Source organism: Pipistrellus hanaki, assembly GCF_964339955.1.
Source record: "Pipistrellus hanaki genome assembly, chromosome: 15".
In the NCBI taxonomy this organism is placed as follows: Eukaryota; Metazoa; Chordata; class Mammalia; order Chiroptera; family Vespertilionidae; genus Pipistrellus; species Pipistrellus hanaki.
The window spans coordinates 15,761,961-15,885,259 of NC_140517.1; the positions used below are offsets into that span (position 1 = coordinate 15,761,961).

Sequence of the window (123,299 nt, forward strand, 5' to 3'; positions counted from 1 at the left end):
AGGGATGCATATATCCTTTCTGATGTTTCGGGTTTCTTAGGATATATTCCTAGAAGTGGGACCACTGGGTCAAATAGCAGCTCCATATTTAATTTTTTAAGGAAACTCCATACTGTTTTCCACAGTAGCTGCACCAGCCTCTCTACAATCTTCACTTCCATGGGTTACTGTTGCTTCTGCAACTCCCTTAAACCATAAAAACCACCAGTTTCACTAGCTTTTCTAGTTGTTCTCACTGGGAGAATCTTTCAGCTACAAAATGCTCCATTCCTCCCGGAAATGGAAGGCCCACACTTTCACTTTTGGGGGCTGCATAGTATTGCATGATACGGCGTCTCACTTTAAAATTTAACCTCTGCTCTATTTATAGTTGTTAAGTTTCTCGTTACTATAAAGATGATTGCAATACCCTCCTAGGCATGCCAATATCCGTGAGCTCAATTATTTTTATGGGCTAACTTTGTGAAAATAGGAGGGTGGGATGGATCACAACTTTCACAGGCATTGACAAGTGGTTCTCCTGGAAGCCCTTACGCTCGTCGGGGCTGAGAGTAAATGATTCATAAATGACCGTAATTCCGAGTGGTCAATATTCTCTCTGCCCCTTCAGGTGCCTCCAGCCTCAGCCTTCCGTGACGAGGGGACGAGGTAAATCTTTGCTACCATGCAAATTCGTTAAGCTACTCCTTTTAAAGCACTCAGAGGCAAATCAGCTTTGCTGAATGAAGAGGTCAAAGAACAGGCCCAGCAAGGAGGACACAGAGGTCACTCACCCCAGAACTGGGAGGGCACCGGAAACAAGTGCGGCCCAGCTCCGGACCTCACCGGGAAGGCGGCCCCTAGACCAGGCGGCATCCGTGTGCCGTGTCTGTAAGGAGAGGGTCCCGGCAGGTGCCCTGCCCAGGAAGGAGCCTCAGGCTATGGCTTAAACACGTCAGGATGAATAATTCTGAACACATCAGCCTGAGAGTCAGAAAAACCCAGATCTGACCGCCGTCTCTCCTCTAAACATCCCATGGTCTCACTCTGCTTGACTCAACCACGAATACCAAAGGCCAACAGTAAGGTCTGTGGGCATCAGTGACAAGTTCCCAGTTGGTGCTCATGGCTCCACAGGCTTCTACGCGCGGAGCTGCCGGTTGGAGCATCTGCCCAGTCACCACAGAGAAGATTTAACAAGTAAAAACCTGCAAACTCTTTATTAAATTCTCCCATTTCATCTGTACAGGAAAAAAAAAAAAAAAAGCACATTATGTTCAGAATCTCAGTAACATCTCAAAATTACACAGCAAGAACATGTAAAAACAAGGAACTGCGGGGATTTTATACATAGAAAGGAAAACCATTTACAAAAGAGGCTTGTTCATTTTCCTTTCCTTTCTTTCTTTCTTAAAAAAAAAAAAGTTAAAAGCCTACGATCTCATCCAGCATGTGCTGCAGTCTGTTTTCCTGCTCGGGCTGACCTGGGAGCGCTGTTGGGAGGAGCCGCTCCGTCCAGGGCACCGCAGTCTGGCCTCAGCCCCCAGCCTGTCTGCCATGGGGCCCGCGGGGCCCTGGGTCCAGGTGTCAATTCTACGCTGGGGGAAGGCAGAAACAGAATACACAGGCGCTATCTGAATGTTCTCCTTGCCCAGGCAGAGTTCTCTACTGCACGCACCCCAACATCCCTACCTGTGCGACGCGATGGATTTTGGGAAGGGAGGGGAGGAAACCACCGTCAGGATCCTGCCACCACCAGCCCGCGCAGACCTCCCACCTTTGTGCTCCAGGTACAAACAGTCCCTCACCAGATGGCTTGGGGCAGTGGTCAACACAGCCAAATATCAACAGTATAACGATTGAAATTTCTTTGGAGAGCCAAATTTTTTAAAGTTAAACTTCTTCTAACACCACTTCTTCAAAATAGACTCGCCCAGGCCGTGGTATTTTGTGGAAGAGCCACACCCAAGGGGCCAAAGAGCCGCATGTGGCTCTTGAGCCGGTTTGCCGACCACTGGCTTGGGGGAACCGGTCACCGAAGAGTCATGACTTATCTGCTGACTTGGTTGCCCTGATATGTCACTCCTGGCTGCTTAGTGGAGAGGACAAGAGCAGTGCCGTTAGCGGAGCAGCCAACCAGACAGACAAACGTCCGCTCTGGCCCGAGCCCCAGACCGGGCGGAAGGAGGGGTGTCTCGGAAGGCCAGGGCACCGAGCGTGCATTTTACAAAACTGCTCTGGGGCTGCACACAGGGTGAGAGATATAAAAGGGATCCTTGAGGTTTTTCCAATTTACAAGAACCTGAAATACAAATAAACATCCCTCTAAAGCCATGTTCTTCTTTTGGTTCTATGGCCAGAATTCAGGTTGGATGTGTCAAGACTGGCTGGCTGGTTTCCAGGGGGACCTGTTCTAGCTTCCTTCTCCACATCTGCTCACTGAGCGTACGTTCTATGTGAGGCAGAGGAAGAACTGGGATGAGAAGGCCTTTTCTCAGAGCAGCGAGTAGGTCGGCTAAGACAGGAGGCCCAGGAAGCCCCCTCCCCGCCCTGGTGAATCACTGTCGGGGGAGCTGGGGCGGGGAGGATGGGAGGCAGTTCCGGAAGTCACACTCATGAGTGACTCTTCCCTCGGGAGAAGGTGGGCGAAGCCAGCACACAGCGGACACAGCTGTAAATGGACGCTACGGCCTGACCATGAGGCCAGAACATCCACCCTATTATGTGACCTCAGGACATGGGAAGAAACGGGGTCTCAGGCATGTTCTGTCACATCCTCCAGATGCAAACAGTCCCTCACCAGATGGCTTGGGGCAGTGGTCGGCAAACTCATTAGGCAACAGAGCCAAATACCAACAGTACGACGATTGAAATTTATTTGGAGAGCCAAATTTTTAAAACTTAAAAACTTCTTCTAACGCCACTTCTTCAACATAGACTCGCCCAGGCCATGGTATTTTGTGGAAGAGCCACACTCAAGGGGCCAAAGGGCTGCATGTGGCTCATGAGCCGGCTTCTCTCTCCCCGCCTGCCAGCAGCACTGCTCTGTCCCCCAGAGAAGTTCAGGAGCCTCTGGGAGGACTCACATCTCGGAGCACCTCGCTAGCAGGCTTCTCGGGACAGCAGGAATAGTACAGGGCCAGGGGCACCAGGTACAGTCTCCTCCTGGAGCCACCCTCAGCGGGAGACGCTCCAGCACAGGGAGCATGCGTCTCGTTCTTGACATATTGCCCAGATTTCTGATTTCCGCCTGTACGCAGTGTCTCCAGCCCAGTAGGCTCTCCCCCCCGCCCCCACCCTGTGCCTCTGGAATATCGTGGAGCACATTAGGTATGAGCCCCTGAGACACTGGGGTGAGCTAGTGAGGCCAGGAGAGTTATCTGGCTACTGTAATTTCCAACAGCTGCCAGGAGCCTTGGCCTCAGCCAACCCCCCACCTGCTGCTTATGTTATAGTTCATGGCTGGACATCAGAAGAGATAAATGCCAAGGTGTTCATCAGCTCCTCCCCTAGGGCCATGGTTCCTTCTTCTTGACTAATTCTAGACTAGCTGACTTACTCACTAACTACTGACAGGAGGCTGACACCAGAGGTGCCTGTGTATCTGTTTTGTGACACCAAGTGCAGTGCAGAATAGATGCAGCGGGTTGCAGGCTCAGGTGGTGCTGGGCGTGGAAACCCGCCCGGAGTCTCAGGCTGCTCCAGGAGGCCGGGGGAATGCTTTCTTACAAGCCATTGTGGACAGAGGCAGAGTATCCCTCCTATCCCGACCATCTCTAAAGGCGACAAAAGTTTCAAGAATCAAACTCCTCAAACTCCCACCTCTGCTGCAGACAACGAAGGAGATCGTCTCAGCTCAGAAAGAACAGAAATATCGAGGCGTTAAATTATGGAGATGTTTTACACGTATAGGGAGGGAGACTGCAGAGATGAGATGGTACCAGCCCCTCCAAATGGTGAACGTTAATCTCATCCTGTAAACAACACCGGACACGTCAGGGGGGCCTGTGTGTAGAGGACACCCCCACTTCTCGATCCCAAGCCTCAGCAACCTCCACCACCCACGTGGGAACCCCTGGGGAAATGGTGTGGGCCAGCTCAGTTTGGTCCAACCGTGGAGATGGTAGGGGTGTTGCTCAGATTCAAGAGTTTCAAGTTTTACGAGACGGAAGAGTCTCAGTTGCTAAGCATCAGGAAGACCTTAGAGCAGGACTGAAGGAACCAAGCAGCGCAGTGGTTCCCTCAGTGACTTGTCTTAGCCCAGGCAGGGGCGACACACAGTTGGCTTCTGGAACCCACTGCCCCCAGGAAAGGTCGCAAGGAGAAACAAAAGAAAAAGAACACCACAGTATCAGACAGACGTCAGTCAGGTCAGACCAGGAGCAGTGTGGACCAGCTGACCCATAAACTGACCACTCTGTACTGAACACATCGCAGGGGGGACGGATGTGTGGGTCCGGGCACACACGGATGGTGGCCAAGGGGCGGGGGGGAAGGGCGCCATGGTCTATGCAGACAGTTTTAGGCACATGATTTATAACACTTTGTGGACGTCTAACAGGTTAATAAAATATATATTATATAAATATATCTCCTACTGTACACGCCGCCCTCTGAGGCAGCCACTGTGACTCCATGCCCCAAGTCCAGCCAAGCTGTGCTGGGTAGAACCATGATGCCTGCATCCTCCCTCTGAACACTCCAACCTGCCACCTGCACACTACGGGGCGAGGGAGGGTGGCCAGGAATACTGCTCCCATTAAGCTCAGATTCTGAAAAGACGGACGAATCACCAAAGTACAACCTTTACCCAATGCCTTCTACCGTTGGGTGTATGCAGCAAACGGACAGAAAGGAAAAAGAATGGAGAAAAGTCTCCATCTTTCAATGTAAGAACTTTCCACGCCCCCTCCAGATAGAGGCATAAAGGGGCTGTCTAGGAAGGTGGCTCGGAGCCTGCAAAAAGGTCGGGCTGCACTGCAGTCACACCTGAGACCAGGCTGCATCTTTCTAAGCGACTGACCTGACCTGCAACATAAAGCAAAGTCAACCAAGCCCTGGCTCCTCCTTCCTGCCCCGAGCCCCGCCCCCACATGCGCTGCTTCCAGGCAGGACTTCTGGAGCACCCGCTGCCCCGGCAGGGGTCATCCCAGGCAGCGAGTCCCGCACTGGCCTGGCAGAGGGAGGGCACTGGGACTCTGCTGCCTGGGGACCCGGGTCCACCTCTCAGTGCAGATCAGCATCACAGAGTTTTGATCTCCCCCCGCCAATCCATTTGCTCTTGGCCTACAGCGCCTCCTGCTTCACTTCACGGAGCTGAGGAGACCGTAGGAATACATATGGCCATGTGGTGGGGTCTTGACCAGCAGTGGCTCTGTTAGGGTGGAAACTGGAAGGCATCCCTGTTTCAGCAGAAGAAAACAGGATCCGAGGTTGGCTGGTTAGTGGTTTCCCACCACTTGGTGAAGTCCGGGGCCCTGGCATGGCCCAAAGGTGCTTTTGAGAAATGAGCAAGACATCCCGGTTGTAGCATGTTGGGTGGTGCGTTTCCCCTGTAACGTCCTGTCTTCATCATACACAGTCACACGGAAGGAAGAACCCACTGCCCGAATCAAGCTTGGAGGAGGTGTGTTACTATATACATTTTTTCCTTTCTTTAAAAATTTCTCTCCTTTTTTTTGGTGATTTTCTTTTTTTTTTTTTTAAGAAATCATTTGAGTTGCAGGTCAGATGAGTTGGTTCTGGAAGTACCTGTGGTTCCATTGGCATGAGAGAGACTTGTCTACAGGTAAACCTACGTCTGCCAACAACGGCGATAACCGAAGCGGCTGGCGGCTGATGCTGCGCAGACGGTCGGACGGATGGAGGGACACCAGGACGTGGGTGAGGTCTGAGATGGGACGATGCAGTGGTACCTGCTGCTGCTCTAACACGGGTGTTTGTCGGTGGAACCTCTGAGAAGGACGAGGTGAGTGGGTTCGCTATACAGGAGGGCTGTACAAACTACGTCCCGGACAGGCAGTTCCTTCGGCGGCCGAGGCGGCTCTACCTGTCCTTGAGCTCTCGTGTCACTCGCTTCGTGATCCGTCCACACATCAGGCCGATCAGGAACAATATACAGATGCTCCCGCTGATCACGGAGAGAATGTAGTTCTTGGATGGGGAGGTCATCACTTGCATGGCGAGGTCGGAGAAGCCGTCCGCGGGGGCCACCTGGAACGACAGGACAGCGTCACCCTCTGAGGGAACCGGGCTGGGTGCTGCGAGCTCCAACGAGCCCGACCTTGGTTCCTAGCTTACTTCGTGCCATTTCTTTTGAGGAGCGAGGGCAAGGGACAAGAGCTACAACTCCTTTTCTCTGATCGTGATATTACATGTATCTGCTATGTAAGGCTAGATGTACCTGGAGAGAATTCTGTAAGTGAAACAAGCCAGTCAGAGTAACACAAACACCATGTGATCTCACTTGTACGTGGACTCTAATGAATAAAATAAACTGAAGAGCAAAATAGAAACAGAGGGCTGGGGAACTGGATGAAAGAAGGTGGAGTGATTAAGCAAAAAAAAAAAAAACCACACACGCATATATATATATATATATATATATATATATATATATATATATATAACACGCAGACACAGACAGCAGTGTGGTGACAGCCAGAGGGAAAGGGAGGTGGGAGCAGGTGGAGGTGGACAGAGCGGGATAAATGGGACGGAAAGAGGCACTCCTTTGGGAATGGGTGTACGATGCAGTGAGCAGGTGATGTTTTGTTGAGTTGTACACTTGAAATTTGTATGGTTTTGTGAACCAATGTCACCCCAACAAATGCAATTTAAAAATAAAAATAAAGGAACTGTTAAGAAAGTAAAATAAAAAAACAAAAACAAAAATACTCAAAAATACAGCCAAATCCCAAGAGGGGAACCCCGTTTCATCTCAGCAATCACTACCCCCAACAAAGTAACAGCCCCACTGAGGACTGGGCGATGTGCTGGGCCTTGGAAAGGGCTCAACATGCTTACCAACAGCCCTCACACCACCTCACAAGAGGTTTTAAAAATATATATATATATTGTTGACTTTTTACAGAGAGGAAGGGAGAGGGATAGTGAGTTAGGAATATCGAAGAGAGAGAAACATCAATCAGCTGCTCCTGAACACCCTACTGGGGACATGCCTGCAACCAAAGTACATGCCCTTGACTAGAATCAAACCTGAGACCCTTCAGTCCGTAGGCCAAAGTGCTATCCACTGAGCAAAACCGGTCTCGGCGATATGCTAATTCTTTATCTTGACTTGTTTGCACTCATTATTATATCATAAGCACTCCCCACATCAAAAGTAACATGCAAACGTGATGGACAGGGACTGACTATACTTCCCCGCTTCCTCACTGTGGACATGACCATGTAACCAAGCTCCACCCTCAGTGTTCCTCACTGCGCCTCTCCGGGAGCTGCTATGGCAGAGTCAGAACTGGAAGGCTCCCCAGGCACACACAAACCTTGGCTGGGTGCTGAAAAGGCTGGCCCAGAGATGTCTGGACTGCTCCTTTGCTCGGCCCGTGTACACAAAATAGAGCAGGAGGCTTCAGATAAATGCAATCTGAGCACCAACACTTGTCAACCCAAAGCAGCAGTGGCAATTCTTAGAAGATACAAGTGCAAACCAGAGATTGGAGGAAACTCCAATCTCTACTGCCTCAACTGACCAATGATGTCCAAGCAGGAGTAACGGGTGCTTAACCCCTGGCTATTGTAACAGTGATAGTCCCTTATGTCTAAGTATGGAAACTTTCTGTGGTCTTTCCCGCTTGCCTGTTACCCTCGACCTTTAAGCACACGGGTGACGGGAAGAACTGGCCCAGGAGTCCTGTGTTCTCTCTCCATCGAAGGAATGTCTATCGCCGCGCAGGGAGACAGAAAGAGCGTGGATCTAGAAGCCTGACTTTTTCGCTTTCGGCAAGTCATAATTTAGGAAGTCACAGTCTCCTCCACCATAAAGTGAGAGAATAATCATTCCGCCTACCTCAGAGGTTTCAAGTTTCAAATGAGGTAATATATCCATCAAAGTGATTTGTGAACTACAAGGCAATGTATATATGGGAAGAACTGTAACCATTCTTCTCACTGAGTCTGAGTTTTTGTAGGAAAAATCCCCCCACCCCTGGCCCAAGTCCACCTGGGTACCACACACTTTCACCAGTGCCCTAATCCTCTCTCCGTCTATGACTCTCCGCGCTCCAGGCTAGCTGGGGGCTGTCTCACATACGTATTGTGCTCCAAGTGACTGTGCAAAATTAGAAAAACAAGCTGCAGCAGGAGTGGCTGGCCATCTTCCTTTTCCCACGGGCATGATGTCTAGTTTCTCTTGTACAGTCGGCTTAAGTCACATCCTCCCTTTGGGTGACTAACTTTTCAGTGGTGGGCTGTGGGCCCCTGAGGGCAGAAGGTAGCAGCCTTGGCAAACCCTAGCAGACACAGCCCAATGCAAAGAAAGCAAGGCGGTTCCAGGCTCAGGAACAGCGAAGGAGGCTCAAAGGTACACGGGCAGATTTTTCTAATTCACTTCCTGCCGGCCTCACAACAAAGACCAGAGAGCCAGCAGAAGTGCCTTGAAGAGACCGGGAACCTGGCAGCACAGATGGCCACTCCAGCAGGTGCTCTCGGCCATTACCTTCGCTGCGTAACTCCACATCTCAATCCGGTCATTGAGGCGCTTCTTGCACTCCGGCTGTAACCTCACCCGCTTGTCCTCCAGGGCCTCCATGAGGCAGGACATTTCTGTGGAAGGAAAGGGATGAGAACAGGCTGAAACCCTACAGAACTGAGAGATTTCCGTAAGGTTAGGGGAAAGGCTATCTAACCACTGGAGACTTCAGATCTGTTGGATGAACAAAGTTAAATCCATTCTAGGAAACTTGACCCAAGATGTAACATGGAACATATTTCACTCCCCAACATGGACCGTCCAGTCTCTCCTAAAATCTCTCCTGTGTTTACTGGGCACACGTGGCCCAGAAACAGCTGCCCACCTGCCCGGGTTCTACCTCACACAGAGCGTGTGCACTGAGCCTAACGTGGCCGCCGGGGAAACGGAGGAAGCTGAGGCTGGACAAGACGGGAAAGAGATCCGTGATGGCGGCCTGACTTCTGCTTCACGGAACACAGCCTTTGCAGCGAGATCAGCTCAAACCGCAGGCTTACTCCAAAGCTCATTTTGCCACAAAGGCTCCCAGAGGATATGTCTGTGATTGAGCTGCAGCTACAGGACAGAGTCGCTGCCGCTAATGTCTCGGGGGAGCCTTTGCGCCCCCCCCCCGCCAGGCTCAGACAGGGTCGGCGTGGACACGGGGACTTACGGCGCCCGCGGCCCGGGGTGATGGCCGCGCAGTGGTGCTTGATGTCCAGGGCACACGCTGTGTGAAGAACCGGGTCCACAAAGATGTCTGCTTTGCTCTCCTTCAGCATGTTTAACACCTCCTGGAAGGGAAGAGTATTGCAGAAGGAGACAATGCGTCAGATCTGCTGTCTGCAAATACTTCAGGTACAAAGAAGTGAAGGAGAGATATCTGAGGGTTAACAACAGCCTGCTCTGAGACAGGCTGTAATGTGGTGATGATGCAAAGCGTGCAGACTTTCGGTATCCAATTTTTAAAAAGAATAGTTTATTGATTCTGAGAGAGAGAGAGAAACATCAATGTGAGAATGTAACATCAATCTGCTTCCTCCTGCACACCCTTACTGGGGGTCAAGCTCGTAACCTGGGCATATGCCCTGCCAGGGAATTGAACCAACAACCTCCCAGTGCGCAGGATAATGCCCAATCAAGCCACACTGCCGGGGCATGTTAGCTCCAACAAAACTTAATTCAACAAATATACTTGGGGACCTACCTAGTGAGTGAAGAGCTATTTGGTAAACAAAGCAGGAGCTTGTAAGATCAGATTTGTATTTTTGACATTATTATTAAATACTAAATGCTAGTATACATATTGATGTAATACAGTTATTTTGTTACTTTAAGAAGTCAGAAAATGTGAATTCTGAAAATCAGAGTGATATGCTATACAAAAATTCCCAAACAAAAGCAGATGTCTGCAAAATGTTTCACTTTACCTCCATTATCCTCAAAAGGAAAAAATTAATTCACAACGCATAACGCTACTGCAACAATAATTCTTATTTTAGTTTAAAGAAGTTTTGAACAAGAGACATACACTTAATAGAAGTGAAATCAACTCTGCAAACCCTCCAATTAATATGATGAAATCATAGGAGGTAATGACAGGCTGGTAATGATTTGTTAAATAAAAATTAGTTTGCTCTCAATAAAGACTGTAGTCCCTGTAAAACAATAAAAACAAAATCCCCAAAATAAAACTCAAATATTGCTGAAAAGACCTCCTCAAAGTTAGATGAGACCAATTGATGACAAAGGGAAATATATACATTTAGCTATTAGTGAACTAAGACCTTAAGAAATTGGAAATATTTCTAGTACCTGAAAATATTTGCACACAATATTCACATGGACTCAACAATGACTTCACTGTAACACTTTAAAAAATATATATTTTTATTGCTTTCTGAGAGGAAGGGAGAGAGAGAAAGAACATCAATGATGAGAGAGAATCACTGATTGGCTGCCTCCTGTATGCCCCCACACTGGGGATTGAGCCCGCAACCCAGGCATGTGCCCTTGACTGGAATTGAGCCCGGGACCCTTCAGTCTGCAGGCCAACACTCTATCCACTGAGCCAAACCAGGTAGGCCACTGAAACACTTTTTAAAAAAGATAACGCTTTTTAAAAAGAAGGTCAAATTTTCAATTTTGTAATATACTGTAGGCTTAGTCATATTTTGATAAATTTGTTTTTAGGTGCTGTTTCTGAAATGAATTAAATTTTTAGTTTAATTGATTTTTATGAATGCAATGCACTTACTACTGATATATTGGAATTGACATTTTGCTTTGGTATTCCACTCAGAGTGCCCTTTAAACAATTGCCTAGTCATGGAAATGAGACATTCACAAATAATTAACACATGTGACAGAATATTTAAGTAATAGGCCATTAATGGTCAAGAATCAAATTAAAGTTTGGTAAGAGAGAACAGCATAGCATTCTGGGAAGGAAAGTTTAGATTTTATCACCGAAACATGCAGAATACAGCATTAAAAGGACAAAGGGGAAGAGGAGAGAAAGCAAGTGGGGGAAGTGATGATGGTGGCTACCTTTTTGCACATGTCTGTTTTGATCTTGAGCAGGTTAACTTTGAGGCACTCCTCCACCTGACCCGTCTGCTCCTGGGCTGCTGCTTCCTCGGCACACAGATTGGAGATCTGTCCAGGAGACACAAAAACAAGGTCACCCCACTCTCACCAGGAACCTCCGTCTCTGAAATGTGCAGATCTGGCGATCCTCCCACACATGTGCCCAGAGCCCCACTCAAACAGATGCCTCCTCCTCCTCCTCCCTCCAGAACAAGATACCAGGCTCCGTTTTCCTTCACAAGGACAGCCACAGAGTCAAAAACCAGCCAACATGCAGATCTCATGCTGTCAATCCTGAGACCTGAGACAGATTGTCCCAGGACTGCGCAAGGACTAGAATCAAAGATAATCCCTGATCCACAGGAGGAAAACTATGCAGCCAAGTAAAACACTAAAAGCAAATGCTTCACATTTCCAGAGGTTCAGGGTCAACCCAGACTCACAACTCAAACACACACACACACACATCTATAGAGGGGTCCGGAAACATAGCCTACAGCACAGATTAAAAACTGAATCTTTTTGGGCAGCTCTGAGGAAGCTTGTTCGAAGTATTTTTAGCTACGACCCCCTCAAGTTCACATATTATAATTTAAAAGGTTCTTCACTCGGCCCTTTCTAGCTAGGAAGTCAAATGACTTCCAAGGACCGGCACTTCGTCAGAGCTATTATAGGAGCATGTCTATCTTCCTGCCAAGTCTTAGGGTATTCTGTGTTCTAGAAGGGAAAAAAAACTATATGTAGAGATATAATAGAATGCTTTTGTTTAATAGAGAACTACAGAATCAGCCGTGTATAATGACAGGACTAATTCCGACTTACAGAGAACCAGGAACTTGGACCACGGAGAGCCTAAATGATGGCCCTTCAACTAACCCTGGAGTCAGGGCTCAGGGAAAGAGACTAAAGAACTTTTCTCCAATGAAAACTTCTCTGACCAGCTCTGTTCGCAACCAGCTTCATACCCCAATCCTACCTCATCTGAGCAGTGCAGCTGGAGCTGAGGATCGAGTCGGTAATCTAGAGCAGACTCCTGAATAATAATCCGGATCTGGTCTTCGCAGTCTGAAGAGAGGCGCTACATGTGACAAAGGGAGAACATGTCAGGCTATTAGACAACTTCGGCTTTTTCCTTGGCCCTGACTTGGGAGGGCGTAGAAAAGGCCCTGGGGCAGTAGGATCGAGGGGGCCTTCTACAAGAACCATTGCCAGGAACAGAGGCGGCTCCCTGAACACGCCTCTGTGGAGAGCCCGGGACAACCTACCTGGTCAGCATATCTCAGCTTGAGGCAAGAGATGACTTGGCCCTCCAGTTCCGAATCCTCCTTGGCCTTAGTCAGGATACCGTGACAGAACTTAGGAATGTCGGCTTTACAGGCTTTCCTTAACACAGGGTTTAGGCGGTAATCTAGAGCAGAAAGTGTTAAGAACATGATAAAATATTCCAACTGGATTCACACATTTTTAGAGAGCCACCTTCCAAAAAGGGACATATTGTATTAATTACCACAAATAAACCATTGATGTGTTTATTCAATAAATGTAAATACACTGAGCTCTCATACAAACCAAGAATCTGTCTACGGGGTAGCAGCTGCTCAGAGTCTGAGACTGAACTTCTGAGCAGTCCTCACAAACATCAAGCAGACATCAACCTTCCCCATACAGTTAGTTTTGAAAATACTGAGAACAGAATATCCAACTCACCTTGGCCATTTAGTTACAAGGTAACTGAGAGATAAAAATTTCTCTGCTCTAAAATAAATGACCCATATACTCACCCGCCACATGAAAGAAGTTTTAATAAATCTCTAGACTTTTCAAGAAATCTAGCCCTGATTTCTTTTGTAAGCCATTCAGAGCCAGTTTTCTATTTTTTCAGCCTCTTCTTTCCCATGGCTTTCATTCTGTTCTCCTGGATACTATTCAAGGGAGGATTAAGCCCTTTTGCTTACTTCCAAGCTCTCCCTGAAAATTCCCAAGCAACAAAGCACCTACAGTTTTATGAGGCATGGGTCCACCCACTCAGTTCCATTAAGTGCGGGGCCAGGAAAGAAAGCCAAGCCAAGATGTTACCTGTGTTCTGGGTGATCTGGCGCTTGGTTATCATCTGCTTGCATTTGGGATCCATCAATTCACTGTTTTTATTTTGTTTCAAGCACTGCAACATGGTTTTGGAATCTGCTTCTGGACAGAATCTCTGCAAAGAATCAAAAGTTTTATAAAGACAGCTATTCAAACATGGCAATTAACACCATCTGCATCACATGTATTACTCAAACATCTGTTGAGAAGCTTATGACAGAAGCAGCCTGAAGGTATCACTTGGTAAAAGGAAATGACTAGGCGTGAATAAGCATTCAGCCTCAAGACCCTATTCTTATCCTACTTTCCACTGTAGCTCTCACATTTCTTTCTCCTACCTCAGCATTTCCTAGTTTACAGAGGATTGATTCCCTACCCTCATGGCTGTTACATTATGTGGTATCTCATGAGCTTAAACATTATGATTATTTAAAAATAAATAAATAAATAAATAAATAAATAAATAAATAAATATATATATACATATATATACATACACACACACACACACACACACACACACACACACACACATATATATATATATATATATATATATATATATATATTAAATTTATTTCTTACAGAGAGGAAGGGAGAGAGATACAGAGGTAGAAACATCGATGAGAGAGAAACATCTATCAGCTGCCTCCTGCACATCTCCTGTTGGAGATGTGCCCGCAACCAAGGTACATGTCCTTGACCAGAATTAAACCTGGGACCTTTCAGTCCACAGGCCAATGCTCTATCCACTGAGCCAAACCTGTTTCAGCGAGCTTAAATATTATTAAGCATGAATTTAATTGTACCAGGTGGCCAAATGTCTACCTAATTCCAATGGGAAACTCAGGAATTGTCCACTAACCCATGTGAACAGGGACGTGTGGAAAGGACCATCTGGTTTATCTCTTAACTACAGGCTAGTCCCTATACGCTGGTTAGTGTCCTTGAAGTCAGAGCTCCATTTTGGACTAGTAAAAAATTCCATCTCTACCTGCTAATTCTAATATACTGACATCTGAATATGGTGATGTGAACTGGTGACTGATCTTTATAAAAGTGATATCAAGTTTCTACAAATCCAACCCTAACTATTTCCACTTTTACAGAGGACTCAGTTCTATCAGGCCCACCAAAAGAGACCTCTAACTTTCACCATTCTCTTTGAAATTTAATAGGTTGAAAAGTAGCATTTTATTTTAATGGGAAGCGGAAATAAGTGGTCAGAACCTTAAGTTTAATCTCTGTATAAATGGACAGATCCAGGAACTGATGTCTAGGTTCTCAAATCAGCGAATGTTCACTGCAGAAGTAAATGAACCAAAAAAAACTCTTAAAATGGAAAGCCTTTCGATGGTGGTGAATTAATGACAGGGCATTCTGATGGTGGCTTTCTCAGTATACCACCACGAGTCGCCCCCAAAACCGGTCATACATTCATTAGACCTCTAGTTACTCGTGGCTCAGGTCTAAGTGGGGTTGGTTATCTTAGCTCAGGGGTTTTTTAACTTGACCATACATCAGTATCGTCTGGAGAGCTTTAAACCAGACGCTCCACTCCCAGTCTGGTCAGCAGATCTGGGGTGGAGCCCAGGAACCTGCAGATTCCCAGGGGGTGCTGATGCTGCTGGTCTGGCACTAGACTTTGAGAACCACGTCTTTGCTGTATAAACAATGGAAGCGGGGAGATCCCATGAATTTTCTGACATTTAAAGAGGTTCATGCTGTCGTTTTTACTCACCCTGTGCTTAGTGCTTGGTTTTGGACCTCTTACCTTTATCATCTGCTTGCAGACCCTCATGAGCGTATAATCTAGTTCTGGGTCCATCATCTCTGTCTCCTGCAGCTTAAAAACTTTCTGGTGGCAACGGGTACTTAGCTGCTTCTTGTTTTCTTTCAGACATTCAATAATCTAGGGTGTAAGAGTTATGGTCACGTTAAGGGGTATACCAGGATTGAAAACCCATGTCTTCTGACTGAAGCATTCAGATCTTAGTACATCCCCACTTTCTATCCAAGTACCTTTCATTTCTAATTCCTAGGTAATAGGAATCATGATTTCCTTAACAAGGAGAATTATATTTATAGATTTATAACCTCAGAGTTATAGTAAACCAACCCTATAAAAATAATGGATGAATAGCAGACTGTACTGAACTCTAAAGGGAAGGAACCCCACTCAGGATTCCTGGATTCCTTTGCCTTCTCGAGCTGATCTTGTCAAGATTCCTTCTGAAGCACACAGGAGGCTCTCTGGCTCTCTCTGGAGCAATAACCTGACCAGACTGCAGGCAAAGGCCGGAGGTTCAGTTCAACTCACCACTTACCACAAGAGAATATAGCATTAGATGCCAGGTATAAATTAGACCCAATCCTTACCCCACACAGTGCAAACTTCATATAAACAAATAAGCAGAGTAAAAAAATACGAGTGGATTAACATAAAAGCATAAAGTATATTATGCTAAGTAAAATAAGCCAGTCAGAGAAAGACAAATATGATCTCACTTATATGTGGAATCTAACGAACAAAATAAATTGACAAACTAGAGTCAGAGGCATAATTACATGGAACAGACTGACAGATGTCCGAGGGGAGGGAGTGTGTGTGGGGGAACTGGATGAAAGAAGGCGAAGAGATTAGCCAAAGAACATATATGAGTAATCCACAGACACAAACAACAATGAGGTGATGGCCAGAGGGAAGAAGGGGTGGGGGCTGAGTGGAGGTGGGCAAAGGGGGGGGGGAAATGGGAACATCTGTAATAGTGTTGACAGTTAAGTTTTTTACAAAAAAAGGAAGTAGCACAGGATGGATTTATGGGAATGAATTAAGTATATCCTGACTCTCCTATCCTCTGTGAAAGAAGCAGACGGAAAGCTGCAGTAGCCAGGGCTGTAGCATAAAGTCACGAGACTTGGGTGAAATTCTCAAGGCACAACTAAGAATCATCAAATAGCAGAGGGAAAAGGTAACAGGGCAATAAAAACATATTGTTTAATAGCCTCAGAACAACACGGAAGGAAGTGGTAAATGATAAGCAAGAACAGGTTATGAAAAGTATCAACTGCAGATCTGGAGAATGAAAACAGCAGAATGGCATGAATTCTGAGACTGAAAGAGCCAACCAGAATAAAGAAGAAGAAGAAAAAAAAGAAAACCTAAGAATATCAGCGTGAAAATACAGATTGTTAAAGATAAAGAGAAAACTCAGAGGCAGAATTACTACACAGAAATGAGACTCAGATTGCCCTAAGACTTTGCATCAACAACACCAGGAACAAGAAGACAATGAAGCCACTATCTCAAAGGAAAGCTCCATGGGAATGCCCTGAACTAGAAGGGGCAGTTGAGTTACTGGGAAAACATTGGGGGGGTGGGGGCGGGAATCAGAGGGATTGAACAAAAAAGGAAAAAGAGAGAGAACTTAAGGATATGGACAACAGTGTGGTGACTGCATGGAGCTGGGGGAGGAGGTGGAAGAGGGCATAAAGGGGATAAATGGTGATGGAAAGAAATAAAATAAATCCTTGGACTATTCTAAAAAAAATTATTTGCTTGTATTTCATTCTTGATGATTCTGGGTAGGTCCCTGTTTCCATGTATTTTTTAAAAAAGTTTCTGAGGTGATACTTGTGTGACCTTTAGTTAAGAACTGCAATGGGAACATGGGGAGGGAATAACTAATTATAGAGGTGCCGAGGGTTGGGAAAGCTATTCAGAGGATGAGGCATATGAAGGATCATTAAGAGATTATTAGGCAGACATGGAAACCGAGAGAAAAGAGAATAAATGGGAGACAAAGAGAAACTTGGGGAAAAGTCTGGCATAACTCGTGAGAGAATGATTAGATTGGGACAGATATGATGAGGCCTATCCCACCAAAGAATTAAAATTTTTTTTTTTAAATATATATATTTTATTGATTTTTTACAGAGAGGAAGGGAGAGAGATAGAGAGCCAGAAACGTCGATGAGAGAGAAACATCGACCAGCTGCCTCTTGCACACCCCCTACCGGGGATGTGCCCGCAACCAATGCACATGCCCTTGACCGGAATCGAACCTGGGACCCTTCAGTCCCCAGACCGATGCTCTATCCATTGAGCCAAACCGGTCCCGGCCCAAAGAATTAATTTTTAAAATGTCACCTTCACACACACACACAAAATAAATAAAGTAACATGTCACCTTCACATTACTTCTGCAGTTAAAAACCAACAAGAAGCTACCTGGGCGTTGCCATATTGCACCGTGGAACAGTAGTTCTTGATGTCACTCTTGCAGGCTTCATAAAGATCTGGTTCCAGACGGATGTCCTCTGTCTGCAAGAAGGGGAACCAGCATGGAAAAGGGAGGTTACTCTGAGCTGGAGATGTCAAATGTCCTACATATTTTTTTATTGGATCCTGTCTGGTAACCACGTCTACACAGCAGAGTGACAGGAGGTCGGAGACTTAAGTCTCAGTGCTGCCCTAACTAGCTGCACGGCCTCTCACAGTGCACAGTGTGACCGACTTCCACTTCGCCCGGGTGATCAGTGCCTGGCACTCCCCTGGAGGCTGCTGTTGGTCAGGGGCTGGGCACAGACCTCAAACTGACAGGATCGAATTGAAGGGGGAAGATCTTTTTTTCATGCTGGGGAGGTGTCTCTTGTTTTTATTTTCCTGCTGGAGATGAGTTTGGGGCAGGGAGCCCAGGGTTGCAGGCGGCCATCCTAGGGAAAGCGGCCTCATGGTGAAGCTGGGACAGCGGAGTGAAAAGAGACACCCCTGATCCCTCGGACATCACTATGCAATGACTGTGTTGCATGCTTACAACTCTGTCTTGCTCGGGACTTTCAGTTTCACACAGTAAAAATCTTTTCTCATTTGAATACAAAGTAAAACAAGAAGCTGCCATACGGTAAATGTTAGCACAACAGTGGCTAAAATCTTTCAGTCAGCCCTCGCCCCTCACCCACTTCCTCTCCCCGGCCCCGGGGCTTCTGGGATCGAGGCTCTGGTGGAGGCATTACCATCTCCAGCTCCTCCACGCGCAGCTGCTTGCGGCACTTCAGGGACACCCTGTGCTCCTTGGCTTCCTGCAGAGTGTCGTTGCGCACGGTGGTGCTCAGGCAGATCACCACATCCACCCTGCCGAGGAGAGGAGGAGGCTGGGGCTGGCTGGGGCCACACAGGGGCAGGCGGCTGAGCGCTGGGCTAGGCCGGAGCAACTCCCCCTCCCTCAGCTCGTGACCCTTTCACCCTGTTTTGAATGCCTTTTCTTTAATCTGTGTGATCAGAGCTCTCAAAGCAGCAATTTGACTGTATATGTCATAAAAGCTGGGCCACAGCCCAAAGGCTGACTATATTCCTGACGGGCAGGGAGGCCTCAGAGGCAAGGACAGTTTAACACGCGTTTTGTTAAAAACATGTGATCAGAGAGGAAGGCTGCTCTTAACTTGGACCATGGCTTGGATGTCCATACTGTGAAACTCATTCCTGAGAAGTATAGAAACCTGAGCAAAATGGGAACTTGGTTTACATGAGGGGAAATAGAAATGTGCCTTTGCAGAGAGTGGCAGGGAAGGATTTAGGTGGTCATGCTCCACAAACTCATCACTCCCCTCATGAAGATGCAATTCCTAAATGAATCAGGTTCTGTTTTTCACTGTATCTCTAACTCAGTAAAGCCACTCCCTCCCTGAAGAGATGACTGAGGGGAATTATGTCGGGAGGAAGTCAGCTAACCTCGTCGTCACACTGCTACTTGATCCCAAGTCCACAACCTCCATCTGGGAAAATTAAAAAATGCCTCTTTAGTCCCTGGGGTCCCCAATCAGAACTACCACCGCCAATGGTGGCTCAGCAGCTAGAGAGATGATGTCCAGACAATGCAGTGTTTGGCCACACTCCCCGGGGCTACTAGACAGCGGGAGGCCACCTGACATCTTGGATATTCATTCAGGAGCTAAGAGGGATTTTAGAGAAGCAGAATGAACCAATTAAAAGCTGCATTACTTCTTCTTTATGTTGGGGCAAAGTTTCAGCACATCCTCTTTGCAGGCCATTTTAAACTTGTAGGAGAACCGAAAATCCTTCATCTGCACCTAAAAACAACAATGAAAAAGAAAGTCAGAAGCTCTGGGGCGAGTCCTAACCAGCAGTGCTGGGCGACACTGTTTCCGTAGCGTTTGCAGAAGCCAGCCTTCCGGACTCTGCGTGACTTGTCCTTGTCTCCCCGGGCTCCGAGAATTGCTGACCTCCCCGTTCCTCCCTCTGCTGCACGCACAGCAGTCCCCTGCCATTCCAATCACACACATGCTGTTCCCTCGGCCAGAGGGCCCTTCTCCCCGATCCCCCCCGGTTTTCTCTGTCACTTCCTTGGCGTTTCTACTCGGCTACCTCCTTCTGCAGTCCCTTGTCTCCTTCATCCTCCAACCCTTTCATGCAGTATTGTTCTTCATAGGCTCTCCTGATACTATCTGTCTCTTACCAGAACATAGTCCACACACAGGGCAGGGTTTGTTTGTTCTACCCCAGAGGCCCTGAATCCATCTGTCAAAGGCTATATGCCCCAGAAGAGGGGAATTTTACACGGATGTTTGAACTTCATCCTCCTGGCAAGGAAATGCCTGCTTTACCGGAAACACTTCCGTTAGACATGTGGTAACAAAGAAGAGCGTGACTTAGCCTTCTTATAATGACAGATCTGGGTAACGTGATTAAGTTTTGAAAAAGGCTTTGAGCCCAGTGTATTGATACGTATTTGGGCTGCTGCAATGGACAGTGACCCAAAACAGCAGGTCTCACTGATACTGTTCAAGGAAAAGCTAAAATACATCATGAAAGCAAGGGATGTGACTGAAGCAGGAAAGGCCTCCTTACTGTCTCTATCCCCAATGGGATACACACTCCCTAAGGGTACCAACTACATACAGTCAAACCAAACCTCGTTTCTAGAAATCCTCCCATCTCACTTCTCTACCAAGCTGTTTATTAACAAAATGTCTCGCCCTCTTATGCTGGTACCTCCGCATGACAACAAGCATCTCTCAGGCAACAAACAAAGGAGAGAATGCTTTTGTTGCTGGGGAAAGCAATCATTAGCAGTTTAAAACATAAAGAGACCATCAAAAAATGCTAATATTGCTAATGGTGTGAAAGAAACAATGATCACAGACAACTGGAGAGGTAGAAAAACTGTTGTGGATTTTGATAAACAAAAAAGCAGTTAGCCAGTGATAACCATTTCAGAGGCAGTAATACGTGAACAAACAAAGATGCTGCATGCTGACCTGAAAGACACCACTGGAATGAATGCTAAAATGATTCATTTAAAGCTAATGGGGGGAAGAAACCAAGATGGCGGCATAGGTAAACACCTGAACTTGCCGCTGCGCTGCGCACAACCAGTTCAAATCAACCACTAAACGACAAAACGGACATCATTCAGAACCACAGGAAGGCTGGTTAAGTGGAAATTCTACAACTAGAAGGGAGGGGAAAAGCACACTGAGACTCAAATGAGGTGCGGAAGTCAAGTCCAGAGATACGAAGGCACACACGTGGAGAGGGCTGGCAACTGAGTACTCGGCTGGCTTTTTCAATCCTCAGGGAGACACAAGCTTCCGATTGCTCTCAACTCCAGTCCTGGATGAGACTCTGGGGATCCAGACTCATACAGGGAGAAACTGGACTGTCTGGCAGTGGGCGAAAAGTGAGGGTGGCTTTTTCTCAGAGGTGCTTGCAGCGATTACTGCAAGACACTGAGACCCAGGAACCTCTTATGGCAGGGGTGAGGACCAGCCATTGCTGCTTTCTCCGCCCTGAGACTCCACCCCATTCAAGCTTTGCACAGAGGCTTTTGCATATGAATGGCCTGGTCCTTTGAAATCTAAACTTACCTAACAAACTGCAGCTGAATCAGTGAGACCCAGGACATCCAAAAGAAGGTCAAAGGCCCCAAAGCAGCTTGCACTGCTTCACAGCTGGGCCTCATCTGGGAACCTCCAAAACCCAATCAAAGAAGAGGAATCTGCAGATCTCTCTGTAGCTCCTGCTGGGTGGCCTCAGGCAGAGGCTAAATTAGTACATCCTTGGAGATCCAAGAGCCAGTGTACCCAGGGGTCAGAGTAGGACCATCCAGATTACAACTCCTCAGATCCATTAGGGACACAATCAGGGGGCACCAACATCAGAATTATGGGGGTGCCAGAAGACGAGAGAGTGCAAGGTACTGAAAACCTATTTGAAGAAATAATGACAGAAAACTTCCCCCACTGGTGAAAGAAATAGACTTACAAGTCCAGAAAGCACACAGAACCCCAAACAAAAGGAATCCAAAGAGAACTACACCAAGACATATCATAACTAAAATGTCAAGAGCAAAAGACAAAGAGACAATATTAAAAGCACCAAGAGAAAAACAGTTACCTACAAGGGAACACCCATAAGATTGTCAGTTGATTTCTCAACAAAAACTATGCAGGCCAAACTATGTGGCAAGAAACATTCAAAATGATGACTAGCAAGAACCTACAACCAAGATTACTCTACCCAGCAAAGTTATCATTCAGAATTGAAGGTCAAATAAAGAGCTTTACAGATAAGAAAAAGCTAAAGGAGTTCATCACTGCCAAACCAGTATTATATGAAATGCTGAAGGGTATTCTTTAAGAAGAGGAAGATGAAGAAAAAGGTAAAGATAAAAATTATGAACAACAAATACATATCTATCAACAAGTGAATCTACAAATCAAGTGAATATAAAAACCTGATAAACAGAATAATCTGGTGAATATAATAGAATCAGGGGCATAGAAAGGGAGTGGACTGACAATCCTCGAGGGGGAGGGGGTGTGGGGGATGCGGGAAGAGACTGGACAAAAATCATACACCTATGGATGAGAGCAGTGTGGGGGGGTAAGGGCATAGGGTGAAATGGGAACCGGATGGAAGGTAGCTATGGGGGCAAAAAAGAGGAACAAATGTAATAATCTGAACAATAAAGTTTTTTTTTAAAGGGGAAAAAAAAATAAAGCTAATGGGGAATAGTTGACAAACTTAAGACTTTTTTTTTTTTTAATAGATTAAACAGTACATTAGACATGTACTATATATAAGAAAGGTTAAAGCAGGGAATCGCTGGAGGGTCTGGAATGGATTAATTCAATTAATACTCTTTCTACTGGGAGGAAATGATTTGGTTTTCAAACAAATCATTTCTCGAACAGCCTTCAGGAACGCATTAAGTTCGAGAACTGAGGTCCACTGTATTTATTACTGAATTTTCAGAAGCCTAACAAAGCATCTGGCCACAGCAAGAAAAAAACCACATTTATTGAGAACAAGTCAAAATAGGGCATGCATTTGGAGAAAACAATTTTTCACAAGAGCAGTCAAGACAAAAAAGGCTCTGCCCGGTGTTACTGACCAGCTGGAAGTGGGTGACTCCAATGGCGCACTTCTCATTCATGTCCTTCTGGTGTTTGTTTTGTATCAGACACTCCATCAGGTCCCCAGAGTCTATCTGGTTATCTGCCACATCCTGAAAAGGCAGTGCACATTTACACTTCATTTGTAACAATTAATAAACACATCTTGTAGTCTAGACCATAAAAAATGCAAACAAGGTATGTCCTAAAGTATGTCAAAATAAGCCCGAGAAATCACAAGGGACAAATATCTAGGGAATAAAATCCACACAGCAAGCTGCCCTGCATGAAGCTCCGACAAGAGCATGCACTATGCAGTCAGTGCTTCTACTCCTTTGCTTCCTGGGTGTCAGATCCTCATGGTTCCTGCGTGTGTTTTGCTCCCACAATTAGGTAACCTAATACTTGAATAAAGTAATAAAGTAACAGAATCTGCTCAATATCCAGGTACAAGAAGACAGGTGGAAGGGGAACCCCACTGATGCTGCTAACAAGTCCTGCACTGACGTAATGGAAGCAATCAGCCTTGCCCCTGGGGCCTCCCCCAGCCTTTCTAAAGGGCATCTCAGCATCTGCTGCGGAGCACACATCTGGACGCCTACAAAGGATGACCTAGTAAGGCTTCCCAGGATGGCGGCACCCCCTCTCGATTTTGTTTACATCTTTAACTTCTCAAAGTTGGCCACTCAGGAGTAACGTATGCTGAAGACAGAGATGATCCAACACACTTGGGGGCCAGAGACCTAGTAAATCCAGTTCTGTCTCTAACCCTTTATTCTCCAGGCATCACTTACGTGGCAAAAGTTCTGAATTATGGGCTCGCAGGCTCTCATCAGCAAGGCTTCTATTTGAATATCCTGCAGAAGATTAAATATATTAATTCTGGCCTTAGGAAGAACCAAGGGTGGGAAAAGGAGCAGTTTCTTCCTCTGAATTTAGTAGCACCTGATGGGCAAATAATCTGTTATGTACATTTGGAGACTATTTCAGTCTTTAAGTTGGAGAGCCCCAGCATAGATAGAACTAACTGCACCTCCATTATACATTGAAAGGCAAGTTTTCTAGAAGCAGATGCAGAATTAAGAAAGAGGAGAAAAAAAAGCACTTAATAATACTACTACTAGAGTATATAAAGCCTTTCAAGTTTTTCCAAAAAGCTAAGCAGATCAAAACAAGGGCAACTGACATCTATCTTTAGTTCATGAGCTCCTAAACCAGATCACTGTCCTCAAACCAAATGATAAAACCACTGCCTCTTGGAACACACACTCAATGCCTTTAAGCAGAGAGTAAGCACTGTATAGTACTAGCTGCTGAAATAACAGCTTCCTTTAAAGAGTTACACACCCAGAATGTCCTCATAAGCCCGCAAGAAAAACGTGAATAGGAGAGGAGTTGTCAGTACATGAAAGAAAGCAATAAACCTTTGAAAAATAGAAAGAAAAAAAGACTAGTTAAGAAATGTCTAATTTTATGTACTGACAATTTAATTTTAAAAGGCTTCTATTTTTGCTTTTGTTTTTTAAAAAGCAGTTTTTGCTCAGCCGGGTGTGGTTCAGCGGTTGAACGTCGACCCAGGAACCAAGGGGTCACTGGTTTGATTCCCTGTTGGGGCACATGCCTGCATTGTGGGTTCTATCTCCAATGTGGGGCCTGCAGGAGGCAGCCAATCAATGATTCTCTTTCATCACTGATGTTTCTCTCTCCCTTCTTCTCTGAAGAAAAAAAATAAAAGCAGCTTTCTGTTTCTCTGAAACAGGTCTCTGCCCCACAACACAATTTAAACATTTTTAGATGCCTCCCTCCCCAATAATAAGCTCTGAATTTAAATAATATACCTAAGCTTATGAGGTTTTAAATTTAATTTTGTATATTTTAGTGGATTTTAGGACGGAATAGAGATAAACATATGTATTCAATCCTATATATTTAACTATAAATCCCAGGCTTTTATTTTATTAAATACATAAACATTAGCAAATTACCTAATTGAAAGAGCTGAAGATAATAGGAATGCTTAGACTCTTCTTGAATGTGATTAATAAATTTAAAGTAAACTGCTATCTTTTCTTAAAGGGGGGGGGGGGGAAAGACTGGTCTAATCACTGTGATAAATTGAATTTATGAAGTAAACCAAAGAGCTAAACAGATGAGACAGTTTTTCTGGAGAAATGAGGAAAGGGTGAAGTTCAGGAAGCATCACAATATTCTTCTTTAAAAAGCAAACAGAAAGTGACCAGGCTTCTTTTGTTTTCCAGAGAATCTATATTCTCAAGAACCTAGGGACGGTAGGAGTAAGAACAAAGGAAAGGCTGCTGACAGGGCACTTCAAAGAGCTGCAAACTGCTTACCTCCGATTCCAACTCGGTGAGGTTGCCGACTAGGTCTCTACACTCTACCGCCAAGTCATCAAGATGATCCTGGAGGCATTCAAGCTCCTGCAAACAAAAAGGCAATCCCTTGGGGTTTGTCCACTACATAAATGATCAAGGGAAGCTGAGATATCAGTGTTACTTCCTTTTCAGTGGTCCTTCTTTTCTTTTCCATTTTAAAACTACTTCACTGAACACAACACTACAGTTATATTTATTTCCCAAAGTGGGATGGTTGGAAAGATAACTACTTGATGGAAAAGGGTGGTTAAGAGGGATGAGCCATGTGAATCCTCCAGAAGGCCAAATCGAGACATTCAGCAAGAATCAATGTGCAGGTGTCCTCAGAGTCTAAAAATCTTATCAGGCCTTTATTCCATTCCATCAACACCCTGCCATTCCATTTATTTCTGTGTTTTGATAATGATCACTGGACAATAAATTCACAGTGAAAGACATGAAATATTCTAAGACTCTTTATGGGCAAAGTACGCTGGGACCCAGCATCTTAAACACAACAAAGAGCTGAAAGTTCCTGCAAGCCTGGGATTCTAACTCTAGCCCTCATGAGGGACCCTCCCAGGGAAACTGCCAAACAGGTAAGCACACCAGGGCTGGGGTCTCTGAAAGCTGTCTTGTCTGGGCTTTGGAAACTGAGGTGGAACTACCTTATAGCATCAGTCTGTTACCATTTCTCTTAGAAATTTAGAGGTTGTTAGGTATAACACCAGCTCATTTTTTCAAGTCACATCAACAGCTATTTCTCAGTTAAAGGACCAAGTTTAACTTACTATTCTGCAAGAATCTCTATTTTGAAATTAAGACTGGGAAGGAAGGAGAAGGGCTGTAGGAATTATATAACCCTAAAGGAAAATGCGTAATACTTTTGGGAGTAAAATAAATAGCTAAGGGGAAAAACCCCATTCATGGAACCCTGTCCTAAGTTCAGCTTCACAATGCAGCTTTCTCAAGATTACTTTACAGGCAGTATGAAAGGAAACTGATTCCTGGGATTCGGAATGACCATACCCCTTGCTTCATTAGACAGAGGCAGCAGAAAACAAAACAAAAGGCATTTTCCAACAATAAACTAGACAGAGCTATAGTAGGCCCAGAAAGCCAACTGCTAAAAATGATATTCCCAGGCTCAACAGATCTGTGCAAGCAGCCACTACTTCTTAAAAACATCTAATTCCTGTTCCAATGAATCCCAGGGAGTGTTTTGGAGAGGGACAAAGAGAACCTGGAAACTTGGGTTCACGCCTTGTTCAAGTATCAATGGGGCTTTAAACAAGCAGCTATTCCTCACTGCTTGGTTTCCCTGCATTTAGCCACTTTCCCTCTTAATTTGATAGAATGTAATAATGTAACTCTTCCCTTTTTCTTTCCTTTTTTTTTTTTTTTTTTTTTTTTAAACTAGGCACAAAACCCTAAAGAACCATTTACAGCATGCATGTAATTCTTGGGGGCTGCTCCTTCTCTATACTCCTGAATGGAAGGTGGTTATAATATAATGAAACAAATGCCTGGCTAGGAATAGACCTGAGTTTTAGGTAAGGGAGTCAATATACTTCACTTCTCTGAGCCTCAATTTTATCAAGTACTAGATGGAAAAAGTCCATTCCTACATATCCTGTAGCACTGTTGTAGGGCATGCACACTATTCACGCATACAAATATTTACACATATTCCTCCCTCAAAAAGGCTTAATGTGGCTTATAAAAATGAGGGGGGAAAACCCCCCACAAAATAAAATGAATTAAAAAATGAGTCAAAAAAGAGGAAATTATGTTAAATAAAGTAGGATGGGGCAAGTAGTAAGTTAACACAAAACGCCTACCACAAAATCTTATATATTATACTTCCTAGAGGCAGGCCATACCTTTCTTTGACTCTAGGTTTTTTGGGGTTTTTTTTGTGTGTGTGTGTTTTTTTTAATATATTTTATTGATTTTTTACAGAGAGGAAGGGAGAGAGATAGAGAGCCAGAAACGTCGATGAGAGAGAAACATCGACCAGCTGCCTCCTGCACATCCCCCACTGGGGATGTGCCCGCAGCCAACGTACATGCCCTTGACTGGAATCGAACCCGGGACCTTTTGGTCCTCAGACCGACGCTCTACCACTGAGCCAAACCGGTTTCGGCTGACTCTAGGTTTTTTAAGAGGCAACACAAAGAGGGGAAGCAATCAATTACCAAGTAATATAAAACATACTAAATGCTTAGTAAAAGTATAATTATTCTTGATTACAGAAACTAAACAAAAAACAGAAAAATTTCCCAAGGATTTCTGATAAAGAGATCATCAAATAAAATAACAAATTATGTCCATGAAGTAAAGAGAAATGGATTTTATGGGAGTTTGTACTCTATATAACATGGTAATCATGAATAGTATGATGATGATGATGTCACCTACCTGTCCGGTCTCTGTTTTCTCACTGCACCATTTGCCCAGGTCAATCAGGCACTTATCCTGGAGCGCAGGATCCAGCTTAACATCCATGGCACGCTGGTGTAGGATCCGCTGGACTTCAGCTCGGCACTCCCGCGAGAGCTACATAAGAACAAGCAAAGCATCCTGAAGGTACCAAAACCAAAAGACACCTGATAATGCCAGAAAACTGACAAATAACTTTAGATCTTGAATCTTTTCCAGAACAATAATTAAATGTTCTGGGAGGCTTCTTAAAAACCCACCCTTTCTGAAATGAGATTATACGTTGGGCCTATTCTAATATATTATATGAAACAACATCCTTTTTTCAGAATATCCTAATAAAAAGTGAACTGAATTGTTTAGCTTACATTAGGAAGTTTCTGTTCAGTAAGATTAATTTGCTATTACACCAAGAATGTAGAATAGCCGAAACCGGTTTGGCTCAGTGGTAGAGCGTTGGTCTGTGGACTGAAAGGTCCCAGGTTCGATTCTGGTCAGGGGCATGTACATTGGTTGCGGGCACATCCCCGGTAGGGGTTGTGCAGGAGGCAGCTGGTCGATGTTTCTCTCTCATCGACGTTTCTAACTCTCTCTCCCTCTCCCTTCCTCTCTGTAAAAAAAATCAATAAAATATATATGAAAAAAAGAAGAAGAAAAAAAAGAAAAAAAAAGAATGTAGAATAGAATGTTGGGTCCAATTTAGGAGAGAAAACACACTGCTTTGGAGAATTGAGTTCAAATTTACCTAAATTCAGACAAGCAGACAACAGCAGAAGCAACAGTCACTACAGGTTAGAATCAGACTTTCCCAGATGCATTAGAAGTAGAAGAGGGTGAAACAGAAGAAAACTAGTGTTTCTGGAAAGGTTGTGAGAAAGCGGTCACTGACAGGTAGAGATATTTTCTCTTCCTAAACGGGCCAGACGCCTGGGTGGCGGGGAGAGAGATGGAGAGTAACTGCTTAATGGGCATGGGGTATCTTTTTGGAAATGTTTTGGAATTAGATATTGTGGTTGCATAACTTTGTCAATATACTAAATTCTATGAAGTTTTTCTCTTTAAAATGGTTCATTTTATGTTAGATGAATTTCACCTCAATTTTTAAAAGAAATACATATTTTAAAAAGACAGCTACCAACCCTTTGTTTGTTTGTTAAGACAGGGACTTCCGTCTATAGTGATTACCAAGATGCCAGCTCCTGGGATTAATGACAAGCTCATCATATGAAGAAAAAGGTAACAACAAATTCCCATATTTTCTTTTCTTTTCTTTTTTTTTAAATATATTTTATTGGTTTTTCATAGAGAGGAAGGGAGAGGGATAGAGAGTTAGAAACATCGATGAGAGAGATACATCGACCAGCTGTCTTTTGCACACCCCCAATGTACATGCCCTTGACCGGAATCGAACCCGGGACCTTTCAGTCCGCAGACCGACGCTCTATCCACTGAGCCAAACCGGTTTTGGCAAATTCCCATATTTTCTTACACAGCAGTATAAAAGCTGGGTTTAGACTGCAGTACAAGCTTTCTTTCTACCTAGATCTCCTCCTCCTGAATACTGCTCTTAGTCAGACTTCTGCATTAAGCCCACAAGGGGTATCTGCATGCATGTGAAATGATAGCATCTCTATTTTCTGTAACGAATGCAGGGCTGGAATGCAATCAGTACCTCAGAAGGCTTTAAAAGGTCATCTGGGAGAGCAAGCAGCACGTCAAGTGGCACCACAAGGCAGTAAAGGTTGCCTGAGAGATAACCCACGTAAATATCCCAACAAGAGGTGGCATCCAGGGCAGACAAGTACCAAGAGCCTGGTGTATGGCAGTTTCTGCTCCACACAACTAGTGTGCTATGAGAGAGGCTTAGGAATACAGGCGAGATGTGTCCCGATGCCAAGAGCAGGAGACGAAAAACAATTTATGTCTTGGCTAAGAGCTTCTAATGGATCTTTAAAGCCAAATAATGTTGGAGGCAGCAGAACTTAAGTGTGTATTTGTGATTTAGATTTCAGTAAAGAAAAAGCTGGAAATATCCTGACTCACTTTGTTAAAACATAACCTCAGGCAGAAAGGAGCTGGTAGGACACTCTGTGTGCACTCACTGAGTGAAGAAGCTTTTGTAGTGCAGCGACCCTCCCCCCAGATACAATAATAACGAAGTTTTCCTAGGATGCCAGAAACCAGAACAATGTATAGCAAACTGATGAAAAAACAAAAGACAATAAGGAGAAATGAAGTCAACTATGACGCATACCCTCCTGCCCTGCTCCTCCGTGCGGTAGGCATGTCTGTACAGACAAGAGAATACAGCTCCGGGAGGCATAAATTCACTGGTTTCGTTCCAGCCGTGGGTGTGGCAGAGACGAGATGCATCTCCCTGGCACTTGCGGTATAAGACAGGGTCCAGCCTATAAAGATAAGAGTTAAAAGATAACCACTCTTACTATACCCTTCCTTCTAACACATGCCCAGGCTTTTACAATGTGCTTGTCTACTCATTAATAATCATCTCCAGCCCTGGCCGGGTGGATCAGTTGGTTGGAGGATTGTCCCATACACTGAAAGGTTGCAGGTTTGATCTTGGTTGGGGTGCATATGGGAGGCAACTGATCAATGTCTCTCTCTCTCTTATTTACTCTCTGAAATTAATAAAAACATATCCTCGGGCGAGGATTTAAAAAACAATAATTTTAATAATCATCTCCAGGATAGCAGAGACAGCAGGTAAGCAAAAGTATATTCTTGAACTTGTTCTTTGTGAACATACAGTGGTCAATCTGCAGAAGTTTGTTAACCTTAGTACAGAAGACTTAAGTTCTATCTCAAAGAGGTTATCTTGGCTATGTAAGGCACACTACATTTCAGTAACAGATTCAGCACTAACATGCCCTGGCTAAAATGAGAAAATAAGGGTTGTAGCTATCAGCAGGCAATCCACAACTTTTTACTCAGTATTTTTTTCTAAGCATATATGAAGTTCAATCCTACCTGATACACTAGATTTGGTAAGAGCAGGAAATGGCAAGATAAACAGAATCTCTCTTTCAACTTCCTTTCTAGTAAAACTGTTCCTCTTCTGTTTCCTATGCAAGGTAATACAATTTTAGTTTACCTGAATATGCTTATCAATTAAAAAAAACTTGGTATTTAATGTTGACTCTGAAGACGGTGCGTTAGGCAATGAGCCTGCTGCTTCTCTGACTGAGATCAATGAATGCTTAATTCTGTCCACGTCATAAAATCAATTTTGAAGGAGTGCTACTTAATGGAAGGAAAAAGGCTAATAATATTTAATGAGCAGCTTTTATGACTGTGAAGCATCTTTTGATCACAGGTGAAGGAATCACAAAAGAGGAAAAAACATGATTTTGTTAAGGTTCTAAACTCAGTAAACTCTGCTCTTTCAGTTTAGATGGCTTGAGTAAGTACAAGGAAATTCCCATCCAGCTTTCTGTAGTCTTTTCCAGAGCAAATTTTAGGAAACAGAAACAGAAACACATGGAATTTTCAAGTAATCAGTCTAGTAAATCATGTGAGTAAAGCATCTATTAATACCCAGAAAAAGTTAATGACCAAAGTACAGTGACTTAAACAACTGGATCAGGAAGCAGCTGAATGTGGGAAGCAGGAGCAGCCTGATCCTACTGGCTGCTTTGGAGGTAGGAAGGGAGAATAAGACCTCGAGAGAGGAGGGAATTGCACCCAGTAAATTACAGTGATTCTGATGGTAATAGCAGATCCTTCTTCTATCTCATCTCCTCCCCCTATTTTTTGGCTAACAGAAGAGAATCAAGTTGTTACTTATTGATAAGAGCCTCTTAAGATAGAAGAAATTCAATAACTTTGAATAGTTAAAGAAATAAAAGCAAATTCCCATACCCGGTACAAATCAATAAAAATAAAAGTGCTACTACTGTCTATTTAGGAACATATTTGAAGACGCTTCCGCTGCCCCAAAGGTGCCCAAGTTCTCTCTAGATAGATGATATCTGTGGTATCAAAACATTTGATCCTGACTTCTCAAGTGGCAGTGAAGCACAGCCAGCATGGCTCAGTGGTTGAGTGTCAACCTATAAACCAGGAGGGTCATGGTTTGATTCTCGATCAGGGCACAGGCTCAATCCCATGTGGGGCCTGCAGGAGACAGCCGATCAATGATTCTCTCTCATCACTGATGTTCCTATATCTCTCTCCTGCTCCCTTCCTCTCTGAAATCAATAAAAATGTATTAAAAATAACAAAACACAAAGTAGCAGTGAATGGGGACACTTAGGGACAAACTGCAGGGGCTGCCTCTGTTTTTAGATACTGTTCTGAAAGTAAAAAAGAGGTTTTTCGGGGATTAAAGTTGTTGGCTATCCCAGAAATTAACAAAAACAAATTCCTATTAATTATTTTTTTTTTTTAAATACAAGGGATATTGACTACACAGGCTGAGATTTACACTTACAATGGTTTCAAAATACTCACTTCCAATCTCGGGAGATAAAATACTGTAGCTCTAACAGACGGTGTTCACAGTCTTCTACCATTTTCTCTGTGTATAAATGTTCCATCAGGCACGAGAGGATCCTGGGCATAAAACAGGGGTGAAATTGTAACACGACAGAAGAGTTCCGACAATATGTGCAGAATTCTCACATTAGTAGTCCCTTGGTCTGTAGAAAAAGCCATTCTGCCATTTCCTAGGGCCAGCGGGCACTTACTCGCCCTGACAGAGATTAAGCCTTCTATCAGCTTGAGAGTCACTTAGCACTTAGGACTCAGCTTGCACAAGATCCTGTGCAGCTGCTTTATTTTTAACTGTTTATCATGAACGCTTTCCAATATACACAGCTTTCCTTCGCATAGCTTTATCTTCTTCCTATGGCCCAGGTTGCTTTAACTGTACCCCCTTGCTGATATTTTGAAGCAAATCATTCCATTGTAAGTACTTTAGCATGTTTCTCTATAATGAGAACGTAATATCATTACCTACCAAAATAATTTTTTTAAATGTCCAATTATTTCATTTCTTTTTACATGTTCATTCAAATCAGGATGCAGAAAAGGTCCAGACATTGGATTTTGATAGTACATTAAATCTCTTTTAATCTGCAGCCGTTTACTTCTCCCTCTCCTTGTCCCCTTTATAGTTAATGCAATAATTTTTATATTGGTAAATATGCTTATTAGCCGTAAGTGTGTTTGTCTATCTTTTCCAACCACACAAAAAGCTTTACGGAAGATTATCTTGTTTTAATCCCCTCCCACAGCATGAGCAGCAGGAGTGCATGCACAGCAGAACAATGACAACAGGTCTACATTCATTTTATTGTTTGGTATAAAGGGTTTTGTTTTTTTTTTACAATGGGAAAACTATTCTTACTTGCAACCTGCTTTTAAGAGCTCTTTGCATATCATATGGAAGAAAACGAATGCATGTGATTTAAATATTTCAGTATAGAATTTTACAGCTTTCCTAGGTCTTGTATATAACTTTAGAGTTCATTTTGCCCATGAGTCCCTTATCCAACCACCACATTTTGTTTTATATTTCAATGAAAATTAATTACTCTCTGATGGTGATCAACTAGCCAATATATATGAACCAATATACAAACAGGATGAAAAAATACAGAGTCAAAGCATGTGTCACTTTATCCTGAGATTTGACCATGAAATGGAATTATGCAGTGACCTAACGTATAGACCCATCTATGCTCAGTCCCTGTCAACAATATCATCACAATGCTGGGTCTAGGGGCCTCTACATCACGGACGAGGCAGAGCTGATGCCTTAATTCTCATACTAGTTTTAACAAAGGTTGGTATGTGTTGCTGTTTAACAAAATTCCAGTTATGATGTTGAGGGGATGTTCCCTGTGCTACACTGCCAAATAAAATACAGCATGGATAAATACCACAAACCAGACAACCTACATTGGGTCTCCGGATCGTATGTGTTTGCAGGCGGTCTGTATGACAGATTCACAAGCTTCATTCAGAGCTCTATCAATGCGGTAATCTGCACCAGGGTCAGTCTCCTGAATCAGGGTTTGAAGCTGGATTTAAAAAAAAACAAAAAGAAGGAAGTAAATCAGTTACACATCAGGGAAGAGCAATGCTCCCTCTTCTTACAATCAGTTACCAAGTCTGGCATATCACAAGGTACTACAAGGGTCACTGGCCAAGGAGAAGAGCTCTTGCCCAATACCTTCCAGCTGGTTTCTCCACCTTGCTGATGGAGTCTTCCTGTTTAAGCCATTGTGAGGATGGATGCCTACCAGTCTGAATCATCAATGGACATTTGCAAAACAAATGGTCTTTACAATATAAAGGCTCCCCTTCCTTTACATCTGCCTATGTATTAATCAGATGACTAAATCTGACACTTAGGGGCCAAGCAAGAATTGAGTGGAGAAGAGTAAATAATTTCCAGTTAGAAACCTACTTTGGTACTAAGAATCTAAAATTTAAATTTTGCTGCAAAGATACCTGCATTTCAACAAGCGTATTCTGCTTTAATAAAGACTAGAGAGACCAGTTTGGCTCACTGGATAGAGCGTCGGCTTGGGGACTGAAAGGTCCCGGGTTCGGTTCCGGTCAGGCGCATGTACCTTGGTTTCGGGCATATCCCCAGTAGGGGGTGTGCAAGAGGCAGCTGATCGATGACTCTCTCTCTTCGATGTTTCTAACTCTCTATCTCTCTCCCTTCCTCTCTGTACAAAATCAATAAAATAAAACAAAAATTTCATACAATAAAAAAAAAAATATTAAAGACTAGAGGTCCAGCGCACGAAATCACACGTGCATAGCTCACTGCCCGCCCACTGCCATGAGCCACTGCTTTGGGGTGGGGTGGGGGTTAAGAAAGGGGGCACTGAGAAGTGGTCAGTGCACCTCGTGATGACTGGTTGAGCCGTCATTCTGGTCATTATGCTTATGGCTTTTTATTATATAGGATAGATGTGAGATTCATTTAGCTTGTAAGAAATATTCATTACAAAAAAAAGTATATGACACTTATACTTATTTTTCCTCAACTCTCTTTTATATAACCAAGGGATAATCCAGAGCTAATAAGTAAACAAAAAAATATTTGTCATTATGCAATTGAAAATGAGAGTATAGTCTTTAACATTTACTTTTGCTTAGTCCATGCTTAATCATGAAATAAAGCAAAAGTATGAGATGTGCCCTGGATTTCTCCCCTCTCTTTGAGGAAAAAGCAGTTGGGGTACAGAGGAAACAGTTCTAAATTAAGGAACAGAGACCTGACTTCTGTTAATAGCTCTGGCTCTGTCAAATATTAGTGTTGAGAACGTGGGCGTTTGATTAACCTTTAAGTTTCAGTTTATTTAACTGCAGAGTATTATAAGAATATATCGAAGGTTATATAAGCTGCAAGCATTTGACCGATATAAAAGATCATTATTACTACAGATGGGTAGCAGATGGTCTTTTGGGGTGGGAATCTTGAATAACAGAGAGCACATCTGAAAACTATAATCCTGGTTGGAGTTCCTTTTTTTTTCCAAGTTGAAGACCTGAATCCCTTTTGTGTCACAGATTTAGCCTTTCTCTTTCAGAGCTTTCTCTGATTCCCATGCATTTGACCTACAATACCACAGGGGCTCTAGGAAAGTACTGACCCCATCACATATTGATCAGAATGCAGAACAAAAGGAAATGAACAAAGAAAACCCCAGTCCATCTATTCTAAAATAAGTCAATATTCAAGATGAGAGGTATATGAAAGATTTCCAGTATTCTGGGATGAAAGTTATTTATACCAATTCTTGGTGGCATTTTAGAAAAGCTGCAAAATGCTGTGGTTAGTTGGTGGGAAGACTACTGTCAAAGGATTATCGATTTTAGTAATGACATTTGTTGACAAAGAATAAATATATCTTTTTTTCTGAGGGAAATTATAAGCATCATGGGAATCTGAAAGTCTCTGCAAGAACTGTATTAGTTAAATATCCATGACTCATGACTGACTGGCGTTTTGGAGAAGTCACAATGAAAGCACCAGATTGCAGCGACTAAAAGGAGGCAATGAATGCTCTACAGACTCTCGTAGGCTAAGGACACTGGGGATCACTGTCACTATGGAATGCAGTGACAACAGTGTGGGAAATTAGTGCTAAGAATGTAAACTGCTACATGATTACACATCTACTCCAGCACCTGACTGTTTAGGAAAAGCCTGGGGAAGTGCTTCTGGGAAATGATTAGTCTAGAGATTAGACTGGACAGTCACCTTTGGCCTGGGAAAGACTGGGCCCAGACTCGTTCAGCCATAACCACAGAGAGTTTAGTAAGTTCCTGCTTCTGCTGCATTTGGCAAAGTATGTACTCATTAAGGTAACACTTGCTTTTATGCTTCATAGTTTACTACTTGTTAAGAGATCACTAAATCAAAGCACAGCCAAGCAAATAGAGAAAAATCAATGGTCAACCACAGTCAGGCATGAAAGTCTACTGTATCAGGGAAGAAAACTTAGAAAAAGAAGGAAACCCACCCAAAATATACTACTTCAAAGCATTCCTCCCTATGACTGAGGATGGATAATGTAGTGGAAAAACAAAAAATTATTCCTTTTCCTTCAATTCCTAAAAACCACGAGTTCATAAAAACCCAAGTTTTTATGTCTGTTTCCCACTTGGCTAAACTTAATGTGGGCAAAGCCACATAACTCACTATTGAAGGCTTGAGCGCTAGGTTTGGAAAGCACTTTTATTCTGGGCACAAGGAAGAGGCAGGCGGTGCTTATTTATCCTCCAGGTTGTTGAGTCACTAGCTCTTTCAATAAGCTAAATATCAAAAATCGCTAGAGGTTAACTAGATGGTTTTAAATAAAGTCTAACCAATTTATTTTCTTTTTTCTGTACACCTCAGTAAAGAATATGCAAGTTTATTCCTAAGCACCTCCTCCTCTTCCCATGCAGCATTAAGGATAAAATGCAAATAGAGGGTGTCTTGATCAATTCTTGGTCTGGGGCTCAGGCACATACGTTGTCACAGAGGTTTCTTTCCTCGGACAATCACCAGCAAGGACTGCTCCTGAGGAACTATATCCAGAAGCTTTCTGTCTCTAGGCTTGGTCTTTTGGGGAAGAGACTACATTTGTCTATTTTTCCCACCATGGGAGGCATAATTACAGTCTACTCTGGGTCATGGTAATAGGAGCTAAGGTGAAATTTTATTCCAAATCAAAATTCTATGGAAAATTTGGCATTTTGAACTAAAAATTGTGATTTTACATGATTAGCAGAAAAATAAAATTCAAGTAGTATTCAATTTTTAATAAAAGTGCAAACAGCCAAAATGGGTTTGGCTCAGTGGATTGAGTGTCGGTATGCGGACTGAGAGGTCCCAGGTTCGATACTGGTCAGGGGCATTTATGTTGGTTGCAGGCACATCCCTGGTAGGGGGTGTGTAGGAGAAACCTGGTCGATGTTTCTCTCTCATTGATGTTGCTAACTCTCTATCCCTCTCTCTTCCTCTCTGTAAAAAAAAAAAAAAATCAATAAAATATATTTAAAAGAAGTGCAAACAACAAAATAAAAGATTAATAAATTATGGGTTTTCAAAGTTCCTCTGAGGACAAAGCTTCAACTTTCTAATTTAATCTAATAGAAACTGAGGCACTGTATCTATATTTTTTAACTATATTATTAAGTTTTTTATTAATTTTAGAGAGAGAAACATCAATTGGTCGTCCCACTTACTTATGCATACATTGGATGGTTTTAAAAAAATATATTTTTATTGATTTCAGAGAGTAAGAGAGAGGTGAGGGAAAGATAGAAACATCAATGATGAGAATCATTGAAGGGCTGTCTCCTGCACGCCCTCACTAGGATTGAGCCCGCAACACGGGCAATATGCGCTTGAAAGGTCCCCGGAATCAAACTGGGGACCTTTCAGTCCACAGGCCAATGCTCTTTCCACTGAGCCAAACCAGCGAAGGCTCATTGATTGATTCTTATATGGGCCCTGACCAGGAATCAGAAAAGAACGATCCTTCTACATACAGTTGCCCTAGTCCAATGGTCTGCAAACTCATTAGTCAACAGAGCCAAATATTAACAGCACAACTGAAATTTCTTTGGAGAGCTAAAACCGACTTCTGCGCATGGGCCACGAAGTTTCAATCGCACTGTTTGTGCGCACCCGCATGTGGTATTTTGTTGAAGGTGTCAAAGAGTTGCCTGTTTGCTGACCACTGCCTTAGTCTAACCAGAAAAGATAGTATAATTTGAAAACAACATGCTTTCTTGATCCTGGAATTCATCACCTGAACATCAGCAATAAAAAGAAACAGAAAACCCCAATTCATTTCAGATCTCTTTTAGCCTCAATTCAATCAAACACACTGAGACAGGAAAATTCCCTTGTGGTGGAGCACCTTTGCTGATGTACTAGAGGTTGATTTGCCTTGATTATGAGTTTAGTCAATCCAATCTAGCAAGTTACCTTAAAAAAATTCTACATGCTGAAATCGATTTGGTTCAGTGGATAGAGCATCGGCTTGGGGACTGAGAGGTCCCAGGTTCGATTCCGGTTAAGGGCATGTACCTTGGTTGCGGGTACATTCCCAGTAGGGGGTGTGCAAGAGGCAGCTGATCGATGATTCTCTCTCATTGATGTTTCTAACTCTCTATCCCTCTCTCTTCTGCTCTGTAAAAAACCAATAAAATATATATATTTAAAAAAAAATTCTAGCAAACAATGCATTTTATCTATTCCTTTAAGTATATAGCTCTTTTTATTGATTACTAGAGGCCAGATGCACGAAATTGGTGCAAGAGTAGACCTCCTTTCCCCTAGCTGCCAGCACTGGCTTTGGCACCAGCTTTTCTCCGCATCCAGGACCCAGGCCTCCCTCCCTCACAGCCCCAGCTTTGTCTGGAAGGACCTCTGGTCTAATTAGTATATTATACTTTTATTATTATAGATGAGCTCAAACTTCTGCTCTGCAGCAAAATCCACATTCTTACTATGATATTCCTGGAGAGACAATATTCCATGTCTGCTTCTTAGTACCTGATATTCACTGTGATATCATAAATGATCCAGATACAGTTGGGACAGTGTCAGAAAGAGGCGCCTCAGCTGATAAAATGTGACATTCAAAATGGCAGTAGAAAATGTTCCTTACCGCCTGCTGGCAGTTGATTCCAAGGTTCCCTTTCTCCCCTCGAACTACTTTCATCAGACAGTGGAGGGTTCGGCCTTTTCGATGTAATCCAGAACAATGGTGCTCGATCTCCCCCCGACAGCTCAGGATGATTTCAGGGCTCAAAGAGAAGTCTTCCATCAACATGCGGCGGTAATCCAACATCTCCCCCTGGCACTCACTGCTCACTTGTCGCCCTAAGTTAGGATTTAAGTCATAACATTATGGTGGCATTAGATTCAAGTATCACCACATATGAAAGTACACGTTTCCCCCCAGAATAAACCAGTCACATTATTATCTAGACTGAAAAGCTTAGAATTTAGCAAAAATTTTAATGAGTTTAAGACTCCAGAGACTAGGGTTTATCTTGTCAGTGTTCTGCATTATACAGATTTTATACTACTAAACTAACCATGCAAATGTTTTATCAATGAAAGTCTTATCAACAAGGTAACTATTTGGGTAAAAACAAAAGCCAAGAATAATCTCTACTGGCCCACAGTAAAAGCTTGTGGAGACTACCATTTAAATTATTCACTGTAGCTTCCCACCTTCCTTCAGCTATAAATGCCAACTGGGAAAACTTAAATAATGTTTTAAAACACAGCTTTATTGAGGTATAGCTGACATATAAGAAACTATACTTTTAAAGTATACAACTGGGTAAGTTTCATATACATATACATTGGTGAAACAATCACCACAATTAAGATACTGATCACACCTATCAACTCAAAAAGTTTCCCTATGCTCTCTTGTAATCCCTCCCTCCCTTTCCTCTCCACACCCCCAACCCCAACCCCAACCCCAACCCCAACCCCAACCCCAACCACAGTCAAGCAGTGATTTGTTTTCTGTGACTATAGATTAGTTTACTATTTTGTAATTTTTAGAAGTCTATATAAATAGAACCATATCATATGGGCTCTTTTTTGTTTGACTTCTACTCAGCATAACTATTTTAAGATTTATCCATGTATTGACACTTCATTCCTTTTTATTGCTAAGTAATATTATTCAATGATATAGATATGCTACAATTTGTTTATCCCTTTCAATTACTGATGAACACCTGGGTTATTTCCACTTTGGGGCTATTACATATAGAGTTATTATTAGTATTCATGTGTAAGAGTTTACATGGACATATGCTTTCATGTCTTGGGCAAATACCTAGAAGTTACAAGGCTGGGTCAGATGGGAGATGTATGTTTAACTTCTTAAGAAACCGGCAAACTATTTTCCCAAGTGGTTATACCGCTTTAAATTCCCATCAGCAATGTCCCAGTTTTTTTTATCTTTGTCAATATGATCAGTCTTTTTTTTTTCTCTTCACAATCTATATAACTTCTCTGAATTATCTGTTCATATCCTCTGAGTCTTTTTTGTTTTCTTGTCAATTTGCAGTTTAAGGACATTAACTCTCTATTTTTCAAATACCAAAATTAGATTACATTATGCATACTGTTTTATAATATGCCTTTACTAGTCAATAATCTCCTCTGTTCATTTTAGGATTCACCTAATATGCAGACCATAATCAATATTCCCCAGTTATCTCCAAAATGCCCTTTGTTTGGTATTAAGTCCAAGACCATACATTGCCTCTAGTTGCTATTTCATTGCTTTCAAACATCCAGGTATGAAAAAAATTTACCAAAAAGTTCAGAGTTTTCTTTAATGACTTATTTTCCCCCCACATAACTTTTTAATCACTAACCAACTCTTCCAGCACCATTTATTCAATGAGAGGTAGCAATTTCATTTTTGTGGTCTACAGTTAATATTAAAGACAACCTGGCTTGGTGGGATAATACTTTCATCTTTTAATTTCTTAACATCATCACTGTTATAATAATAACAACAACATTACCTATCACTTATTGTATACTAAGTGCTATGCCAAATAGCCTCATTCAATCCTCATATGAACTCCTCAACATAGGTAATATTATTTTTTTGTAGATAAGAAAAATGAGGTTTAGAGAAATTAAGAAATAGAAACAATGGACACCTAGCCAGTGAGTTTGGTGATAGAGCCATAACTTGAAGTTATCTTTCTCTGACCCAAGCTCATCTGCTAAATCATTATACTCTGTCCTAAAAATGTGGTACAGTTCAGGGTGTGGCAAAAGTAGGTTTACAGTTGTGAGTATGCAAAACACAGAGTTCATTTTGTATTGTTATTTATTTATTTATATTATTTTTTAATTCTCACCTGAGGATATGTTAATTGATTTCAGAGAGGAAGTAAGGGAGAGCGAAAGAGGGAGAAATACCAATGTGAAAGAGAAACTTCAATTGGTTGCCTCCCATGTGCACCCCAATGGGGGATTGAACAAGCAAGCTGGATGTGTGCTCTGACTGGGAATCTACCTGGCAAGCTTTTGGTGTATGGTGCACCAACCAACTGTGCCACACTGGCCAGGGCTTATTTATTAATTATTGTATTAATTTTACATATGAACAACCGTAAACCTATATTTGCCACACCCTTTAAGTATTTTAAAATACTAAAATATTTGGATTTGAGAAATATTTTTTACCTTGTAAAAGGGGGGAAAAAAAAGCAAGCAGAGATATAAAGAAAAACAAAATTGGAGGTTACTGAGCTAAGGGGAAGGGCCTTCAACAAGGTGTAGGGATGCCAACCCTTCAATTCCTAAAAAAAAAAAACCTCTCAAATAACAAGGCACAGCAGTACTCAAAAGAGCAAATATGGGTGAAAAGTAACGGTACATGAAGCTTTAAAATGTAAATCCAGGAAGGAATATAAAGGATAAAAAGAAATAAACTCTCACCTCTATGCACAGCTGACTCCAGACACATCAGAAGGTAGGAGAGCCTGGCTTCCCGGGACCGGGGAAGGTTTTCGACGTTGCACCGGTATTTTTTTAAGTCACTCTTACAGGACTTGGCCAATGAATAACTGACCTTATAATCTTGGGCAATCAGCTTCTGGCGGGTTGTTAGTGCTTCTCGACACTGAATAAAGAAGGCAGCGAGAGAGTTGTAAGTCTGCTCAGGTGGTTCAGCTGTTCCCATGTCTCTCTCATGGACAAGTACATGTCAACAACAGCAGTTGTTACCAAGATGCTCTTTAAGCTTGGTTAAAACGTAACACAAGCATGCTAAACTCGTGTGACAAGAGGCAAAGGTAAATGGGTGGGGACCCCTAGATTTCTACAGTGAACTGCCGATGGTTGCTGCAGTAGTTGTCCTAAACACATACGTATTTGGTAGATTCTAATACAAGATCTTGAAAAAGTGTTCTTTTCCTATTTAACAATATTCCTACAGTAAATTTCACCAGAATCAAAGTAGAAACTAACATAACATTTTAGAAGTTCAATTCTATACTTTTTAGTTATTATTATTATTTTTTAATATTTTTTTTTTTATTGGTTTCAGAGAGGAAGGAAGAGGGAGGGAGAGATAGAAACATGAATGATGAGAAAGAGTCACTGATTGGCTGCCTCCTGCAAGTCCCCAACTGGGGATTGAGCATGCACCCTGATTGGGAATTGAACCACGAACTCCAGGTTCATAGGTCATTGTTCAATCACTGAGCCACGCCTACTGGGCTTATGCTTTTTAAATATAACTACTCAATAGTAAAGGAACTGAAAATGAAAAACATTTCTTCAGCTGCACAGAAAAGAAAATGACAGGATTAAAAATAATAATTACTTTTTAAAGGTAATTAAAATTTTTTTGCATTCATCCAGGTACAGAATACTAAGAGTAATGAGAATGCTTAATGAAACATCTGCTGAAATATTAAATAGCCAATACCTATGAAGCACAATGGTTTGGTTAGTCTAAACTTCCTAAGTATGTAGAACTGACTTCAGTGTAATTCTGATATAAAATTCTCCATTTTGCCCTGGCTAGTGGGGCTCAGTTGGTTGGGCATTGCCACATGCTCCAGAGGGTTGCTGGTTCAATTCCTAGTCAGGGCACATACCTGGGTTTTGGGCTCAATTCCCAATAGGGAGGGTGCAGGAAGCAGCCAATTGATGTTTTGTTCTCACATCAATGTTTCTATATCTGCCTCTCTAAAAAAAAAAAAATCACCAAAAAAACAATAACAACAACAAAAAAAACCCTTAAAAAAATTTTTTTTTTCAATTTTACTCCCCAAACTGATTCCAAATTGGTTTCCCAATGTTCAGATATCACAAATAAAGCTTCATTTTCTTGGCTTAAGCAAAATATGCTTTGGTTCCCTACTAAAAGCCAAGTGTCTTGCCTCCGAAAAGGATTCGCTTTACCAATCATTTATTTTGGTATTGGTTTGTAAGAATATTATTTGAGATGATGTGAGAAAGTTTTTAAGAAATGAATAAGCCCTAGCTAGTTTGGTTCAATGGATAGAGCGTCTGCCTGCAGACTGAAGAGTCCCGGGTTTGATTTCCGTCAAGAGCACATGCCCGAATTGCAGGGGGTGCAGGAAGCCAATCAATGATTCTCCCTCATCATTCATGTCTCTCTCTCTCTCTCCCCCCACCTCCCTTCCTCTCTAATATCAATAAAAAGAATATCCTATATAATAAAAGCCTAATATGAAAATCGACCAAATGGCCCAACAGTGGAATGACCATCCAGGACCACACTATGACACCCACTGGTGCCAGGCCAGCTAAGGTGGATGCGATGCAATTGATCGGGGGCCTGGCCACGGTCCCATGATCGCCCCACAGAGGGAAGCCCGAGCCACTGGCAGGCTGTGGTGGGTGGGCAGGACCTCCCCCTGCGAGGGAAGCCTGGGTCCTGGGTGCTGGAGGGAAGCCAGTGCTGACAGCCAGGGAAAGGAAGGCCTACTCTTGCATGGATTTTGTGCATCAGGCCTTTGTGTGTGTGTTTGTGTGTGTGTAAAGAAATTAATAAAATAATGGTCTGTTTTAAAATAATACTTACCTTTTCACTCATGGATTCTTCAAATTTATGGTTGAAGAGGCACTTATAAACTCTGCCTTCACCAGCTTGTGTCTACAAGGTGAAACATATCCATTATTATAATGATTATTAGATAAGTAGTTATGCTAGGCAGTATCCATAATCCTATACAGAACTTTGTTAAATTAATACAATGTGAGTACACATGAACAAATGGCTCAGCCATTTATAAAATTTAGTAGCATTTGAAAGAAAATAGTGCCTGCAGTAAAGATAAAAATTTGTTTCCTATATGTCTTGACTATTGTCATTTAGTCCCAGATATACTGTTAATTAAGGAATCAAGAGAAGTGGCAATGAGCCTTCCTTTTTACAACATAAAACTCTTACAATTAATGGCTTTGATGGTGAAAGCTGTTATATTAAAACAGCAGGCAGAGTGGGAACATACACAAGTCATGTTCAGTTCTCCCAAGTAAAGATGGAGATTCTTCTCTTTCAGTTGTTCCTTAGGGTCTGTGGGTAGTAATCAGGGATTTGGTTTTAACAGTTAGCCACCTGTGTGGTTTTATTTTTTTTTTAAATCTTGGCCAAAAATATAAACATGTAATATGGCAAAGTTTTAGTCACGGAATAGAGGTGAATGGGATTCCCTGGTAAACCAGGATTCCTATAGATAAAATAAGACTCCCAAGAACTGATGAGAAGTTAGATAAAGTAGAAAAAATAAATGTGGAGATTGTCAGAAGCCAAATGTTAACTGGATGTTAAATCAAAGGTGAGCATCCAGCGTCATTTTCAGTTATCCTGAGGCCAACTCCACTTTCCAGTTTTAATAGCTTTTCTACATGTGATGTTTGTGTTAAGTTTTTGTTTCCCGGAGTAGAGTATTTTAAAATATTTAAAAAGAAAAGGAAGAAGAGAACAGCTTCTGAACTGACTTACATTTTCACAAAAACGCTCCCGATCATCTCGGCAAGCAAAGTATAAATGCCGATCTAAATGGAAGTCATCGGAGGACAGCTCAGCCACGCGGAGAATGGCTTTCTTGCAGACTTCAGAGACTTGAACCTTGGGATCTCCTTCTTCTGCTTCTTTCACCAGGCCTTTCTCCAAACATGATACCACTTCACCTTGTGAGTGCGCATCCTAAAATAGTGAGGATACTAACATTTTAAAACTCTCACCACAATAACTTTCAAATACACATCATTTGGTTAAAAACAACAACACACTTGAACATATAGTTAGCTTATTGATGTTCTATTGAGAAATCAGGTGGGAACCAACCACATATTATAGAAAATGTCCTCAATCATCTTTGGTTAGAATGTAATACTTGCATGGTACAAATGGAAACAGAGGTCCTGGGAAATTAAGTATAGTTCAGTTAGCACTGGAAATAGAAACCTGAGTTTTTAAAGTTTAAAATGGCAGAAATATTTAAAAGGATCACATTAGCCCAATGTTTGATCATAGCTGATGTCCATCCTGAAATAACATTGCAGAAATCGCTGTTCATTTATCTCTGAAGGGTATTTCCCAAGAAATAGTGCTTTTAGTCAAGTTATGAAAACAAGTCACAGAGTCCAATGAAAAAATATATTACAGAGACCCTGTTTCTCCTTTTTTCTATTCTACACTGCTCACAAAGACGCAAATATATACAACCTGCATATTCACTTCCATGTTTTGAAATTACCTTACTGCAATTTTAACAAGATTACCACCCTTTACACAATCTGCTTTTGAGAGCTTTCCTAAAGCCATCCGTTACCTTTAATTGTACATTGCATCCACAAGCGTTCATTCATTCAAAACATGAGAAACTTCCCCTGAATATTTTCTATTCAAATATCCTAATTTTCTATACTCAAAAGATATGCTTCAATAACTTGAGAGGTATAACCATTAATACAGTAAATCAAAGCAGAAGAAAAACAGTGTTACCACTTATTTACACATTCACACACATAAAATCTAATTATGGTAAGATACCAGGTCTATGAAATCATCTGTACATAATAAAAAGACTCCTTAAACCAGATAGGGAAACATCCACTTTAAGTAAAATTTCAATTCAACAACAACAACAAAAGTATAGTACTTTTTCTATTTTGTTTGATAGAGTTTGTTCCGAGTAGCTACATGAAAACGTTCATGTTCTCTCCTAACACGCCGGTGAAGCGGGGATAAGAGTGGTGTATCTATTTTGCAGATGAGCAAACAGCTTAGAGGGTTTATCAACTCATTCGAGTTGCAGAATGTAAGGTGCCTAATTAAGACCTTGGGGTTCTATAGAACTTCCTGTATGATTCTACCTAATGCTTACAAACCTGGGATGATAAAAAAGATTTTTGGAGATTAATTCTTAACAGTTAAAACTCTTAGAGACAAGGAAAAAAAAAGATAACAATAGAGAGAAAAATGAACATAAACCCCAGAAATCTGGAGTAAGGCTCTCTCTTCCTCTCCCTCTCCCTCTCATCTCCCTCTTTCTCTCTAAAGTCAACAGGAACATTTCCTTGGGTGAGGATAAAAAGAAAAAGCAGGCAAGAACTCAGCTTTCACCTGCTATAAATTCTCTATTTCAATGTTTCTGGTGTCTTTTGAGATCTCCATCACTACCCAAAGAGGAAAAGAATGTCTGAATTATTGAAGGTAATTGGTTAAAAGCAGGGAATGTTCAATTACTGAGTAAAAAGTATAAAAGTAGTAATAATGTGGCATATGTCTATATTAAGTTCCTGTATGCAATGCCACATTCTATTTTCTCTGCGGTCAATGGAAATCATTTACTACACTTTACTTTTAGAGAGCTGTACTTTCATTTTTACAATATTTATTTAGAAAATTCTAAAGATCTTTATAGTCTTTGTTCTAAATTTTATATATATTAACATTTTTAAAAAATCACAATTTTGAAATCATGGCATTTATATGTTCCTACAAAGAAAGGTGCAAACAGGTTATCTGTGACCCTTTCTCTGACTTTTAGAGCAGGTCAGTTCAAAGCCAGTCACACAGGACTTTGCAAGCTTCAGTGGCAACAAATTTGACATTGATGAGCCTGTTCTGTTCTCTTCTGTGGTCAGAAACTGACTCATTAATTTTCCAGGATAATTTTCATATCTAAATAATCAGCTACACAGAAGTAAACTATAGTTAGAAAAGGCAAAAAAGGGCTGAGCACATGCCTCCTTTTTAAAATTTGGCTGTAGCACCGGAGTGGATTATATAGGAAGGAACATGTTTTCAAAAGGGCAGGCATGAGTCATCTTACTGTCCCCAAAATACAAGCAAGTTTTTGATGCCAGAGTTGGGGTGACTGGTATAAACAGAAATTCACCTAACTGGTAGGTATAGCAAAAGATAAAAATAACCAAAATATGCATGTTGATAGTTCATAGAGATATCTTTTGTTACGTATTTTTAAAAACAAATCTTTATTGTTCTGATTATTACAATTGTTCCTCTTCCTCCCCCTCCTCATAGCTCCCCTCCACCCGGTTTCCACCCACCTTTTGCCCTTACCTCCCCGCCTCCACACACTGTCTTCATCCATAGGTATACCCTTTTTGTTCAGTCTCTTCCCACACCCCCCACTCCCCTTTTCCCCAGAATTGTCAGTCCACTCTTTCTATGCTCAATTCTATTACATTCATCAGTTTATTCTGTTTGTCAGATTTTTAATTCACTTGACTTTTAGATTCACTTGTTGATAGATATATATTTGTTGTTCATGATTTTTATCTTTACCTTTTTCTTCTTCCTCTTTTTTTAAAAAAAAATATTTTATTGATTTTTGACAGAGAGGAAGGGAGAGAGAGAGTTAGAAACATCGATGAGAGAGAATCATTGATCAGCTGCCTCCTGCACACCCCGCACTGGGGATGTGCCTGCAACCAATGTATATGCCCTTGACCGGAATCGAACCCAGGACCTCTCAGTCCGCAGGCCGACGCTCTATCCACTGAGCCAAACCGGTTCTGGCTCTTCTTCCTCTTCTTAAAGAATACCTTTCAGCATTTCATATTATAGTGGTTTGGTGGTGATGAACTCTTTTAGCTTTTTCTTATCTGTGAAGCTCTTTGTCTACCCTTCAATTCTGAATGATAGCTTTGCTGGGTAGAGTAATCTTGGTTGTAGGTTCTTGCTATTCATCACTTTGAATATTTCTTGCCATTCCTGTCTGGCCTACATAGTTTTGTTGAGAGATCTAGCTGACAATTGTATGGGTGCTTTCCTTGTAGGTAACTGTTTTTCTCTTGGTGCTTTTAATATTGTCTTTGTCTTTTGCTCTTGGCATTTTAATTATGATGTGTCTTGGTGTGGTCCTCTTTGTATTCCTTTTGTTTGGGGTTCAATGTGCTTTCTGGACTTGTAAATCTATTTCTTTCACCAGGTGGGGGAAGTTTTCTGTCATTATTTCTTCAAATAGGTTTTTAGTATCTTGCTCTCTCTCTTCTTCTGGCACCCCCATAATTCGGGTGTTGGTACAGTGGTGCCTCACACAACGAACTTAATTCGTTCCAGGAGCAAGCTTGTTATGCAAAAAGTTCGTTATGTGAAACGCGTTTTCCCATAACAATACATGTTAAAAAAAATAATTCGTTCTGTAGCATAAAATATGCTAAGATGACATATTTTTATTTAGATACATCTAAAAACATAATTTTTTTTTAAAAAAAAAACACACATTTTTTTAATTTTAAGACAGACTAAGTAGAGTCTACCGAATCTTGCACATCTTCATCCATTTTCTGCTTTTTGGCCGATGGTTTCATGAAAAACCTGTCCAAAATTCGCTGTGCGAGGCGTTCGTTATGCGAGGCACCACTGTACTCATGAAGTTGTCCCAGAAGCTCCTTACACTATCTTCATATTTTTGGATTCTTTTTTCTTTTTGCTTTTCTGGTTGGGTGTTTTTTGCTTCTTTGTATTTTAAATCTTTGACTTGATTCTTGTGATTCTCTAGTATGCTGTTGGATCTCTGTATATTATTTTTAATTTCAGACAGTGTATGCTTAATTTCTAGTTAGTCCTTTTTCATATCCTCAAGGGTCTCCTAAATTTATCGGCCTTTTCTAGGAAATTCTTGAAAAACCTTGTAACCGTGGTTTTGAACTCTATATCCAATAGTTTGCTTTCCTCCATTTCTGTCATTTGTGACCTGTTTGTCTCCGCATTTTGGCTGCTTCCCCGAGTTGATAGGGTGGCTTTGTGTGCTAGGTGTCCTATAGGGCCATGGCTCAGCCTCCCCAGTTACCTGAGGTGGACACTCTTGGTGCACCCCTTTGTGGGCTATGTGCACAGTCTTATTGTAGTTAAACCTTGATTGTTGTTGGTATCACTGGTAGGAGTTGACCTCCAAGCCAATTGGCTGTGAGAATCAGCTGTGTCTACAATGGAAGAACATCTATGCTGGAGACACCCTTATGAGACAATACTTGCTTCAGTGGGGCTTTGGTGCTCACTGAGACTGCCCCCGATTGTGTCCCTTATGGGCCTGAGGATTTGTAATGTGGATGGTTCTACTCTGACCCCTGGGTACACTGGCTCTTGGATCTCCAAGGAGGTGCTAATTTAGCCTCTGCCTGAGGCCACCCAGCAGGAGCTACAGAGAGATCTGCATATTCCTCTTCTTTGTTTGGGTTTTGGAGGTGCCCAGATGAGGCCCAGCTGTGAAGCAGTGCAAGCTGCTGCAGGGCCTTGGGCCTTCTTTTGGATGTTCGGGGTCTCTCAGATTTAGCTGTATTTTGTTAGGTAAGTTTAGATTTGAAAGGACCAGGCCATTCATATGCAAAAGCCTCTGCGCTCTGCTTAAATGGGGTGGAGTCTCAGGGCAGAGCAAACAGCAATGGCTTCCTGTCAGCCCTGCCCTAAGAGGCCCCTGGGTCTCAGTGTCCCATGGTAACTGAGGCAAGCACCTATGAAAGAAAGCTGCTCTCGAGTTTCGCCCACTGCCAGACAGTCCAGTTTCTTCACGTATGAGTCTAGGTCCCCAGAGTCTCACCCAGAACTGGAGTTCAGAGCAGTCGGGAGCTTTGGTCTCCCTCCCGCTTGAAAAAGACAGCCACATACTCAGTTGCCAGCTGTCTCCACGTGTGAGAGCGCCTCCGTACTTCTGCCTGCTGCAGCTCCTGTGAGTCTCAGTGTACTTTTCTCTTTCCTTCTAGTTGTAGAATTTCCACTCAGCCAGCCTTCCTGTGGTTCTGGATGATGTCAGTTTTGTCTTTTAGTTGTAGTTTTGAAATTGTTGTGCAAGGCAACAGTTCAGGTGTTTATCTATGTCACCATCTTTGGCACTTACCACAACTTTTGTTATTTTAACAAAGCTAAAAACAGCCCTCACTGTCATGTCTTTGGGTTCTAGCATTTTCTGCAATCATTTCAGTCACTGCAGACTTAACTCGTACATGCCATTGAAAGTAGGTTTTGTACTGACAATTCCGATTGCTAGTGGGAAGTTAACTAGTGATTATCTTGGCAGTCAACAGGGAAGAACTACTACAAAGAGAGGTGAATTATAATGGTCCACCTTACCTAATCACAAATATAAATAAGTGTCATCATTGATTCCTGAACAGTGTGTCTGGAACACGAAGGTGAAGATATTAAAGAGTGAGGGTTGAAACTGGATATAATCTCCAATACCCAATGTAAGTCGTCAGAGGAGTTTCCTGAATTATCAGGGTGACTTAGTGCTTTTGTGCCATTTCTAGAATCTGCTGGGAAAGGAAAAAAAGTCTGCCTTCTTTATTAAACCCGGGCCTTTTTTAGCTGCCTGCAAAGTTCACAGTGCTCTCAAGATAGCCTCAAGTGCCCTGCGAAAGGGCCAGAGCCCTGTGCTGGTATGAAGGAAAGGTTACTCGGTGACAGTCAGACAATAACCAGCACTAAAACCTCTGGCATACAATACTATGCCCTCGGCCCCCGTGAGAGAAGCCTGCAAGGCCTGGTGCACTTAACAAACAGGGGCAAAGAGACAAATGGATTTTATTTTTCTTAACATTTCCTGAAGAGTGAAATGAACAGTGGCAATTAATAGCTGATGACATACCCGCCCCAGACTACCTCTCCCACTGGCATCTGTTACTTTTCAGAAGTTTCTTTCATTTTTTTTCTGTGCAAACAAATTCAGAAAAATACTGGTCAAACCTCCATTTTGACCTTCTAGACAAGAGACTAATAAGGACAAAAATAAGATTAGATATCATTAAGGAAGAAGAAACAAGCTAGGTAGTTTTCTTTCCTGTCTTTACTAAAACTAGTTCTTCTGAGAAGGTAATACATCACATTTGTCAAGTACCTTTCTTGTGACAAGTTAGGAATACTTTCATATATCTTAAAGTTTTCTAATATTTAAATATTGTCTTTTAAAAATAAATATTATCTTTTGTACTGGTGCTCTGAGTGATATTTTTAAATTTTTTTTTACTGATTTTTAAAGAGAAAGGAAGGGAGAGGAACTGAGAGAAAGAAACATCAATGAGACAGAAACATCAGTTGGATGCCCCTGCACACCCTCACTGAGGATTGAGCCTGCAACATGGGCATGTGTTCTAACCAGGAATCAAACCGGTGACCTCTTGGTTCATGGATCAAAGCTCAACCACTGACCTACACTGATTGGGGCTGAGTGATTTTTATGGCAACAACAAGGTATATGCAGAGAAAGTTTTGAGAATCCAAGCGTCTCTTAACCCAACTACTATTCCCACAAGACTACAAAATGCTCTGCCAGAGATTGTTACAGGGAACCACCAAGTGTTTTAATATTTTGGAGGTAACACCACTCTTAGCAGATATTAATTCCCCTACCTCTCTATACTTTTTGTCACAAACAGATAAAATGCATTCACAGGTCAATTAGCCTTAGACCTTGGGGCTGTCTGGACTTCAACTTTAAGGCCACCTCTAGCCCTAAATTTTTTGCATGCTTGTTATACAAAGCTTTTCATTTCCCAAGTTCCTAAGACCCCTCTGGTGAAGCCAGTGTAGTACGTAAGTACATACCTTTTCTCCAAGCCGAATGCTGCCACATTTCAGAATGTTGATGTCATTTTTGCAGTCATCCATGAAGCCACAGATTAGACGGTAATCACTGAAAATGATGGCCGTCATCTTGGTGATGTATTGGTGACATTGGTACTCCGTGATGTTGCCTCTGTGATCCACCAAGCAGGAAACCAAGTAACCTTTTCCTACTGGTTCATCAGCACATTCTTTAATCTGCTCAAAAGAAAGTGGCTGTTTTACACAGTGTTTTATTCTCACATCAAACAGCTTTTAAGAAAGAAAGAATGATATTTTCCTATTGATAGTGTGTCATGCCTACTCATACTGTTTGTGCCCTCTAGAAAACACCTGACCAATGTGTTTTTTAAGAAAATACATACATATACAAATGCTAGATAGAACTCATGTCCAAACGGAGTAAAAAGAGCTGCTAAAAATTTCAGCTTTATTGACATATAATTGAAAGGAACTTTTAACATTCTAAATGGCTCTACTGAGAAATCCCTTTATGCATGCAAAGAATATAAGGAGATTAATCTAGAGAATGGGTCTGGAAAACAGGTGCAGACCTGAAGTCAGGTTGCATGTCCCAAGCCAAGCTACATAGCAAACTATTATCATGAAGTAAACCTAATGGCCAAAGGAAGGAGGAAAGGCATAATATTACTTCTTGACATGACATTAATGAGTTCTGAACTAACTACAAATATGGACAGGTGTTTTTTAATTTAGTAAAATCTCAGCTTTTCCACGATGGCTGGACTAGAATCATGTGTAAATGTTCAGTGCAGTTTGGCAAGAAGTCTGGGAAGGGGAGGCCTCTGTAAATTAATGTGGGAGGTTTAGACATGTGATCTAGTGGGTCAAGCACACAAGTGCACACCAAACCACAAATGCTACTGAAGCAAATTAGCCCCAAAAGGCTGAAATTCAGGCATAAAAAAGGGCTACAAGCTTAAATTATAAAGCAAAGACAGTTGCTTGAAAAAAGCCTATTATTACATTTAAAGAAATAAAAAACCCCACAAAAATGGTAGTTTTGAAAAGAGGGAGACAAATGTAAATATCTATTTTGAATATAAATAAGAAGGGAATATTTTGGTTTTTTGAAACCAATGGAGACCATTCTCCACTATTACATCACTTACTGTAAATATGTACATAGGGCAAAACAAATACAATCTCTTTCCTAAAGGTGCTGGGTGAAGGATATACCATACACTTATTATCCTACAGACCACTGGGTCTCTTTATGTCTAACTCCAGAGCAAGTCAAAGAATCAGTTCAAGACAGAAAGTTGTGTTTACTTTTAAAAAAGTAAACTTTGGCATTTAAGTAAACAGTCTCATACTGGCTTCAAGAGGCAGCATAGATCTTCAACAGTCAAGATAAATGCAATTCTTTCAGTCTAACCTTGAGTTTTTCTGTAATGCCTAAAAAGATGGCCATCAATATTATTCCCAGGAAAAGGATATTTTTGTGTGAGCAAAACAGTGTTCAGTTTCAAAAGTGAAAGGAGGAATAGCTCCTTGAAAATCTCACTGGGCTGGTGTAGTTCAGTGGTTGGGTGTAGACCTATGAACCAGGAGGTCACATGTCCCAGTTGCAGGGTTGATCCCCAGTAGAGGGCGTGCAGGAGGCAGCTGGTCAATGATTCTCTTGCATCAATACTGTTTCTATCTCTCTCACTCACCCTTCCTGAAAAAAACATGTATTACAAAAACACACACAACAGGGTAGTGGTAGACACCTGGGTTTAAAAATCAGAAGAAAGAACAAGAGCACAGTTTGGATTGAACCCCAAGAAGAAATTAAACTTATTATTTACATTTAATCACTTGAGATTTTACTGAAATACAGAGATATAGTACCTGTTTGTATTTCAGTTCACTGCCAATAGGATGTTTGGTATTTGAATGAGAAGTTTATACTTTTCTTCAACCATTCTACTGGATAAAAGTTTAATATGACAAGAGAAAAATGCCTAAGATTAACAGCAAAAAACAGCATTAAATCATCGATATATTTATGGGTGGGAGTAAACTCTGAAGTGGCTGGGGTGCAGATCCACTCTGTTTTTGACATGAAGGCTTGGGGAAAGCAAATAGTATTTGGCTCAATCATGGGGGTAGGGGTATATTAAAATTTGGTTTGTAATTTGCAGGTATTCTTAGGATATTGTTTTTGTCCTTGGAAGTAGGATTCTAAAAATTAAGAAAGTCAGGAAGGAAATGTAGAATAAAATATTTAGTTGGCAACTATGTTTTTCCTGATATTTATTTTTATTGACTCTGATATAATCTCCCTCAAGGAAGGGAGAAGTGTCCATGTTACCTTAATCTTTTACAGAATCAAAGCATCCCCCAAAAGTTATAAGAGGGCCATCATTACATACACATTATAAAGAAGTGTGTGTGTGTGTGTGTGTGTGTATGAGAGAAAGAGAGAGAGAGAGATTCTAGAGTCTAGTTTCTAGCTATCTTCTTCTTTTAAAACCTATGAATAGCCGAAACTGGTTTGGCTCAGTGGTAGAGCGTCGGTCTGCAGACTGAAAGGTCTCGGGTTCGATTCCGGTCGGGGGCATTTACCTTGGTTGCGGGCACATCCCCCATAGGGGGTGTGCAGGAGGCAGCTGGTTGATGTTTCTCTCTCATCGATGTTTCTAGCTCTCTATCTTTCTCCCTTCCTCTCTGTAAAATATCAATAAAATATATATTTTTTAAAAACAAAACAAAAAAACCCCACCTTTGAATATATATATAAAATAAGCAAGCAGAGTGAAATTATTCTGATGTACCTGCATATATTCTGAGCCAAATTTCCACAGGGCAATCAAACTGGTATGTATAGCTAGTCACGTCGTTAGATGAGGGACTGTCATAAGCAGAATACTGAAGCCAGAAATTAAAGATCAGATTTTCAAAGATAGATCATTCTATTCTGAAGCCTGAGAGTAAATATGAAGAAAGGTCACTGCTATAAAAGAATAAAACATATCTGATCCAAGATTAGAATTTTTGAGGAAGTTAACAGGTTCTAATCTACAGGATCCCATAATGATTTAAGTGAGGAACACAAACTGAAGGCTTAATGGTTGGAGCAGGGTCTTCCTTAAAAGCTCAGGAGAAAATGGTCCCTACTTAAGTCATCAAATAGGGTAGTTTGAGGATAGATCTACATGTTGCAAGATCTATGTTAATCACCTTTGAGGTGGAAAAATAGCAACTGTGTGCTCTGTATACAGAAATCGCTGGCTTTCTGGAATTTCTATTACTGATTACAAAAAATAAAAGAAGAATTTCTGTATCACGATTCTCACTAACATTTGTTCACAGTAAGCCAAGAGAATTGAAATTTCCCCCCAATTAACATCCATACAATACTACACATTTTCATTATTTTTGTCATTAGTCTCAACATCCATTTATAACAATTGACATAATATTTTATACATATTTTTAAGGCTAACTCCTATTATTTGAAGTATATGCCTCTATGGTTCAATTGATCCAACTATATAGCTGAAATACTTAGGAATATTTATAAGCCTCCTGGGGAAACCATTTTGGTATGCCTGAGACATAAGCAGACTGAAAGTGTGAGAGCAGCACTGAAGATAGAAGCAGTTGTATTCTCTGGGTACCAACAGAGCCTGATTATCACAGCTTGACTGAATCAACAGCATCCTACTGTAAGTGTAGGTGAACATTTACAAAAAGAAGTCTAATTATACTGGCTTTGGCCTATCTCTCAACCAATACAGATGTGAATTCCAAGAAAAGTAAAGTAATTAAATGAGTCATTCCTCCCTTAATGACTGGTCTGATAGAGATGTAATTTTCTTTTCTATACCATTAAACACCCACACAATTCTTTTACAACCTACCTCTGATATGGTAGATTTGCAAACCTCTCTGGCCACAGATTCAAATTTGGGATCTGTAGTTAGGTTCAGCTTATAATTCCACAACAACTAGGTACAAGAGAAGAAACAAACTTCAGTTAGACTTGTATAAAATTTACCATCAAGTTCATAAATATAAGTGATTTATGATAAATTATGACACAAATAAATGATAAAAATTCCTTGTACAGAGTCAGATAAAGCATATTCACATCTCAGTTAATGAACAGAAAAGAGAAACAAAAAGTAAAAACAAAATAAAACTACCATTCAGATATACTTTTTTCTTTTTTCCCCTAAAAAACATTTTTTTAAGAAAAAAACTAAAACCAAAATTCTTGCTGTAGTTTTCAGAGAAAATATAAATAGGTAGTATAAGCTAAATTTTGCTTAAGCCCAAAAAGTCTAATCCAAAAGCTCAGATTTTGGGGTTTAGTCACAGACTTCACAATCAACAGAACTTTCATCAGTTTTCTGAAGGAGAGTCACCCAGAGTCTAGTTTCCAGGTATATCTGTCTTCATTCTAAAACCCTTCACACTTTAAGGTTGACTTTACACTCCTTTTATTACATTTTATTCCAAATATTAGATTCTTTTTGATGTTATTATAAGTAAAATTGTTTTCTTAATTTCATTTTCAATTATTCATTACTGGTCAACAGAACATACAACTGATTTTATAAACTAACCTATCCATAAAAATCTTTAGTCTAATTATGCATTTTAGAAAATTTCCCATAATAAAAGCTTTAAAAACTAGTACTGAATTTAATCAAATGCTTTTTAATATGTCTATTGAGATATAACTTATTTTTCTTCTTCACTGTGATTATTTTTCAAATATTAAACTTAACCTCAATTATAGAGTAAAACCAATTCAGTCTTGATGTATTTCCCTTCTTATATTTTACTGGATTCAGTTTGCTACTAACTTGGGTAGTAGCATTCTCTCATCTACAATTCACGAGTGACATTGGCCTGTGCTTCCTTTCTTGATATATACTTGTTAGACGATATTAAGGTTATGTTAGCCTTGTAACGAACAGGAAAATGTTTCCACGTTTTTACTATTGGAAAGACTGGTGTTATTCTTTTTTAAATGTGTATGAAAATTAACCAATCGATCCATCTGATCCTGAAAGTTTCATTTTGGGGAAGATTTTTATTTATAGATCCAATTTTTTTGTATCATAATTTTTTCTTTATTCATTTAAAATTAACCTTGGGTTATTCAGATTTTCAAGTTATGTTAGTTTTAGTAAGTTTGTTTTTCTATGAATTTGTCTATTGCATTAACATTTTCAATTTCATTGACAAAAAAATTGTTCAATACTATCTTATTTCTTGCTTAAAGACATTAATTAAATGACATTAATTTATCCCTGAACTCTCTACTAGGTAGAAAGTTATTCCGTTTTTAAAAATTTGTTCCCATTACCTATAATGGGAAAAATTATAATGCCAACCCACATGTATTATTAATATTAGATTGCTAGGGCTGTCATAACACTATACTACAGACTGAGTGGCTTAAACACAGAAATTTATTTTTTTCACAATTCTGGATTCTAGAAGACTGAGTACAAGGTGTCAATAGTACTGATTTTTTCTGAGGCCTCTCTACTCTTGCAGAAGGCCGGCCACCTTCTTCTTAAATATTCACATTCCTCCCTCTGTGTCTGGGTCCTAGTCTTCTCTTTTTGTGATATAAATTCTCCTGTTTTCTGTACACTATTTGTCCCTATTTTCCTTTCATAAACTTACTCTTCTCTAGCCCTTGGGGTTCTATGGCATATATCAGCTTCTTTTTTGGCTTCTTCTGCCAGATGAGTCTACTGATGAATTTTGAGGTGTTTTCCCCCTAATCTTTTGCTTTATAAATAATGGCCTATAACAAATTTGCTTTATAACAAATAGCCTTTTATAGACACATTTTAATTCATTCTTTTAAGTATAATTACACATAAATCTTTAGAAGTAGAAATCCTGGAACAAAGTATATATTCATTTTAACTTTTTCTGCAAAGAGCCAGAAAGTAAATATTTTAGGCTTTGAGAAACCTATAGTCACTTCTGGAACTACTAGATGACTTTATGATGACAAAAGGAAACAACTTTAAAATACAGAAATCTAACTTGTAAATTTGATAAACACAGAAACAATTATTTTATATGGTAGCTATAAAAAATTATAAGCTCAAGTACAGAAATATTATTTGGCAGAACTTTCTGTTTTCTACAGGGGAGGGATATTTATAAATTTATCATGGCCCTTATACAAGATTTATCAGCCTCTTTTTAAGATTAAGAGAATTTAAAAAAAAACATAATGGTTTTTTAAACATCAGGGAAAGCATCCCAAATTTTCTCATCATATATATAAAGCACATATGGTGAATTATGAAAAGTCATACTTACATGATTACAATCTGAAGAAATTTCATTTTCAGGCTAAAAGGAAAAAAAGAAGAAATTATGTTTAAAAAAACCCTCAAATCTCAAGTTTTCAAACACCACTAAAATAAACTCAAAACAAGAAGTTTGAATATTCAACTAAATATGTTCTTCAAAATAAGAAGTAAAATGGGGCTTTTACTGACAAAATACACCAGAAAAGTAAGTGAGATATAATCCTTTCCCAACCAATGGTACAATCTGAAAACAGGGAAAATGAAGAAGAATGTACTAGCGATAAAGCAATAGTGACATAGGGTCCTTATGTGACACTTCATAATTCTGAAAGCTAGAAAGGATCAAGCATAAACAATAAGGATGTCCTTTCTTTAAAGAAAATTAAATATCTAAGAAAAGAGGCTTATTTAAGAGAGCAAAGATGGTCCATAAATTATTTAAAATTTAGTCTCCTGTCACTGTCAGGGGAAGCTAGGTGATGGGTACACAGGACCTCTGTGTACTATGTTCGTACCTTCTATAATCTTGTAATGTCTATAACCTTGAAAGTTTATAATGAAAAATTTTAAAAACAGAAATTATATATATATTCCCATGAATATATCTGTTTTGTAAAGCCAGGTACATGTACCAGAGATAAAATAAACTTTCAATTTCATGACAAAAAAGCTGGATTAGGTTATACCTAATATTGCACAGCTTTGAAATACACATCTCCTTTATCTACTTTAAACTTCATAAATATATATATATATTTAACTTATATATATAACTTATATAAAGTTATATATATATAACCCCCCCCCCCCCAGAGAGGAAGGGAGAGGGAGAGAGAAAATAAAAACATCAATGATGAGAAAGAATCATCGATCGTCTACCTTCTGCACGCCCCCAAGTGGGGATCGAGCCTGCAACCCTTGCATGTGTCCTGACCAGGAATCAAACCATGACCTCCTGGTTCATAGATCGATGCTTAACCACTGAGCCACTCCGACCAGGCAAGAAAGCTTCCCCCCACCCCACCCCCATGGCTGCTTAACTTGCCCATGCCCAGCTCAAATCGGGACCTGGGTAAAAGATAGAGACTTGGCTGACAGCAGCTGCCCTCACACTACAAGACTTGTTTGAGTTGTCTTGTACCCATGGTGTGGGGAAATGGTTTTTTTATATCTAAATCCAACCTATCACCAGAAATGCTCAGGGCTTACTCAAGAAGGCAAATAATCCTTTCCATTACTATTTACATGGTAAAATAAGATTGTTTTAGAGTAATAAATTTGACAGTAAAATAGTAGACAAGTTTTCAGGCTAATTTAAATTGGCTAATTGAAATAAATGAATATTCTAGAAAAATTAATTGTACTGGACAAAAAGCTGTTCCTAAAGTGTTAACTAAAATTTTTATTGGTAGTTTATCTCATGATAAAAATCTCACAACAGGAAATGAACCTAGAGCAGTCATATTATAGTGCAAAAAATTAAAATTTAAAAGCTATCAAGACTACATTATAAAATTTTCAAAAGCCTCCTAATGTTTAAAAAAAAAAAAAAAAAAGAGGGAAAGTAGAAGAATATCATGTAAGGAAAAATATCCTGTAAGTAAATTACATCTAGAAAATTTGTACTTTAGAAAATTAATTGTAATGATAACAGCAAGACACCCATGAAAAACACACATGGTGTCAAAACAAGCCAGAGGAAAATCATTTGGGCAAAAAATGAAAAAGGATCCCAAGTCAAATTTATAGAAAATATTCCTTTATTAACTTTTGGTCGAGAATATGTTTGTATATTTTCAGAAAACAACTCTGAGACCATGTGGATTCTGGCAACAGAGAGGAATTGACAGGACTACTCCAACCATGAAGAGAGAAGAGAAGCAGTCCAGAGATGGAAGACGCTGACCACGCCTTGCCATAATAGCAGTCAGCAGCTGTGTATCACTTGCAGGTTGCCCAGGACCAAACCAGAGAGGGTTGGACCTGCATTACCACCATTTGCCCACCATCCAGAACTGAAATATCATTGCTGACATGTACACATAAGGAACTGCTTGACATTGAAATTGGATCTCAAAAGAACTGTTGGCCCAGAAAGAAACTCACTACAGACTGATTCATATAACTTTCAGCATAACCATTATTGCTTGTCTCATTTTTTATTCTTATATTTCCAGTAGGACATGATCTCACTCATCTAGGGGAAATGGTGAACAACATAGACTGATGAACAAGAACAGACCCAGAGATAAGGAGCCATGGGTCAGACTGTTGGACTTCAAGGAGAGGGTGGGGATAAAAGGGAGAGAGATCAACCAAAGGATTTGTGTGCACACATATGAGCCTAACCAGTGGTCAAGGACAATAGGGAGGAGGAGGATGAGTGGGGAGGGGGGAGGGGTTGGAATGGGGTGGAAGGTTGAGGACAAATATGTGATACCTTAATCAATAAAGAAATTTAAAAAAAAAATAAATAAATAAATAATTTTTAAAAAGAATGCTTTTTGTTTAGGCAGTTTCCTACTTTATCCTCCTTGAATCCCTCCTTTAGATTTCTCAACCAATCAGCAATCCTAGTTCTTTCTCAAACAAAGCATGGAAGGCAATTCATATCATTATAAATTTTTACTCATATTCATTTCTTCTAAATACCTTTATATTAAAGGGGCATTCTTGAAAGAAATTCAGAGCATTGGGGAATTTTCAAAATAACCTAGTCAAATAACATGTAATTTACCATGGGAAAAAAGTGTTGTCATATATAGTCCAAAGGAATCTATAATAGCAAATATATGATTGTTTTAATGACCTGCTTCCCTATAGAGGTAGACTGAATTATTTTCCTCAGTTGTCACTCTTTATAGGATTTGATATCTAGATTCTTTGCCCTGTAACTGCACAGTCTCCTGCTGTACACACACACACACACACACACACACACACACACACCTCTTGCTGCTCCACTGATGTTAGGCTATTTATTTATTTTTATTGATTTTCCACAGAGAAGAAGGGAGAGGGATAGAGAACTAGAAACATCGATGAGAGAGAAACATCGATCAGGTGCCTCCTGCACACCCCCTACTGGGGATGTGCCCGCAACCAACGTACATGCCCTTGACCGGAATTGAATCTGGGATCCTTCAGTCTGCAGAACAACGCTCTATCCACTGAGCCAAACCGGTTTCGGCCCTTCCTATCTCTTTAAAAATCAGTAAAAACAGCCGAAACCGGTTTGGCTCAGTGGATAGAGCCTCGGTCTGCAGACTCAAAGGTCCCAGGTTCGATTCCAGTCAAGGGCATGTACGTTGGTTGCGGGCACATCCCCAGTGGGGGATGTGCAGGAGGCAGCTGGTCGATGTTTCTCTCTCATGGATGTTTCTAGCTCTCTGTCCCTCTCCCTTCCTCTCCGTAAAAAATCAATAAAATATATTTTTAAAATAAATAAATAAATAAATAAAATCAGTAAAAACATTCCCTTGGGTGAGAATTTTTTAAAAAAGAACAATTTTGCTAACTTCATTTGGCTTTTCTAAATCAATGATTTAAATGTTTTGGGTGTTACAGTACTTTAATTTCCTAGATGAGTAAGCCAAAGCTGAAACAGTTAATTTTAAGGCTTAACACCCCCAGTCCTTTTTTAAAGTTTTGTAAATTCAGAACTGGTGTTTTTGTTTTTGTTGTGTGTGTGTGTGTGTGTGTTTTAAATATTTATTTTAAATTTATTTATTTATTTATTTTCGAGAAAGGAAGGGAAAGGGAGAGTAACATCTATGTGAACTGGCTACCTCCTATACACAGCTGGGGCATGTGCCCTAGCAGGAATGGAACTGGCAACCTTTTGTTTCACAGGGTTACGCCCAACGGCCAGGAACAGAATTGGTTTTAAGGAAAGAACAGAATGGCGGCAGACCAACCAACTAACTGAAGTAGTCAGTAGAGAAGCAGTTTGATTTTGGGTGGGTCACTTAACTTCTCCAGACCCCTGAGGACAGGCTTTGGACTAGACAAGAGACTTCTTCCACTTAAGATCTATTAACAGACTTTAAGAGAGAAAATGTCTTAAATCTAAATATAAACTTTTATATGTGAGTACATTTTTTTCTTACAAGAGATCCACAGCCATCATCATAATCTCAAAAAAATCTGTAAGATAAGAAAAGATGAAGAAAAATATTGGTTTAAAATGATTGAGATTCTAGCTTTATTAGTCTATATAATCTGAGATGTGGAATATAAAAGTAGAAATATTACTGAATTCCACATCCTTTAATGCCGAGCATTTGCATATTATGATTTTGGTTTCCTTCTTCATCTTAATCATTCTCTGCTGGTTAAAGTCACAGCAAACAGGTTTCAGAATAAATGACTGAAAAGTTCGAGTTTGAATGTTCAACCATCACATTCATTTGAGAGGATGGTTTTTACAGAAAGTACAAGTCTGGAACTAGGATTTTCCCAAGGTAAGCAGGGTGAGTTAATGAGTTTGGCAAGAGATATTAAAGATTCACAAAACTATCTCGGATGTTGTCCGTTTCTGAAACATAATGGTTGGGAGTTAGAGTGTGTCTAAAATATGGAACATTCTAAAGTTACATAGACTGAAGTTGAACTATCCAGCAGATCAGACCTGGCAATAAATTAAGTGACAATAGACTCTTTATTAATCACCTGGGAGAAAACAAACCAAAAAAATGTTAATTGCCGAAACCGGTTTGGCTCAGTGGATAGAGCATCAGCCTGCAGACTGAAAGGTCCCGGGTTTGATTCTGGTCAAGGGCATGTACCTGGGTTGTGGGCACATCCCCAGTAGGAGGTGTGCAAGAGGCAGCTGATGGATGATTCTCTCTCATCGGATGTTTCTAATTCTCTATCCCTCTCCTTTCCTCTCTGTAAAAAATCAATAAAATATATATTTTTAAAAATGTTAATAGTGTCAGTGCTTTCATGGTCTTGACAAAATCTGAAGGCTAGGCAACAACCAGATGCCTCCTTCTGATGAGAGACATTCTACTGCAGTAGTAAATAAATTCTTCTGCGAGTTTATTTGTAAGAAACCATATAAGCAATCCATTTATTAACTTGGTCCAAACCACCCACTCCTGCCCACCAATAAAGCAAATTCAATATAATATAGTTAGTAATGTTAAATAAACCCAGTCTTTTAGTCTTGATAAACTTTCACTGAGTAAGTATAAACTGAATCTTACTCAGATTCATAATTAGTTCTTCTTAATGCCTTATTCTGGGCTCAGGATTAATTTTTCTTATTTGTATCCAGGTATAGCTTTTGCCAAAATGACAGCGATCAACATAGGCTTTATGTTCTGATTCACTGAAGAGTTGTTCTTTTGTATGATTCTTTAACATTCATCCATCTTTTCAAAAAGGATGTAAGATTAGGTCCAGTAGGAGATTAAAGAAAGGTTACAGATGCTAGCTCTCAAGTAAATTAGTGTGGCAGAAGAGATAAAACACATGTCTGTACCTAACCATCATACAAAGCAGAGTGTGGAGTTTGCAGGGGTAGGAAGGGTCTGCTATTTTAAAGTATGAAAAAAGTTAACACCAACCTCCAAGAGTAAGATAGAAAGGAAATCAGTAAGTCTAATGGAGGAGGATACATTTGAGTTGAGCCTTAAAGGGAGGTTGTGATTTGATGCTGTGATGCTGCATGTATAATATGTTGAGGAAGATGAGACAGGGGCTGAGCGCTGGAAAGGCACATTCTGGGTAGAGAGCAGAGACTTGAATGAGATAGTGAGGAACCCTATGATGACCATTCTTAGGTTTACATATCTGGCCTCTCCTAACGTGATGGGATACCTACAAAGTTTCAATAAAATCTGGACATTGGTCCAATAATGACTTCCCATAATCCAAATTAATATTATGCTAAACATAGTATAGAGAGTGGTGATTTCATTTACTGTTATTTACCTGTGGGCTTCACCAGTGAGTGGTGGGGTAACAGCTGGGGAATACTGTATAATTACATCTTCTTTTTAAAAATCTTTAAATATTTATTAATTTAAAGAAGGACTAAGAACAGCTACTTCAGAAACTATAAAGTACTGATCTACTATACATCTTATAAAGACTGAAGAAATTTACATTAACTGGACCAAAAAGAATACTAAATACCTAAACACAGATTTGAAAAAATCCATCTCTAGAAAGCAGGACTCAAAGGCCTCACTGAAAGTAGAAGAATCAATGGGAAGCAATGTAAAGCTTTCTGAAAACTCCTTTTTCCTCCTGATCTAAATATCTGCCTCTCGTCTGGGTTCAGAGATGGGTTCTGATCGTTTCAGCTGGTTGTCAGTCCAGGTCCCCTGCATCCTTCTTGGTTCATTGCAGCCAGCTCTTGCTGACATCCTTTTGCTCCAGCACCAGGACCATCTGCTGCACAAACAGTAGCAGACACGGACTGGCTTCTTCCTACTGTCATAGTCCTCTTGGTCCCAGGTGCCGGAGCACACTGCTGACTGGGACACGACTTTAGGCACAGCTCTGAGGAGCAGCCAGAAAACTCAATGCCAAGAATAATGCAAGGTTACTTCTACAGGAACATGCTGAGTTTTAAAGGGGTAAAAGATGATAGGCAAAACCCCCAAAACCAGGGCCCATTTATCTCTGGTTCTTAGTCTCAGATAAGACCAGGGCAGGGGTGGGCTTTGTTGAAGTCAAGACTTACCTGTCTTGCACCTTTAAAATGAAAATACCCTCACTGTCCTTTATTTTATTTATTTGTTTGTTTGTTTGTTTATTTATTTATTTTACGCAGGGGCCATGCTAATCTTCTCTGTATCGTTCCAATTTTAGTATATGTGCTGCCGAAGCGAGCACCTCACTGCCCTTTAATTCTAATAGAGTAAAAGGGTTAGTAAATAGTACTGTGCACAATGAGTCATTTGTCAGCTGGTTACTAAAAATTGTCCCTGCTTTCAGAACAAAGAAATAATATATCTATAAGAAAGTTGACGTCCTGGTTTAAAACTGCCTCTTTATTAGTTCATTTTGGGGCTATTAAAAATGTCTACATTTTGCCGAAGCCGGTTTGGCTCAGTGGTAGAGCATTGGTCTGCGGACTGAGGGGTCCCGGGTTCGATTCCGGTCAAGGGCATGTACATTGGTTGCGGGCACATCCCCGGTGGGGGGGGGGTGCGGGAGGCAGCTGGTCGATGTTTCTCTCTCATCGACGTTTCTAGCTCTCTATCTCTCTCCCTTCCTCTCTGTAAAAAATCAATAAAATATATTTTAAAAAAAAAATGTCTACATTTTTCTAGTTTTATTTTGTCCCCCTGCCCCCTAGAGGTGGTAATGCCTCAATTAAAAACAAAAGCAGCCCTAGCTGGTTTGGTTCAGTGGATAGAATGTCGGCCTGTGAACTGGAGTCCCAGGCTCGATTTAGGTCGGGGGAGGGGAACACATGCCTGGGTTGTGTGCTTCATCCCCAGTTGGGGGGGTGCAGGAGGCAGCAGATCTATGAGTCTCTGTCATCATTGATGTTTCTATTTCTCTCTCCCACTCCCTTCCTCTCTAAAATCAATAAAATAAAAATAAAAAAAAGAAGTCCTAGCCATTTTGGCTCAATAAATAGAGCATCAAACCACGGACTGAAGGGTCACAAGTTCGATTCCAGTCAAGGGCACATACCTTGGTTGCAAACTCAATCCTGGTCTGTTCAGGGAATGTGCAGGAGGCAACCAATCAATGTTTTTCTCTCTCTGTCCCTCCCCATTCCCTTCCACTGTCTCTAAAAATCGATGGAAAATTATCCTCAGGTGAGGATTAACAACAATAAAAAGACAAAAAACAAAAGCAATTCCTATAAATGTAAATTACCTCCTCAAGCTGTTCCTTATTTCACCAACTATTTTGTTATAATTATATTACTTTCTAAAAATATCAGAAAAACAGAAACAGAAAAAATGAACAGAAGATTCTTTTCTAAAGATGACTAATCACTATTGCCTTAGAATTTAAGATTAAGTACACAGGGATTACATAATTAATTACCACCAAAATAGAGAAGATACAACAAAAGTGTCTTGCATCTGTGTATTGACTTCAGGCTACCATTTCCATTTATGACAAAATTCAAGCATTTTTTCATAATTAGCTTTCTTTCTGCATAATGAAGAAAGCAACTAACTGACTGGGTAAGACTAAGCAATTGTTAATCATAATCAATCATGAATCCCATCCTCTGCCATTAGAATGAATGCTCTGTATTTGAACAATGATGAAAAGAGAAAAACATTTTTTCAAACCTTTTTCAGAAAAATTAGAGCCATATCTTTCTGAAGCTCTCTGACAATTCCAATAGCATAATTACCAACTCACAATAATTTACATCTGTAGAAAAATATCCTTTTTTAAAATAGAGGGATCATTTAAATTGTCTCTGATACCAAAAGTTGTATTCTTGTGATACATATAAAGAATTTATTTAATCCATGGGTGACAGCTTAAACTTGCTTTTTCAGAACAGAAGAATAAATTCAGAATGAAAAATTCAAAAGTTTGAAAGTTTCTGAATGAGAACCTGACTCACACAGCAAGTCCTTTAGCAGTTCTACCATTCTAAAAATATCTCACAAGGGACACTTTATTCAACCTGAGATTGAGTAAGGATTTCAAATCTATGTTAATTAATTCTTAGCTGGTGCAACCATGACGTCACAGAACAGGCAACGGCAGAACTAATTTTATTAACATAAATTTGGCTCCAATTTACATATATCTTGAAATTCTTCCTGAAAATATTAGAATACTAATTTAATAAATTCTTGGTAGATCGCAAGAACCCCACAGTCTCTGGGCAGAATTTTCCGTGGTGTGGTACATTTAGGGACATTCCCAAAAGGCAGTAATCACCAGTTGGGCTATCACAATACAAGACACACATACTGGCATTCTATGCACATTCTTTACTTGGTTGACAGAAATTCTACCTGATCTCTAAGTTTCCAAAGCCAAATTGTCAGTCACTGGGGTCACAATGAAATAAACAGCTTCTCTCGAATTTTTCCTTTTAACATTAATTTTCTAAAATAGTTCCCAATTAAGATAAAAATTGTGCAATGACTTCAAGTTGACAGGACAAGAAATTACTAAATAAGGATGTCAAAGAGCACTAGTCTCAGAAAATTATGTCCACTATTTTACATTTGATCATAGCCAAAGGGATAAGAAATGATCTACTATTCTGTTGTTGTTGTTGTTTTTATGAAAAAGAACTAAGATGGAGAGAAGGATTATCAAGAATTATATTTCAAGAGTTCCTCTGCACACCTCTAAACTAATTCATCACCATTATTTATTCAAATCCAATTCCCCCAGGAGAAAATGCTCATTACAAATAAGTACCAATAAATTAGATCTGAAGGGAAAAAGAGAGAACTTCTGAATGAAGTTACAAGCCTAGTTGTCTTATGAGAACAACTTTATCTCTCTTTTTTTAAATGAAGTTGTTTTTCTAAATTGAGAAACATTAAGTCTTGGGTACATAAAATAAAACCAATTTCTGGGATGAGGAGACAATACCCACAATACAAAAAGAAAAACTTAAAGCTGTCTGGGCCATAACAGAGCAGACAGTCTTTTCATTGAAAATTTCTAGGTGCTTCAGAATTGACTTTTTGATACAAAATAACCTATTAAATTTGGAATTTGTGGTTCTTGGTGTTGAGGTCCACAGCGCAAACTGGGAAACCGTCAAACCATGAGTTGAATTCCATGAGGGGTTGGTTATTTGCTTTTGAATCGGTTTTTCCTTGTCTGAGAGGTAGCAGCAGACAGCACCCACCTTCTGCACAGCTTCCTGGGCAGGAGGAGCCTGTAGAACCACAGACAGTTTTACCCACCACAGAGCAGAGAGACTCAGAGAACTCCAGCATGTGCAGCAGCCCAATGCTGTTGATCTCCAGCAGCATTCCCATAATATTTTCTGCCAGGTTTTGATGAGCAGAAGCAAACCTTCTCCAAGCATCTGCTCCTTCACATAGACAGCGGACTGAGGTGCCTGCAGAGGCTGGATGGCAGGCAGAGTGAGAGCTTCGGACCTCGAAGGCATACTTGTAAAATGCAACAGCAGCATTAGATGCTAAATTCTGCATGCCTGTGGGAGCACTGATTCTCTAAGAGGCAGTAGGGAAGCCATGAGAGGCCAGAGCATCACCAATTGGAGCCAGATGGTGAAGAGTTGGACAAGGCCCAGGCTGGCACATAACACTTGGTATTCCTTGGAAGCTTTGAGGTCTCCCACCCTACTGGCAGCATGGAATAGGACTCATCTGTGCTAACTGGTTAGGTGTGTAATATGGTCTTCCCTACGCCTGTGGAACTGCTGGCACAAAGCAGCCGCCAGCTGCGGGCTGGAACTGATTTAAGATGGGCCTGGCAGGGAGTGCTTTTCCCCTGGCCACCCACTGCATCTCCCGGTTGGTCAGGTATGCAGAGCCTTTCTCCCTTCCTATGGGCCATGGCTTGGAGCTCAGGATGTGTCTGTTCATCTCGGTGACTGCTTTGGTTGCTTCAGGAGATGAGAAGCAGGCAAAGCCAAAACCCTTGCTTCTCCCATCCTCCAGCATTACCTTAGCACTGATGATGGATCCAAAAGGAGAAAACTCCTTGAGTTCTGATCAATGGTGTCTGTCATCCAAGTTCTTAATGTAGAGATTCTGGACCTGGTTTCAACTAATTCTCTCTTATAATTAGTTTTAAATCAGCTCTTCAAATCTCTGTTTTAACTCAGCCGATTGCTCCGCTTTCTTCTGCGCATGGCCTACAGAAATGACTTTCCCACTGATTTCCTTTTCTCTTCCATGGCCTTATTGGCATCCTCGTGGTTTTAGTAACTCACAAAGCCAAAGCCTTTGGATTTCCCACTGGGATCTGTCATCACCTTGGCACTTAGACTCTGTTCAGCTGTTTCAGATTCTCATCATCCACCTCTTTCCCAAAGTTTTTGATATACACACTGGTGAACTCCTTGGCTCTGGCTCCACACTCTTCCTGCTCTTCTGAGACTTGAATCTGCCCACAAACACTTGGAGGTCGTTGAGGAGCAGGCCATTCATCTTCTCCATGGCCTTGTCCGCAGCCTCTTTGGTCCTGAAGCGAATCAAGGCATAGCCCCCCAGCCGTTCTCATCACATACCACGTCGAAGAACAGTATGTTTCCAAAAGCAGAAAAAGTCACATAAACTGCTTTGTTATATGTAGATTTGTCCAGGTTCTTGATGAAGATGTTTTCCACATCAGACTTTCTCCAAGAGATATCCCTCTGAGACCACATGATGGGACTCCCTGATGACATCAAAGTTCATGGTATTCAAGGCCTGCTCGGCGTCAGCCAGCTGCTGGAAGTTGACACAGGTAAAGCCCGGGAGCTGCGGGAGATCCTGTCTCAGCAGACTGGGACAGCCAGCACAGGCTCTGCAGGACCGAACTTTTCACATCGCATGGCCTCGGGGACATGCGAGTGCAGGAAATGTGAAGAGTCATTTATCACACTGACCTTGGGAGGCAACACTGGCATTTAGAAGTCAATGTCTAAACTAAAATGTACTGCTTTTAAAAGTAGTAAATCAGGCATACATACTGGTATTGACTTATACTTAATAAAAACTGCCTCAATATTATTGGGCCAAACAGTTGTAAGCAGGCATTTAACGTGTAAAGAACTGGCACCAAGGCCCTGCTGTGCATCGTCCAGGTGGTGGACACCAACTACCCCAAGACTATACTGTGATTCCCCAGGTGTTTCCCATACTCTGGACCCTGATCTGCCCATTCACTGATGACAACACCAGAAGGAAATTCCTTATTTATGCTGGAGACGACTGTCAGGGTCCTGGGGGCCTGCTGGGTTACATTGATAGAGATTATTCCCCATTTCCTGGGTGGAGAGTGCACGGCATGTACTTAGATTGTGAAAGCAACACGTTTATTATGGAAAGCACAAAAATACAATAAAGAAACCAGGTCATCCATCACCCCACCCAGCTACAACGCTGTGAAACATCTGGTGGATCGCTTTCCAGAATTTAGGGTTTTCCTTTAGATGTTTTATGTGCCAGCTTTCTACACAAATAAATTTTTTAGTGCATAAAACAACAAAAAACAAACACAAAAAAACTGGCTGCAGCATTCATCTTATCAGTGCCCACCACCTGAGCCTGCCAGGAGGACTTCTTATAAGGGGCCACATAGGACAAAAGAGGGCTCTTCTCGGCACCAGGGCTCACAGGTGGCAGGGAAGCTGAGGGAAACACCCTAGATGGTTTGGCTCATGGGTAGAGCATCAGCCTGTAGACTGAAGGGTCCTGAGTTCGATTCCAGTCAAGGGCACATGCCTGGGTTGTGAGCTTGATCCCCAGTGGGGGGCGTGTAGGAGGCAGGCAATCAAGGATTCTCTCTCACCATTGATGTTTCTACCTGTCTCTCCCTCTCTCTTCCTCTCTGAAATCGCTAAAAAAAAATAAAATAAAATAAAAAATCTATCTATCTATCTATCTATCTATCTATCTATCTATATGATGAAAGAAGCTGGCACAGACTCAGAGACAGAGGAGCACACAGAGGCGTTCAGGGATAGCTTGTTCCAGACTGTAAGACGGTAGACGAAAGGTTCTCAAAACAATATGACTCTCCCTGGGAGTGTGTAATTTTCAGCTGTCCTGGTCCAAACCTCCAAATTAAAAAAGAAAAAAGAAAAAAAAATATATATATATATATTTATTTATTTATTTATTTATTTATTTATTTTTAATTAAATAATTCTTCAAGAAGCACCCAAACAGTACCCACACAGCCTCAGGACATGCGTTTCTCTATAAATATTGGCCACAGGCTTCTGGTGGTTTAAGCTCACAGCAGCCAGGGGAAGAGAGAAATAGTAAGTATTTGTCGTCGCTGAGAGCCCAGGGGTGGAGCACACGAGGAGGGTGCGGGGCTGCCACACGGAGGGGCGCCCACAGCCAGAGAGGAGGTGTGTGGTGACAGGCAGCTCACCACATGACTGCTGGACCAGCAGGACTGACAGACACCCAAACGAGGCAGCGGAGGTGGCAGGCGAGGGAAGGCTGGAAGCTTACAAAAGTGACTTCCCTGTGGGTTCTCTGAGGAGGATTCACTTGTCCTTTCTGTGGGGCCCCAAAGCAGAGAGAGGCGGCCGGGCAAGCTACTGCTCCATGTATACCATCCTCTCCCGGAGGCTGCTGGGGGAAGGGTGCCTTGCGATCTGGGACCAACTTTGTCTCTTTCACTCCCTGCCCCACAGACAATCTTTAAAGAATTTCTAAAAATTAGATATAAGCTGGTTATAAATATATAAAGGCGACTCTCTGTTTCATAAATAATCAGTTTCATGTGAAATCTCGGTCTGCTTCATTTTTCTTTAATCACCTACTTAGGAAAGTTAGAAGATGGTGGTGAGGCAGTGGTGGTGAGGTGCATGGCAGTGACTATGGATGCGTATCAGTCAACCTCACATAAGGAGCACAAAGGACCTGCATTCTCCTTAGGTCTACTGGGAGGGAGGAAATGTTGAAAAGGGAGAGGAACTGAAAAAGTGAAGAAGAAGAAAAAAAAAACAGAACAAAATAGCAAAACGTGATTATGTCCCTAAAATAGCAAATGAAAGTCTGTCAACAAAGATTCTGCATAAAATTTAAATTTTCTCTATTCATTTGCTGCTAAATAAGTGAATAAAAAGAAATTTTACTCGTTTGTACAGGGAAAACACTTATTGGTTGCATTCTTTCTTTTCTTGCAATAATCATTCAAAAGCTTCTTTCTGAGATTGTGTGAGACTCCATGAAATTCTGAGTATGTCTTTTCATAATGTGGCTAAATGTTAAAGCTAGTAGGAAAAAGAGTTGTAAGACTCAACTGATAGGATACCGTGATATCCTAAAATCTTAATATATCTTGGTCAATATTTTGGCTTGAAAGGTTAAGCATATGAGGAGCAGTGGCTCTGCTTTATGCCAGGCAATGTCTCCGAAGGGTGTGGCTTTCCTAATGTAACAGCAGTGATACCATATGGTGCTGCTTTCATTGGCATGAGCAGGACAGAAGCTGCCAAAAATCAAATGTGCTATTTTGGGGCATGAAACATGATAAATCCCAAATTTAAAACACAAATTTTCTAAATTAAAAAGTTCTTTTTTAATTTTAAGGTTTCCAAAAGATTGTACTTTTATAACTCATAGCTCAACTGGGTAATAGTTCTGTCTTTGAGATAAGACAAAGATTTTTAAAGAGTCAAAAGCTTGGCAGCAATTCTCTGAAAAAAATTTTAAATATATTTTTATTGGCCTGAGGCCCAGTGCATGAATTTGTGCACTGGGGGGAGAGGGGAGGGGGGTGGTGTGTGTGTCGGGTGTTGTCCCTCAGCATCAACCTGCACACTCTTTAATCTGGGACCCTTTAGGGGATGTCCAACTGTCAGGTTAGCCAGCAGTCAGACAACCTTCTCACAATCTAGGACTGCTATCTCCCAACTGTTCGCCTGCCTGCCAGCCTGATCACCCCCTAACCACTCCCCTGCCAGCCTGATCGATGCCTAACTGCTCTCCTGCTGGCCCGGTAACCCCCAACTGCCATCCCCTGCCGGCTTGGTTGCCCCGACCTGCTCTCCCCTGCAGGCCTGGTCTCCCCCAACTGCCCTCCCTTGCTGCTTTCATTGGCATGAGCAGGACAGAAGCTGCCAAAAAGCTGCCAGAAGCTGGTTGCCTCCAACTGCCCTCCCCTGCCCGCCTGATGGCCCACAACTGCCCACCCCTGCTGGCCATCTTGTGGTGGCCATCTTGTGACCACATGGCTGCAGCCATCTTGTGCAAGGGCTAATTATTAAACTGTGCTCCCATTCCTGAATACAAGTTGTCCAATGGCTCAGCAACAATTAGTCAAGGATTTACAAGATTTATGTGGAAAAAAGTCACCAATGGACAGTGTTGATCAGTAGTTAGAGTGTCCGCCCTTACATTGAAGGGTCGAGGGTTCTATTCCTGGTCAAGGGCATATACCTGGGTTGCAGGTTTGATCCCTGGCCCTGGTGGGGCAGAGGCAACCAATCGATGTGTTTCTCTCTCATTGATATTCCTATGTCTCCCTTCCCCTTTCTTACTCCCTTCTACTTTCTAAAAAGCAATGGAAAAATATTCTTTGTTGATGATTAACCGACAACAAAATAGCCAGTAATTCATACAGGGCCAATTATAAACTAGTGATAATTCACCTACTTAATTTTATATTACAGTAAGAATTAATTCCAGTCAAGGGCACATGCCTGGGTTGTGGGCTCGATCCCCAGTGGGGGACTTGCAGGAGGCAGCCAATCATGATTCTCTCTCATCATGGATGTTTCTATCTCGCTCTCCCTCTTCCTTCCTCTCTGAAATCAATAAAAAATATATATTTTTTTAAATGTGGTAAATGTTTACAGACTGGTAAATATTAACATGCTCAATTTTGCAATTCAAAGCATTGTGAACTATTTAATGCTTGCAATAACTCCAGTTTGACTTTATAGTGACTATCTCAGATGATAATAATCCTAGACATAATTCACTGCACAAAATGTAAACATTACTGCTGCTTTTAATGCATACTAAAAGGCACACACAGCTGTCAAATCACATAAGGGGCAAAAACTTTATTTTTTACGGCACATCTACATTTATTAATAAATTTCTTCTTTTGCCTTATCAACTACAAGATTAAATATAAGTGGGGACAAAAGTACCACTTATTAGGCATTCATTCACCATCACAACAATTCAATTCACCTCTGCCGTGTCACTGACTGCTCTAAAACATGTTTGCTGTTCAAGAAAAGACATACTATTATAGTACCTAATTTGAAACAGCTAACCTCAAGATCCAAGAATCACAGCAAAAGACTACCATAAATTATCAAAATATTTGCTCTTTCTATAACACTTAAATGCCTTCATTCCTAGTTTGTGTAGCCCAGAGAAACATAGTAAACTACATCCTTAAAGAAGACTGGCGAGCAAAGCCACTCATTAACCATTAAGAAAAACGATAATTTCCTTAGCTACAGCAGTGTGTAAAGGTAATAAAAATAACTGTAAGAAAAGTTTGTTTTAGTGGAAGAAAGAAAATATTTAGGAAACAAAATAATTAGAGGATATATTTTTATATCTCACCTGTAGATTTAAACTGGAGAATGTGAAATTACAATTGCTTTGCCACACACACATAAGGTAGGTTAGAAAAACAGCTCGTTGTAAAGGAATTGAACCATAAAATAAATGTTACTGGATTCCACTACCTTAAGGCTGATGTATTATAGAAGTTTTAACTTCCACTAGGCATGTCACAACTCATGAGTATGGAGTGGGTGATCTGTCATCCAGGCACTACAGCAGCTGTCAGTGAGTGTTTTGGTAACCACTTTTTTTTTCATACTAAGCCTGATTTTTCCATATTGGTAAGCATTCACCCTTACTACAGTACAATCAGATCTGGCCAACTCAAAAGCCCCAATGATAACAAAAATATTTTGTTCCATCCTTTTTTTAAAATATATTTTATTGATTTTTGTACAGAGAGGAAGGGAGAGAGATAGAGAGTTAGAAACATCAATGAGAGAGAGTCATAAATCAACTGCCTCCTGCACACCCCCCACTTGGGATATGCCCGCAACCAAGGTACACGCCCTTGACCGGAATCGAACCCAGGGCCCTTCAGTCCCCAAGCCGACACTCTATCCATTGAGCCAAACTGGTCCCGGCTTGTTCCATCCTTTTATTAACTTAAGAAAAGCAAATTTTTGTCTGGTGTGTGTGTTTAAATTGAAATGAACAGTAACTATTGACTTTATTGACTCAGGTTCTTCTTCCTAAAATGTGACTCTTCACCTATTTAATTTTTATAGTTCTACATATCATCTTCTATTTGCAAAGTGCTTAATCAATAGTATCCTAAATCTTGTGTGTGTATGAAAACGGAAGCAAAAAAAAAAAAGTAGTAATCCATTTCTGGTAATGGTGGGTTAGATTATTGGAATAACCCTCCAACTATAAACAACTGAAACTGTTTAAAGATAAAAAGTCTCTTAAAAGCAACAAAGAGCTAACTATACTGTAGGCATTACCAAGCCAAAGCTGAAGGAAAGGGGTGCCCACATAATAGGAGACCTCAAAGGTCACTTTTCCTTTGAGGCCCTTGCTAAACCCATAACAATCCTCCTTTAAAAAACACAAAGATATTTTTATTGATTTTTTAGAAAGAGAGAAAGGGACAGGGAAAGAGATTCCCTGCACACCCCACATTGGGATCAAGCCTGCAACCCAGGCATGTATGTGCCTTAAATGGGATTCATACCATGACCTCCTGGTCCATTGATCGACACTCAACCACTGAGTAATACAAGCTAGGGTTTTCAAATTACTATTAGTAAAAACCAACTGGAATAAATTCAAAGAATATTTTCATTTCTACATCACCTATTTCCTGCTAGTCACCTCTGTATACACACTTAACTTCAGTATTTGTCCATTTGTTTAATAAATTTTGGTACAAAAACATCTCCTAGCAAAAGGAGATGTACTTATCACAAAATATTACATGACAAAACCGTTCTTGCTAAATGACTAATTAGATGAGAATGATGTTTCATTTTTATCCTTAGAGGTAATTTGTTCACCCACTGAATTTTGAATTTCAGAAAATTCATCTAGGATATCGTCATCAGAAAACTCAGTCTAAAATGTTTCTTCCATGCTATTATAGACCAGTGCTGCCCCAAAGAAATGTAAGATGAGCAACATGTGTAATTTGACATTTCCTTGTAGCTACATTAAAAAGGTAAAGAGAAACAGGTGGAATTAACTTAAATATATTTTATTTAACCCAAAATGTACAATGTTATTTCAACAATGTAATCAAAATTAAAAATTGAGCTATTTTAAATTTCTTTTCTTGTTCCAAGTCTTTGAAACCCATATATACTTTATATTTACAGCACATAACAAGTGTACTTTTTTTGCCGAAACCGGTTTGGCGCAGTGGATAGAACGTCTGCCTGCGGACTGAAGGTCCCGGGTTCGATTCCAGTCAAGGGCATGTACCTTGGTTGTGGGCACATCCCCAGTGAGGGGTGTGCAGGAGGCAGCTGATCGATGATTCTCTCTCATCGATGTTTCTAACTCTCTATCCCTCTCTCTTCCTCTCTGTAAAAAAATCAATAAAATATAAAAAAAGAAAAAAATTTATTAAAAAAAAACAAGTGTACTTTTTAAGTGCTCCATAACCACAGGTGGATGATTGCTACCATACTGGAAAGCATTAAGACTAAGGTGCTGCTATTTTTCTCTTGACATTTATCTTCTAACCAATATCATCATGAAATATTTTCTTCTGTCAGTGTTCTCCTATCTGCCATATGGGCAGAAAATGAAAAATTTTGAATTTTCAACTGTGTTCAATGAAAGCTTAAACTACAAAGATGGTCTCTTAGAATTACAAAAGGATTCAATGCATCCATATGGTAACTGCAAGACTAAAAAGTAAATTTTCTCTTTGTTTTTTGAGAAATTTCTAAAAAAGAATGATTGCCATGACATATTAATCTTCACAAATATTGTTCAAAAAAGAAATTCTAAAAATGAATCCAATGGTACAAAAGTTAAAGAGTGAGACAAACTTGAAAAAAATCTTCAGGGAACAGGAAAATATAAAAAGTGATCTAGCAGATTAGAACTAGAAGAGCATAACAGCTTTGAAAAAGAAAACTGGAAGATTCATACTTTCTGATTTCAAGACTTACTATTCAACAACACTAAGAGTGTGATATTGATGAAAGCATATAGATATAGATATAGATAAAAAGAATGAATCTTGCCGAGACTGGTTTGGCTCAATGGATAGAGCGTAGGCTTGGAGACCGAAGGGACCCGGGTTTGATTCCGGTCAAGGGCATGTACCTTGGTTGCGGGCATATCCCCAGTAAGGGGTGTGCAAGAGGCAGCTGATTGATGACTCTCTCTCATCGATGTTTCTAACTCTCTATCTCTCTCCCTTCCTCTCTGTACAAAATCAATAAAATATATTAAAAAAAAAAAAAAAAAGAAAATCTTGAAAGGGTTAAAGAGAATAAAACGGGGCAGAGGAAATTTGCTATGTTTAGCAGATATCTTGCAGAAAGCTTGCAGCCTTGAGCACAGCATAGCTTAGATAACCAGCAGAAACTGCCAGCAATCCTATCCTATCTAATAAAGAGAGAATATGAAAATTGACCATCACACTGTGACAAAGGTGGAAGCCCCAGTCCCCTCAGTCCCACCCAGTCCTACAGCCCAGGCCAGAAGGGGGGGAGGGGCAGGCACACGGTGTGGTCAGACCCTCCCTCAGCCCCCTAGCCACCCAGGGCTGCCTGAGGCTCAGGTAACCAGGGCGGCTGCGGAGGCTTGTGCTGCCTGTAGCGGCCACAGCAGAGGTGTGATGGGGGCATCGCGTTCCCCTGAGGGCTCCCAGACTGAGAGGGGGCAGGCCAGGCTGAGGGACCCCCCCCTCCAGTGCATGAATTTTCATGCACCACAGGCCTTTAGTAGCAGATAAAAGCCTCCCCCGCAGGAAGGTTGAGGAGAGGCAGGGAAGATAAGGGATCAACAGAAGGGCTTGAATGCATGCATATAAGAATAACCGATGGATGCAAAACAACATTGGGGGTGAGGGCTTGTATGGGAGTGGGGTGGGGTGGGGCAATGGTAAGATATGTACACATATAATACCTTAATAAAAGGGGGAAAAAAGCCTTCTCTCGCCCCCCCCCCCCTTCAGTGGATGCTGATTCCTTTTTCGGTCTCAGGCCATTTGCACCCGACACCTCGAATAAAAAAAATTAAAAAAATATATATATTTTATTGATTTTTTACAGAGAGGAAGGGAGAGAGATAGAGAGCTAGAAATGTCCGATGAGAGAGAAACATCGACCAGCAGCCTCTTGCACACCCCCCACTGGGGATGTGCCCGCAACCAACATACATGCCCTTGGCCGGAATCGAACCTGGGACCCCTCAGTCCGCAGACCGACGCTCTACCACTGAGCCAAACTGGTTTCGGCTCGAATAAAAATTTCACTGGTACATTACAGCTTCATGTCATAGGTGCACGACCCTGGGCCACTCCAAACCTTTCAAATCTATGCATGTGTTAAAATTCATATACTGCACACCAAGCCAAAAAAAGTGCAAATTTTATTACATGTGGATTGTACCTTAGTTTTAATAAAATATATATATATATGATCTATGGTTAATTTGGTTAAAAAAGAAAGAGTTAAGCAGCTGACACAACTGAAGATAAATATAAATTATCCAGAATGTAGCATTTGGAAGAGGCTAATAGAAATGGAGCCTTCCAATGCAGTAGCCAACGAAAAGCAGGGCCTCGGCTCTGCACTGCCCCGTGGCCACAGCCCTCAACAAGGGCCACAAGGTAACCAGGAACACGAGCAGGCTGAGCACTGCCGTGAGCGCCTCACCAGGCACAGCACGTTTGCAAGGACATAATCTGAGAGGTATGCGGCTTTGCTTCATACAAGCACAGTGCTCTGGAGCTGCTCAAGGTCTCAAAGGACAAACGGGCCAAATTCGTCGAGAAATGGAAGGGGACACACACATCCCAGCCAGAAAGAAGCAAGAGGAGCTGAGTAAGTCCCTGGCTGCCAAGAGGAAAGCAGCTGCCCAGAACGGAGTCCCCACCCTTCCCACCCTGTACGTAATAAAACCTTTACACAAAAAATATGGACATGGAAAAACAGCAAAAAAAAATCTAACTTAATTGAAGTTAGAAGAAGAGGAGATAGAGTGGGGACAGAGGCAGATAAGGACTGAGAATTTTCTTGAAAGGATAAAAGATCACAAGCCAAGGATATTCAATAAAGCCCAAGCCAGACAAATATAAGTAAGTTCACACCTAGACATATTGTAGTGAATGAGGGAACACAAAGACAGAAGGTTTAAAAAGCATTAAGAATTTGCTAAGTACCGTCCTCGATAGCATCAGTATAGATCGAAAGACAGTGGAAAGAAGAAAATGAGCTTGAAGAAAAAAAATATTCCAACCTAAAATTTTATACTGTGATAAGATTTTTAAGGCTACAAATTCCCCCACCTTGTGTGCACACCCCTCTGACGATGACATTGTCATTCTTCCATTCAACAGGTGACGCCTCATTTCTCCACACTTTGGGATCTGAGGTTGGAAAGCTGAAGTGCTTTGCAAATAGGACAGCAGAGTGTGGTCCTGGGGCTTAGCATTTCTATTCTGCTTTTTGAACCCAGTCACCATGCAAAGAAGTGTAGGCTGAATTATGACAGACATGTTGCCCAGTTTCCTCCCTCGCTCCAGTGAACCATCAGTAATATAAGTGAGGCCATCTGGGACTGTGCAGCCCCGTTTGACTTGACAAGTGGCTACAGATATATGAATGAGCCCCGCTGACACCATGCAGACCAGAGACAAGTAATTTCATTGAGCCTTGCCCATGTGGCTGACCCGCAGATTCATGGGCACACAGTATTTTTGTGTCACTAAGTGTGGGATGGTTTGTTACCCAGAAATAGATAAGTGACACCTAGATCCAGCAAAGAGAATAATAATAGAGACATTTAAATTTAAAAAATAGAGCCGAAACCGGTTTGGCTCAATGGATAGAGCGTCGGCTTGGGGACTGAAAGGTCCCGGGTTCGATTCCGGTCAAGGGCATGTACCTTGGTTGTGGGCATATCCCCAGTAGGGGGTGTGCAAGAGGCAGCTGATCGATGTTTCTCTCTCATTGATGTTTCTAACTCTCTATCTCTCTCCCTTCCTCTCTGAACAAAATCAATAAAATATATATTTTTTAAAAAGAATATAATAAAGACATTTTCAGACAAACAAAGCCTGACAGCTGGCCACCAGGAGACCCTCACTAAAAGAAATTCTAGAGACTATATTGTAGACAGAAGGGGAATCCCACATGGAAGATCAAAGATGCAAGAAGGTATAAGGAGAAAAGAAAAGAGCAAAGTATGTGGATAAATAAAAAGAAAAAAAATCATTGCTTTTGCAATACAATAATAATAGTACCTTACATAATTAAAAATATTCAATGCTAGCAACCACTCCCCGATATTCTGATTTAATTTACCTGAGATACCTAGGTATTGATGTATTTTTAAAAATCACCTTACCTTGCCCAGCTGGCATGGCTCAGTGGTTGAGCATCGACCTATGAAACAGGAGGTCAGGGTTTGATTCCCAGCCAGGGCACATAACCTCAGGGTAGGGTGTGCCAGAGGCAGCCGATCCATGATTCTCTCTCATCACCGATGTCTGTCTGTCTGTCTCTCTCTCTCCCTCTCTCTCTCTCTCTCTCTCTCTCTCTCTCTCTCTCTCTCTCCCTCCCCCTCCTTCCCTCCTTCTCCTTTCCTCTATGAAATCAATAAAAAATATATCCTATCTAATAAAGATGGAATATACAAATTGTCCATAACTCTATGACCAAAATGGAAGCATCCACAGCCAATAGGAGGGACTATGCAAATTGATGCTACAAGGCAAGAGGCAGGAGATGGCTCCGGGCCGGAATGAAGGCAGAGCTGGCAGCCAGGGAAAGGAAGGCTTATTCTCGCATGAATCTTCGTGCACCGGGCCTCTAGTATATATATAAATCACCCTACTTTGATACAATTAGGTTTAAACCACTGATTTAAATAAAAAACTTATGCCTGTATGTATATAAAATTGGAATTAATTCCCATCTTCATTCCCCTTTTATTTGGCTTGCCTTTTTTGAAGTTACTGACTTAGGATTCTCCATTGAAATAAGCCTTAAAGAAAATTATATTGCTATAATGCAAAGTGGCTCACCTTGGGCGATACTAAGGTCTAAAAAACAATTACTATGTAATTTCTACTTATTTCCTGCCAACAGAATATAATTATAAATTCACAGGGAGTCCCCAGTTGCAAGCATCCAAGAAAATCTCAACTAAGGTTAAAGCTAAACAGGTTTTATGGTTAAATATTCTTCTATAGTATATTTAGCAAAACAGCAACTAACATAAAAGACTTTTGAACCAGTGATTCCACTTCTAGGAATATATCCTAAGAAACCAGAAACACCAACCAGAAAGAATATATGCACCCCTATGTTCATAGCAGCACAATTTACAATAGCTAAGATTTGGAAACAGACCAAGTGCCATCAGTAGATGAGTAGATTAAAAACCTGTGGTATGCCCTAACCGGTTTAGCTCAGTGGATAGAGTGTCAGCCTATGGACTCAAGGGTCCCAGGTTCAATTCCAGTCAAGGGCATGTACCTTGGTTGCGGGTAGGGGGTATGCAGGAGGCAGCTGATCAATGTTTCTCTCTCATCAATGTTTCTAACTCTCTATCCTTCTCCCCTCCTCTCTGTAAAAAAATCAAAATATAAAATATAGAAAAACAAACAACACTTAACCCAGGAAGAGGAAGATTTGCTCATAAAAACTATAATATGATGTTAAAATAAAGACACAAATAAATGAAAAGACATCCCATATTCAAAAAATTTTAATACTGTCAGTACAATCCCCTAAGAGACCTACAGATGGAATGCAATAGCTATCGAAGTCCCAAGTCACTTCTTTGTAGAAACAGAAGTAGCCATCCTAAAATTCAGACAGAATCTCAAGGGATTCTGAATAGATAAAACAATCTTAAACAATGTTTGAGATCTCATATTTATTGATTTCAAAACTTATTACAAAGCTACAATAATGGTACTGGCCTAAACACAAATATATAGGCAAATGATATACGATAAAGCCTAGAAATAAATGTAGGCATATGCAGGGTGGGGCAAAAGTAAGTTTACAGTTACAAGCACCCAAACAGAATTTATTAGAACTATAAACTTACTTTTGCCCCACCCTGTATATGGTCAAGTTATTTCTCACAAGGGTGCCAAGACCATTAAATGAGGAAAACAGTCTTTTCAACAAATAGTGCTGGAAAAATTGAATATCCGCATGTAAAGGAATAAAATTGGATCCTTACCTACAGCATGTACAAAACTAACTAAAAAATGGAGCAATGGCCTAAAAGCCATTGGGGAAAACTTCATGACACTAAATTTTGACAATAGTGTCTCAGATATGACATAAAAAAATACAGACAACAAAGAAAATAGATAAAATGGACAACATCAAAATAAAAAATTATGTGTCCTAGGACACAATCATCAGAGTGAAAAGCAACCCATGGGATGGGAGAAAATATCTACAAATCACTTATCTGATCAGAGATTAATATCCAGAATATATTAAGAATGCCTACAATCCAACAATAACATCAAACACCACCTGATTAAAAAATAGGCAAAGGACTTAAATAGATATTTCTCCAAAGAAGTTTTACAGCCGAAACCGGTTTGGCTCAGTGGATAGAGCGTCGACTTGCGGACTGAAAGGTCCCAGGTTCGATTCTGGTCAAGGACATGTACATTGGTTGCAGGCACATCCTCGGTAAGGGGTGTGCAAGAGGCAGCTGGTCGATGTTTCTCTCTCATCAATGTTTCTAGCTCTCTATCTCTCTCCCTTCCTCTCTGTTAAGAAAATCAATAAAATATATTTTAAATAAATAATAAATAAAATAAATAAAGGGTTGCGGCATTAGAAAGGTTGAAAACCACCGATCTATTGAAATAAACCTACATTTCTATGACAATTGAAGCTTTTGGGGTTTTTTTTGAGGCCCACATAAAATTAAACCTTGTTTATTTGGACCGTGTTAGCCTTTGAGTTTGACATGCTTGCTGTCAAATGGTTAACAATAGTTAAAATAGACTTAGCTTGCATTGCTCTGTGGTTAGAGCATTGATTGGCCTGTGCACCAAAGGGTCAAGGGTTTGATTCCCTGTTAAGGGCACGCCATACCTCCATTGTGGATTCACTCCTGCCCCCACAGCCACATGAGGGAGACAGCCTATCAATGTGTATCTCTCACACGAATGTTTTTCTCTTTCTCTGCTTCCCCTCCCATATGCCCTGGCCACTCCGTTTTTACCTTCCACTCTTTCTAAAAACCAATGGAAAAAATATCCTCAAGTCCTAACTGGTTTGGCTCAGTGGATAGAGCATCGGCCTGCGGACTGAAAAGTCCCAGGTTCGATTCCAGTCAAGGGCATGTACCTTTGTTGCAGGCACACCCCCAATAGGTGTGCAAGAGTCAGCTGATTGATATTTCTCTCTCATGGATGTTTCTAGCTCTCTATCCCTCTCCCTTCCTCTCTGTAAAAATCAATAAAATATATATTTTTTAAAAAAGAGTAAGAAAAACGGATGGCTGCCGAAACCGGTTTGGCTCAGTAGATAGAGCGTCAGCCTGCAGACTGAAAGGTCCCAGGTTCAATTCCGGGCAAGGGCATGTACCTTGGTTGCAGGCACATCCCCAGTAGGGGGTGTGCAAGAGGCAGCTGATCGATGATTCTCTCTCATCGATGTTTCTAACTCTCTATCCCTCTCTCTTCCTCTGTAAAAAATCAATAAAATATATTAAAAAAAAAAAGAAAAAAAAAAAAGAAAGAAAGAAAAGAAAAACGGATGGCATAAGTCAACCAAAGGATTTGTATGCATGCATGTAACCACAACCCTTGAACACAAAGCACTAGGAGGGTGGGATGAGGATATGCAACAGAGGTTAGGGGAGGCTGGGGGAAGGTCAATGGTGGGGGGGGAGCTATATGTACTACATGTAATACTTTAAACAATTTCAAAAAGCCCCTCCCCTCCTCCCAAAAAAGAGAAAAGAATAAAGAAAAATGGATGGCATAAGTTTTATGTTGTTTTTGAGCTTGTATGCTGCAGGTAATCTATACATATAAAAGGCTAAAATGCAAAGTGTCCCATCGGAGTTTGATCGGGAGACCAGAAGTTCGATCTCGATGGCTCAATATGATGTGTGCTGACCACCAGGGGGATGGTGCTGAATGAAGGAAGGCCCAGATCGGCCCTGACTGCTGGCCAGGCCTTGGGACCCTACACATGCATGAATGTCCTGCACTGGGCCTCTAGAAAATAATAAAACAAAACAAAGCACATTTGAAAACAAGCTTTACAAAACCAGATTCTCCTTGTTTGCACTGGTAGCAGAGAAACTTAATTAAGTTTTTAATTAGTCAGTAGAAAGCTGTTTTGTTTTTTTTCATCAAGGATTTATTGAGCACATAAGAGGCGGTTGGGTTAGGAACTAGAAATATAATGTGTTGCTCTAAGCATGCTTATTTACTCAGAGCCCAAGAGACAAGATGTTCCTACATAAACAATATTAGATGACACAATGAATAAACTTTAGGTATTACACAATTTTTTAAATTTATTTTTATAAGATTGTGCCAAGGTGTTTTTTTTTTTCTTTTAATATATTTTATTCAGAAAAGGGGAGAGGGATAGAAAGTTAGAAACATCGATGAGAGAGAAGCATCAATCAGCTGCCTCCTAACACTACCTATTGGGAATGTGCCCACAACCAAGATACATGCCCTTGACCAGAATCGAACTTGGGACCCTTTAGTCCACAGGCCAACACTCTAACCACTAAGCCAAACCTGTTAGGGCTAGCCAGGTATTACACAATTTATTGAAAAACTTCTAGCTAGATCCAAAATGTTCACTCTTTGTGATCTTGACATCCTGCATTCTTAAAGCTAAAATTCTTCTTTACAGTAGCTACTTATGGTGCTTTTCCTAACCATTTTGGATCTATTCCAAAATGGCATTTAAACCATTTCTGGACTTCTTTCCTTGAGGCCTCTCAGGCTCAGTAAACATTATTTGGAGGGCACAAGGTCCTAAGGGTTTGGCTCTATCTCAAAATTAACCAACATGGTGACAATTTAGGCTAAACAACTACATTTACTTTTGCTGAAATTTAACTTTAGAAAAGGTTCTGAGGGAGAAAAAAAAGAAAAGCAGCGCATCTTTACTTTGTGAATCATAAGTGAAACCTGAGATAAGAAGCAACTCTCTTGGGAACTAAACAGATTAAAAAAACACAAACAACAATAACAACAACAAAAACAACATGGCTATGGCCTTAAAGTACATGAAAAATTATAAATCATATTTCTGACATGATTTGAATCTCCTCCTTTCTTTCTTAATGAACATTTATATCCACCTTATTCCTCTCCAGCATCTCCAATCTTTCACCCTCTCCTGGATTGCTTTCTCTTTACTTTTAAACTAAAATAGATTTCCTTAATCTTCACAAACCTTACCTGGGATGTGCTTCCTTCCAAATAGTCTTATCTCTTGACACTATCAAACTTCTGATAGTGACATGTCACTAAAATAGTCTCAAATATTCCAAATCTGGATTCTATAAAAACTGTTCTACCACTAATTTGCCAAAAACCATTCTTTTTACTTAGTCACTAACTTTAACTGTGTTATTCTATTTAACCTAGTGATCACTACCACCTCCTTTCAAATTTCCCTTTCCTGGGCTCCCTCAGCTAAAATTTTCCTCCTTGGCTTCCACAACTAAACTCCTCTAAATCTTCTTTTAACTTTCAACCACTCCTGTTCCCTGTAATTTCCTCAACAAGCCTCTTTCCAACCCTTAATTTTGAGCATTCCCTAGGGCTCAATCCTTGAAATCATACTCTTCTATTTACACATTCTTTAAGAAGGCTCAACCATTTTCATACCTCCAACTATAGCCTCTTAAACTGGATTACTCTAAAATTTAGATTCGGTTCAAGACTCAGTTCCAAATTTACACCTCCTTACGGGAAATTGCTCGAAGTGCCTGGCTGTCATTTAGCATTCCACACAAGCTAAGAATATATATGTCTAGTAGGTTCAACTTTGACTTCTCTTCCTCTTCATCTGGTTAAATTCTACCATTCCTTCAGCTCAATCATCATTTTCTCAAGAAATTTCTTGACAATCTAATTAGCCAAATGCCCATGTACCTCTCTTTCATAGCATTTATCAGACTATGATTTTCCATTTATTTTGTGATTCTTTAATGGCTACCTTTTTCACTAGATGGGTGGCAGGTTCAATGAGAGAACTGGGCATGTCCTTTAGTAGCAGGAGGAAAAGGGTATGATAATCACCATATCCCCAGCACCTACCATTAAGTTTTAGGCATGTATTAAATAATATTTACCCAAAATTTATCCAATGAATGAATAAAAGCACTCTAAATTTCTCCTAGGTAATGCGTCTTCCACCAATCCCATTTCCATCTCCACTCCTACTAATCCATTGTAGTTCAGTTGTTTACTTCACAGTTTAATCACAAAAGCAGTTTACTTAATGAGCTCCTTCAGAGTTTCCTTACTTCATTCCACATTGCCACAAGAATAATTTCCTTATTTAGTTTACCATGCCATTCTCCTACCCAATAATCTTCAGTGACTTCCTATTTCCCCCCAAAATAAATTTAAGCTAATTTTTAGACATTTCACTAAAGAACTCAATTTGCCAAGAATATTAATGTCAGCTACTCAGGGCAGCCTCTCCTTAGCCATGGCTTTGAAATACACTGAGTCTTTTCTTTGACTCTCCTTTTTATAAGTTCCTTGAAGACCACCACCTTGTCAATGTTACTATTTATGCTCCATTATTCATCAACAAATAAGGCAACACTAGCAGAACAGGCCTATCAGCCTGAATAAGCAGTAATTTTTTAAACTAGATTGTGTGACAACCAGAATTGGATATTTAGAGTCCATTTCAGTGAATACCTTTATGAACAATTATTCAATTTGCTGGAGAAAAATAAAAAACACAAATACATATATATTCTAGATAACATAAGGCATCACTGCTTTTAGAATGTGCAAAAAGAACGAATTTTGCTGGAAAAAATATACACACAACCATTTCTAGAATAATCTGCTTCGTGCCGATAGCAAAAATTCACCTTGGTTGTATTTGCTTTCTTTCTTTCTTTTTTTTTTTTTTTTTTTTTTAAATATTTTTTTATTGATTTCAGAGAGGAAGGGAGAGAGTGAGAAACATCAGTGATGAGAAAGAATCATTGATTGGCTGCCTCCTTCACACCCTCCACTGGGGATCAAGCCTGAAACCCGGGCATGTGCCCTTGACTGGAATCAGACCCCAGACACTTCAGTCTGCAGGCCAATGCTCTATTCACTGAGCCAAACTGGTGAGGGCTGCTTTCTTTCTTTCTCTCTGCTAAAGATTTGATGAACTCTCAAGTGTTGCAAGGGGGGGAAAGTAACCATTCTGGGGGAAATATATATTATAAAAATGGGGGGGGGGGGGAGAAAAAAATACTGGGTTGGGCAAAAGTAGGTTTACAGTTTTTGTATGGAAAATTTATAATAATAAAAGCATAATTTTCCTACTGAAGTGGATCAATGATGAAAATAGCCAAACCTGGGCATCAGAAGACCTTCCAGTCCATCTGATGCATGATCTCTCTAGTTCTGAGAAGCAAAAGTATAAAGTAATTTAAAACAATAAGTGTGTGTGTGTGTGTGTGTGTTAAAGTGACAGTGGGTAACAGGACTTGCTGATGGATGAATGAGATTGGGGTGGGAAGCTAAGGACGTAAGTGTTTGAAAGGCTGATCAGTTCTGAGCAATGATGAAAAGGTTTGATTACTGACCTTTATAATTATGAAGGTTTCTACACTTGACCTGAGCTCAGGCTTAAAAAAAAAGCATAATTTGCTAATTAGATCTGACGACCTTTGGATGACCTTCCGGATGAAGCCGGGGCTGCGAGGAAAGCCCGGGTCCGGATGCCTGGGGGGTGCCAGAGGGAAGCCAGTGCTGGCAGCTGGAGGGACGGCAGGCCTAATATTGTACAAATTTCATGCATCGGGCCTCTAGTTAATAAATAGTAATATAAGAATAAACTGCGTTTCACAGACTCACAACTGTAAACCTACTTTTTTTTTTCATTTTTATTTTATTTATTTATTTATTTATTTATTTATTTATATTGATTATGGTCTCACATAATTGACCTTATTCCCCCATTCCCATCCCAAACCCCTCCCTAGATATGCTCCCCCCCAACCCCTGTTGTCCATGGCCACTGGCTAGGCCCATATGTATGCACACAAGTCCTTTGATTGATCTCTTCCCCTTATCCCCATCCTCCCTTACTTTCCCTCTGAGGTTTGAGAGTCTGATTGCTGGTTCTCTTTCTCTCGGTCTGTTTATGTTATTCATCATTTCCTCTAGATGTGTGAGATCATGTGATCCAAGAAATACCCTTGTAAGAACCTAAAACTGCAACAAGCCATAATGGTTATGCTGAGAGGCAAATGAATCAGTTTGTAGTGAGTTCCTTTCTGGGCCAACAGTTCTTTTGCATCCCAATTTCAATGCCAGATAGTTCCTTATGTGTACATGCCAGCCATGATATTTCAGATCTGGTTGGTGGACAAATGGTGGTAATGCAAACCAATGGACACAAAACTCTGGGGAGGGAGGGTATGTATGGGAGGGGGGAGCCAATGTTAAAATATGTACACAGATAATAATTTAATACTTTAATTAAAAAATGTAAAAAAAAAAAAAAAAATGGTGGTAATGCAGGTCTCTGGTTTGGTCCTGGGCATCCTTCAGCAACCCGCTGTAAACCTACTTTCACCCCACCCTGTATACCAATGAATATCTGCATCAATCAAGTGGCATTATTTCATAAATGTTCTAGTTTGTCATCTAGCCACATAATAAAGAAAATGTAAATCAGGATCCAATGTTTTAAATGCCCTTTTGGCAAAAAGTAATCATTACCACCTGGCTGGTACGGCTCAGTGGTCGAGCCTTGACCTATGAATCAGGAAGTCATGGTTTGATTTCCAGCCAGAGCCCTTGTCCAGGATGTGGGCTCAATCCCCAATAGTAAGATGATCAATTATTTTTCTCATCCCTGATGTTTCTCTCTCCCACTCTCCCTTCCTCTCTGAAATAAATAAGAATATATTTAAATTTTTTTTTAAAGTCATTACCAATATTAACAGCATTTTAACATACATCCAATTATGTTAACTTGACTCTTAGAAACCTGCAGCTGACAGTGATCTTCAATATCCAAAAAATAACCTATATCTAGAGTTTAGTATGTTGATGGAATTAATTTGCCATCTCAAAAGACTGATCTCCCAATCATCCATTTTTTTTTTTTTTTTTGAGAAACAAAATAATGGAATTTAAAAAAAAAGTAAACTAAACAGAGACATTTCAAAATGGTGACAACCTGCCATACAGGCTATTATTGTAACTAAATTATTAAACAATTATTTGGGGTGATGGTGGACATAGGCTTAGAGTAACAATTCCAAATTCTGGCTACATTTTACTTGCAATGTTCTAATTAATTTAAATAAAGAAATCTATTATTGTTTCAATGCAATCTATAAATCACTATTACATGCTACTGCTAAGCCCGTAAGAAATAGCAAAAGTTCCAATATATATCAATTGGAGCTGCCAAGCTATGCTGCAAAGTCTGCCACTCAGGAGAAAGCCAATTTCCCAAGCTTGGTGTATCTTGAATAATCTGGAATTCCTTTTGGATTACATAAACTGATACTTATAATAATGGAAAGAACAGATCCAGAAACAAACAAATGAGAAAATAACCTCGTTAGAAACTGGGGGGAAAAGGAAAGTCTAAGGATATTGGCTCAGAATAGAATAACCTGACTTGCTTCAGAAAAGACACTTGTTTCCCCAACAGCTGAGAGGAGGGGGCGGGGGAAAGATTGATACAAAATAAATGCAGTTGTATTCTAGGATACAAGTTTTTTTTTGTCAAGTTCTGACTTGACATGGAATACAATTTTCCATATAGCTTACAGTAAGTGTTTAAAACTAACATCTTTATGAAATAAAGCAAGTACAGTTGACCCTCTAACAACACAAGGGTTAGAGGCACTGATCCTCCACCCCCTACACAGTCTTGGACTCCCCAAAATTTAATAATGTCCCTTCAGTATCCATGGGGGACTGGTTCCAGGACCCCCACAGAATACTAAATTCTGCAGATTCTCAAGTTCCTTATAGAAAATGGCATAAAACAAGGCATTCAGCCAGTACATGTTTTTTAACCAATGTCATCCCAATAAATTCATTTTTTTTAAAAGATAAACTTAAAATAAACTCCAAAAAATGTTAAATAGGTAACATACACATGTGGCTCATATATTTTCTTTAAAAAATAAAAAATATAAAATGCATGACAAATTTCCCAAATATTTTCATTTTTAAAAAATATGTTTTGTTTGTTTTAAAGAGAAAGGGAGAGGGATAGAAGGTAGAAACAAAGATGAGAGAGAAACATCATCTAACAGCTGCCTTCTACATACCCCCGTACTGAGGAACAAGCCCCCAAACAGGGCATGTGTCACGACCAAGAATCAGAGCAGCCTCCTCCTCTTGGTTGGTGGGTCAACGCTCAACCACTGCACCACACCAGCCGGGCCCCTACCTATTGTACTTTATCCCTCCATTATCCTACTTTCTTCTGCAGCCATACAGAATATTCAATCTTAAAAAGTATTTTTTTCTTATTCTTCCTCCTTTATTACGTAAAAGACAGTATCCTATACTAAGTGGTAACAACAGATCTTGAAGATCTTTCCATACCAGAAAAGAGCTTCTTTTCCACAGCAATATAATAGTTCATTGTATAGATGCACTATAATTTATTTAACTATACAATAGTGCATTGTATAGATGCACTATAATTTATTTACTCCCTTACTGAAGGATGTTGAGTTGCTTCCATTTATTTGCTATTACCAAAAAAAAAAAAGCTTCAATAAAACACCTCGATCCATTCATCATACTGTTATGTATACATTTTGAGAAGTAGGACTATTGGGTCAAAGGATATATACATATATTTGCAATTTTCATAAATAATTCTCAATCTCATTTTCTAACAATTTCTCCCCAGTAATTTCCATTTGCTAAGACAGAAGTTAAAATTCAAGGGATGGTGACTTCTACTACACTTACATTTTATTACAGAAATTGTCCTCGTAGTTATTAACTAGATAAACTATAAAAAATACTTTTCAGTCATTAATCAGGCAGCCTAGGACTATGAACCTGAAGGAAGGGAAATAAACAGGTGAACCTGATGACCCCAGCCTGGAGGCAGGATTCTAGGCTATAGCACAGGGAGGGAGAACCCAAACAGAAAATGGTGTTCCTGCAGAGTAGAAGAGAGAAATCAAAGTTCAGGGGATCCGTGCTAAAATTTGCAAGACAGAGACCTGGAAAAGAGAGCTGCACAAAGATCTCGAAAGATTCCTTTGAATCAAATCCTATCGTTATGTATGTGTAGTGGAAAATGAAACACAAATGCAAACAGGCCAAATAATTCCTGAAGCTCACAAAAGGCAAGGAACAGTTCACTTTCACCAGCCAGAATGGAGAGACCTAACATACCTTGGGACATTGAATAGAGTTACCAAAGAGCCACATCTTAGCGATAGAATTAAATTAGGTACAGACTGAAGGCTGCTCTGGACTTGCCCTTAAAAGAAGTTTTAAAAAGTCTCAAAAGGGCCGAAACCGGTTTGGCTCAGTGGTAGAGGGTCGGTCAGCGGACTGAAAGGTCCCAGGTTCGATTCCGGTCAAGGGCATGTACATTGGTTGCGGGCACATCCCCGGTGGGGGGTGTGCAAGAGGCAGCTGGTTGATGTTTCTCTCTCATTGACGTTTCTAGCTCTCTATCTCTCTCCCTTCCTCTCTGTAAAAAATCAATAAAATATATATTTTTTAAAAATCTCAAAAGGATCAAACTGAACTGTGTACCAGACAAAATACAACACTCTAAAGGAATTCAAAAATTTCAGTACTCAAAAGGTGAATGTGAACACCAGAAGAAACATTACTCAGTAGGGGAAAAAGACAAGAAATGACCAATAAAAGAATTAGCAGATGAAGACCTTAAAACATTTAAGGATAAAAAGGAAAATATAAACATAATGAAGAAAGAAATGGAATATATTATTGAAATCAAACTTCTAGTGCTCGCCAGTTTGGCTCAGTGGATAGAGCGTTGGTCTGCAGGCTGAGTGGTCCTGGGTTGGATTCTGGTCAAAGGTACATGCCTGGGTTGCAGGCTCAATCTCCAGTAGGGGGCGTGCAGGAGGCAGCCAATCAATATTCTCTCTCATCATTGATGTTTCTATCTCTCCCTCTCCCTTCCTCTCTGAATTCAATAAAAATATATATTTAAAAAAATCAAACTTCTACAGATGAAAAAACAGAATATCTAAAAATACACTGGATGGCATTAATAGGAGGCTGAAAACCACAGAAGAAAAGATCAGCGAACATAAAGATACAGCAATAGTAATTACCCAAAATGAAATGTGGATGAGGTGGGGGTGGGGCAACTACTTTTGGGAGGCGAGAAGGGTGAAGAACCTCATGACTTGTGAGTCCATAGCAAGCAACTTCATCTATGTAAGATTAGAGCCCAGGAGAAAAGAAACAAAAAAAAATTTTTTTTTTGAAGAAATGATAGACACAGTATGTGTTCAAATATCTGTTGACAGATTTATATAAAAATGCAAAAGGAGCCCTGGCTGATGCAGCTCAGTGGTTAGAGCGTTGGTCCCAGCACGGAAGGGCCTCAGGTTCGATTCCCAGTCAAGAACAAGTACCTGGGATGGTTCAATCACAGGCCCCAGGGTGCGTGTGGGAGGCAACCAATTAATGTGCCTCTCTCACATCATCAATGTTGATACTTCCCTCCCTCCCCCCCGCCTCTAAAAAGCAATGAAAAAAATGTCTTAGGCCCTAGCTGGTTTGGTTCAGTAGTTATGAGTATCGGCCTGCAGACCAAAGAGTCTTGGGTTCAATTCCAGTCAAGGGCACCTTCCTTAGTCGCAGACTCAATCCCATGCCTGGTTGAGGGTGTGTGCTGGTGGCAATCAATCAATGTGTTTCTCTCTCTCTCTCCTCTGTCTCCCCCACTCCCTTCCATTCTCTTAAATAAAAAAAAAAAAATCAATGGAAAAAATATCCTCAGGTGAAGATTAACAATAAAATATTCTGCACCTAGCCGAGACCGGTTTGGCTCAATGGATAGAGCGTCGTCTTGGGGACTGAAGGGTCCCGGGTTCGATTCCGGTCAAGGGCATGTACCTTGGTTGTGGGCATATCCCCGGTAGGGGGTGTGCAAGAGGCAGCTGATCAATGACTCTCTCTCATCGATGTTTCTAACTCTCTATCTCTCTCCCTTCCTCTCTGTACAAAATCAATAAAATATATTTAAAAAAAAAAAAAAAATATTCTGCACCTAGCTGGCAGGGCTCAGTGGTTGAGCATCAACCTATGAACCAGGAGGTCACAGCTGGATTCCTGGTCAGGGTATATGCCTGAGTTAAGGGATCGATTCCCAGCATGGAGTATGCAAGAGGCAGCTGTTTGAGGATTCTCTCTCATCACTGATGTTTCTCTCTCCCCCCACCTCCTTTCCTCTCTGAAATTAACAAACAAAAGCTAAAGATATAAAAATATGAAAAACAGTAATGTGTATATATATATATATATAATACACATACACACACACACACACACACACACATATATATATATATAAAATAAAAAAGAAACTGTATTATATATACAAATGTAAAAGTTATAAGAAAAACAATTTGGTACATGGAATGACAGACTTTAAATTTAAAAAGACTTGGGTTGGAGTCTAAACTGTTTAATATTTATGCAAATCACAACCCATCTGACTCATTTTTTTTAAATCTGTGAAATAAGGCAGATATCTGTCCTATCTACTACATACTGATATCAAGAACTGTCAATGAGATACAAAAGGTTCCACTGGTGAGCTTCTCTCTGATATTTACACCTGGTCCTACCTTTCCCCTATTGATAAAAGGTATAAAAGTAACTGCTTCCCTTCGTTTGGTCCTGGGGACAAATAAGCCACATGAGAAACTGCAAAAAAATTTTCAGGAAGACCCCCAAGGTGAGAAACCCACACTAAAATGACTAATTTCTCCTATCTGCTAGTTCATAACTGTAGATTTCAAGATGATACAAAAGGAAGCAATAAAATTGCTGGAAAGGAGATTCTATGTATTCTAAATCTGAACAATCAGGTTGAACCATATGAAACTGCTGCTTTTATAGGTCCAACATGATCAAATATTGGTAATTTCTTTATGGTTCAGTTTAATAAAAGCAATAAAGCCTGAGAACAGTGCTTAAAAGTTAGTGGAGAGAGGGGCAGTGGGCTGTGCAAAGGGAAAGCTATTGAACAATATTTTGGTGCAGAAAATTCTCAAATTTAAAATCTTTACCAACAACTACTATTTACAGATAAACCCTGTAAACTCAAGTGCTGTAACTCGGTACTCTCTGGAAGCCCACACCGCTATGCTGTGTATCCGTGGGTGTGGGAAAGCAGGATGTTGCGTAAAGAGCTAATGGGAAGTACTAGTGGGAAGTTGGAGATGTAGGCTGATGTAGCCTTTAAAATGAGAAACTGTTTCCATAAGAGGAAGAGAACCACACTAATCTATTCTGACATCTGCTTTCACTGCCCTGATTTGTCCTATTTCAGGTACACTATAAAGATGAAAATCAACACACAATAGGCCTGTCCAGCGTGGCTCCGTGTTTGAGCACTGACCTATGAATCAGGAGGTCTGTTCGATTCCCAGGGTTGTGGGCTCAATTCCCAGTGGGGAGCATGCAGGAGGCAGCCAATTGATGATTCTCTCTCATCACTGATGTTTTTATCTCTCTCTCCCTCTCCCTCTATGAAATCAATAAAAATATATTTAAAACACACACACACACACACACTAATAAAAATCCTTGAAACTTCTCATAATGATAAAAACAACAACCAGACAAAAGTTCTTATATACATACATAACAACCAGGTCCTAATAAATCTATCCAATTTAAGATTTAATATGGCCGAGACCGGTTTGGCTCAATGGATAGAGCGTCGGCTTGGGGACTGAAGGGTCCTGGGTTCGATTCCGGTCAAGGGCATGTACTATGGTTGCGGGCATATCCCCAGTAGGGGGTGTGCAAGAGGCAGCTGGTCGATGACTCTCTCTCATCGATGTTTCTAACTCTCTATCTCTCTCCCTTCCTCTCTGTACAAAATCAATAAAAATATATTAAAAAAAAAACACATAAATATCCATAAAGTAAATAAAGGCGCTTCTTTAAAAAAAAAAAAAAAAGATTTAATATGATTATAGGATTTTAACTGTTTCAAAACTGTTAAAAACTAACTTTGTTACCAATTACCTCAGAAACAAGGCTTACATGCTGAAAATATTTTTGTATTGTCCTTAATACATAAACTTATGTATTTATACTTTGATATAGACAGTTTCATAAGACAGAACATGCCCCAATCTTAGCAATCCTATCTAATAAAAGAGAAACATGCAAATTAACCATCACCTGCTATGCCCACAGCCAATCAGAGTGAGTATGCAAACTAACCAAACAAAGATGGAGGTCAATTTGCATATGCAGGCCTGAAGCCTGCTATGAGGGGATGGGGGGAAGCAGAGGGAGCTATTAGAGTGGTGCTCCAGACAGAAGCAAGGACTTGTGGGCTCCGTGGGCTCCAGGCAGCTGGGAAGAGGGGATGTGTGTGTGTGTGAAATTAAGATTTTGCTTCTTGGCAATTATTGTCCATTTGGCTCAAATAAACCTAAAAAATCTCTACAGGTTGCTGAAACCGGTTTGGCTCAGTGGAAAGAGCGTCGACCTGAGGACTGAAAGGTCCCAGGTTCTATTCCGGTCAAGGGCATGTAGCTTGGTTGCGGGCACATACCCGGTAGGGGGTGTGCAGGAGGCAGCTGATTGATGTTTCTTTCTCATCGATGTTTCTAACTCTCTATCCCTCTCCCTTCCTCTCTGTAAAAAACCAATACAATATATATTTTTAAAAATCTCTCCAGGTTTGGATATTTCTTGCATCAACCATTTTTAGATTTATCTAGTTTTACAAAGGGCAAAAAAGATATAATCAATGCCTGCTCTTTCTAAGCTGATAAAATAGCTATGTTCTTAGTCATTGCATTCAGTGGAGGGGGGATCTGTTTTAAGTAGTACAGTCACCAGAATCTAAGAACTATTTTTTCCCTCTTATACGAGAAAATGGAGTTTCCCTTTGTCTGACAGGCAGTGTATCCTAAATTTAGGCATTATGTAGGCCAAAAGAACTAAAAAACATTTGGTAGAACTGAATTCTTTTACCCAGAGAATTCACCACATTATACTCCATAATCTGAAAGTATACGCATTTTAAATACGTAGTAAAATTATATGAATGTTTTTCATCTTACTCTTTGAGTAAGTTCAACTAAAGTTTTCTTGAAGGAGCCTTGGAAAGACTGTATTAAGTATGCAGCATTTCAATTCACATTTCTCTTTAAGACAGTGAACATAACCCTGGCAGATGTGGCTCAGTTGCTTGAAGTATCTGCACATCCAAAAGTTGTGGGTTCCTTCGATTTCCATCAAGGCACATACCTACCGTGTTTCCCCGAAAATAAGACATCCTCCGAAAATAAGACCTAGCGCATGAAAAGATAAGACATCCCCTGAAAATAAGACCTAGTGCAACTTTGGGAGAAAAATTAATATAAGACACTGTCTTATTTTCAGGGAAACAGGGTAGGTTGAGGGTTCCAGTCAGTTAGGGCATATATGAGAGGCAACAAACTCACGCTCTCTCTCTCTCTCTCTCTCTCTTTCTCTCAAATCAATAAACATATCCTTGGGTGAGGATTAAAAGAAAAGAAAAAAAAAAAGACAATGAACATAAAGCCTTATCTTGAATGATTCCATCTGCAACAACAAAGGGAAAGGAAGACCATTTATGGGCAAATACAGTGTCCAAAAAATGTATACACAGGCTAACAGCTGTTACATTTCTATTACATTTTGAAAATGAAATGTACTTTATTAACACTGCCTTTATAATTATTCAAAGTGTGTATACATCTTCATATTTTTGGGACACTGTGTAGTATTTTAAAATGTTTTCATCCACACCCTGTATTTTAAAATGTTTTCATCCACTCCATAACTCTGCTGGGAGTAGATTTCATACCTCAATTTTATAAATAAGAAAATTCAAGATATTAATTTGTGCAAGTAAGTAGTAAAGTGAGCTAGGATTTTATCTACACATAGATTTTTAGCTATGCACGTTCTAGTTTCAAAGCCCATTCTATTTTCCCACTCAGCAGGAAGGGCTCCACATGACTATAGGACCTTTCCTCCTTTGATTTTTATTTCATAGTAATAGGTGTGCTCAGTAGATGATACTAATTAGCAGGTGGCAGGTTTTGTTCATGATTAAAACTCTCTATTACGTCCCCTCCCAGCTCCCTGTAGGTTTTGTCCACTCCATCTTGTTTATCATATTCAAAGCTAATTTAATCAGTGCAGGAACTTTGGAAGTTCTGTTAAAAGACTTGCAGGCTAATTTAAACTTAATTTATAAATGAAACCTTCCTAGATACCAGAGATTTCTTTAAATATTATTTTCTTTGGTTCTTTTGTGTAACTTTGCATTTGAATTGATTTATAACTTACATTCACATTCCCTTCACTGTTTATCTTATTATTTTAAATATATGTCACATTTGTTATTTTTTCAAAGAAACCCCAAACTGCTTTGAGAGTGTGGTCCTGTTTTACAAGTGTACAAATACAGGAATTTAAGTCAGCACCTATTTCCACCAAGACTCTCCCTATAAAGAGTTATACATATTATTCAAGCCTTCAATGGGAGAATTTATATTCTCTTCAATTTAACATAATTTCTAATTTCAGCAGTTATTAAAGGTGGATTAAAACGAATGCTTGGTTCTTTTAATCCATTGTTTTTAGATTCCAGTCCACACTGCTTGTTCCTCCACAATCTATTTTAATGCAGATACAAGGGTTAGTACTGGCACAGTTCTGAAGGCCATCCTTGAGATTCTTCCTTAAGTTTCAAATTTATCTAATTCAACCAAATAAAGAAGAATCGCTTAGGACTTCCAGTCTCATAAGAATATTGTTCCTCTCAAGTTGAAAGAGTGACTACAGTATCCATTACACCTCATAAATTAGGCATGCTGAAGATGAAATTCATGCATTAACCAGGTTGGGAGCCATTTTTAGATAACTAAATTAAGAAATTCATATGAACCATCAACTTAAGAAGAATAAAAAGTACTAAAGAGCTTTTATTTCTAATCCTCCCAGCCATTTCCTCTACCGTATGCCCATAGCATTTAATTTGTCCTTCTATTATAGTACTTACTATTTTATAACTTGTATTATGGTCTTTATTTTTTAATATATTTTTATTCATTTCAGATAGGAAGAGAGAGAGAGAGAGAGAGAGAGAGAGAGAGAGAGAGAGAGAGAGAGAGAGAGAGAGAGAGAGAAGCATCCATGATGAGATAGAAACATCCATGGATCGGCTGCCTCCCACAACCCAGGCATGTGCCCTTGACCCGAATTGAACCTGAGACCTTTCAGTTTGCAGGCCGACGCTCTATCCACAGACCCAAAACAGCTAGGGCTGTATTATAGTTTTTAGTTAAAATATGTTTTTCTTCTTCTAGGCCAATATATGTGGCTCACAGAAATATAATGTGAGCCACATATATTATTTTATGTTTTCTACTAGTCACATTAACAAATAAAACCTAATATATACAAAATATTGGCATTGCCAAGACCGGTTTGGCTCAATGGATAGAGCGTCGGCTTGGGGACTGAAGGGTCCCGGGTTCGATTCCGGTTAAGGGCATGTACCTTGGTTGCGGGCATATCCCCAGTAGGGGGTGTGCAAGAAGCAGCTGATTGATGACTCTCTCTCATCGATGTTTCTAACTCTCTATCTCTCTCCCTTCCTCTCTGTACAAAATCAATAAAAAAATATATTAAAAAAACACACAAAATATTGGCATTTAAACATGTAATCAATATCACAACTAATGAGATATTGCATTTGCATGAAAGTAATGCTAATTCTTCCCAACCAAGAATTATTTTACACTTACAGCACATCTCAATTCAGATAACCTGTTTTTAACTGTTTAATAGCTACATCTAGATGGTGACTACCACATTGGACAGCTACAGGAATAGGGAGAGAGGGAATGTTTAGCTATTTTACAGCTGGATAGACTTACTTTTGAATCTTAATTCCACTACTTATTGGCCCTTGGAAAACTCCTCATGAAAATAAATATGTCAAAAATAATAAAATTAAATCCCGTAAGATTAAATACAATAGAACGCCTGATACAACAAAACATCTGATCTCTTATGAAAAGGCACACAGACAGCTATTATACATGTTTGTCCTCTAACATTAAACAGTGTTTTGAAAATAGTAGTTATTTAATAAATGTTTGCTGAAGGAAGAAAAATTAATTTGTATGACATCCTATAAGTCATTTTAACCTATTCTTTTAAAAATACTATATAATATCTCAAAAAGACAGATCTTTTTGGATTGTTGCTAAGTTTGTTTTGAACATATTAGGAGAAATGTACAAAAGAATAATGTACCATTTCATCTTTTGGGCTGTTCAAGTGTTTTATTTTCTTCCAAAGAACAATAAATTATTAAGCAACCATATGCTTAAATAACTTTTCATCAAGCGGCTTCTTAAAAAATATTTGCCATACATAAATGGCAGCACAATTTTATAATATAAGTAACTCTCAATTATCTGTAGGAATATTTTTTAAAATATATTTCTTTATTGACTTCAGAGAGGAAGGGAGGAGAGAAAGATAGAAACATCAATGATGAGAGAGAATCACTGATCAGCTGTCTCTTGCGCCCCCCCTGCCCCCCCCCCCGCCCCCGCTACTGGGGATCGAGCCCGCAACCTAGGCATGTGCCTTCAGTCCACATACTGACGCTCTATCCAATGAGCCAAGCTGGCTAGGGCCTGCAGGAATAATTTTATCCCAGGTTGGAATAAAAACACATTCTATCTCTGGGCTTTACGTAAAGAACCAGCCAGTGGTGCATATAAGACCCTTTGTGCCGGGACCGGTTTGGCTCAGTGGAGAGCGTCGGCCTGCAGACTGAAAGGTCCCGGGTTCGATTCCGGGCAAGGGCATGTACCTTGGTTGCGGCGGGCACATCCCCAGTGAGGGATGTGCAAGAGGCAGCTGATCGATGATTCTCTTTCATCGATGTTTCTAACTCTCTATCCCTCTCTCTTCCTCTCTGTGAAAAATCAATAAAATATAAAAAAAAAAAAAAAAAAAAAAGACCCTTTGTAATCTGGACTCTGAAAAAATTCTCAAACTCTACTTTAGTCAGGATAGCCCCCTTAACTTCATCACACTTAATCATAAGCATCTTCCTCTTACACTTGCACCCGTGGTTCCATTGCAATGTTTCGTATTTCTACAGGTCACAGAATCACAAAGTACCAGAGCTGGAAACATCTTAAGAGATGACCCAGCCCTGGCCGCTGTGGCTCAGTGGGTTGAGCATCTCCCCAGGCACCAGTCTGATTCCGTCACATGCCCAGGCTGCAGGTTTGATCCCCGCTCTGGGTGCACGCAGGAGGCAAACCAATGTTTCTCTCTCTTCCTCTTCCCTCCCTCTCTCCCCCTCTCCCTTCCACTCTCTCTAAAAATAATATTTTTTAAAGAGATAATCAATCCAGCCTTAGTATTTTCCAAAGCATGCAACACAGGTGGTAAACAAGATGATTTCCGATGGAATGCATTACAATTGTGCACTTCCACAGCCATATATTTTGTTTAGTATACCTTAGAAAAACATAATACATCCAGCTCAAGAATTCATGGATATCTTCACATAAACAGGACTATAGTACACAGTCCCCTATGTAAGAATGAAAAAGTGATATGATTTTCAAGCTGAGTGGTAGAGCTGAGTTCCACCCATGTCTAACTCTTAACTTTGTGCTATTTTCATAGCTCTAAAGCAGCAGTCACCAACCTTTCGGACCTCACGGACCAGCAGGGGTCCGCAGACCACTGGTTAGCACCGCTGCTCTAAAAAACTTACTGTTTGTATGACACCAAGTTATTAACACGCTCTTACATAACTGTTTCTTGATCCCAGTCTCATTTATCAAACCAACTGTAAGCAATGGTGGTGTCTTCAAGTGTTCTTCCACAATAATAGGTGCAGAATCGGAGATCAATAATGCCTTGATTATGTGGTTAGACGGTTTCCAACCACTGAGAGATAGTTAGCATTGGAGGAAATTCCTATGGCTCAAACAAAACAATCATAGCATATCCTGAAGCCAAACAATGTTTAGATTAATTGCTGTTTGCATTATTCATATCACTTATTTCCCCCCATGAATGAATAAGGAATCAGGAGATGGTACACACATAAATCCTAGAAACTATAGACACACCTTATTTTACTGCGTTTCACAAATGATGCATTTTTTACAAATTGAGAACAAGACCCTCAACCAGCAAAAAAGATTACCATTCTCTTTATTGTGGTAATCTAGAACCAAAACAGCAATACCGCCAAGGTACATACACAGAATATAATACAAGGAAAAACTCACAGATTAAATAACAGGGATCTTAAAATTGTACTATTGCCCAAATCTCTCATTTAACACAAGGGAAACCGAGAAGCGGGGTAATAAAATGACCTGCCACAGCCACACAATTAGGTAATGACAGTGACAGCTCCAGCTCTCATTCACTCTTTGTGCTGTTCCATGGAGCCAATACCAAGAGGAGAAGGACACATCTCAATTCTTACGTTATAGGAGCACAAATCCTGCGTAAGGCAAGATGGAATTTAAAAATCTTTTCTTAAACAGAAAGTCTGCTCCTCATAGACTCAGACTAGTAACTGAATTAGCTTTGTCTAAAAATGCTGGCCTCTCTGCCTGAGAAATCCACAATAATTCAATGCATAGGAGCTTTTGCAGCCCAGCTGTTTCTGGTAGTGAAGAAAAGAAGATTCTAATTCCAGGTGACCCTTTTCATTTTGTGTCCATCTATGAACACTTGGCATTCTCATACTAATTTTCCCAGCTGCAACCAACCAAGGTAGATTGGAAAAAGGATGGTCTTTGACGTTACAAAGAACTTCCTGAATACAAGCTCTACCACTCAGGATATAATGTTGGACAAATTTCTTCATCTCTCTGAGCCTTGTTTCTCAAACAAGATAAATACTATCCACCTCACAGGGCTATCAAAAGTATTAAATGAGATAACACAGATCGTGTGGTATACTTTCTTAGGACATAGTTACACTATTCTTAACCAAGTGGATGGTTAAGAATAGTGTAAGAAGCCGATACTGGTTTGGCTCAGTGGATAGAGCGTCAGCCTGTGGACTGAAAGGTCCCGGGTTCGATTCCGGTCAAGGGCATGTACCTTAGTTGCGGGCACATCCCCAGTAGGGGGTGTGCAAGAGGCAGCTGATCGATGATTCTCTCTCATCGATGTTTCTAACTCTCTATCCCTCTCTCTTCCTCTCTGTAAAAAATCAATAAAATATAAAATAGTGTAAGAAAAATGTTCATCTATGAGTTTGAAAGTGAGTTTATATTTTATTATGTTGAAATGTTAACTCCTGTTCAAGATCAAATAGTCCATCTCCAATAAATATTTACAAAGCATTCACTCTGTGCTTAAGTTATACATCGTGGTCCACAAATTTATAATCTAAAATTGATATATCAAGGGAAGATACCAAGAAATTCAGAAGAAATACTTCATAATGCGCTCTCTCTCTCTCTCTCTCTCTTTTTTGCTAATCCTCACCTGAGAATATTTTTTCCATTGCTTTTCAGAGAAAGTGGGAGTGAGACAAGGAGAGAGAAAAGAGAGGGGGGGGGGAGAGAGAGGGAGAAAAAGAGAGAGGGAGAGAGAGAGAGAGAAAGAGAGAGAGAGAGAGAGAGAGAGAGAGAGAGAGAGAGAGAGAGAGAGAGAAAGAAACATTGATGTAAGAGAGATACATCAACTGGTTGCCTCCTGCACGCACAGGACAGGGGATAAGAATGTGGTTGAGGAGCCAACCTGAAATCCAGGTATGTGCCCTTGACCTGGAATAGAACTTGAAACCCTTTGGTGCCCAGGCTGATGTTCTAACCACTGAACAGCATGGGCCAGGGCACATTATGCTTTTAAAAATAATTATATACTTTTACTTATTTCAGAGAGGAAGGGAGAGGGAAAAACATCAATGATGACAGAGAACAATTGATCAGCTGCCTCCTGCATGCCCCACACTGGGGATCGAGCCCACAACCTGGGCATTTGCCCTGACCAAGAATCGAACCATGACCTCCTCGTTCATAGGTAGGTCATTGCTCAAACACTGAGCCTCGCTGGCTGGGCATGATGCTTTTACTACTAAAAATAACAGGTTCTAGGTTTTCTTTCTTTCTTTCTTCCTTTTTTTTTTTTTTTAATCCTCACCTGAGGATATTTTTCCCATTGATTTCTACAGAGAGTGCAATTGAAGTAGGAGGGGGAGAGGGAAAGAGAGAGAGAGAAACATCAATTGGTTGCCTCCAGCACACGCCCCTACTGGATGGAGCTGGGGAACCTGTGCCCTTGACAAGGAATCGAACCCATGGCCCTTTACCCCATGGGCCCACACTCTATTGTGCAACACTGGCAGGACCACTGGCTGATTCTTGTATGTGCCCTGACCGAGGATCGTGTATTGGGAAGATGCTCTAACCCACATGTGTCAAACACAAGGCCCGCGGGCCAAATCCAGCCTGCCAGGCCTTGCAATGTGGCCCGCACCGCGCTGTCATCACTGCACTCCGCTGTCAGTTTATGACATTGTCAGTTTATGACTGTTCAGTAAACCATTCGGCCCGCGATTTAGGCTGGATTTAAGATTTTGGCCCCTTCTCTGATTGAGTTCGACACCCCTACTCTAACCAACTGGGCCTTGAAGTCCATAGTTATTTTTTTCCATTAACTGGAACTATTAAGTTTTATTTTTATTTATTTTTTTAAAATATTTTTTTTGATTTTTGTACAGAGAGGAAGGGAGAGAGATAGAGAGTTAGAAACATCAATGAGGGAGAGTCATTGATCAGCTGCCTCTTGCACACCCCCTACTGGGGATATGCCCGCAACCAAGGTACATGCCCTTGACCGGAATCGAACCCGGGGCCCTTCAGTCCCCAAGCCGACGCTCTATCCATTGAGCCAAACCGGTCCCGGCAAGTTTTATTTTATATATATATATATATTTTTAAGTCCTTATCAGAGACATACATTGACGTATTAAAGAAAAATGACATAGTGTCTGGGATTTGCTAAAATATGCCAGTATCCCAAACCCTATAACACCCACCCACACACGCCAAAAAAGGAAGTTGAAGCTGGGTGATCATACATGGGGAGTCATCATACTTGTCTCTCTACTTCTGTGCATGTTTGAAATTTCACAATTTCACAATTTTTTTTTTAAACTTATAATAACAACAAAACTAAGAAAAACCTATGCACAGCACTAGTAAACTCCTAAGGAACCAATGTCTTCACTTAAAACTTCTAAATACAACATCTCAGCCAAAAATACATCAAGTATTTTAAAATTACTCTCAAAAGTCATGGGTTCGATTCCCCGTCAAGGGCACATACCATGGTTGTATGTCTTATCTCTTTAACTACTAACTAGAGAGCAGTACCTTCTCTTGCTTCGGTATTACTCCTCCTCTACCTGTTAAAACAGTCCACAGTGTATTTTTTCCTTTCCTACATAGCTATTTTTTTCCATTAACTAGAACTACTAAATTACACCCACACACACACCAAGACTCTACTATCCCACCATTACACCTACTATTTAATAGTGGGCCTACTAGGTACTTGACCTTTTATTTATTTATTTTTTTCTTAAATATATTTTATTGATTTTTTTACAGAGAGGAAGGGAGAGAGAGAGAGAGAGTTAGAAACATTGATGTGAGAGAAACATCGATCAGCTGCCTCCTGCACGCGCCCCCACTGGGGATGTGTCAGAAACCAAGGTATGTGTACCCGACAGGAACTGAACCTGGGACCCTTCAATCCACAAGCTGGCGCTCTATCCACTGAGCCAAACCGGTTTTGGCTAGGTACTTGACCTTTTAAAAAAACATGACTCATCTGAGAGTGTTAAAAAGAAGGAAAAATCCCCCACAGAACACACACCTTCAAAATAATGGCCAAATTGATTTAAAAAAAAGCTGTGAACTAATCCGTATCTGTACCTAGTTTTACTACAGTTTTTAATTTGTTGGCCTATGATGGAATAGTTATATTGGAAGTATCAGTTGAAATTATTTAAAGGTAACTATAATGCCTGTAAGTATATTCTGTAAGTGAACTGCTACAAAACTGCTACAGAAAACTTAACATATTTAAATTTAAGACTTAAGCTGGTAACCTATATGAATGTGTATCCACTGTGCTGTACATCTGAAACACACACAAAAAAATGTTGAATGCCAACTATAATCAAAAAATAAATTAAGCCGAAACCGGTTTGGCTCAGTGGTAGAGCGTCGGTCTGCGGACTAAAAGGTCCCAGGTTTGATTCCAGTCAAGGGCATGTACCTTGGTTGCGGGCACATCCCCAGTGAGGGGTGTGCAGGAGGCAGATGGTTGATGATTCTCTCTCATCGACGTTTCTAGCTCTCTATCTCTCCCTTCCTCTCTGTAAAAAATCAATAAAATATGTAAAAAATAAATAAATAAATAAAATAAATTAAAAAATAGACTTAACCTAACACTATATATTCCAAAATAAAAAATGTGGTTTACTATACCCACATGCTTTGCCTTTTCGTAATTCTAATCACAAGTACACAGAGAAAAATCTTCCTCAAATTTGTATCCAAAAAGATAAAGATGTACATGTCTACTTTATCATCAAAGAGTCCTATTCACTGAACAGCAAATACAAATCATATTCCATGATTTCACTTCAAATCTGCCTAGCCAGTTTATTTCTTTAAGTTATGCTCTTTCAAACACATAAATCAAATTGAACTAATTCTCAAACTAAGTGAAATAAAATTTCCTTTGCTGTCTTTTTTTAAAAAGTAGTTTAAAAATAACTCCACCTTCTGAAGACTATACAACTGTTGTCCATGGTACTCTTCTTTATTTTTATGTATATAAAGTTAGAGGGAAATTAATTAAATTGGAAATTTAGATTTCCTCTTACCCACCAAAATACCCCCACCTTCCATTTACAGGACACCTTTTCTTCCTCTGGAGCATAAAACGGAATCCAGTAGTTTACTCATCCTCAATCAGTGCAGTGTTAACTGCCTTAGCACTGAATCAGGTGCTCTAGAAAGTTACAAAGGAAATATAGGACCCAGTAGCTACCCTCAAAGAGTTTATATATCATCCCATAAAGGAAGAAAAATGTAGTTACTGAACCAATATCCTTGTTGAGAATCTTACAGGCAAATGGAGTAAGGACTATATTATATTTCAGGCCAGGTTCTTTAAAGTAAGCAATGCCAGGAAGAGGGTACCTTACTAAATTAAACAGACTCCAAAACTGGTCAGATCTATTTGTGGATTATATATGCTCCTACACAGTTCTACATACATGACAAAGGAAGGCTGTGCCTGTAAGTGGAGGTTTCCATATGTCCCTGATGCACACAAAGAAAGAGACATGTCTTCATTGGATGGGCCACTTTTTACCATTTTCCCTGATAACGTCCTGTTTTGCCACAAACCAATAGCAGGATGCTAGTCTGAGGGAACTTCTATTATACGTATATCGTCAATGACCAAACAAATATCCAGAAAGCTTCACAGAATTGAGAGCCTTAATTCTATTTATCTAGAAGAATGGCTGAAGAATAAAGAATAACAAGAGATGATCATCCTTCTAGTTATTCAAATTGTGGCTGAGAAGTACCCGAAGGCCCCACATTTCTGGCGGCTCCGGAAACTTCCTTTCTCTCTGTCTCCTGATTATGTATGTCTTTTCCTCTCAGGTACTATTGTGTATATAACATATAGATCAAATATCACAGTGGGATTGGGGCGTGGAGGAGGAAACCACTGCCTTTCTACAAACCAGTCGTCTTCCCATGACCAAGAACACCACCTCAGGCAACTCTGATGATACAATTGGCCACACAAAACTGTATCAAACTTCATTCTCCTTGTCCACTTTTGGGCCTAAGACGATACACCTAAACCTTTTTTTTTTTTTTTTTAAGTATCCCTATCAGATATGCTCTCAAACTTTGGACTGAGAATTGTCATAGATGTCTGCAGCATTAAATCTAGAGAAGAAATGTTCTGTCGCTTACACTGAATCACATCCAATAATCAAATCTAGATTGCACTGAGAGGTCCTGTGAGAACCTAATGCAGACGTCGGAAAGACAAGACCCCACAACCCAATCACAAATGCTGTGTGTGTGTATTACAGCTTCAAATGTTGCCCCAACTTTCCAAGCTTTGAACTCTATCTACATCACTTGGCTAGTAAGAGCTTAAACTTGAGATACAGCCCAAAAAGACCTAAAGAAGAAGGGGGAAGCAGCATACATTCGTTTCAGTTCCTGGCAGATAACAGGAATTTTCGAATCACAAAAGAATGGGGCAGAGACCAGTCAATTCGGCGACTGACAAACAATGCACATCAGACAAGAGCCCAAGTTCCCTAAACAAATACCACCTTCTGGCCATCCACAGCTCCCTTTCTTGAGCCGCGTTTAGGAGCGCCAACCATTTTCAGGTTAACAAGAGGGTGGCTACATATGTAACAGGGTTTCATTAACTATTTAAAAAAAAAAAAAAAAAAAAGAGGGTTGCTACAAATTGTCAAATCCAAACGGATGGCCAAACCGGGAACAGGTCTTCCGCGCGAGGAGCCGCTGCGCTCACAGAGCATCTCACACAAAAGACCGGACCGAACGCAGACCCGCTCCGGGGCTCCGCGCGCTGCGGCCGCGCGCAGAGCCGGGGTCGGCGTCCCACGTCCCAGCACCGGGAAGGAGGGAGGGAGCGAGGGCGGGGGAGGAGGAGCCGGCTTCTCGGAAGGCGCCGGAGAGAGAGGGAGAGGGAGAGGGAGAGGGGCTGGGAGGGAAGGCGCGAGCGCAGCGCAGAGGAGGCGAGCGGAGCAGCGGACCAGCGTCAGCCGCTCCCCAGGCTGGCGACACCCACCGGCCCACACCAGGCCCGGCCCGCCCGGCCCTCGCGGCCCCGGCCCGCCTCCTCACCTCCCTCACGTCCTGCAGGCACTCCAGCACCGCCAGGTTGTTGCTCCAGGTGTGCTTGGGACACACGCGGGTCACGTCCTCCCTGCAGAACTCTTCCTCAGCCAGCTTCCAGCCCCCGCCGGCCCCGCCGGGCCCCGCTCCGCCCCGCCGGGCCGGAGGCCCACCCGCCGGGAAAGGTGGCTGCGGCGGCTGAGGTGGTTGTTGCTGTTGTTGCTGCTGCTGCTGCTGCTGTTGCTGTTGCTGTTGCTGTTGCTGCTGCTGCTGCTGCTGCTGCTGCTGCTGCTGCTGTGGCTGCACCTGGAGCAGCGGCTGCCCCGCCGGTCCGCCGCCGCCTCCACCCTGCCCCCCAGGGAGCACAAAGTTGGGCACCGGGCCCTGGCCCTGGCCGTGGGAGGCCTGGCCCGGTAGTTTCTGGGCCCGGGCAGCCCCGAGCAGCAGCAGCAGCTGCAGCGCCGCCGACAAGCGGAACATCCTCCGTACACGTCCACACGCCGCCATCTTGGGTCCGCGGCGAGCTCGACGCAGCCGCCGGCGCCGCGTACTTAAATGAGGGGGCGTGGTCACGGCGAGGGGCGTGGTCGCGGCGAAGAGGGCGGGGCCACGGGAGGGGGGCCGGATGGACCACACCAGCCCTCCTCCCCCCGCGGGGCGCCGCGTACTTAAATGAGGGGGCGTGGCCACGGCGAGGGGCGGGGCCACCGGAGCGGGGGCCGGCGGACCACACCAGCCCCTCCCTGCGCCATGCCGGCAGTGAATGGGGAGCGGAGCCCGCGAGGAGGCCGTGCTCCGAGCCGCCACGCGCGGGACCCGGGCGGGCCCGAAAGCGGCGCTCCTTGCCGGGGGAGTTGCCGGTGTTCCCTTCAGTAAAAGCCGCGGCTGAGCGGCTTGGCCTTACTCCCCTTGGTTGTCGTCACAGAAAAATAAAGAGGAATTGGGGTTGCCACAACCAAGATGGCCGGTAGAGGATGTTGCCTGTTCAGTTATAGAGGTGAACTTCACCCCATCATCAGGTGTACCCCAGCCCCTTCTTGCATCTCTGCCTGCTTCCTTCAGCCTGCCTCCGAAGTCGTTCTTACGCAGAGAAGGCAGCCTGGAGTCAGGGTTGGGAGCACGGGTTGCGGGGTAAGAAAAGATCCCCTTGCAATCCTTACTCTCCGGCAGGCTGGGCAAGTCCTGGAACTTCTCCGAGCCTCGTTATTCTGCGGAGGAAGAGGGGGGAGCTCTAATGGGAAGGACAATTGTGAAGCGTGCCTAGCCCTCACTATAGAATTCAAAGTGATAACCAGCATTATAAATACACTGTGAAACACTCTGTGTATGAATCTTGGTGTTAAGTCAGAACTGAAACGCATGTTTAAAAGCAGTTAAGAGCCCTGGCTGCTGTGACTCAGTTGGCGTTGTACCGTGCACTGAAAGGTTGCAGGTGTGATTCTGAGTCAGAGTACAAGTCCAGGTTGCAGGCTTGGGACCCCCTTCCCCCCCACACACACACACATATCACCCCCCACGTGTATGCAAAAGGTAGCCAATCCATGTTTTAATCTCTCCCTTTCTCTCCTACCTACCCCTCTCTGTAAAAATCAATTTTAAAATCTTTTTTTTAAGAGTAAAATAAAATATCTGAGGTCTCGTTAAGTCTGTGCTTGAGTAACTGTTTTTAAAATATATATTTTATTTATTTTTTATTTTTTTACAGAGAGGAAGGGAGAGGGATAGAGTTAGAAACATCGATCAGCTGCCTCCTGCTCACCTCCCACTGGGGATGTGCCCACAGCTAGACTGATGCTCTATCCACTGAGCCAAACAGGTCAGGGCCTGAGGAACTGTTCTTACTGGCTGACTTGTATGCAGCACTTTACGCTGGTATTGGTTGTTTCGCCTCACACCAGGGTCCCTTCCTCTCCTCAGGAGAGATATCTTCACAAAGCTTCTTCACATTCATTGTGCCATTTGGACTGGGTTGGGTTCTAATTGAACTGAGGAATGGCATAGAAATGGCAACAGTTGCTCTAACCAGTTTGGCTCAGTGGATAGAATGTCGGCCTGCGAACTGAAAGGTCCCAGGTTTGATCCCAGTCAAGGGCATGTATCTTGACTGCGGGCACATCCCCAGTAGGGGATGTGCAGGAGGCAGCTGATCCATGTTTCTCTCCCATCAATGTTTCTAACTCTCTATCCCTCTCCCTTTCTCTCTGTAAAAATTCAATAAAATATATTGAGAGAAAAAAAAGGAATGGCAACAGTTCTGCATAGCAGGATTAAATATCTGCCCAAGATAAACTCTGCCACCCTGGGACCAGACTCCCTGTGACTTCCCATTACCTTGGTGTACTTTTATCCCACTCAGACAATCCATCATGTTAGGGGAAAATAACAACTTGAAGTATGTGATACCAACTGGTTAACATGCTCAAAAGTGCAGCTTTGGCTGTGCTGACCCCCATCTCAGACATAACTAGAGCCTGAGATATCAGATGCCTGAGATGGGATATTATGGGGGATACACTGAAGCTGACTCCAGGTCTTGATCTTTGAAAAGGTCATGTTGGCATCTCCACCAAACTCTCAGCTGCTACTCCCATAAAATGGCCCTGAGACTTCTGCTAACCTTGAGGATTGCCTAAGGCAGCCCAGGGAGACCAGATAAGTGTACATATTCAATAATAGATACATGGCATGAGGCCTGGAGCAGCGGCTGCCAGGCTGGGAGCGGCCAGGCCCGGAGCAGCCGGGCCCAGAGCAGCCGGGTCTGGTGCGGCCAGGCCCGGAGCAGCAGCAGCCAAATCCAGAGCAACTAGGTTGGGAACGGCAGTGGCCACACCCAGAGCAGCTGGTTGTGGAACGAACGGGAGCAACAGAGGCCAGGCCCAGAGCAGCCAAGCCCGGAACAGCTCGCTCCTCACCTGCCCCTCCCCCAAGGCTGCCTCTCAGACATGGCTGGAAACTTTTTTGGGAACTTGAGGGTCTGCTGAATCAAGTGATGAAGACTTAGATCTGGATGTGTTGAGTTAGTATAGTGCTGGGGTGTTGATCTGTGAGTGCCTTGGCCTGGATGAGGCTGGTTGACCTATTTGGAAATGTCTTTTGTGTGAAGTGTATCATTGGGCATGTGGAGGTATTATTGATATGAGAAAATGCTAAGTAACTGATTTACTATCTGAAAAGGGATTTACTATCGAGGAAAGGGAGGGAGGAAGAGACTGAACATAAACTGTGCACCTATGGATGAGGACAATGGGGGACGGGGAGGGGGCGGAGGGTGGGGTGGGAACCTGGTGGAGGGGGGAAGAAATGAGGAACCTTTGTAATAATATGAACAATAAAGATTGATTAAAAATAAATAAATAAATAAAAATAAAAAAATAAAAAAAATAAAAAAGAATTAAAAGAAAAAAAAATAGATACATGGCATGGTTATGGTTAAGTCTCAATCAGGCATAGAAAATACATCACCAGAAGTTCTTTAAAAGTCACAAGGGGCCATTAATTTTTTATATTTTATTGATTTTTTACAGAGAGGAAGGGAGAGAGATAGAGAGATTTAAATGTCGATGAGAGAGAATGTGCCCGCAACCAACGTACATGCCCCTGACTGGAATGAAACCTGGGACCTTTCAGTCCGCAGACTGACTCTACCACTGAGTCAAACCGATTTCAGCAGGGGCCATTAATTTTTAATGATGGATCTGCATGTACTCAGACAAAAGTGGGAGATTAGCCAGACCAGCATGACTCTGGTTGAGCATCAACCTATGACATATACCTGGGTTTCAGGCTTGGTCCCCAGTGTGGGATGTGCAGGAGGCAGCCAATGGTTCTCTCTCATTGATGTTTCTCTCTCTCTCTCTCTCTCTCTCTCTCAAATCAGTAAAATATATATATATATATATATATATATATATATATATATATATATATATATGTATATATACATATATATATTTAAATATATTTTTATTGATTTTTCACAGAGAGGAAGAGAGAGGGGTAGAGAGTTAGAAACATCAATGAGAATCATCGATCAGCTGCCTCTTGCACACCCCCTACTGGGGATATGCCTGCAACCAAGGTACATGCCCTTGACCGGAATTGAACCCGGGACCCTTCAGTCCCCAAGCCGACGCTCTATTCCGGCTGGCTATATATATTTTTAAAAGTGGGAGATTATTCCAATCTAGTTTAAGGCTAGAAATTAACAATCTGCTAAGAGAAGCCAACAGTTGCTTATCACACAGTCTGCGATGAGGAAACCCTACGCCCAGCCACAGACTGCCTTGGGAGATAGGGAGGCGTATATGAGCCTATCTTGAAATTACTAATGACCAAGAAGCAAGAAATCATGAGAAATCTGGGAACCTGGCCAGCTCAGGCTGTGACAGCAAGCCTAGATCTTCCATAAGGCACAAACCCCCAAGTTAGTGGAAAGAGGGGTGACCTAATCTGGGTCTGGTGGCCTTATTGACTTTTCAAGATAAAATATACTGCCTCTGTCACAGACTGGGAATTCATTTTACCCTTTATTGTACCCTTAGTTTTTTATCTTCACATTTTTAAAAAATACATCTTATTGATTTTTTACAGAGAGGAAGAGAGAGGGATAGAGAGTTAGAAACTCGATGAGTGAGAGAGAATCATCAATCGGCTGCCTCTTGCACACCCCCCACTGGGGATGTGCCCACAACCAAGGTACATGCCCTTGACCGGAATCGAACCCGGGACCCTTCAGTCCGCAGGCTGACTCTCTATCCACGGAGCCAAACTGGTTTTGGCTATCTTCACATTTCTAATACATTCAATAGATATCTGTTGAGCATTTTTTTTCCCCCCACACTAAGGCATTGCTTAAGAACTGGCTTATATGATAAACAAGACAGTAGACAAAGAGCAAGTAATTTCAAACAGTGTTAAGTGAAAAATAGTGGCAACCATACTTTGGTAAAAACTGCTATTTGATTTTAACCCTTCTAGTTTGGCCCCTGCATCTGATTAAAACACAGGGTACTTACCTCAGCTTCCAGGTAAAGACCTGGAGGCTAAGGCAATTTTCCCTTGCCTGGGACCAGGACCACAAGAAAATGATTCCCACTGACTCAGTAGCTTCAGGGATAGAAACTGTAGATAACCTTTAGAGTCTTAACCGCTGAGCTCTGCTTCTGTGTTGTCGCTATTGCAAGATAGGGCCACATTCCAATGTCCAGCAGGATGTGACTGGGAACCAACCCTGCTGGGCTGTCCCCAGTCTTTAGAATTTAGAACAAAGGAAAATTCCTGTGGTTTGAACCTTTAAAAGGGACTTCCCACCCCTGAAGCGGGGCAGTCATTTGGAGTCCACCTGCGTGTGGTGCTCTTGTGGCTGTCCTGGCCAGTTCAATAAATCCTTGCTTGCTTTTTTAAATTAATTAACCAGCCTCTGGTGGTCTTATTTTGAACCCAGGGTTCGACCCCACAACATTAAGGGCTATGAAGAAAATAAAAGGTATTTTCTTTTTTTTATTGGCTGGGAAGGAGCTTTTATATGAAGGCAGCTAAGGAAAGGCTCAATGAGACTAAGAGTGACTTATCAGTAAGCCAATTAGCATAAAGATAACAACTATGTAAAGAATTAGATCTAACGTTGTTTTAGTCTGTTTAGGCTGTTATAACAAAAATACCAGTCTAAACATTTCTTACAATTCTGGAGGCTGAAAGTCTGAGCTCAGGGTGCAACATACATATAAAGCTCTCGCTAGTGCCAATCGCATGTGTGTTTCGATCTGTCATTGTCGATTGTGATTTTGGTTTGCACTTCTATTATAGAAAAGGGTGAATAATAATAATATATATATTTTGAATAATATTAAAATATTTTCTAATTTCCTTTCAATGTGCACAAATCTGTGCACCAGGACACTAGTTGTTAACATAAAAACATTCAAACCTGTAAAGAATTTTTGTGAGTTTATTTGAGCCAAACTATCCACAATGGCCAGGAAGCAGAACCTCAATGGATTGAGATAATGCTCCAGAGAATGGTGGGTTATATCTGTATTTATACATTGCAATCAAAAGAAAGGTGGGTTACGTGAAATCCGTTGGTGATAGACTAGAGAGGTGGAAGAAAGCAAAGGAGGAGAGAAGGAAACCCCTGGGATTGGATAAAAAGTAAAATGATGGACACACCTTAGGTGGGTACAGGAACAATTAACATGGTAACAATGAAGATATTTGTGTTATCTGTCCTGCTGTCCAGGCACATTAGGTTATGCCCCCAACGGGTCCAGAAAAAGGGAAGTTACAAGTTACCAAGACCTTTCAAGGGTATGTGATTATAGATGCAAAAAGACAGGTAGGCTCAGTTAAGGTAAAGGTTGACCTTGTCAGTGTAGATACCGGCCTAGGATGTAACTACCCACCATAGCTGCTTTTGGTTCAAGTTTAATTTCAGACCATCCTTTATGGTTACTTTGGGTCTCTGAGTTTGCAAGACCACCATGCAGGCCTTCCCTAAGCTTGTCAGGTTAGCATGTGGCTGCTTTCGTCCACAGTATGCTTGCGACTGACATGGCTCAGTGCTTGAGCACTGAACTATGAACCAAGAGGTTCATCGAGTCTGTTGAGGTCACAGTTCAATCCCCAGCCAGGGCATATGACTGGGTTGCCTGTTGGATCCCCAGTGTGGGGAGTGTAGGAGGCAGCTGATCAATAATTATCTCCCATCACCATAGACTGGGTGACTTATAAACAATAGAAATTAATTTCTCACAGTTCTGGATGCTGGAAAATCCAAGACCAAGATGCTAGGAAATTTGCTGTCTGGCGAGAACCCACTTCCTGGTCCATACACAGCTGTCTTCTTCCTGTAACCTCACATGGTAGAAGGATGCCAGGGGGAGTAATCCTATTCACAAGGGCTCCATTCTCATGACCTGATCACACTCCCAAAGATCCCACCCTCAAATAACATAACATTGGGGGTTAGGATTTCAACATATGAATTGGGCAGGGTAAACAAACATTCTACAGCACAGGACAGAATTGCTTAAGGAACACAGGTCAAGAGAAAACATCCAAAAGGAAAGAGGAAAAAAAAAAAAAAGGACAGAAAAAAAAATAGAGGCAAAAGTAGGTTTATGGTGTATGTGAAACAGATTTTATTCTTTTCTTTTTTAAAATATATTTTTATTTATTTCAGAAAGGAAGAAATAGAAACATCAATGATGAAAATAATTGATTGGCTGTATCCTAAACACCCCCTAGTGGGGATCGAACCGTCACCCAGGCATGTGTCCTTGACTGGAATTGAACCCGGGACTCTTCAGGCCACAAGTCGATGCTCTATCCACTAAGCCAAAACAGTTAGGGTCAGAATTTATTCTTGTATTATTATTTATTAATTATTGTATTATTTTCTATATTAATAGCAAGCCTCCTTTTGCCCTACCCTGTATAATTCAAGTCCCAAAAAGGAAGAAGGAAGATAATGGTACAGCTCAATATTTGAGAAGACATGCTTTGAATTTCTCAAAACTGATGAAAGATAAAAGGACTGAAAGGTCCCAGGTTCGATTCCAGTCAAGGGCATGTACCTTAGTTGTGGGGCACATTCCCAATGGGTGTGTAGGAGGCTGCTGATTGATGTTTCTCATCGATGTTTCTAACTCTCTCCCTTCCTCTCTGTAAAAAAAAATCAATAAAATATATAAAATAGAAACATCAATGATGAGAATCATTGATTGGCTACCTCCTGCACTCCCCCTAGGGTTGCGGGATGGAGTCCGCAACCCTGGGCATATGCCATTGACCGGAATCGAACCTGGAACCCTTTGGTCCACAGGCCAATGTTTTATTTTTTATTTTTTTTAAATAAATTTTTATTGTTCATATTATTACAAGTGTTCCTTTCCCCCCCCTTCCCACCCCACCCTCTGCCCTTTCCCCACTCCCCATTGTCCTCATCCATAGGTGCACAGTTTATGTTCAGTCTCTTCCCACATTCCCCTCTCCCCTTTTCCCCAAGAATCATTAGTTCACTCCCCTTCCATACCTCTGATTCTATTATATTCAACAGTTAATATTGTTCATCAGATTTTTTTTTTTTAATTTCCTTGGTTTTTAGATTCACTTGTTGATAGTTACGTATTTGTTGTTCATAATTTTTATCTTTATTTACTTTCTCTTCTGAAAGAACCCCCTTCAGCAATTCATATAATTCTGGTTTGGTGGTGATGAACTCCTTTAGCTTTTTTTTATTAGTGAAGCTCTTTATCTGACCTTCGATTCTGAGTGATAGCTTTGCTGGGTAGAGTATTTTTGGCTGTAGGTTCTTGCTATTCATCACCTTGAATATTTCTTGCCATTCCCGTCTGGCCTGCATGGTTTCTGTTGAGAAATCAGCTGACAATCGTATAGGTGCTCCTTTATAGGTAACCTCCTGCTTAGCTCTTGCTGCTTTTAATATTCTCTCTTTGTCCTTTGCTCTTGGAATCTTAATTATGATTTGTCTTGGTGTGGTCCTCTTTGGATTCCTCTTATTTGGAGTTCTGTGTGCTTCCTGGACTTGTAAGTCCAATTCTTTCACCAGGTGGGGGAAGTTTTCTGTCACTATTTCTTTCAGTATGTTTTCGATATCTTGCTCTCTCTCATCTTCTGGGACCCCCATGATTCTGATGTTGGATCGTTTGAAGTTGTCCCAGAGGTTTCTTACATTATCTTCAATTTTCTGGATTCTCTTGCCTTCTAGCTTCTGCAGAGGAGTGTCTTCTGGCTCTTTATGTTCCAAATCTTTGATTTGATTCTTGCGATCTTCTATTCTGTTTTTAGGACTCTGTATAATATTTTTTATTTCAGACAATGTATTCTTTATTTCTTGTTGATCCCTTTTCATATCCTCATAGGTCTCAATTATTTTATCGGCCTTTTCTAGGAAACTCTTGAAAAACCTTATAAGTGTGGTTTTGAACTCTATATCCAGTCGCTTTTTGTCCTCCATTTCTTTTGTTTGTGATCTATTTGGTTTAGGCATTTTCGCAGACAGCTTTTCTGATGGGGCGGAGTTTCAGGGTGGAGCCTACAGCTTTGGCTTCCGTCAGCCCCGCCCTATGCGACTCCTGAGACTCAGGGTCCTTCAGTACTTGTTGCAAGCGCCTCTGAGAGAAAGGTGCCCTCGATTTTCGCCTGCTACCAAACAGTGTAGGCTCTCCTGCAATGGGCCCGAAACTGGGGTTCAGTTCAGTTGGAAGTGGAGTTGGAGGTGGCGTTCAGAGCAGTCTGGAGCCCCAGTCTCCTTCCTGCCAGGGCAGTCCTAGGGCACAGCCGGCCGGCCCTTCTCTGCGCACAGTGTGCACGCCTCTGGGACCTCCTTTCACCACTTCCCCAGGTTCCGCCTTACAGCCCAGCTCCCTATGGATGAGCCTGGGTCCCCGGGGTCTGGCCTAGAACGGAGGTTCAGAGCAGTTGGGGGCCCAGCACAATCGGAGCTTTTCTCTGCTTCCCGCTAGGGAACGCCAGCCAGGCACTCGGCCTCCCTCCTCTCTGGCTCCGTCCTCTCCGCGCGCCACGTGTCTCCGTACCTTAGGCTTTTACAGCTCCTCCGCGCTTCCTTCTGGTTTTCTCCTTGCTTCTCGTTGTAGAATTTCCAGTCAGTTGACTTTCCTGTAGTTCTGGGTGATGTCCATTTTATATTTTAGTTGTATTTTATTGAAATTGTTGCGTGCGGCTGCGGCTAGGTGCCTATCCGAGCAGCCATCTTGGATTCTCCTCCAGGCCAATGCTTTATCCACTGAGCAAAACCAGCTAGGGCTATTTACTTAAAATATTTTTAAGATATATTTTTATTGTTGACAGTATTGCAAATCTTTCCCATTTTCTCCCTTTACCCCCCTCCTCCCATCCCTTACCCACACATCTCCAGGTCTTCACTACCCTATTGCCCAGGTCTATGGACTATGGATATAAGTATATAAGTTGTTTGGTTTATCTCTTCTCATCTTCCCAACTCCACATCAAGTTATGTCAGTCGTTCCGTGCCTCCATGCTTTGAGTCTTACTTTGCTGATCAATTAATTTTGTTCATTAGATTCCACAAATAAGTAAGATGATGTGATATTTGTCTTTCTCAGATTGGCTTATTTCACCAATGGATCAAATTTAAATATATATATTTCTTTATTGATTTCAGAGAAAGGAGAGGGAGAATCCTACAGGGGATTGAGCTTACAACCCGAGCATGTGCCCTTGGTCAGAATCGAACCTGTGACCCCTCAGTCCACAGGCCAACGCTCCACACACTGAGCCAAACTGGTCAGGGCTGGATCAATTTTTTTAAAAGTGACATGAAGAAGCTTTTGTTCTTCCCTCCCCCTCTGGGTTGGTGGTGGAAATCACTAGCTCTCTTCTCTGGAGGAAATGTCTGAGTCAGGAGCCCCTGGCCACGGGCCAGACAACATTGTCACATGAAGGTTGAGGCTAAACATAATACAGACTCCTAGCAAGCATCTTTTATCCAGTGTATGAAGACTTTTCTATACACTGCAGTGAATAATCTGAAACAAAATTAAGGAAACAATTCTATCAAAAAGAACAAAATACTGCCCGGCCAGCGTGGTTCAGTGGTTGAGCATCAACCTATGAACCAGGAGGGCACAGTTCAATTCCTGTTCAGGGCACATGCCTGGGTTGTGGGCTTGATTTCCAGTTGGGGGTATCAATGACCCTCTCTCATTGATGTTTCTAATTCTCTCTCCTTCTCTGAAATCAATAACAACATATTTTTTAAAAAAGAGAACAAAATACTTAGGAATAAATGTAACAAAGGAGGCAAAAGACTTGTACACAATACTACAAAACATTGATGGCCCCGGCCAGTATGGTTCAGTTGGTTGAGTGTCATACATTGCACTGAAAGATCACAGGTTCAATTCCCATTCATGGCACATACCCAGAGAGTAGGTTCCAGCTTGGTTGGGGTGCATGCAGGAGGCAACAACTGATCAATGTTTCTCTCTCTCTCCCTCTCCCTTCCTCTTTCTAAAATTAATAATAAACATATTAAGGAAAAACAATGCTGAAATGAAAGACATAAGTAGAAAAATATGACACATTTGTAAACTGAAAGACTTTAATATTGTTATGAAGTTCCCAAAGCAATCTACAAATCCAGTGTAATCCCTATCAAAATCCCAATTATATATATATACATACATATATATACATATATATATATATATATATATATATATTAAAATATATTTTATTGATATTTCACAGAGAGGAGGAAGGGAGATAGAGCGCTAGAAATGTCGATGAGAGAGAAACATCAACCAGCTGCCTCTTGCACACCCCCTATGGGGGATGTGCCCACAACCAATGTACATGCCCCCGACAGGAATGGAACCTGGGACCCCCCAGTCCGCAGACTGACGTTCTACCACTGAGCCAAACCGGTTTCGGTCAATTATATTTTTTATAATAGAAAAACCTATCATAAGGGGGGGGGGCAATGTTAAAATATTTACACAGATAATAATTTAATAAAAAAAATGTAAAAGGAAAAAGAAAAAACCATCATAAAATTCATTTGAAATCTTCAGAGGTCCAAAATAGCCAAAAGTCTTAGAAATAAATGAACAAAAATGAGGGAACACACTTTCTGATTTGAAAGTATACTAAAAAGTTACAGTAGTCAAAATAGTGTAATACTGGCAGAAAGATATACAGACTAATGGGATAGAATAGAATGCCAAGAAACACTCACATGTACAAATGATTTACAATAAGGGTGCCAAGACCATTTAAGTAAAAAAGTTTGACAAATGGTGTTGGGAAGACAATGCCCACATGCAAAAAAATGAAGTTGGACCTTTAAAAAAAAATTTGTTTAAGGTATCCCACATCTGTGGGATATTTATTATACATTATTTTCTGAGCACTTCCTATGTATTTTCTGCCTTGGAGATAGCACTGTGGCTAGGAAAACCAGCCTAGACTGTCTGGGTTTCATTATCTACTCCTGGTAGGTTAATTTGGGTCCTATAAAAGCAACCTTCAGACAGGATCAGCTATGGAGGACTTATTAAGAGGAGAGCTTTCTAGGAATAAGTCTGCTTTAACTTCTCTGCCACACCCAGTCATTGCTTGCGAGTAAGGCTTGGAGAGTGTGGCCTCAGAGTGAACACAATGGATTGCAGAGCACAACAGCTGGTCAGTTACATTCCCCAGAGTTGGAGATCTGAGGCATATTTTATTTTCATGACCACACAGATTTATTTCTCCACACAGCTGGATTACCAAGGTACTCCGTAGTTTCCATGGATCTGGGAACAAGCTAGAGCAGTTCCACCTCTTCACCTGATAGGTCATGAGTCCTAAACAGGTAGTTCTAACCCATGTCATGACTCTTCCATTGAAGAGCAATGTCCCCAGACTCAGTACCCAAAAACCCAAGACAAATGAGGGCATTTGGAAGAGTGTTAAGAGTCATAATAATGATACTATGATGCTATAAAAAAGAAGGAATTCTTACCATTTGCAGCAGCATGGATGGACTTGGGAGAGCATTGTGCTAAGTGAAATAAGCCAGGCAATGAAAGGAAAATACCACATGATCTCTCACTCATTTATGGAAAATAAAGAACATTATAACCTAATAAACAAAAAGATAAATACAGAGGCAGTAAAGCACCGAACAGACTGTCTAATGGAAAGCAGGAGAGTGTCGGGGAGAGGGGGAAAGAGATCAACCAAAGGACTTGTATGCATGCATATAAGCACAACAAATGGATACATGACTGGGGCGGTGGGTGGGATGAGGGCATGCAACAGGAGGTAGAGGCTGGGGGAAGGTCAAAGGGGGAGGGAAAGAGATAGATGTACTACTACATGTAATACTTTAAACAATAATATATATATATATTTTAAAAAGTCACAATAATGTGGATGATTGCCTTTCTTTTTTAAAAATGAGCTTCTCCTATACTTAAAAATATATATATATATATATTTTTTTTATTTTTTATTTTTCATTTATTTTTTTTTTTTACAGAGAGGAAGAGAGGGATGGGATGGAGAGCTAGAAACATCAATGAGAGAGAACCATCGATCAGCTGCCTCTTGCACACCCCTCACTGAGTATGTGCCCACAACCAAGGTACATGCCCTTGACCGGAATCGAACCTGGGACCCTTCAGTCCGCAGGCCGACGTTCTATCCACTGAGCCAAACCAGTTTCAACTGCCTGCTTTATTTTTTAAATCCTCACCCAAGGACATGCTTAGAGAAAGGAAGGGGAGAGAAACAGAGAGGGAAAGAAACATCAATTGATTGCCTTCTGTACAAGCCCAACCAGGGACCTAACCCGCAACCTCTATGTGCCCTGACCAGGAATTGAACTGGCAACCTTTCAGTGCTCAACAAACTAAGCCACTTTGGCTAGGCTGTTTTCATTTCATTGTTATCATTTTAAAGTATGTTTTTATTGATTTTTAGAGAAAAAGGGAGAGATAGAAACATCATCATGGATCAGCTGCTTCCTGCATGCCCCCTACCAGGGATCAAGCCCCCTCCCCAAGCATGTGTCCTGACCGGGAAGTGAACCAGAGACCTCTTGGTTCATGAGCCACACAGGCCAGGCAGAATATTTTCATTGTAAATGGGGAAGTTATGGGAAATTATCCCAGGCTATTCTGGAGAGAGAGAGAGAGAGAGAAAAAAAAAAAATTAAAGTGAGCTTTTACCCAAGTTTCCCAATTCCTCCTTGGCTGATAGTAATAGAAAGTATAAAGTGGAAGACTAGGATATGTAAAATTAAATACCTAAATGTCATTTTCCTTTAATATTTTAACCTATTTCTTCCCCTGTAAAATTAGAATAATACTTATTTTATAACATTGCTTAAAAATTAATATATTGGGGAAGGGCTTTGTAAACTATTAAGGAATAAACAGTAGAAATTATTACCAATTAACAGTATTTTTTTTTGTGTGTGTGTGTGAGAGATTTGGGGTTTACTTAAGGAACACCAGGTTCCATGACAACATTTACCTATGTCCTCCTGGAATCTAGTAAACTCCATTTGCTATTCAGCTGAAAAACATTTTCAGCTTTTCCAGTCTAATCCTTAAATGCCATCATTTATGGCAGGGGTCTTCAAACTACGGCCCGCGGGCCACATGCAGCCCCCAGGGGAGTCTGATCCTGCCCGCCAGGTTTTTTGGGCAGTGAGCGCAGCCAAGGTGTTACAGTAGGAATTAGTAGTTCATATAGTCCGGTCCTCCAGCTCTCTGAGGGACCGTGATCTGGCCCCCACTTTAAAAAGTTTGAGGACCCCTGATTTATGGCAATAGAAATTCCTGAGCTAAACAGAACAAAGAAGCTAAGATAAGTAGCCAGAACTGTCCTGAGCAGGAACCCAGAAGCCCATACTTGCCCAATGCTGCTGCCACCACCAGAAGTGCTTTCTTCTTGTATTCTCCCACATTAGTCTCCTGTATTCAAAGAAACTAATAGGAAGCCAGCAGAGAAAGGGAGTCTGGGAAATACAGTTTGCAGAATTTAGACCCTTAGATTTCAGAATAAACAAAAGACTAAGAGACAAATACACAGTTCCCTACCGTGTTTCCCCGAAAATAAAACATCCTCCAAAAATAAGACCTACTTACAGGTTTCCTTCTGAGTGAAATATAAGGCATCCCCCGAAAATAAGGCCCCCCTAGGCTCTGTCTCAGAATGCTATTGCTAAACATGAGAGATTTGGTCCACTGATTCTGAAAGAAATGGAGTCACAAGAAATTCACCAGGAAATTCAGAAATTGGATTGTTATGATGATGTCCCAGAAGATGATGACATGATTGTCATTGAGTAAATTGTAATTGAGTAAATTCTTGATACTGTAGGATTCACAGTTTGTCTGGTTTATGTTGACAACTACTGTACTACTGTACCGTATAACAGGTAACAAATTTCCTTATTTTCATTTAACAATAAATGTGTACCGTATTCTTCTTCATGGAAAAATAAGATATCCCCTGAAAATAAGACCTAGCGCATCTTTGGGAGC

The 123,299-nt window shown here is 41.0% G+C and overlaps 1 protein-coding gene and 1 pseudogene across 3 annotated transcripts; both read right to left on the minus strand.

Moving 5' to 3' along the window:
• Window positions 1-1,184: 1,184 nt before the first annotated feature.
• On the minus strand, window positions 1,185-108,803 carry GLG1 (golgi glycoprotein 1). 2 transcript variants are annotated; one of them, XM_084906684.1, is made up of 27 exons: window positions 108,565-108,803; window positions 108,268-108,531; window positions 57,993-58,025; window positions 55,556-55,642; window positions 51,666-51,881; window positions 44,592-44,795; window positions 43,668-43,739; window positions 41,549-41,732; window positions 38,727-38,941; window positions 33,499-33,620; window positions 32,047-32,148; window positions 29,831-29,984; window positions 27,556-27,693; window positions 25,114-25,200; window positions 23,557-23,619; window positions 22,762-22,875; window positions 19,347-19,435; window positions 18,362-18,479; window positions 17,577-17,669; window positions 15,120-15,257; window positions 13,337-13,460; window positions 12,526-12,668; window positions 12,237-12,338; window positions 11,222-11,329; window positions 9,345-9,465; window positions 8,660-8,766; window positions 1,185-6,192 (listed from the first exon to the last, which is right to left on the minus strand). In XM_084906684.1, the coding sequence occupies exons 1-27, from the start codon at window positions 108,763-108,765 to the stop codon at window positions 6,025-6,027; spliced, it is 3,567 nt and encodes a 1,188-aa protein (XP_084762810.1). In that variant the 5' UTR covers window positions 108,766-108,803; the 3' UTR covers window positions 1,185-6,024. The 2 variants fall into 2 exon arrangements, with proteins under 2 accessions (XP_084762810.1, XP_084762809.1); XM_084906683.1 differs by having other exon boundaries at window positions 108,268-108,803.
• LOC311633766 (polyadenylate-binding protein 4-like) lies at window positions 68,630-82,940 on the minus strand (annotated as a pseudogene). Its single transcript has 2 exons — window positions 82,935-82,940; window positions 68,630-69,396 (listed from the first exon to the last, which is right to left on the minus strand). The product of its transcript is annotated as a polyadenylate-binding protein 4-like (transcript).
• Window positions 108,804-123,299: the final 14,496 nt, after the last annotated feature.

What these genes read in the sequence shown, in the direction of transcription:
- GLG1 (XM_084906683.1), bottom strand. Translation starts at nt 108,765, where the DNA reads ATGGCGGCGTGTGGACGTGTACGGAGGATGTTCCGCTTGTCGGCGGCG. An exon ending in TGCCCCAACATAAAGAAGAA is followed by an intron (nt 18,480 to 19,346) that starts GTAATGCAGCTT and finishes TCTCCTCGGCAG; the next exon opens with GGTGGATGTGGTGATCTGCC. An exon ending in CACCCCGGGCCGCGGGCGCC is followed by an intron (nt 8,767 to 9,344) that starts GTAAGTCCCCGT and finishes TTCCTTCCACAG; the next exon opens with AAATGTCCTGCCTCATGGAG.